Source organism: Eubalaena glacialis, chromosome 7 (genome assembly GCF_028564815.1).
Source record: "Eubalaena glacialis isolate mEubGla1 chromosome 7, mEubGla1.1.hap2.+ XY, whole genome shotgun sequence".
Taxonomy (NCBI): Eukaryota; Metazoa; Chordata; class Mammalia; order Artiodactyla; family Balaenidae; genus Eubalaena; species Eubalaena glacialis.
This window is the reverse complement of record NC_083722.1, coordinates 27,372,100-27,516,278: the sequence shown is the minus strand read 5'-3', so window position 1 is coordinate 27,516,278 and position 144,179 is coordinate 27,372,100. Positions and strand designations below refer to the sequence as shown.

At 37.5% G+C, this 144,179-nt stretch overlaps 1 protein-coding gene and 1 long non-coding RNA gene across 2 annotated transcripts; both read right to left on the bottom strand.

Annotated features, from left to right (window-relative positions):
* Window positions 1–68,145: 68,145 nt before the first annotated feature.
* LOC133094428 (uncharacterized) lies at window positions 68,146–130,503 on the bottom strand. The gene is made up of 3 exons (XR_009701464.1): window positions 130,455–130,503; window positions 91,497–91,686; window positions 68,146–68,270 (listed from the first exon to the last, which is right to left on the bottom strand). It is a non-coding gene; the product is annotated as an uncharacterized LOC133094428 (long non-coding RNA).
* On the bottom strand, window positions 81,580–82,181 carry LOC133094427 (histone H2A.V). The gene has a single exon (XM_061194983.1). The coding sequence runs from the start codon at window positions 82,118–82,120 to the stop codon at window positions 81,734–81,736; it is 387 nt and encodes a 128-aa protein (XP_061050966.1). The 5' UTR covers window positions 82,121–82,181; the 3' UTR covers window positions 81,580–81,733.
* Window positions 130,504–144,179: the final 13,676 nt, after the last annotated feature.

The following is a 144,179-nucleotide window of genomic DNA, read 5'->3' as shown; positions in this document are numbered from 1 at the left end:
TATAATTTAGAAGTGTGGGAAAGATCTGGCTTCTGGAGAAAGTCCTCTGTCCTCACATCAGCTCTGACAAAGACAAAGAAAAGATAACTTACAGAACACAGTTCCAAGAATTAAAAATAGAGTTCTTGCCTCTTTTCAGTTGAGATAAATGACCAAAATATCATCATAAGTTTTCAGAATATCATTGTATTCAAGTTTATCTATTAGCTTTTGTTGCGTTAAAAAAACACCCCAAAACATAGTCGTTTAAACCAAACACCTAATCACTTTTTGAGCTTGCAGTTCTACTGGGCGGTTCTTCTGGTCTGGCCAAACTTTCCTGAAATTGACTGGGTTAGTTTGTGCAACTGTAGGTACCTGGTGAGTCTCAGGCTTCACTCACAGGCGTGGTAGATGGCTGGCCATCACCTGGGGCAACAAGGGTGATCGGGCCACATGTCTTACATTGTGTGGTCGGCTAACATGGACTTATTCACATGGTGGCATTTTTTCTGAGAGCAGCAAGGAAAGGAAGCTGCAAAGCCTCATGGTTTGAGTTTAGAACCAGCACAATCTCACTATTGCCAGTTTCTGTTTTTTAAAACAAATCTTAAGGCTCCCCTAGATTCAAGGGGTGAGGAAGCAGATTCTGCCTCTTTTTGGAAGAGCTATAAAGTACTGTGAAAGCCATTTCTTTGCAATCTACCACCCAGAGAAGAGTAAAATCATAGATGCTTGACATGGTATCCTAGAATCAAAAAGAAAAGGGAAAAAAATGTCTTGTTTATTAAGCTATTTACAAAATTTAAAAAGATTTATAATAGCAGATAATTTTGAAGCTTAAAGGATAGCTTAGTTATTACTATGGCTCTTATGAAGCTGATGTGTATAACAATTCTTAATAAGTGATACAGTATTCACTGACAATAAGCTGGTATTATTATCATCTAAAAAACTCCAGTAAAGTGGCACAATTCCTTCCATGGCAATACTAAATAAGTGAGGTAAATATTTTGTGCATGTCCAGCATATGCGATATTCTGTGCTTGATGTCAAGTCTAAAATGGTTAATATACCATTCCAAGTCTCCATCCTCATGGAGCATAGAGTCTAGTGGGTGAGACAGATGATAAATTCAAGAAAGAAACACATATCTACATCAGTGAAGACTGGTATGATGAAAACAATGTGGTTTTGGTGTAGGAAATGAAAGGAAGGGGATGATACTTGCTTTATATGTAGTATTCCAGATGCCATCTCTGAGGAAATCACATGGTAGCCAAGGCTTAGATAGGATTAAGAATATTATAATTAATTCCACTTTAAAATACTATGTTCATTTGAATATTAGAGTTATAGATGTTTATAGAAATTATCTAATCAACACTTTTATAGATGAAAAACATTTGGTACCTAGACAGGAGAAATAATTTGCTCAATTAAATTTACATTTATGTGCTCAAATAATTTCCTCAGTAGTTGGTAATGACTTGGGACCTGGCCTAGTTCAGTATGTGCCTTTACACCACTGTGCCCTCTTTCCCTTTGTTCTCAAACACAATTCTGCAAAAGCCTTTGTCACCCACTTGTGAGTTCAATAAATCCAGCCACAGCAGTAAAGAACATTAATTTCAGGGACTTTGTAGTGTTTCTCTTGGGGCAAGAGCAGGCTGATAAAGGAGCTGCAGGAAAGCATAGTAGTTAAATGACTTCAGTCTAGGAGACATTTTGACCTGGTTAAATCCAGCTCTGCAGCTTAGTCCTACATGTTCTCAAGCCTCTTTGTGCTTTGGTTTAATAATCTGTGAAACAGGGATAAAAACATGCATACTTAATTCATAGGACTGGCGTGAGGACTAAATGAGATAAAAACTGCAAAGCATTTAGGACAGCGCATAATACTTAGTACACCTGTAAATGTCATTGATTACTAGTCTAAAGTTTATTCATGAAGCCTAAGGTTGGACCCCAGCCACGTTTTCTGGGAGAAAAGAAATGAAAGAACTAATGGAGGGATTAGAATTTAGAAAGTTCTGACATCTCTAATAACAGCATGGAAGCAAACTGCCAAACATTTTCTCCTTGATTTTCAGGGAGAGTGTATAATTAAAAATAAATAATAATAATAATACCACCAAATATATTTTTGTTTCATAAGTTTCTAGTAGAAATTTCAGGAGTTGGAGGCATGACTAATGCTAGTGAAGATGTTTCCCTTATTTTCCCTTCTCCAGTGTCCACCCTGTTTACTCCTCTGAATCCTGCAGGACATTCAGTGTAGGGAGAATAATTACATAGAAAACTACCAAGGAACCATTGTTACCAAGCTCTGTAAGAACTGAGTGATTGATGCCTGTCATTAGTTCACATCCTGATCCCCGTGAGGACGTTTCGGCAGCCATATGGAATGTGGGTGGAGTTCAATGTATCCTTTCCCCACACACACACTCAAAGCTGCAAATGCCCTTTGTGTATGTGAATGTTTGGGAGTTGTCATAAGTACACACTCAGATGCTACAGTATTTTAGATTTATGTTAATATGTCACAGGGTTAACGTAAGAAGTCAGCAAGTGTCATTCATTCCTGACTTTGGTAACAACTTCTATCACCCCAACCACACGTCTTGTCACTTTCCATGCTGTTCTGGAAGTGACTTATGTTGCCACCTGATCTTAACATTCCAACTTATCATCAGATTCCTCTTCAAGAATCCCCAACATTCCTTCATTTCTGAGTTGTGCAGTCCACGTCTGGTTAATCATAACATATATCTTGAAGAGCCTCCAGTCAATTTTGATTACCATCTGCTGCACATTTGAAAGTCATTCCTGTAATGGAGTGGCCAGACTGACATGTGTTATACCCAAACCTTCATGTCAAAGTGGAGAAGCTAGTTTGGATAAACTTAATTGAGAGGCATTCTTTTAAAGGGACATTACCCTTGGCTACATACATACATCATTTTAATTAGTTTCCCTCTTTGTTCTTTTTATTAGTTTTTATTCCTTCTCAAAACTCTTAAGTCAATCATGTTTTTGTTTTTTTTTTTTTCTAAATAAAATTTCTAGAGAGAAAGAAGATCTACAGAGACAGAATACATGGTGCTCTGTTACCCCTGGGAAGCTGCTGAAACGTTATGGCAATATAGCTTGAAAGGGAGGGAATCTGGATGTTTGAAGAAAATATTGAGACTTTCTGGATTTACCTATATCTTCCTAAAAACAAAAAGAAGCCCATAGTCATTTAATTAGTAGTTAGTTCATACTGCACTGGGTCAGGTGGAGGAGATCCATTTTCCATCCAAATTATTCTCATCTTAGACACTTCTCACGGCTTGAAGGGTTAGTATATCTATGGTAAAACAATGAATTGTTATCACAGTTATTTATGCAGTTTGTCCCAGTCTCTATCATCTTGGTCATTACCATCCTCATCAGCATCATCCTGGGGTAAACATAAAGCAGGCAAACCTTAGCTCTTGTGATCACTGTCTTAGTCTGTTTGGTCTACTCTTACAAAATACCACAGATCGGGTAGCTTATAAACAACAGAAGTCTATTTCTCACAGATGTGGAGGCTGAAAGTCCAAGATCAAGGTGCTGCTTTGTCAGGGGAGGACCCTCTTCAGGGCCACAGTCTTCTCTTGTACCTCACTTGGCAGAAGGGGCGAGGGAGCTCTGTGAGGTCTCTTCCATCAGACCCCTAATCCCATTCATGAGGGCTCCATCCTCATGACCTAAGACGTCCCCAAAACCCCACTTCCTAATAACATCACATGGGGCAGTAGGATATCAACGTATGACTTTTGGGGGACATAAACATTCAGCCATAGCAATCATCCTCTAAGTTTTATTTAGATACTGCTATTTATGGAGCATTGTTATAAGTCCAGGGGATCATATAGAAGTGTATACAATAATCTCTGTCCTTAATGAATTCCTAATTCTAGTTTAAAGGAAGGAATCAGATCAAACAAATCAATACCAACAACAACCAAAGCTGCCTAATGAATATTCAAACAGAAAACATCTTTATGGAACAGGGAACCTTCTCTAGCAACTCATTGTAATGGACTTTGAAGATTTTTCTTCTTGGGTCTTTCATTCTCTTCATAATTCATATATACTGATTTAATATCTATTATATGCCAGACTGTGCAGAGTTTCAGCCCTTCCCACCTCTGACCGACACTTTCTTGGGTATGGAGTCACTCAGAGTCTTGGGCAGGCTGAATTCATCTAATGAAGTGAAAATTAACATAATTCACACTCTGTAATGAAGAGGCCACTCCAGGTGTTATTTATACAATGAGTGGGGAGGAGAAATGGCCAATAGGGGCTGTCAAGGACTCTCATTTTCCATGAATTCCAAAGCTCCAAGAACAGTTTACCTCAAATAATAACTTCCTCCTTAATTTCAGCAGATACTCCCAACCTGTAAGCCTAGAATTTAGTGAGGGCAGGGATAGAATGCAATTTTTACAAACCTCTTCTGTTGACAGGATTTCCAATTTCCTTTCCTGATGTCTCTTCAAGTCTTAAAAGCAGGAGTTGTGTGTTCAAGGGATAAACTGACAATTTAGAACTTCCGTTGTTACTGAAAAACAATAATGTTGATTTTCTGGCTCAACTCTTATTTGAAGTGGAGAAACAGATAGTTGGCCTGTGCCCAAACCCTGTGGCCTTGTGCCTGCTGATAATATTGTGTCATAAACTTTCCAGTTGTTCTTCTCTACCAGGATGGAAAGCGGAGGTCCAATTCACCGAAAAAATGTCGGTTAATTCAGTTGAAAGTAAGAGGAAAATTTAGCTTAATTTAGTTGATAGTAAAAGGAAAGATTCAATCAATGGAACAGGATAGAAAGCCCAGAGATAAACCCACGCACATATGGTCACCTTATCTTCAATAAAGGAGGTGAGAATATACAATGGAGAAAAGACAGCCTCTTCATTAAGTGGTGCTGGGAAAACTGGACAGCTACTTGTAAAAGAATGAAATTAGAGCACTCCCTAACACCATACACAAAAATAAACTCAAAATGGATTAAAGACCTAAATGTAAGGCCAGACACTATAAAACTCTTAGAGGAAAACATAGGCAGTACACTCTATGACATAAATCACAGCAAGATCCTTTTTGACACACCTCCTAGAGAAAGGGAAATAAAAACAAAAATAAACAAATGGGACCTAATGAAACGTCAAAGCTTTTGCACAGCAAAGGAAACCATAAACAAGACGAAAAGACAACCCTCAGAATGGGAGAAAATATTTGCAAACAAAGCAACTGACAAAGGATTAATCTCCAAAATATACAAGCAGCTCATGCAGCTCAATATCCAAAAAACAAACAACATAATCCAAAAACAGGCAGAAGACCTAAATAGACATTTCTCCAAAGAAGATATACAAATTGCCAACAAACACATGAAAGGATGCTCAACATGACTAATCATTAGAGAAATGCAAATCAAAACTATAATGAGGTATCACCTCACACCGGTCAGAATGGCCATCATCAAAAAATCTACAAACAATAAGTGCTGGAGAGGGTGTGGAGAAAACGGAACCCTCTTGCACTGCTGGTGGGAATGTAAATTGATACAGCCACTATGGAGAACAGTATGGAGATTCCTTAAAAAACTAAAAATAGAACTACCATATGATCCAGCAATCCCACCACTGGGCATATACCCTGAGAAAACCATAATTCAAAAAGAGTCATGTACCAAAATATTCATTGCAGCTCTATTTACAATAGCCAGGACATGGAAGCAACCAAAGTGTCCATTGACAGAGGAATGGATAAAGAAGATGTGGCACATATATACAATGGAATATTACTCAGCCATAAAGAGAAATAAAATTGAGTTATTTGTAGTGAGGTGGATGGACCTAGAGTCTGTCATACAGAGTGAAGTGAGTCAGAAAGAGAAAAACAAATACCGTATGCTAACACATATATATGGAATCTAAAAAAAAAAAAAAAAAAAAAAAAAAGGTTCTGAAGAACCTAGGGGCAGGACAGGAAAAAAGAAGCAGATGTAGAGAATGGACTTGAGGACACGGGGAGGGGGAAGGGTAAGCTGGGACGAAGTGAGAGTGTAGCATGGACATATATACACTACCAAACGTAAAATAGATCGCTAGTGGGAAGCAGCTGCATAGCACAGGGCGGTGCTTTGTGACCACCTAGAGGGGTGGGATAGGGAGGGTGGGAGGGAGACGCAAGAGGGAGTGTATATGGGGATATATGTATATGTATAGCTGGTTCACTTTATTATACAGCAGAAACTAACACACCATTGTAAATCAATTATACTCCAATAAAGATGTTAAAAAAAAAAAGGAAAGATTCAATAACGGTGTCCTATATTTTAAATTCTCCTGTCTTTTGGGGAAGGGAATAACTCAAGAGCTAGGATTTTCACTATGTATTTAAATGTGTATGTAGCTATGAGCAAAATATTGGAACAAAATTTATGTTATCACTATTCATGGTTAAAGGGATCACCGCCAGTAGCATTCTAATGAAGCTAAATCAAATCTTTTTTTGGAATAAGGAGGGTTGCATGTTAAAAATAAGCAAATGTCTAACTGTTGGTTAAGTATACATTAAAAGAGCAAAAAGGAAGCAGGGCTTTTATGGAAATGTGATGCTTTGCCAAAGTTTGTCTAACTACGAACCACAAATCTCTAGGTCCATTTAAAATAAGCTCTGGAAATGGAGGCTTGGTTTCAAAAAGTGTTTTGTTTTGAATTTATTATAATTAATCTCATTTTGTCATTCGTATGACACATTTTCCCAAAGGATATCAAGGCACCTAATAAAAGCTAGGAGTGATGGTAAAATAGCATGATAATTGGTGTTAAATGGATCATTTGTTAAAGTGTTCTACTATACTAGTTCATCTCTCTTCAGCTTCATTCTCTTTTTTTCTCCTCCCAAATGATGCCAATTATCTAAGATCCTGAATAATAATTTATTAACCTTCACTTGTCACCTTATTAACTCAGTTCTTCCGTTCCCTTTGCAAACCGTGCATCACACAGTTATCTCACATTCAGCAATACTTTTAATTATAAAATAATTATAGACTGTGAAAGTATCTATCAGTGCCCGTTACTGAAGTAAAATCTGAATCCAATTTTGTCTTCTGCAGATCCTTTAAATGTAACTTTGTTTTCTGTCCTCTTTTTGGCCTCTAGGGGGAGTAGATATCATTCTCCTCTCTGCTTTGCACTAATAATAGATTATTTTATGGAAGCAGGTGGTTTTTCTATGAGTTTTGGTACACAGGTCAGGGTCTTACTTTGCGTAGAACCCTCCTGGCCTTATTTCTGCTATTTCCCTACAGTTTGGCTTTGTCTATATAAAACAGTATTCTGTGTTCCTAAAATATCTTCTTTTCAAAGTCTGCTATTAAATAAAGTGTTTAATTCTCCTTACAGGCCTATTGTAGGTCTGTGCCTCAAGTAGACATATTAAAATAATGACTCGTTTTGAAAATAAATGGTTTTCTGTTTAGTACATTGTATAGTAACTGAAAAGTGGGAGAGGAATAAAACTCATTCACAAAAGAAAATGTGAATATAGTAGTTATTCTCCCCTGTCTGCAGCCAACCCATGGGAACATAATCTCATTGATCTCCTGGAATAAAAGCCTGCCTAGCCTACATAAAGTGGACTCTTTGGCATTTCAACATTTAAAGTCTATATAGAGAAGAGATGTCTTTCTTGAGCTTCTGGGTGGTCTGCTGATGTCCAGGTCACATGTCCATTTATGTACGCAGTGCCATGCACTTCAAAATTACCTAGCAGTCCTGATTCCAGGTATTCAGCCCCAATGTCTCCAAAGGTTCACTTATACTTCACAAACAGGTGTTTTGGTTTGGAGTTGAAAGATAATATAGTCACAATGTAAGTGACTCCAAACTCACAATCTTTAAGGAATGAGATTCCTAGGCAGAAATATACCATACCTCACTGTCTTGGAAAATCACAAGCAAATGGAAAATCACAAGCATCTCCACCTTCACTTTGGCTACTGTTTTTTGGATACCTGTGGACACACCTTAAAAGAGGCTGGAACTCTGTTAAAGCCCCGCTGTAGCTTTGGCTGCCAATCTAGGTCTAGTCAAGACACCAGGGCGTGTAGTGAGCATGTTAGCATTGGCTGTGTGTTGGTACCATCCTCTGGTGGATGTCCGAGGAAGATTCCAGTTGGGAGGAATTCTCATTATGCAGATGAGGAAATACACATTATGAGAGGACATGATGGAGTTGAGATTTTAATCCAGATTTACGGGGTTCTAAAATAAAGCCTATTACTCCTACACCTTAATGCACCTGTATTAGTTTCCTAGGGCTGCTTGACAAAGTACTAAAAACAGTGTATCTTAAAACAATGACACCAAAAATATTGTCTTACAATTCTTGAAGCTAAAATCTGGAATCAAGGTATTGGCTGGGTCATGCTTTCTCTGAAAACCTAGAGGGGAGAATCCTTCCTTGCCTCTTCTAGCTTTTGGTTTTTATCAGCAATCCTTACACTTCCTTGGCTTACAGATGCATCACTCAAATCTCTGTGTCTTTCCCTTGTTTCTCTTCTTACAAGGACACCAGTCATATTGGATTAAGGGTTCACTTTACTCCAAGATGACCTCAACTTAATTAATTCTATCTGCAATGACGCTATGTCCAAGTAAGTCACAATTGTGATGTACTAGGGGTTAGGACTTCAACATTATCTTTTTTGAGGACACAATGAAACCTGTAACTCCTCCCACATACTAATGCAACATCTTCAAAACTAATCTGAGTCTGCCAAAAGCTCTTCTTGCCTCCAGGGGAGTTTGAGTTTGAGAGAGAGAAAGAAAGAGATTAAAAGATATATTTCACTTAACTTCGTCTAGCTTATGACTGTATCTGGAGGATTTGTAATATTTTGTAAGTACTAAACACATGCCTGCCTGATGCTAAACAAAACGTTTCTTTGCTTGATTTTTAAGCGCTCTATCATATTATTCCTGGGTTGTTTCTAAAGTATCATGCTGTCCAAGTAGTAAGTGGTCAGGATTTATATTTCTTTGACTCCTCTATGCAACATAACCTAAAACAAAATAGATGCTCTGTTCATACTTATGAACTTGAATTGAACTGCATTATATAGAATTGTCAAAGAGGAACAAGGTAGAGCAGCAGAGCATTATCTAGGGATGCCCCTTCCACTTCTGCAGATGAGTCCCTTGGCTGTAGGTTCGTGATTCAACACTTCTTACAGAGTCTGGCTGAGTCATGTTCAACAGGAAGTGATGTTGCATTTTCCACACTGAGCCAGAAAAGGGGGATGCTGAGTATACAGTCCCATAAAATTAAGACAGTCCACATGGCCCAGCCTGGAGGAATCTTTAGTATGATTTACTTAGAAAGGAGGCTAGATAATGCTGTATTAGTCAGGTTTCTCCAGAGAACCAATAGGAGATTTTATATATACATTTTATTGTTATTTATTCCTATATATAAATTGGTTATAAGGAAGTGGCTTACATGATTATGGAGGCTGAAAAGTACCCCAATCTGCTGGCAGTAAGTTGGAGATCCAGGAAGGCTGATGGCATAGTTTCAGACCAAGGTCAAAGGCCTGAGCACCAGGAAAGCCAATGGTAGAAGCTCTAGTCCAAGTGCAGATGACCTATGTCCCAGCTCAGAAACTCTCAGGCAGAAAGAGAACAAATTCTCCCTTCCTCCTTTTTGTTTTATTCAAGCCCTCAACAGATTAGATGAGACCCACCCATGCTGGGGGGTGGGCAATCTACTTTACCCAATCTACTGATTCAAATATTAATCTCATCCAGAAACACCCTGACAGACACACTGAGGAATAATGTTTAACCAAATATCTGGGCACCTCGTGGCCTAGTCAAATTGACACATAAAATTAACAATCATAGGTACTGTTCTTGAATTTTTGAGAGAATCGTCCCTAAATATTTATCAGTTACTTAGGAGGCATACTTCCTCTTCCTTTTTTGGATCCTATACCTGATCTCCTAGGCCAACTATAGGAAGTGATCAGTGTTAGAGGAGGTGAAGGCAAAACCCTGTGTTATCAACACAGGAAGCAATTCTGGTGGTGAAGCAGCACATTCTCCCCTAAATCATCAATACTGCCCCCACCCATATTCTTTTTTCTCTCTCACTGTCCTCTAAGTCTTCAAACTTGACTGATAATTTTATTTCAGAAGTAAATGAGAACTACAGACAACATATCATAATTTAGAAAAGCAGAAAGCTAAGAATTCAGACAGACTCATATTAGAATCCCAGATTTGTTTCTCATTACCTGGGAGCTCTGGCAGCATGGCTTGACCTCTATGAGCTCTAACTCTCACTCATAATATCAGGAAATTAATACATTCCTACAGGGTTATTTTGAGGAATAACTGAGATAATAAAGTGATATGCTGAAAATATGCTCAGCGTCACACAGCTAGTGTGCAGTAGAGCTGAAATCTGAAATCAGGGTTTATCTAACTACTTAGCCCCTGGTCTAAAACAGGGGTCAACAAACTACAGACTGTAAGTCAAATCCAGCCCGCTGTCTGCTTTTAGAAATAAAGTTTTATTGGAACAGAGCTACGCCCATATTGTAAAATGTATTACTTATGCTTTTGCAGGCAGAGTTGAAGAGTTATGATACAGACAAAAACTTAAAATATTTACTATTTGTTTCATTGCATAACAAGTTTGCCAACTTCTGGTCCGAGACATCGCATTACACTGTTGGAGGTATTTATGATAATGTTTGAATTTAAAAGATAGGAAAAATAATATAATAATGTTGTATCAATGTGGGTTGATCAGTTGTAACAAATGTACCATTCTGGTGTGGGATATTGATAGTGGGGAGGTTGTGCTTGGGTGGGGACACAGGGCATATGAGAATTCCCTGTACTTTCTGCTCAATTTTGTTATGAACCTAAAACTGCTGTAAAAAATAAATTTTATTAATTAGTCAATTTACTAATATTATTTATTCATATTATTGTATTATTTATTTATATTATTTGTATTATTAGTTTATAAACATATATATATACACATAACAAAGAAAAATTGAAACTAAAAAGCATATTAAGAAGTCTCCTTATTTCAGCAAATGAGGTAGTACCTGGTTCATTCTCTGTCTATGGAGTAACTAGAAATCATATTTGGCAACAATTCAGGTAAATAGTATTTCTAGCCACATTCTATTTTTCTAAGAGATTGCTATTCTAATAATTATTTTAATATGTCCCTACTGATGTGAATATACCATATTTGTGTGTTATAACATGCTATCTAATAACAATACAACTAATAATAGTTATGTCATTATTAACAAGTTGTCACTCTTAGTTTGACAAAGATTGTTTTGTCAGGGACAGATGGACACTATATTCTGCTAACCAACTGCTCTTTTCTACACCATGTCTAAGAAATGTAGCATCCTGTGGATGACTGTGTATTTCTAGTACAGCCAGAGATGATTTAACTGCCTTCTAGTAATCAGAGCATTGTGTCTCACCAAAAATATTTTAAAAAATCAACCACTGTGCATTTTAAACAGGATGCTCCTTTTAAAAAAACTAATATCTTTTATACTGCTCACATAAATACTTCCCAATAGATTATCAGAATTAGGAAATGCAGGCTATCCCTATATTGCAGATTTGACAAAACCACATGTTTAAAAAAAAACAAAACTCCAAAACAACTTCTTGTTGAGTTCCTGAAATAGATACTGTTTAACCTGTCAGACTGATTTTTTTAAATCAAAGTTAAAAAAAAAAAAATTCAGAACTTAAAGTTAAGAAGTTAGTTAATGGATAGCTCCAAATTTGCAACTGATTTTCATATAAGTTAAAAATCTGCAAGATTTAATTGATTTTCCACATCGTATACTGAGGAATAGTGTTTTGTACCTTCTGAATAATTCACAAGTCTGAATCCTAAGGAGCATACACACACACAAATCTAGATGCATAAGTATATATTATGTGTGTATCATATATATATGTAAATATATATATACACACATATATATGGCTAATTATTCTGGTAGCAAAGGTCAAAAGGACAAGGTGGTCACATAAATTAATAATAGGTTAGAGGATTCAGATGGAATGTGGACCTGAATTACTGTGTTACATTACCTTGCTGAAATCTTATTGCTAAAATTTTGCACTGCTAGGCAGTAAACTAGAAAAAAAAAAAGAAATTGAGAAAGTGTTAATTTTTAAGCAAGTTTGACAAAGATTGAGTTTCATATGACAAATATTGTCAGCAAGACAGGATTCTGTCAGTGGAAGAAGTTTAAACATTAACAATTTCTGTCAGGCTGTTGACACAATCATGGCAGACATTTCCCAAGATGCCGAGATGACTGCTGGCATTTGTCAACAATCCTGTCATAGTGACAGCAATAAGACCATGTCTGGAAATGTGACAGTTTTGGCTTTGTGCTCCCCTGAGCAATAGCCCAAGTGTTCAGAGAAAGTGTGGGAAAACCCACATTTCTGCATTGTCATTCGAACACAGAAAACACAGGAGGAAAATGAGCTGTCACTCCAATTCCCATGATGCCTTGCTGCTTAGCATAACTCTACAGCGCGGCCCTAGGTCCACTGGTCCATACTCTGACAGATAATTAAGAAAGCAGCAGCTTTTTCTAGACGGCTCTTCCTCATGATTTGCATTTTAGCCAGAGGCGACCAGTTATAAAAAAAACATGATGGAAAGATGGTAAGAAGCCAATTAGATGGATGGATGGCTGACTGACAGCTCTCTGGTATTACGACTCCAGATTTCAGACTACATAGCCTGGCAGTTTTCTACAAAAACCAACTTTTTTGCAGGTTAGTAAAGCTGTTAAATGTGGGGCTATATATAGCGCTATATAATTTTTGCAAAGTTGTACATTTTCCTTAAATAAGCATGTATTCTTTTCAATCAGGTTTGCATTAAACAAGTTTTCACAATTTAATCACAACTTGTGTCACTAAATTTAGCAGTATTAAAATTCCAGACAACTTGTAGGCACATTAGCTGTGCCAGTAGAGAAGTGATTAAAAAGCTGAGAACCACGTTGCGCCAGCAGAGATAAAGTGAACTAATAATTAGAATGTCTGTGCAAATGTGCCTTTGGAACTTTGAAATGTACATTGTTTGCTTCTAAGCAACTAGAAGCATAAACCCTAAACTTCCTTTCCATCTTTACATTCTACACACATATATTTGCTTATTATCCCTGTACAAGGTCTAATATATGCTTGCACGTCTGCTACTTCGACTAATTTTGATGTAAAAAAAAATAAACTGTTAGACTCAAGCTTCCAGTTTGGTCGTGATATTCTATAGCTTCTAGCCAATAGGAGTTAACTCTCCATAATATTGTCCAATTTGGAACCTTACCCAATGTTTCCTGTGTACTGCCTGCTGTGTATGTGTATGTTGTCTATATACATACACAGACACACACACTCACACACAAAGACACTCTTTTTGAGAAGCCAACCATTTGTTATTAGAGCGACATATCTCCATCTGTAGTTTGAAACGAGAGAATTTTCTTTCAAATTATAATGATACCTCTGACTTGTTTTGGATTTTGAAATACTAAGGGAAGGCAATTATTTCAATATAAATTGAGGTTTTAGTAAGGAACATTAACCCAAGTCAAAATTGTAAAGTGTATTTTATTTCTCCGGGTAATGGATCTTCAAGCTGAGAATGAATGTTAAACCAATAGTGGGTCTGAATGCTTTCAGTAGCTTAAAATAAAACAATGTAGATTTCAAAGGTCCATGTTTATCAGTGAATGTACATTTGATGTCAAAATCCACAATACACATAAAGCATGACTGAGAATGTCTCACCATATGTATTAAATACCCTCCCTTTTTATTTTCTTTTTCAACCATATTGGTATTTGTCTTTTTTGCTTTTGCTTTATATCATGTTGTTGGAATAAAATAACCTTATTATACCTATAATCGTTCTAAAAAATATTCTACCTGTACATACTTGGAGAGTTTAAACAGAAGTTCAGGGGACTAATGACAGTTCCATAAACTGCCTCCCAAATTAGAGAGGAATAAATGCGCGTTGGTTTTTCATTAGAAACATTTTTTTCCTACTGACATAGTACAATACCATTAGAAATAAAAATCTTCTAGAGAGTTTTTATAATTTTTTAAGAACTAGGTTTCATTTCAGTAATTGAAGCCCTTATATAAGAAGAATATACTTTCATTATTCAACATTTTAGTTTCCTCTGAATTTGCCATTTTAAAGAGAGAAATTCTGTGCCCCGATAAAGTAATTCTTCAAATAAGAAAAGTGAAAAGCTTTGAAGCATTTACTTATTTGGATGGATATTCCTGCGCAAAGTCTGGTTGGGTCTTTTTTTTCCATGTCCTCAGCTTGCACCAGCCACTCATACTTTTTGTTAAAATTTCTTTCACTTTTGTATTCTCTTACTTATGGCACAATGTCAATGCATTATATTTTCTCAAGCTCTGGGGGAAGTTATACATCTTTTAAAAAATAATTAGAATTGAAATGTGAGTAACAGTATATAATGGACAGATTTTGAAATAACAACTACACATATTATGTAAAACTTCTTTTTTTCCCTAAACTACATATTAAGAGAAAATTTCTGTTTAAGGGAAAATCTGAAGAATGGTGCTTATTAAATTGAAATGAGTTCTGAAAATACTAGTTTCAAAGGAGACCTTTGTGTCACTGTAGGGTAAAGAGATATATTTCTAGATAAAAAATGAAGTGTGGTATCATCAAAACAAAAAGACACCTCACCACAAGACCTGTGTAACTGTGCCTGGAAAATGTACTAAAACTCAGTGGAGCTTATTGCTGTCATCGTGTTCATATTAAACTCATTTGCAATTTAAGTGGATGGAATTTGAACATAACAGCAAAGAGAATATAGACAAGTTTTTAAAAAATTGTCTTTCTTCAGTGTATCTGTATTACTAATTGAATATTTGGCTATAGAAGTGCTCTGTCAGATTTAAAGTAGAATATTTTGATAGCATATAACTATTGTAGCTCTGCCTCTCAGGTAGATATATGCAAATAGTGATTTGGGACACATTTTGAAAATAACCAATTTTCTTTTCAGTGCATTTTACCGTAACAGAAAAGTAAAGGAAAGAAAAACTTAGGCAAAAACCATTTAAGATGTGAATGTGAAAGTTATTTCCTGTTTTCTTCTTCCAGATGATTTATAGAAATAGAGCTTCGTTGATCTCTTTAGAATAAATCTTTATAATCCTATACGAAACTGGATTTTTTGTGGTTCAATATGTATAAACAATTTCTAGAAGTACAATAACAATTGACCTTGAACATCTTTTAAACACTGTCATTAAGGAACAATGTTATTTATGTTGAATGGATCCTCAGCACCTCATATACTTTTCTAACTCCCTAAACATCCAATGGCCCTGTGAACCATCACGGAGTGACAACACGGGGGTGAGGTATGTGCCTCCTTTCCTAATCTGGTTCGGAATACTTTCTAGATATTACTCAAAATCTGTTCATCTTCCCTGATTTGGAATAGAGTCTGGTTATATATATATATATATATATATATATATATATATATATATATAATTGAGAGAGAGAAAAAAAAAGAGAGAGGGCACTGAAGGGGCAGAGATACTGAGAGAAAAGCAAATCAGCAACAATTCTTTGTTATACCTTGCTCATAAATTGTTCAGAATCCCGTTAAAATGAATGGCTTGAATTATGTAAGAAAGTCCACCAACACTGAGACACGTATAGTAAAACCAGAGCCTTCCTAAAGACTAGAGGAGTATGTAGATCCCAACAGTAAAACAAATCTTCCTCTCTCTCCCTGCATTCTGATAGTCTTTCTCTTAAATGTCTTTGCAAGCACATCTCTGTGTTGTGTAACAGCAAACTGCAAGCTCTTTAAAGACAGGAGCTGCATCTCACTTGTCTTTTTATTCCTGCTCCAGCAATACAGGCTCGCGGTACAGGTTCAATTAGCAGTGATTGAATTTAATGCCGATGTGTGCCTGGCTTTGCAGTCATTCGTTCTTTTACCTCTCACAGGTTCAGTGTTCCATTGGCCACTTCCTTGTGCCCAAGTTGTGACTGGACCAGGCAGTTTTATTATATTTTTCAAACACAACTGAGTCAAATTTTTATATGTGCTTTGGCTATGAGAAGACTGGATGAGAAATGATGGCCAGAGCAATGCATGTCCTCCTCCTCCTCATCACATCATGATCATCATAGTAATGGTAATAACTATCATCATAATCCATCATCTGCCTAAGACTGACCATTGACTGTTTATCTGTTCTGTAGTGACTGCCTTCCATAGCAAAACTATTCTGTGTCTGTGGGTAAAGATGCTAGAATATTGGCAATTTCTTATCATTCAACCCAATTTTTCCTATTCAATCATTCAAAACACCTTAAAAGGTAAATATTTTCATCCTCATTTTGCATATGTGACATCCAAGAAGTTAAGTAGCTCTCCCTACATGTAATATCTATGTGGTAAAATAAAATTTGAACTGAGATGTATCTGATTTCAAAGCCTCTCTTCAGTGCCTGACTTTCTAATAAATAAATAAATATTAGCATAACAATAGGTGCTAATTTTAATGAAAGCATTTCTGGAGAAAAAAAACTTATAAAGCATTAGTAGTGTTGTGTCCCTTAGTAAAAGGACACCGACATTATTTATTTTAACTGTGTTAATCCTCATGTCATCAATGCACAACAGAATGTTTCTTATAATCTGTAGAGGCTCAAGTTGATAGATAGGAAAAAAACATGGATACTAATCCTGTTTATAAGATAAATTTAGGGAGATAGAAGGAGAAACAGTAGGGAACATAATATAGTATTTGTCCTCTTGGACCTCAAAATCTATTGGAAAAAGACACAAATAACTCTATTACAACAGTTGCTACACACAGTGTACTGTCCTGAAGAAATGATTCAGTGATCGCCCTGAGATATTAAGAGAAGTCTTCATTTGTGTTAGGTCTTGTCAAGTGATTATACAAATACACTGAGATAGCAGAGAGCATTTAAGGTAAGAGGAACAGCAGGAACCGGGATCTGTAAGAATGAGGGTACCAAATTATCACATGTATCTAGAGCATAGCGTGAATCCTGGAAGGGCGAGATTGTGTGGGAAGCTTGTGCAGGGTTGAGTATGTTGGGAAATAATCTTGGAAAATCAGGCTGGGACAAAATAAAGGAGACACTTCCTTGCCAGGCTCAGAAGCTTACACTTTCTTCTATAGGTAATGGCAAGTCATCTATGAGTATCACTATGATGTGATTGAATTGGTGACTTAGGACGATACCTCTAACAGCAAAATGGATCAGTGTTGAAAAGTAAAGAGTTTGGTAACAGAGAGACCAGTATGGGGACTGCTTCAGTGACAGGGATGATGAATAACTGAGCTAAGACTGTGACAGTGGATTATAGTGATGAAGGTTTAGTTACAGCCAGCTCTGGTTTGTAGTGTATCAAAAAACACCTCATTTTTGTGCAATTTCCTCTAGTTTTCTAACAATGCTAATGGCTTTACTTTTCTTAGATTTTGGCTCTAAATCTGTTGGTAATTGCCCAGTTTGATTGTTAAGCGTAGTTCTCTGTCACCAGGGAAGAGTCAGAGCATTAAGAGGAAATGTTTCAGTAATTTTTTTCTCTTCGGGAAAAATTTTATTATATTCATGTTAATTTTTCTATTTTGATTTTTTCAACAGAAGGTCATACATATGCTATTTCAGAGTTCACAGCTAGCCACTCACTACTCAAATTGTGGGTGTTATTGCCAGACTGCGGAGATGCAGAAGTGACTTGAGAAGCCAGAAGATTATTCATGCACCCACACACACTGTTATCTCTGGGAACTCTTAATCAATGCAGGGTGAAAGCCAGTTAGCACGACTGAGGTTAGGGCACCTGGGCTGTTCCGTGGAAGATGAGGAATTAAAACGTGACTATTATTCAAATTGGAGTATAAAATAAAGAGCACATTCCAGGAGAGAAGAGAAGGAGGATGTTAGAAATAAAGATTTGCTTACTCAAGCACCTGCTATATTGTGTTTTTTTCCTTGAAATGCCAAAACATTATAATAAACTTTGACAGGAGGGAAGGGTTTGGGGGAGTCATACCCCATCTCTATTTTTCTTGCAGATATGCTGAAATAGAAATTCTTAAAAGCGGGGAATGTCTACTAAGTCTGCCTGAATATATAAACTAATCCTCTTATAGAAAATTGCACTAAAGAAAAATCTATGTATGAACCAAAAAATAAATTATAAATGTCAGTTAATGGTCCAGTGATTACAAAGAAAATAGATGATGGACCAAAATTCTAGTTATAAACACTGGAACTTAGATTGCAATTTTGGAGCTCATTAGGGACATAATGATAGTGTAACTTACCTAAAAAATTTAAAGTTTTTCTTAATATTTGAAAATATAAGTATTTAATAATCATTTATTTGATGGCTAATTTAAAGAAGTTTTGGTCATAAATACATGCTTGTCTTGACTTCTTGACAGTAAAAAAAACAGTGATTTAAACTCATATATATCCTAGATATCTGAACCATTTTACTTTATTTCTCTTGGATTGTGCCTATGAATTCATATTTCTTGGTTTTCCTCCATATTTTTGAGTGTGTTTCTGACCTTGTGTTTTTATTCTATATTTTTATCATATAATTTGATTTTGTTTTCACCTCACATTCTAGCTGGTTTCTGGACCTTTTTTTTTTTTTTTTCAACTGTCACTAGCAGATGGCCTCAACATTCAATAACTTACTATCAGCAATTACTAGAAAAGATAACATTCCATGGAAATACGTATTAACCTTGGAGGATTCTTTTCAAAATACCTTGACATTCCCTCCCTAGATCCGCGCATCCCCAGATATATGCTTTAGTTCCTTTTCGCTCCCAGAGTCCTGGGTCAGAGCAGACAAAATCTACTGCATAAGAGGCATAATACGATATTGTACCTTTAAATCAAAGTGAAATTATTAGATAATCTTAATATTTCAAATGAATAAGCCACATATAAAAAGCATGGACTACAAAAGGAGAATGGAATAGTTCATTCTTTTTCTGCAATTCTTTAATTTGAAAGTATGAGCAATTGCCTCCACTATATGATGTCTCAGAGTCATTAGTCCACTCAACATTTTTAGTGTTGTTTGAAATCACTTTCAGGTGACTCTGCAATGTTGACTGCCTATGTTAACATAAGAGACATTGAACTTTTTTTCATGATTCCTGCACAGAGTCATTTCTGTTCAGGATGGCTAAAATATCTTTTTGTAAAAAATGAATCTCTTTATTTTCCATATAATGAGTACATTATAATATTGCAGCATTTATCCAACCAGAATAAAATCTTTACCCATTTTTTCAAAAATAACTAATTCTCACAAATGTCCAATTGTAACCCAAACCATTTTATTAATTAAATATGTATAAAATAAGACTAAAATGAATTCTTTGTGGTCAAGACCTTATAGTACAACTCTAAAAGCCAAACAAATTCATATGTTAAATACAAATGAATTTAGAAATAAAAAAATGAAATAAGATAATTTATTTTACGTGATTGAAGAAGTCATTTTCCTGTAAATAAACTGCTGCCAGCTACCTGAATACACTATCACACAAGATTATACACTGAACTCCATGTGATAACTCAGTTCTCCCACCACTCTTTCTAGCTCAATTACTTAAAAAAATAGTTCTTATTTTGTACCTTGACTTGTCATAATGTATTTCACTTTCAACTTGTCATAAATGTATTGTTTGCTTATTAAGCATGTTTAATCCTGTCCTTTACTTATTAGCCCAAGGTCATTGAAAAAGTACTCTTCTCCCCTTTGTGATCATAAACACAAATGCCTATATAGACAATGAAATGGAGAAAATTATGAAGGGGCCATTAAAATGATCCAAAATATACGTATACAAACAGTTTTGAGATTATCATTCAAAAAACTCACAAAATATAAAAATTTATATAAATTACTTGTAACTGCTAAAAGACACATCAATCAAACTTTAGAGAGGTATTCACTCTTATTTGAAAAATGCTGAAGTAGGTTTGGTGGGCCAGCTGCAGGAAGAGAGTTATATAATGTAATCTTTTTAATGTTCATATTCTTCTTCAAAACGCTTATGAGATGAGACAATAATTTGATAAATAACCAAACCAGAAACTTAACCAAAATTTTAATTTAGGGTTCAAAATGCTAAATGCAAAAACTGTGATTTTCCCCAGATCTTTGTAATTCTGCTATTAGTCAGTATTAGGACGCCCAGAGGAAATATGAGTTCAGTTGTATTTACTAAATCTATTCTGTCAATGTCTTAAGACAGGACAATAAGAATTCATCTTCTAAATGAGCACTAGGGCATTGCTGCCTCCAGCACAAGGTGAGCTTCCTTTGAATTAATGTTGTGATGCAGCTTATAAATGTGTTAACAGGAGCCCCTAATGCTTTGCTAGATATGGCAAATCCCCATTCTGACCATACAGGCCTCCTTGCTGTTCTTGCTTTGAGGTCTTTGCACTAGCTCTTCCCTTGGCCCGGAATGCTTTTCCTCCAAATATCCACATAGCTCACCTCCTACAATGTTGTGTTCTCACTTATCAGCTTCTCAGAGCTGTCTTCCCTGAATTCACTGTGTAAAACAACACTGCCTCTATTACTTGCCCTCTTTAGTCACTCAGAGGTTGAAGCTATTGAGATAACAAAACAACAACAAAAACATTCTCAAAGTGTCTACTGGGGAAAAACAATTTCTTAACTGTGTAAAGTCAGTAGAGTGGCAATACTCTATATTGGTAAGATAGAGGCATCTTCACAATATTTTAAGAACTCATGGCAAGAACACTTTGCGAAGGTTTAAAACAGATTTTCTAAGAGAGATAAGGAAGAAATGGCTCTGGATCAGAAAGAATGGCTCATTTAGTCAAAGGACTAAAGTAAGATGAGGTTTAAAGTCAGAGTGAATATCACGAGCAAAGGAACAGATTCAGGATACAGCCTGAGGAAACTATACAGAGTGGCAAATCACAAAATTGGAAGGTAGGGAAAGTTGGGAGACACTTGTAGATATGCTTTAGGATATATGTATGGATTTGTTCCCCTCTTTAGCGATTGTCCAAATCTATAGCCCCTGCAAAAGGGGCATTTTTCAGGAAATATTTTTAAATTACCATATAGCCTTCCTGTCCCCAGAATTAGCTAGAAAGAGCTGACTGAATCAGGGGACAAATGACACTAGGAAACTATTTTATTGGATTTGCATTGACCAATCAGATTTTCATACTCAGTAATTCAAGCTACAAGACCTACAGAGAAGTAAAAAGTCATTTAGTGGAAGGGTTTGAGTGGAGGTGATGTTAAGCCAATGCCACATACAAGCTGAAATCACAGAGGGCATAACTTACAAGACAATTATGGGAATAGGAAGCAGTCATAAGGAGACAAGAAAAAAGCAGAGAGAGAAAAAGTAAGAGAGAAACATCAATTCTCAATTTCTAATTTCTCCTATCTAGTCTCTTTAGTTCCAGCTGACTTTTTCTTCTTGACCATGGATAATAGTTCAACTATCAGTTATCCTTTGCAAATGTCAATCAGTGGAACTTCTTTTGTCACAGTTTTTATTGGACCCAAAGACAATAGGTGCAAACCAGCTCCACAATCCAAAGCTGGGCAAAGACACTGGATTTTCAGAGAGGGATTCAACGACTGTTTTTTCAGTACTTAGCATCTCACACACATTGAGTGTGTAGAAGTTGAAGAGAGAATTTTTTTGAGACAATTACAATGTACTGGAAGGGCTCTCTCCATGGAGTGCAGATAGGATGTGCCTCCTCCTCACCTCAAAGGAATAAAGAAAAAAATGATTTTTAAGGCCTTTACCAGAAAAGCTTGATCTGTGTCCTCCTGGAGTCTGATAAACACAGCTGACTGGAATCATATCTGAAAATTCTACAGATGGACGGTGGTAAGTGGAGCGGCCTTCCAGTTGGTGAATAAAGAGGCCTCAAGTGGCGAGTAGCTGTTCTTCTACCCAAGGCTGGTCCAAGGCACATGTCTTCAAGGGCCCAATGTGGAAACTGGGATGAGATGTAACCCTCAGGTGTAAGTGTAGGGTCACTTGAAGAGAGATCCTGCCCGAGAAGCCTGCCTGAGGTGGTGTTGAAGCCCCCAAAGAAAGAGGCTGAATGGAGTGAATTCCCAGGGACTAAAAGGAGGGATCGTAAGCAGGTAGTGAGAGAGCTCTTACCAGTTCTCCGAAAGTTCTTATGGATGAACCTCTGAGGAGTTAACAAAAAGCATCCAAGACACCAATAATCAACTCTAAACACCTACGATAGTCAGAGATGCCATAAGAAATGCCACCTGAGTCAGCTGAGTACGATTTTTCCTACCAGGTAATCTCGACTCTCTTCCCACTTTCAACCCTGGAGGAATCAGAAGACCTAACTGGGACCAACAGTTTCCAGGGAGGAGCCAGAGGCACAGACACACAAATTAAAGAACAAAGGCAGACGACTCATCTACCCCTAAGTTGGATGAAAGGAGTTTAACATTTTGGCTTTTGGTTAGGACTGGACTTTTTAGTTACTGAAGTGAAACTATTCTTGGAAAGAAAAGTTAACACAGATTTTTTTTTTCTACAAGTGAGTAAATAAGCTATGGATTCTGCAAGAATTTTATGTAGTATGTCTTTGGTCAGGTTTCCTAGAAGCAGAACCTAAGATGGGATTCTTGTCTAAGTGAATTTTTGGGATGAGTGCTCTCAGGAGAAATTGATTGGGGGAAGCAGGACAGGGGAGAAGAAAGTTAAACAAGAGAGTGATCTCAGCTGGAGAGTAATTTCAGTACTACAGGGATGCTCTGGAGCCCAAACTGCCTCACAGTGTCAGTTTTGCCTTCATTCATTGGCTCTGCTGCCACAGCAAGGCACAGTTTAGGAGATCTGGGTAGGGCACTGATAGAACCCACTAAAGAGGGATAGGGATGGGGGCAGAATTTATCTCGCAGAATGGATTTGAATAAGGAAAAAGGTAAAACTGTATCCTAACTACATCAACTAGCACCATTTTTGTAATAACCATGTCAGTTATAGTAACTCATCCTTCTTAATTAAGCTAATGGAGCTGATGTTTCAGGTTTCTATCCTTTAAAACAAAGAACATTGCCTGGAACAAAATTGGGGAGTTACATAACAATCTATCTCCAGCAGGTAGGACTAGGGAAGGACAGAGATGATATTTTATGGATATCTGTGGAATAAGTAAATAGATGAACACAGCATTTCACTGATTAAAATCACTTCCTCTTGTCAATCTCAATGCTTCTGTAGTCATGCTAATGAACTTGACATCTCTGCAAACGGGGCTCATTCAGAAATGAATATCTGTATGCAGGTAGGTAGAGAAGGAGCATGGTAGATTTAAATAAGATCTGAAAAAAGATTTAATTAAAGGCAGGATCAACCTAAGATTCATTTATTTCCCTTTATGGATTTCAGAGCACAATAAAAAAAAATCTGTAGGAAATGAAAGGAGCTAGATATTTCAGAGTGTATGATGCCACATATTTTGGCATGGAAGGCAAGAGCATATTTATTTTTCTCCCCCAATTTCGAGTTCCTATAAACCTTGAATTATAGCATTTGGTGATTCACCTCTGTCTTGTAAAATTCCCTCAGAAGGTCACACCCTGGTTTAAATTACAAAACAGGTAGTATTGGCTATTCTCCCTTGTTTCAAAGTGTTTTACTCACTAAGGGACTCAAATTAGATAGAAACTGATAGAAGCTGTCATGGTGTCTAATGCCCCAGTGGTAGCCTGGTGTTTTCATTCCACCATGAGGAGTCAGGCTACTCACAACTTCCAAACCACAGTAACGTGCTATGAGAAGAGGACTCAGAGTTACAAGAGGCCCTGTGTTCCTTCCTGGCTGCTAGCACCACAGCAGGTGCTTTGTTGAAACTAATCCCCAAAGACAAAGCTATGGCACCAACAGCGAGCAGAGGAGTAACACTGATGGCAGGGAATGGTCTGAATGCGGGAGGCCAGAGAATGATACTTTTGGGCAGGAAGGCTCTTGCTACAATTTCTTTTCACACTTTTAGACAAACAATGGTGAGGGTACCAGAGCTTAGTTAGATGGTGTGGGTTTGAGATAAAAGCCACGCTGATAAGAATATTTGGGCTCCAACCTGGATCACAGAGAGTCCTCAGAGTGACAAAGGAGGATCACACACAAATCCTAATTGGATGACCTGAGTGAACAAGGAGAAATCCAGGGTTCTAAGAGCTCAGAAAAACAAGAAAGAAAAAGACCAAGGAGGCATTGAAATATGAAGATAAAATCGATACAGAATTGCCTAGGAAATCAATAAGAGGAATAAAGGATGTGCAGGGGATGTGAAATACGTGTTCTGTCTCCTGTACAAGAGAGAAATCTGGCAGCGTGTTTTGAACAAGCTGCAATGCTGTAATTAAAGCTCCAGGGAGAACGGAGAGGAAGAATCTTAATAATCAAGTGAAAAGATGCTACGGCAATAAGTGACTCCTTGTCAGGAAAACAGTTTCATAGGCAAATCTTAAGTTAAATATGAACTCAGGTATATAGCCAGAAGATGGGTGGGTATTGTGTCTGTGTATTTGTGAAAGTAGAGACTGGTGCTTGATTTTAGACTCATAACCCAATAAAACGTCATCTTTCAATCGGCCAAAGTAACTTGCTCATACAATTACCACAAGCTTGATGATCACAGCATTGTCTCGGGCTATACTTCAAAGTAAGAGATTATTGCCTCTCAAATGCCCAGGGTATCTGCAAAGGGACAGAGCCCCTAAGAGTTAGTCTGTCATGGTTAGATGTATTTATAGAAAACCAAGGATAGGTGTCTTACCCTCTGACACATCAGACATGAATAAAGCAATTAGAGAAAAAGCTTAGAAAATTACTCATGCACACATACACACACACAATTTCTTGGTCATACAGAAGGTAATACAGAATATATATATATATATATATATATATATAAAACTCAAAGCAGTATTACTGAGAATCAGGTTTGATCACATGAACAGAATATTAGGAAACCACCTGCTTAAAAAATGCTATGGTCTTTTTATTGTTCCTTCCTTATTTAAGCAGAGGTGATGTATTTAGAAGTCCAGGGGAAAACATACATATCAATAGGGACAGATTACTGACATAGACAATTTATAATTGCTGGTTATTTTTGTATATCCCCAAATTGCCAATATTTTCCAAAGAGGACATTTTAAGTTTGATAACACGCAAAAGTTATTTAAAATAAAATTTTAAGTGTTGGAAATTCTAGAAAATGGTAGCAGGAGTGTAAATTTTTTTAACTCAACAGATCACCACATCAAAACAGAAAAACTAGGTAGCAAAGTCAAAAACACAAGATGACCTTTGCAACAAAACAAAGGTGATGAAGTATCTTCAGGAAGCCCCAAATACAAGGACATGGAGAGAAACCACCAACAGCCATGAGACCTGTATGATATCAACATCTGTGCTGGAAGAAGCAGAGGGAAGCAACAGGTATCTGACAATGCTAAGCAAGGGGAACCTCAAAATGGACAATAGGTATTTTCTGGAGAGTATGGTGAGTCACTGTAAGAATAGTGTGTGAACCTGGAAGAGGTTTTGCCTTCTCCAATAGGGGGTGAATGCATGGAGCCTGTGATAGGAAGATCTGAAGGTAAATGGAGCAGAGTGCCCCCTTGTGAGCTCTAGAAATAAAGCCTCCAGAACAAAGCGCCACCCCCCCGCCCCCCGCACCGCGTGGAAGAGGAACTCCTGAGTGTCATCAAAATTGACTTGATACATAAAGATTAAGAATGTCCAGATAAGAGTGAGGGAGGGAAATAGAGCCAGAAAATCTCAAAAAAAAAAAAAAAACCCACAAAAAAACATTTAGCCATATTTTTTAACATTGTATTAAAACAACAGAAATGAGAGCTCTGAGGTTAGAAAAGCTTTCCTGAAAACCATCTTCTAATTTCAAAAAAAGTGAGCAACAAAAAAGTCTTGAGATCAAGTTTCTTAGTTGTTTCAAGACATTAAAAATACTAATAGGGCTTCCCTGGTGGCGCAGCGGTTGAGAGTCTGCCTGCCGATGCAGGGGACAAGGGTTCGAGCCCTGGTCTGGGAGGATCCCACATGCCGCGGAGCAACTGGGCCCGTGAGCCACAACTACTGAGCCTGCGCGTCTGGAGCCGTGCTCCTCAATGAGAGGCCGCGATAGTGAGAGGCCCGTGCACCGCGATGAAGAGTGGCCCCCACTCGCCGCAACTGGAGAAAGCCCTCACACAGAAATGAAGACCCAACACAGCCAAAAATAAATAAATAAATAAATATATATATTAAAAAAAACAACTAATAAAGAGCAGGATAGCATTTCTATAAACAAGAAGAGTACATAAGAAATACATTCTCATAATTACATAGAAGGACAAAATAAATCAGAGTTAGAAACATTCAATAATGGGTTGACTGAACTTAGAAAACTAGGAATAAAAGAAAAATCATTTAATAAAGACTCAACTAGAAGGATCATAAGAATGACTAAACATAACAGATAATAAAAAGGAAGAAAAATTCTAAATCATAAAGAAATGAATAAAGAGACAATTAAAAAAAAAAGAGATGCATATTGAACATAGGCAAATAACATCAAACATAATAGGTAATGAGAAGTGCTCAAGAAGAAAACTGAAGCACAGAACAGAACCAATACTAGAACATACAATCTAAGAACCGTTTACTGAAGAAAAAAAAGAAAAGAAACTTCAAAGAAACTACACATTGAAAGACAACACCACATTCCCCAAAATGTCATGCGAGGATGATCAACACCAAGTCACCAAGGGATTAATGAAGAAGTACAACTTAGATGATCAGATTTTTGAACAGCAGTGCTTTATGCCAGAAGAAAATGGAGCAATATATGTGAATTACTAAAGGAAAGAAAATGCACCAAGAATTTTATATCCAATAAATCTGACTTTGAAACTTAAAGGGCATATTAACAGATAGATTAACAAACTATTACTATGTATGGACTCAGAGAATTGTACCCACGTTCCTAGGCTGTACTAGAGAACAGAGGTTAGACAACCAACATATGCAGAGACACTGATATAAGAACTGGGAGTGAAAATTCAATATGTATCATATAAAACTAAGACCAAATGAGAGTTTAAAAATGATAGAGACTATTACATAATGGCCATATTCTCTGATAATAAAAAATGGTACAACCATAAACGTAAGAGAGAGTGAGAGGTCATATGCAAAAATCACACACTTTTCAGTAACTGTATTGGGATGATAATATTACTGTTGCTATTCTTATGTTGTAGCATACATAACATCAAATAAAGAAAATTAATAATTATGCAATATTGAATCATCTCCCTTGCCCTTGAAAACCATTATTCTTGGTATGAAATAGAAGACATATAACATAGATTCTGACTTTGAATTGAAAATGTTAGTATGAACATATGACATATTTTATCTTTAAACAGGTCCTAGTTCTTTCTACTGAAAAGGTCTAGAAATAACGGTCAATCCAAGAGCAGAGGGCATTGAGCATTACTAGCAGCTAGATAGTGGTCTTGAAATACCATTTCCACTAAAAGAAACAAGGGCTCCATAGTTAAATGGCTGATTCCAGATTCGATGTGGGAAATGTATAAGATATGCCTGGCAAAACTGCCATACAGATAATAAGGAACCTTCAAAGACTGTAAGTTCACATCAAAAGAACTCAAGAGCCAATTTGAAGAGGCTTCCACTGGTCAAATATGGAGTAATTTGAAACTTAATAAGAATAATCATTGCAATAGATTGCAACCTATAAGATAGGTATAGGTTTATGAATTAATAATTATATTTTTAAAATGGTCACCCTCAGAAATTGTTATGAAAACATTCATTTTCTTGAGAACTGGTAAATCAAGTTAAGGAATCAAGCATTTTATTCTGTCTTTCCAATAGCAATTGTACTATTGGATAACCAAATAATAAATGAAGGGAAGCATTTATTTAAAAGGCTAACCTAATAAATGAAAAAGAAAGGAAATGACAGAATCAAAATAACACCATTTTGGAACTCCAGTGATTAATAGATGTAGGTAATGAACATCAATAGCTTCAAGCACTGCAAAAAGATAAAATCAGGCAATATATCCTTCCTGATAAAAGAATAAACTACATGTATGGTCTTGCCAAAGGGATGGAAGCTGAATCTGATCAAAACTCTGGATTCCAATTGACAGAAAATATGAAGGACAGAGGATATGCTGATATGCACCATATGTATTGGCAATCGATAAAATGCCAATTATGGGAAATTCTATGGATCAAATGTCCTGGATTCTACAACAAATAAATTGTAAGCAAAATAAAGGATGGAGGGACAACATGCAGCTTCAAGAAGACTAAAAGACACATCACATTTTAAAAATGGGCATGAATAAAGCATAGTGCCTAGGGATAGTATCAATAGTATTATTTATTGAATAATAAATATATAAGGAGACACAGGAAATAATCACAAAAGTCAGAAAAGTAATTATTGGAAGGGGGGTAGACTGCAATTATGATTGGGGCAGAGAGGGTCTTATGAGGTGGCTGGAAAATTTTTAGTTCTCAATCCAAGTGTTGGTTGCAAGAGTATTCATCTTTAAATCGATTACATATATTTATTTTTATAATATAATATATATTATATTTATAATACATAATAATTATTAGCCATAGATTTGCTCATTGTGGTTTTCTATATCTATATTTACTTCATAATACAAAGACTTTTAAAAGGTGTTATGTGTTGTAGAGGGCTTAAATAAAGGTGTGTTAAATATTTTGAGATTAAAAAGTAGTGACCCATTAAAAAACTAATGACCCTGATATTTTGGTATATTTCACTATAAAATTAGTAACAATTTCAAAGGAACTTTGCAAATATTTGCAAAGTATGAATAATAGCACCACTGTTCAACTAAAATTATAATATGCCTTAGTAACTAATTTTAAGGGAAAATATTTAAATAATTTCCAGTGTATTTTAAAAATCATTGTGCTTAAAATTGCATTCATTAATTATTGTGGAAATATGGAGCTAGAGGGGATTATGAAATATCACTTACCCATCTCCTTTTCTCAGGGCAGAACTACATGAATATTATCTCAAAATGGTATTTGATTTTTTTCTTTCCTCCTTCCTCTCTTACCTTTCTCTCACTCACCTCTTCTCTCTACTCTTGCAAAGTACCAGGAAGCTAATGAAGTTTAAGCTTTAAGGGATTCCCTTGCACAAGCACTTCCCAAGGCTCTAGTAGGGTCCCTAGACATCTGTCTACAAAAGAATCAAAGTAAGAGATTTTGACCACAAGTAGACAAGATTTGTCTTTTTCCTGTTGGTCAAATATCTTCTCATATATCTGGTGTTGCTGTGTGACTGCAGCCATTTTTGGGATTCAGCTACAGTGAAACTAAGTTGAGAATATAGCAGGTTGGTTTAGGGGGATATTTGTTGGTTCGTACTCTCTTCAATTTCTACATAAGTTATTGCTCCCTGTCCTAGTGGAGGAATAGCTTCCAAGAATACTCTACTGTGCTGAGTTATCATGATGATATGAAGGGGTAGGATCCAAAGTCAGATCACTATGTGAAGATGTCTGATAGCAACAGGTACTGGAAGTATATATAGGTTCTGAAGAAGGTACACACGCTATGTAGAGACTTTGGTTCCCAGTGGAACCTAGCCAAAACAAAAGGAATAGTCTCAGCAATGCAAAGCATGCACACTTTTCCTTTTTTGATGAGAATGATACAAACTGAATTTGTCAAAATCCCAGTATTTATGTTTGTGATATTAATCAGTTTTTAAAAAATATATATAATTTGTTGCAATTTCTTTTTCTCATTCTAAATAAATGCTTTTATTCCTAAACTATATTCCAATTTTATATTCTTTCTCTTAAAACAGACTCCAAAGTTGTTAAAGATTCAGGTCTTACAAAACCTGCGTCTGCCTCTCTTCTCACTAGAGAGTAGTAGGTGAATGGAAGGCATATTAATTTCTTTCTCTTACTTCATCCTCCATTGTTAATGGACAGAGGTTAAAAGGATAAAGAAGAGCCTTAATTTTGGAATGAACTATGTGAATGGATTTCTTATCTCTCACCAACATTTTACAGGCAGAGTATGTTCATGCCCAGGCCAATACTGGGCTCACTTTTGCAATGAAAACTCGATTCTTTGATTAGAAAGAATGCCATCTTTGAGTTAAAAGAAGTCATTGCCCAGAAGTCAGGCATTTCTTTCTACAAGAAAAAGAGGCAATGTCACATCATACAGACATGTCAGACTTTGATAGAGGGACTCTATTTAAAAAGTACCTATTGAAGTCACTAATTTTAGAGGTTTTTCATACCCAATGGTATTCAATTCTCACAAAAGCCCTGGAAGGGAAACACTGTCGTGCACATTTTTTTAGATGAGAAAACAAGCTCAAGGATATTATGCTCCTGCTACAAATCAGTAGCAAAGTAAACTGTCTGGCCTCAGTTTCCTTATCTGGGCAAATACGATGTCTGACTAGAGGATCTTGCAACCCCCAAAGTCTTGGATTCTATGAGGCCAAGTAAGCAAACATCACAGTCTCCCTTATTATCTCATTCCCATGTCATATAACTTGGGAAATCCATCTTGATTTCCTTGTGCCTCGTCTAAATTTAGTAATAATTAAAATCCATCTCCTCTCAATCTGTCCTTTGCAGAGGTGTAAAACAGCTAGTTTGTCACAATCTTGCACAATAATTTTATGTTATGAAGACAGAAGCAAAAGCAGGTAGGGAGGAATGAAGGAAGCTCTTGAAGGAACACCTAGTAAGAAATTCTGCGGCTTCATCTCCTCCGAAATGACCTCAGCAAGTAATAGAAGAAAAATAATAATGTTTTATTTTTCTCATCTCTCAGGTATAATAAGTGTGAATATCTAAATGACATCTAGAGAGATTTAAGTAATATATAAGTAATGAGCTTCTTGATGAATACTTTTAAAAGGCATGTGGAAAGAGACTGTGGATTTCCTTCCTTGGCTCTCTGTGTAAAATCAGAAGACATTTTTGCCAATGTGGCAGTAAGAATCCGGACCAGGGAGCCATTGGGGGTTGGGAGTGGAGAGAGCCTTCCACCATAGGGAGCTCTGACTCTGTGATGTCTTGGTGGGTTCTGGTGGGCTTTCAGACTGCAACTTCACCTCTGCTGTTGTCATTATTGCATCTATTTCTGATTCTGTGCCTTCTGCCTGGTGGTGGGCTCTGCAACTGCTCTGGCTGCAGTTTCTTTGTCAGAGATTTGCCCTCTTGACACATCCAAATGAAAAAGTTACAGCACTAAAAGAAGATTGGTGACAGACCCCACAATTTCATTCCCTGTAGTAGGTTCTGAAATCTTATCTACATGTCATCTGGCTAATCAGAGGTCCATGGTGAGATCTGTCAGAGATTTGTTTTAAAAAAGAAATTCAGACACAGTAGACAAGAGAATTGGAATGCTTTCCCCTGTCTTGTGGCGGCTACCAGCACTGTCTATTATCATGTGAGTGCAATCTTGAGGCTGTGGGGAAAGAGGAAGCTCCGGGTGGCCTCCTAAGGACATGGTTCAGGTGAGAGGACTCCCCCTCCCCTCCTTCAACAACAGAAAACAAAGAGGAACCCACCACCAATAGCAAAAAGCAGATACCAGGTAAAAACATGACAGCTGAACATCAGTCTAAACTGGTTCTTCAGAGAATATAATGAAACTCAGGAATGACACACAATTAGTGATGCAGATGGTACCAAATGGGGCAACTACATCTTTAAAAAAGGTTGGAGAGTCATACATGTAACCAAGCCAATAAAATCTCCAAGCAGAACATCCTTTTTTTTTTTACTTATGGAATTTATAAAACTATGGAAATTAAAAGATTTACATCTATAATTCTTGGGTCTGAAAAAACAACTCAGTTCCTTGGAAGCTCTTGACTCTTTTCCTCTTACTAAAGTACAAAGTCCATTGGCCTTGTAGTCAAACCTTACCAGAGATGGGAATATAGACATTTATCAAACTCTTTGCCAAATCAGTCCATGATACTAACGAAATCATCTTTGGAAGTTGCACAAGAGGAAGTAAAACTCAGTGGTTAAGGGCACAGTTGCAGACCTGAAGAGTCTGAATTCAAATCCTGGCTCTGCCACTCATAAGTTTTTTTCACCCTGGACAAGCTACTTAGCTTCTCTCTGTATCTATTGACTCATCTGTAAAAATGGAATGATGGTAATAATCTGCGGACATCATGGTATTATAGAGAGGATTAGAAGCATCAATACAAAGTGTCTGACATAAGAAACATTCCATAAATATTATTACTGTTATTGTTATTGTTATTTTAATCTTATCACTTGGGATAGGCTCTATTAATCTATGTAATAATCATCCCCAATATCTGAAGCATTAAAACAAGGAAAGTTTATTTCTCACTCATACTATACTTCCATTGGCAGAGAAGAGTTCCTCATCAGTTATTCATGGATCCTAACTAATGGAACAGCTAACATCCTGGATATCGATGGTTGATGTAGCAGAGGGAAGAGAACTTCGAAGGGTCTGGAGTCAACATTCAAATATCCCAACCCAGAAGAAACACACGTCACCTTTCTCAAAACTCACTGGCCACAAACAAGACACTTGGTCCCATTAAATAACAAGGGTAGTAGGAAATGCAAACTTTTTATGTACCTAGAAGGAGAAACTCTGTAACTGAAGAAAAATATTAATACCTACCATTATTTTATTATAGTAGTAGTAGTAGTGGTGGTGGTGGGGGTAGCATCATGCTAAATTAATTCTTCAAGGTACTTATTATGTTCTACTTATTAGAATGAGATATTCCTATGTGAAAGAAAGAGTTGGACCAAAAAAGGCTATATTTATGTCCTTCATTCTCATCAATGCAACATTTAGTTGCAGACTAAATAACATCACGTGAACATTTGTTAGGTATCAGAAAATACCCTAGTTGGTTTCACATGACTTTACACATAAATCTAACAACCCTAAAAGGCAAGTACTTTTAACCCATTTTCACAGATGAAGAAGCAACACTGGAGAAATTACATAATTTACCCAGTGACACAACAAATAAGTACGGAGCCAGATTTTGGATTCAAATCTACCTGACTCTATGTGATAATATTTATTTATTTATTTATTTATTTATTTATTTATTTATTTATTTATTTATGTCTTTATTGGAGTATAATTGCTTTACAATGGTGTGTTAGTTTCTGCTTTATAACAAAGTGAATCAGCTATATGTATACATATATCCCCATATCCCCTCCCTCTTGCGTCTCCCTCCCACTCTCCCTATCTCACCCCTCTAGGTAGTCGCAAAGCACAGGGAGAGCTGATCTCCCTGTGCTATGGGGCTGCTTCCCACTAGCTATCTACTTTACATGTGGTAGTGTATAAATGTCCATGCCAACCTCTCACTTCGTCCCAGCTTACCCTTCCTCCTCCCCGTGTCCTCAAGTCCATTCTCTATGTCTGCGTCTTCATTCCTGTCCTGCCCCTAGATTCATCAGAACCATTTTTTTTTAGATTCCATATATATGTGTTAGCATACAGTATTTGTTTTTCTCTTTCTGACTTACTTCACTCTGTATGACAGACTCTAGGTCCATCCACCTCATTACAAATAACTCAATTTCGTTTCTTTTTATGGTTGAGTAATATTCCATTGCATATATGTGCCACATCTTCTTTATCCATTCATCTGTCGATGGACACTTAGGTTGCTTCCATGTCCTGGCTATTGTAAATAGAGCTGCAATGAACATTTTGGTACATGACTCTTTTTGAATTACGGTTTTCTCAGGGCACATGCCCAGTAGTGGGATTGCTGGGTCATAAGGTAGTTCTATTTTTAGTTTTTTAAGGAACCTCCATACTCTTCTCCATAGTGGTTGTATCAATTTACATTCCCACCAACAGTGCAAGAGGGTTCCCTTTTCTCCGTACCCTCTCCAGCATTTATTGTTTGTAGATTTTTTGATGATGGCCACTCTGACTGGTGTGAAGTGATACCTCATTGTAGTTTTGATTTGCATTACTCTAATGATTAGTGATGTTGAGCATACTTTCATGTGTTTGTTGGCAATCTGTATATCTTCTTTGGAGAAATGTCTATTTAGGTCTTCTGCCTGTTTTTGGATTGGGTTGTTTGGGTTGTTTGTTTTTTTGATATTAAGCTGCATGAGCTGCTTGTATATTTTGGAGATTAATCCTTTGTCAGTTGCTTTGTTTGCAAATATTTTCTCCCATTCTGAGGGTTGTCTTTTCATCTTGTTTATGTTTTCCTTTGCTGTGCAAAAGCTTTTAAGTTTCATTAGGTCCCATTTGTTTATTTTTGTTTTTATTTCCATTTCTCTAGGAGGTGAGTCATAAAGGATCTTGCTGTGATTGATGTCATAGAGTGTTCTGCCTATGTTATCCTCTAAGAGTTTTATAGTGTCTGGTCTTCCATTTAGGTCTTTAATCCATTTTGAGTTTATTTTTGTGTATGGTGTTAGGGAGTGTTCTAATTTCTTTCTTTTACATGTAGCTGTCCAGTTTTCCCAGCACCACTTATTGAAGAGGCTGCCTTTTCTCCATTGTATATTCTTTTCTCCTTTATCAAAGATAAGGTGACCATATGTTCATGGGTTTATCTCTGGGCTTTCTATCTTGTTCCATTGATCTATATTTCTGTTTTTGTGCCAGTACCATACTGTCTTGATTACTGTAGCTTTGTAGTATTGTCTGAAGTCAGGGAGCCTGATTCTTCCAGCTCCATTTTCCTTTCTCAAGATTGCTTTGGCTATTCAGGGTCTTTTGTGTTTCCATACAAATTGTGAAATTTTTTGTTCTAGTTCTTTGAAAAATGGCATTGGTAGGTTGATAGGGATTGCATTGAATCTGTAGATTGCTTTGGCTAGTATAGTCATTTTTCACAATGTTGATTCTTCCAATCCAAGAACATGGTATATCTCTCCAATTGTTTGTATCGTCTTTAATTTCTTTCATCAGTGTCATAGTTTTCTGCATAAAGGACTTTTTTCTCCTTAGGCTGGTTTATTCCTAGGTATTTTATTCTTTTTGTTGCAATGGTAAATGGGAGTGTTTCCTTAATTTCTCTTTCAGATTTTTCATCATTAGTGTATAGGAATGCAAGAGATTTCTGTGCTTTAATTTTGTATCCTGCTACTTTACCATATTCATTGATTAGCTCTAGTAGTTTTCTGGTGGCACCTTTAGGATTCTCTATGTATAGTATCATGTCATCTGCAAACAGTGACAGTTTTACTTCTTCTTTTCCGATTTGGATTCTTTTATTTCTTTTACTTCTCTGATTGCTGTGGCTAAAACTTCCAAAACTATGTTGAATAATAGTGGTGAGAGTGGGCAACCTTGTCTTGCTCCTGATTTTAGTGGAAATGGTTTCAGTTTTCACCATTGAGAACGATGTTGGCTGTGGGTTTGTCATATATGGCCTTTATTATGTTGAAGTAGCTTCCCTCTATGCCTACATTCTAGAGGGTTTTTATCATAAATGGGTGTTGAATTTTGTCGAAAGCTTTTTCTGCATCTATTGAGATGATCATATGGTTTTTCTCCTTCTATTTGTTAATATGGTTTATCATATTGATTGATTTGTGTATATTGAAGAATTCTTGCATTCCTGGGGTAAACCCCACTTGATCATGGTGTATGATCCTTTTAATGTGCTGTTGAATTCTGTTTGCTAGCATTCTGTTGAGGATTTTTGCGTCTATGTTCCTCAGTGATATTGGCCTGTAATTTTCATTCTTTGTGACATCTTTGTCTGGTTTTGGTATCAGGGTGATGATGGCCTCGTAGAATGAGTTTGGGAGTGTTCCGCCCTCTGCCATATTTTGGAAGAGTTTGAGAAGGATAGGTGTTAGCTCCTCTCTAAATGTTTGATAGAATTTGCCTGTGAAGCCATCTGGTCCTGGGCTTTTGTTTGTTGGAAGATTTTTAATCACAGTTTCAATTTCAATGCTTGTGATTGGTCTGTTTATATTTTCTATTTCTTCCTGGTTCAGTCTCGGAAGGTTGGGTTTTTCTAAGAATTTGTCCATATCTACCAGGTTGTCCATGTTATTGGCATATAGTTGCTTGTAGTAATCTCTCATGATCCTTTGTATTTCTGCAGTGTCATTTGTTACTTCTTTTTCATTTCTAATTCTGTTGATTTGAGTCTTCTCCCTTTTTTTCTTGATGAATCTGGCTAATGGTTTATCAATTTTGTTTATCTTCTCAAAGAATCAGCTTTTAGTTTTATTGATCTTTGTTATTGTTTTCTTCATTTCTTTTTCATTTATTTCTGATCAGGTCTTTATGATTTCTTTCCTTCTGCTAACTTTCGGGTTTTTTTCTTCTTCTTTCTCGAATTGCTTTAGGTATAAGGTTAGGTTGTTTATTTGAGATTTTTTTTGTTTCTTGAGGTAGGATTGTATTGCTGTAAACTTCCCTCTTAGAACTGCTTTTGCTGCATCCCATAGGTTTTGGGTCATCGTGTTTTCTTTGTCATTTGTTTCTAGGTATTTTTTGATTTCCTCTTTGATTTCTTCAGTGATCTCTTGGTTATTTAGTAGTGTATTGTTTAGCCTCCATGTGTTTGTATTTTTTAAAGATTTTTTCCTGTAATTCATATCTTGTCTTATAGCATTGTGGTTGGAAAAGATACTTGATATAAGTTCAATTTTCTTAAATTTACCAAGGCTTGATTTGTGACCCAAGATATGATCTATCCTAGAGAATGTTCCATGAGCACTTGAGAAGAAGGTGTATTCTGTTGTTTTTGGATCGAATGTCCTATACATATCAATTAAGTCCATCTTGTTTAATGTGTCATTTAAAGCTTGTGTTTCCTTATTTATTTTCATTTTGGATGATCTGTCTATTGGTGAAAGTGGGGTGTTCAAGTCCCCTACTATGATTGTGTTACTGTTGATTTCCCCTTTTACAGCTGTTAGCATTTGCCTTATGTATTGAGGTGCTCCTCTGTTGGGTGCATAAATATTTACAATTGTTATATCTTCTTCTTGGATTGATTCCTTGATCATTATGTAGTGTCCTTCTTTGTCCCTTGTAATAGTCTTTATTTTAAAGTCTTTTTTTTCTGATATGAGAATTGCTACTCCAGCTTTCTTTTGATTTCCATTTGCAGGGGATATCTTTTTCGATCCCATCACTTTCAGTCTGTATGTCTCCCTAGGTCTGAAGTGGGTCTCTTGTAGAGAGCATATGTACAGGTCTTGTTTTTGTATCCATTCAGCCAGTGTATGTCTTTTGGTTGGAACATTTAATCCATTTACATTTTAGGTAGTTATCGATGTGTACGTTCCTATTACCATTTCCTTAATTGTTTTGCATTTGTTTTTGTCGGTCTTTTCCTTCTTTTGTGTTTCCTGCCTAGAGAAGTTCCTTTAGCATTTGTTGTAAAGCTGGTTTGGCGGTGCTGAATTCTCTTAGCTTTTGCTTGTCTGTAAGGGTTTCAATTTCTCCATCAAATCTGAATGAGATCCTTGCTGGGAAGTGTAATCTTGGTTGTAGGTTTTTCCCTTTCATCACTTTGAATATGTCCTGCCACTCCCTTCTGCCTTGCAGAGTTTCTGCTGCATAATCAGCTGTTAACCTTATGGGGAATCCCTTGTATATTATTTGTTGCTTTTCCCTTGCTGCTTTTAATATTTTTTCTTTGTATTTAGTTTTTGATAGTTCGATTGTTATGTGTCTTGGTGTGTTTCTTCTTGGATTTATCCTGTATGGGACTCTCTGTGCTTCCTGGACTTAATTGAGTATTTCCTTTCGCAGATTAGGGAAGTTTTCAACTATAATCTCTTCAAATATTTTCTCAATCCTTTTCCTCTTCTTCTGGGACCCTAATAATTCGAATGTTGGTGCGTTTAATGTTGTCCCAGAGGTCTCTGAGACTGTCCTCGATCCTTTTCATTCTTTTTTCTTTATTCTGCTCTGCGGTAGTTATTTCAACTATTCTATCTTCCAGGTCACTTATCTGTTCTTCTGCCTCAGTTATTCTGCTGTTGATTCCTTCCAGAGGATTTTTAATTTCATTTACTGTGTTGTTCATCATTGTTTCTTTGCTCTTTAGTTCTTCTAAGTCCTTGTTAAATATTTCTTGTATTTTCTCCATTCTATTTTGAAGATTTTGGATCATCTTTACTATCATCATTCTGAATTCTTTTTCAGGTAGACTGCCTATTTCCACTTCATTTGTTTGGTCTGGTATATTTTTACCTTGCTCTTTCATTTGCTGTGTATTTCTCTGTCTTCCCATTTTGCTTAACTTACTGTGTTTGGGGTCTCCTTTTTGCAGGCTGCAGGGTCGTAGTTCCCATTGTTTTTGGTGTCTGTCCCCAGTGGCTAATGTTGGTACAGTGGGTTGTGCAGGCCTCCTAGTGGAGGGGACTGGTGACTGTGTTCTAGTGGATGAGGCTGGATCTTGTCTTTCTGGTGGGCAGGACCACGTCCAGTGGTGTGTTTTGGGGTGTTTGTGACCTTATTATGATTTTAGGCAGCCTCTCTGCTAATGGGTGGGGTTGTGTTCCTGTCTTGCTAGTTGTTTGGCATGGGGTGTCCAGCACTGTAGCTTGCTGGTCGTTGATTGGAGCTGGGTCTTAGTGGTGAGATGGAGATCTCTGGGAGAGCTTTTGCTGTTTAATATTATGTGGGGCTGGCAGGTCTCTGATGGACCAATATCCTGAACTCGGCTCTCCCACCTCAGAGGCTCAGGCCTGACACACAGCCAGAGCACCAAGACCATGTCAGCCACACAGCTCAGAAGAAAAGTGAGTAAAAAATTTTTTTAAATAAATAAAATAAAATAAATTTATTAAAATAAAAAATAAATATTATGAAAAATAAAAAAAATTATAAAGTAATAAAAAAAAGAAAGAAGAGAGCAACCAAAGCAAAAAACAAATCCACCAATGATAACAAGCGCTAAAAGCTATACTAAAAAACAAACAGGGCTTCCCTGGTGGTGCAGCGGTTGAGAATCTGCCTGCTAATGCAGGAGACATGGGTTCGAGCCCTGGTCTGGGAAGATCCCACATGCCGTGGAGCAACTAGGCCCGTGAGCCACAACTACTGAGCCTGCGCGTCTGGAGCCTGTGCTCCGCAACAAGAGAGGCCACGACAGTGAAAGGCCTGCGCACCGCGATGAAGAGTGGCCCCCACTTGCCACAACTAGAGAAAGCCCTCGCAGAGAAATGAAGACCCAACACAGCCATAAATAAATAAATTTAATTAAAAAACAAACAAAAAAAAAAACAAAAAGAAAAACAAAAATAACAGACAGACAGAACGCTAAGACAAATGGTAAAAGTAAAGCTATACAGACAAAATCACACAAAGAAGCATACACATACACACTCACAAAAAGAGAAAAAATAAAATAATATATATATAGATTAAAAAAAAAGGAAGACAGCACCAAATCAATAAACAAATCTACCAATGATAATAAGCTCTAAATACTAAACTAATATAAACATAAAACCGGAAACAAATTAGATGGAGAAAGCAAACCCCAAGTCTACAGTTGCTCCCAAAATCCACCGCCTCAATTTTGGGATGTTTTCTTGTCTATTCAGGTATTCCACAGATGCATGGTACATCAAGTTGATTGTGGAGATTTAATCCGCTGCTTCTGAGGCTGCTGGGAGAAATTTCCCTTTCTCTTCTTTGTTCGCACAGCTCCTGGGGTTCAGCTTTGGATTTGGCCCTGCCTTTGTGTGTAGGTCACCTGAGGGCCTCTATTCTTTGCTCAGACAGGACAGGGTTAAAGTAGCAGCTGATTAGGGGGTTCTGGCTCACTCAGGCGTTGGGGAGGGCGGGGTATGGAATGTGGGGCAAGCCTGCAGAGGCAGAGGCCAGCATGACATTGCAACAGCCTGAGGCGCGCTGTGTGTTCTCCCGGGGAAGTTGTCCCTGGATCACGGGACCCTGGCAGTGGCGGGCTGCACAGGCTCCCGGGAGGGCAGGTGTGGATAGTGACCTGTGCTTGCACACAGGGTTCTTGGTGGCTGCAGCAGCAGCCTTAGCGTTTCATGCCCGTCTCTGGTGTCCATGCTGATAGCCGGGGCTCACGCCCATCTCTGGAGCTCGTTTAGGCGGTGCTCTGAATCCCCTCCCCTCGTGCACCCTGAAACAATGGTTTCTTGACTTTTAGGCAGTTCCAGACTTTCCCCCAGAATCCCTCCCATTTAGCTGTGGTGCACTAGCCCCCTTCAGGCTGTGTTCATGCAGCAACCCCAGTTCTCTCCTTGGGATCTGACCTCTGAAGCCCGAGCCTCAGCTCTCAGCCCCAACCCACCCCAGTGGGTAAGCAGACGAGCCTCTTAGGCAGGTGAGTGCTGGTTGGCACTGATCCTCTGTGAGGGAATCTCTCCACTTTGCCCTCTGCACCCCTGTTGCTGCACTCTCCTCTGTGGCTCTGAAGCTTCCCCCTGCCCACCCGCCATCTCCACCAGTGAAGGGGCTTCCTAGTGTGTGGAAAATTTTCTTCCTTTACAGTTCCCTCCCAGAGGTGCAGGTCTCATCCCTATTCTTTTGTCTCTGTTTTTTCTTTTATCTTTTGCCCTACCCAGGTATGTGCAGGAGTTTCTTGCCTTTTGGGAAGTCTGAGGTCTTCTGCCAGCGTTCAGTAGATGTTCTGTAGGAGTTGTTTCACATGTAGATGTATTTCTGATGTATTTTTGGGGAGGAAGGTGATCTCCACGTCTTACTCCTCCACCATCTTAAAGGTCCCTTGCACTGTAATCATCTTTATATTATGCCACAACATGGCTTCAAAAAGATAATCTATATAAACCATATATTAGACTCTTATGTCTCTGTAGGAAGTACACATAGACATGAAGTAGCCTGAGAGAAAAGTAAGCCTTTACCTAGAGATTTAATAAAATCTTAAATTTCCTTCTTGATTTTATATGGTAAGAAGGTAAATGTTTTTTCTACTTTCATTATAGGAGTTTATGTTGTCTATTTTGGGTTGTGTTCAATTTTAAGTTCAATAAATTGCTTCATACATTATCCTGGTTTTCATTCCCAACGTGAAATTTGAACTTGGGTCCTCAACCATAAAAGGGGAGTGAGGCATACTGAAAATGTTCGCTTATTGTTGCTCGTTCTATTGGGTACCAGAATCCTCATCTGCCCCTCCAGGGGAACCCTCTGCTCTAGAAAAGCACATGGATTGGAAGGAATCACGGATGGACTGTCAGGGCAGTGAACGCAGCAGTGCCATTTGAGAACAGTTTGACAAAGTTGTTCTAATGTTAGAGGGTTGGAGAGAATGCCTGTCATTCTGGATTGGGTTAAAAAGGAATAGGAAGAAACAGTGATAATTCCTCAAATGCAATGCTTCCCATGAATTACCCAGGATCTCAGCTCACTTTGGGAAGCCACACTTGAGGCAAGAATTATTATGCCTTATGGAAACAGCAAAAGCATGACCTGGACTCTGCATTCCTGGGTAGAAACCGTTTTTAACTAGAAAGGCATGGCTTTGCACCCTAAATGATGTGTGTAGCCCTAGGAATGTAGCATAACAACAAAGGTGTCAGTGAACCACAGTTGGCTCTAAATAGCAGTGTCTCTGTAGGAAATAAAGTCATGGAGCTCGCTAGGGGGGATAATTGCATTCTCTAGTCTGCAATATTTTTTCATATGATCAATTTTATGAAGACTTATTAAAAGAAAAAAAAGACAACACTAAATGAATAAACCAATGCAAACCTCTGGTTTTTCATTTATCTTTCTAGATTAGATTGACTCTTGCCTACCCTTTTCAGCCTCATAGTACTCACTTCTCCACACCATACACAACTTTTTGCAGTAACCTGAATGCACCTAATTGATCACACACATCTACATAATACAAGCATATGATTATATGGTGCTTAGGACCTTCTGGCATTGCTCTATGTGCTTGACATAGAGTATTTTATGCTCACAATCATACTTTGCACTAGGTATTATTATTACCCCTATTTTATGGATGAGAAAAATGGGGTCACAGAATGGTATGTAACTTGGGCAAAGTCACACAATTGGTAAGTAACAGACCAAAATTCAAATAGAGGTAATATAGTTTCAGAGTCCATCCTTTTAACCTTAAGTTATGCTTTTAAATTTGATATTATCTTTATTTGGAAGGTCCTTTCAACCTTTAATGCCTGTCTAACTCCTTCATCATTTAAAACTTAGATTGACCTCATCTACTTAGCAAAGTTGTCCTTTGATCCCTCTCTTACCCTCATCACCCTGCCATTCTTCACCAGATTAGGTGTCAATCCTCAGGCAGCCTGAGATTGCCCTGTTATTTGTTGGCCTCCTCTACTAGATGTGAAATCCTGTACATTGGGGTAGTATTTATTCCTTTTTACATCTATGTACATATGTATGTATGCCGTCTATGTGTGGCACATAGTAGGTGTTAAGTAAATATTTATTGAATGAAATACTATAATAAATAGGAGGATATGTCTGTGTAGAGATTAGAGTTGTCATTCACTCAACAGTTGGTAATGATCTTCGGAATTTAGTTAAAACTATTTTAGGAAGTTTTGAATGGGTGTAGCTCAGAACTTCAGCTACCACACACAAAAGCTGAATGAAGAATTCTGTTGACATATAGGTGCTTCTCAGAGAAAAATGAACTCTATTTTTAAACTATTTTACAGAGTTTCCAACCTTAATCCACAAAGTGTCAAATTTTCTATGTCTCTTTCTCTAAAAGGACAGCTATCCCTGAGATCTAAAGAATGCTTTCTTCAGTTTTTACAGAAGGAAAGAATAGCAACCAAACAAAAACAGATGTTTGTGACTATATTATAATTTGAGGAAAGGCTTTGGAAGACCAGTTTTTTTTCCCAGATCCTAAGTGATTCAAATCTCAAGAACCTTAAAGGAATCATAATTCAAAGCTTGAACTAAGAAATATCCTTTGCGTGGACTCTGTTGACAGAAGTCAAGCTAATGGTTTTAGACAACATGACATTAAGTCAATAGCTTGTTTTGAAAACTGTGCTGATGTTAATGACTTTTTTTTTTTTTTAAACATCTTTATTGAAGTATAATTGCTTTACAATGGTGTGCTAGCTTCTGCTTTACAACAAAGTGAATCAGTTACACATATACATATGTTGCCATATCTCTTCCCTCTTGCATCTCCCTCCCTCCCACCCTCCCTATCCCACCCCTCTAGGTGGTCACAAAGCACCGAGCTGATCTCCCTGTGCTATGCGGCTGCTTCCCACTAGTTATCTATTTTACATTTGGTAGTGTATATATGTCCATGACACTCTCTCACCCTGTCACATCTCACCCCTCCCCCTCCCCATATCCTCAAGTCCATTCTCTAGTAGGTCTGTGTCTTTATTCCCATCTTGCCACTAGGTTCTTCATGACCTCTTTTTTTTTTTTCCCTTAGATTCCATATATATGTGTTAGCATACTGTATTTGTTTTTCTCTTTCTGACTTACTTCACTCTGTATGACAGACTCTAACTCCATCCACCTCATTACAAACACCTCCATTTCATTTCTTTTTATGGCTGAGTAATATTCCATTGTATATATGTGCCACATCTTCTTTATCCATTCATCCGATGATGGACACCTAGCTTGCTTCCATGTCCTGGCTATTGTAAACAGAGCTGCAATGAATATTTTGGTACATGACTCTTTCTGAATTATGGTTTTCTCAGGGTATATGCCCAGTAGTGGGATTGCTGGGTCATATGGTAGTTCTATTTTTAGTTTTTTAAGGAACCTCCATACTGTTCTCCATAGTGGCTGTATCAATTTACATTCCCACCAACAGTGCAAGAGTGTTCCCTTTTCTCCACACCCTCTCCAGCATTTATTGTTTCTAGATTTTTTGATGATGGCCATTCTGACCGGTGTGAGATGATACCTCATTGTAGTTTTGATTTGCATTTCTCTAATGATTAATGATGTTGAGCATTCTTTCATGTGTCTGTTGGCAATCTGTATCTCTTCTTTGGAGAAATGTCTATTTAGGTCTTCTGCCCATTTTTGGATTGGGTTGTTTGTTTTTTTGTTATTGAGCTGCATGAGCTGCTTGTAAATCTTGGAGATTAATCCTTTGTCCGTTGCTTCATTTGCAAATATTTTCTCCCATTCTGAGGGTTGTCTTTTGGTCTTGTTTATGGTTTCCTTTGCTGTGCAAAAGCTTTTAAGTTTCATTAGGTCCCATTTGTTTATTTGTGTTTTTATTTCCATTTCTCTAGGACCTGGGTCAAAAAGGATCTTGCTGTGACTTATGTCATACAGTGTTCTGCCTATGTTTTCCTCTAAGAGTTTGATAGTGTCTGGCCTTACACTTAGGTCTTTAATCCATTTTGGTTTATTTTTGTGTATGGTGTTAGGGAGTGTTCTAATTTCATACTTTTACATGTACCTGTCCAATTTTCCCAGCACCACTTATTGAAGAGGCTGTCTTTTCTCCACTGTATATGCTTGCCTCCTTTATCAAAGATAAGGTGACCATATGTGCGTGGGCTTATCTCTGGGCTTTCTATCCTGTTCCATTGATCTATATTTCTGTTTTTGTGCCAGTACCAAACTGTCTTGATTACTGTAGCTTTGTAATATAGTCTGAAGTCAGGGAGCCTGATTCCTCCAGCTCCATTTTTCGTTCTCAAGATTGCTTTGGCTATTCGGGGTCTTTTGTGTTTCCATACAAATTGTGAAATTTTTTGTTCTAGTTCTGTGAAAAATGCCAGTGGTAGTTTGATAGGGATTGCATTGAATCTGTAGATTGCTTTGGGTAGCAGAGTCATTTTCACAATGTTGATTCTTCCAATCCAAGAACATGGTATATCTCTCCATCTATTTGTATCATCTTTAATTTCTTTCATCAGTGTCCTATAATTTTCTGCATACAGGTCTTTTGTCTCCTTAGGTAGGTTTATTCCTAGGTATTTTATTCTTTTTGTTGCAATGGTAAACGGGAGTGTTTTCTTAATTTCACTTTCAGATTTTTCATCATTAGTATACAGGAATGCAAGAGATTTCTGTGCATTAATTTTGTATCCTGCTACTTTACCAAATTCATTGATTAGCTCTAGTAGTTTTCTGGTAGCATCTTTTGGATTCTCTATGTATAGTATCATGTCATCTGCAAACAGTGACAGCTTTACTTCTTCTTTTCCGATTTGGATTCCTTTTATTTCTTTTTCGTCTCTGATTGCTGTGGCTAACACTTCCAAAACTATGTTGAATAATAGTGGTGAGAGTGGGCAACCTTGTCTTGTTCCTGATCTTAGTGGAAATGGTTTCAGTTTCTCACCATTGAGGACAATGTTGGCTGTGGGTTTGTCATATACGGCCTTTATTATGTTGAGGAAAGTTCCCTCTATGCCTACTTTCTGCAGGACTTTTATCATAAATGGGTGTTGAATTTTGTCGAAAGCTTTCTCTGCATCTATTGAGATGATCATATGGTTTTTCTCCTTCAATTTGTTAATATGATGTATCACGTTGATTGATTTGCGTATATTGAAGAATCCTTGCATTCCTGGAATAAACCCCACTTGATCATGGTGTATGATCCTTTTAATGTGCTGTTGGATTCTGTTTGCTAGTATTTTGTTGAGGATTTTTGCATCTATGTTCGTCAGTGATATTGGCCTGTAGTTTTCTTTCTTTGTGACATCTTTGTCTGGTTTTGGTATCAGGGTGATGGTGGCCTCGTAGAATGAGTTGGGGAGTGTTCCTCCCTCTGCAATATTTTGGAACAGTTTGAGAAGGATAGGTGTTAGCTCTTCTCTAAATGTTTGATAGAATTCGCCTGTGAAGCCATCTGGTCCTGGGCTTTTGTGTGTTGGAAGATTTTTAATCACAGTTTCAATTTCAGTGCTTGTGATTGGTCTGTTCATATTTTCTATTTCTTCCTGGTTCAGTCTCGGCAGGTTGTGCATTTCTAAGAATCTGTCCATTTCTTCCAGGTTGTCCATTTTATTGGCATAGAGTTGCTTGTAGTAATCTCTCATGATCGTTTGTATTTCTGCAATGTCAGTGGTTACTTCTCCTTTTTCATTTCTAATTCTATTAATTTGAGTCTTCTCCCTTTTTCTCTTGATGAGTCTGGCTAATGGTTTATCAATTTTGTTTATCTTCTCAAAGAACCAGCTTTTAGTTTCATTGATTTTTGCTATTGTTTCCTTCATTTCTTTTTCATTTATTTCTGATCTGATCTTTATGATTTCTTTCCTTCTGCTAGCTTTGGGGTTTTTTTGTTCTTCTTTCTCTAATTGCTTTAGGTGCAAGGTTAGGTTGTTTATTCGAGATGTTTCCTGTTTCTTGATGTAGGCTTGTATTGCTATAAACTTCCCTCTTAGAACTGCTTTTGCTGCATCCCATAGGTTTTGGATCGTCGTGTCTCCATTGTCATTTGTTTCTAGGTATTTTTTGATTTCCCCTTTGATTTCTTCAGTGATCACTTCGTTATTAAGTAGTGTATTGTGTAGCCTCCATGTGTTTGTATTTTTTACAGATCTTTTCCTGTAATTGATATCTAGTCTCATAGCGTTGTGGTCGGAAAAGATACTTGATACGATTTCAATTTTTTTAAATTTACCAAGGCTTGATTTGTGACCCAAGATATGATCTATCCTGGAGAATGTTCCATGAGCACTTGAGAAAAATGTGTATTCTGTTGTTTTTGGGTGGAATGTCCTATAAATATCAATTAAGTCCATCTTGTTTAATGTATCATTTAAAGCTTGTGTTTCCTTATTTATTTTCATTTTGGATGATCTGTCCATTGGTGAAAGTGGGGTGTTAAAGTCCCCTACTATGATTGTGTTACTGTCGATTTCCCCTTTTATGGCTGTTAGTATTTGCCTTATGTATTGAGGTGCTCCTATGTTGGGTGCATAAATATTTACAATTGTTATACCTTCCTCTTGGATCGATCCCGTGATCATTATATAGTGTCCGTCTTTGTCTCTTGTAATTGTCTTTATTTTAAAGTCTATTTTGTCTGATATGAGAATTGCTACTCCAGCTTTCTTTTGATTTCCATTTGCATGGAATATCTTTTTCCATCCCCTCACTTTCAGTCTGTATGTGTCTCTAGGTCTGAAGTGGGTCTCTTGTAGACAGCATATATATGGGTCTTGTTTTTGTATCCATTCAGCCAGTCTGTGTCTTTTGGTGGGAGCATTTAATCCATTTACATTTAAGGTAATTATCGATATGTATGTTCCTATTCCCATGTTCTTAAATGTTTTGGGTTTGTTATTGTAGGTGTTTTCCTTCTCTTGTGTTTCTTGCCTAGAGAAGTTCCTTTAGCATTTGTTGTAAAGCTGGTTTGGTGGTGCTGAACTCTCTCAGCTTTTGCTTGTCTGTAAAGGTTTTAATTTCTCCATCAAATCTGAATGAGATCCTTGCTGGGTAGAGTAATCTTGGTTGTAGGTTTTTCTCCTTCATCACTTTAAGTATATCCTGCCACTCCCTTCTGGCTTGCAGCGTTTCTGCTGAAAGATCAGCTGTTAACCTTATGGGGATGCCCTTGTGTGTTATCTGTTGTTTTTCCCTTGCTGCTTTTAATATGTTTTCTTTATATTTAATTTTTGATAGTTTGATTAATATGTGTCTTGGTGTGTTTCTCCTTGGATTTATCCTGTATGGGACTCTCTGTGCTTCCAGGACTTGATTAACTATTTCCTTTCCCATATTAGGGAAGTTTTCAACTATAATCTCTTCAAACATTTTCTCAGTCCCTTTCTTTTTCTCTTCTTCTTCTGGGACCCCTATGATTCGAATGTTGGTGCATTTAATGTTGTCCCAGAGGTCTCTGAGACTGTCCTCAGTTCTTTTCATTCTTTTTTCTTTATTCTGGTCTGCAGTAGTTATTTCCACCATTTTATCTTCCAGGTCATTTATCCGTTCTTCTGCCTCAGTTATTCTGCTATTGATCCCATCTAGAGTATTTTTAATTTCATTTATTGTGCTTGTCATCGTTTCTTGGTTCCTCTTTAGTTCTTCTACGTCCTTGTTAAATGTTTCTTGCATTTTGTCTATTCTATTTCCAAGACTTTGGATCATCCTTACTATCATTATTCTGAATTCTTTTTCAGGTAGACTACCTATTTCCTCTTCATTTGTTAGGTCTGGTGTGTTTTGACCCTGCTCCTTCATCTGCTGTGTGTTTTTCTGTCTTCTCATTTTGCTTATCTTACTGTGTTTGGGGTCTCCTTTTCACAGGCTGCAGGTTCGTAGTTCCCGTTGTTTTTGGTATCTGTCCCCAGTGGCTAAGGTTGGTTCAGTGGGTTGTGTAGGTTTCCTGGTGGAGGGGACTAGTGCCTGTGTTCTGGTGGATGAGGCTGGATGTTGTCTTTCTGGTGGGTTCGTCCACGTCTGGTGGTGTGTTTTGGGGTGTCTGTGGCCTTATTATGATATTAGGCAGCCTCTCTGTTAATGGATGGGGCTGTGTTCCTCTCTTGCTAGTTGTTTGGCATAGGGTGTCCAGCACTGTAGCTTGCTGGTCGTTGAGTGAAGCTGGGTCTTGATGTTGAGATGGAGATCTGTGAGAGATTTTCGCCGTTTGGTATTACGTGGAGCTGGGAGGTCTCTTGTGGACCAGTGTCCTGAAGTTGGCTCTCCCACCTCAGAGGCACAGCCCTGATGCCTGGCTGGAGCACCAAGAGCCTTTCATCCACACGGCTCAGAATAAAAGGGAGAAAAAATGGAAAGAAAGAAAAAAAGAGGATAAAATAAAATAAAATAAAGCAATTATAATAAAAAATAAGAAAAAAAATTATTAAGAGTAAATTTATTAAGAAAAAAAAATTTTTTTTAATTTTTAAAAATAGATTTATTAATTTTTTATACTAAAAATAAGAAAAAAATTATTTAGAAAAAATTTATTAAGAAAAAAAATTTTTTAATTTTTTAAAATAAAAAATATGAAAAAACTTATTAAAAATTTTTTTTAAAAATAGAAAATAAGGAAAAAATTATTAAGAAAACATTTATTAGGGAAAAAAAAATTTTTAAGCCAAAAAAAAAAAAAAAAAAAAAAAAAACGGACGGCCCTAACCCTAGGACTAACGGTGAGAGCAAAGCTATACAGACAAAATCTCACCCAGAAGCATACACATCTACACTCACAAAAAAAAGGAAAAGGGGAAAAGTTAATATATCCTGCTCCCAAAGTCCATCTCCTAAATTTGGGATGATTCGTTGTCTATTCAGGTATTCAACAGATGCAGGCACATCAAGTTGTTTGTGGAGCTTTAATCCGCTGCTTCTGAGGCTGCTGGGAGAGATTTCCCTTTCTCTTCTTTGTTCATACAGCTCCCGGGGTTCAGCTTTGGATTTGGACCCGCCTCTGCATGTAGGTCCCCTGAGGACGTCTGTTCCCCGCCCAGACAGAACGGGGTTAAAGGAGCAGCTGATTCGGGGGCTCTGGCTCAGTCAGGCCGGGGGGAGGGAGTGGTACGGAGGAGGCGGGGCGAGCCTGCGGCGGCAGAAGCCGGCGTGACGTTGCAGCAGCCTGAGGCGTGCCGTGCGCTCTCCCGGGGAAGTTGTCCCCGGATTACGGGAGCCTGGCCGTGGCGGGCTGCACAGGCTCCCGGGAGGGGCGGTGTGGAGAATGACCTGTGCTCGCCCACAGGCTGTTTGGTGGCGGCAGCAGCAGCCTTAGCGTCTCATGCCCGTCTCTGGGGTCCGCGCTGATAGCCGCGGCTCGCGCCCGTCTCTGGAGTTCGTTTAAGTGGCGCTCTGAATCCCCTCTCCTTGCACGCCGCGAAACAAAGAGGCAAGAAAAAGTCTCCTGCCTCTTCGGCAGCTGCAGACTTTTTCTCGTGCACCCTCCCGGCTAGTTGTGGTGCGCTAGACCCTTCAGGCTGTGTTCACGCAGCCAACCCCAGTCCTCTCCCTGGGATCCGACCGAAGCCCGCGCCTCAGCTCCCAGCCCCCGCCCGCCCCGGCGGGTGAGCAGACAAGCCCCTCGGGCTGGTGAGTGCTGCTCGGCGCCGAGCCTCTGTGCGGGAATCTCTCCGTTTTTCCCTCTGCGTCCCTGTTGCTGTGGGATCCGCGCTGATAGCCGCGGCTCGCGCCCGTCTCTGGAGCTCGTTTAGGCGGCGCTCTGAATCCCCTCTCCTTGCGCGCCGCGAAACAAAGAGGCAAGAAAAATTCTCTTGCCTCTTTGGCAGCTGCAGTCTTTTTCCCGGACTCCCTCCCGGCTAGCACCGAAGCCGGAGCCCCAGCTCCCAGGCCCCGCCCGCCCCGGCGGCTGAGCAGACAAGCCTCTCGGGCTGGTGAGTGCTGGTCGGCACCGCTCCTCTGTGCGGGAATCTCCGCTTTGCCCTCCGCACCAATGTGGCTGCGCTCTCCTCCGTGGCTCCGAAGCTTCCCCCCTCTGCTACCCGCAGTCTCTGCCCACGAAGGGGCTTCCTAGTGTGTGGAAACCTTTCCTCCTTCACCGCTCCCTCCCACTGGTGCAGGTCCCGTCCCTATTCTTTTGTCTCTGTTATTTCTTTTTTCTTTTGCCCTACCCAAGTACGTGGGGATTTTCTTGCCTTTTGGGAGGTCTGACGTCTTCTGCCAGCGTTCAGTGGGTGTTCTGTAGGAGCAGTTCCACGTGTAGATGTATTTCTCATGTATCTGTGGGGAGGAAGGTGATCTCCGCGTCTTACTCTTCCGCCATCTTGCCCCTCCCTCCAATGACTTTTTTAATAGTAAGCAGGGCATCCAGTGTGAGTTGCTATAAAAGAGCCTTCTCTCTACGTGGCTGATACTTCAATGTCCCTTTCAGAAATGTCTTCCCTTTAGACCCCTACTGAAAGCAGGAAAGTCATAGCATCCAGTAATCCTAGGCTGTTGTAATTAGCATTCCCTGTGCATTATCTCAGGTGAGAAAGGCAGGGTAGCCAGTAGATTAAGGTATGCTGGTTCTGTTCCATATTGGATGAATGTGGACTGCAGTTTTATTCCCATAGAAAACAGCAAAATGGATCTGAGAGAAAACCAACATGTAAATGCACCAAGCAGGCTGTGAGGCATTACCCCAAAGCTTCACACATCCGTAAGAGAAGATGAGGGAAAACCAAACTTACCCACAGTGACGTTAAAAGAACATCTTTTCCTACCCTAGGTTAGTCTCAAGTGTTTTATGTTCATTGCAAGGGAGCACTTTTTCTTCTTTACTGGATTTAAAATATTTATACCCTGCCTAGCCATGAGAGGTACCTCGTGAAATGATAAGCAGTGTGTAGAAGACTGATAGATAGAAGAGCTGAATGAGAAGGAAAGAAGGAAGTCATGTAATTTTCATTTTAACAGTTGAAATTCTGTGGTCCAATTTCTGGACAGAACCAATAGCTCTAGCTACATTTCCTCTTATTTTTTTCTCCATCCCTTTTTCATATTCCTCTTTACCATGGTAGAGCTCGAAAAATTGCAGCAGCAATTCTGAATGTGATGACAGTTTTTGTATGGATTAGATAACTTGGGAAATCCTACCATCTCATCGCGTGGATAGAAGCCATTAGCCTCCTACGCCTACTTCTGCCCTCCCCTCCCTTCTCTTTGTGTGGTGGATAATGGTCCTCACTAGACCTCAGCCCACTACCTGTGCTTCGGGTCCTATGCCCTCGAACCTCTTCAGGATTCATTCACAATCCGCAGCAACATGGATGGACCTAGAGATTATCATACTAAGTGATGTAAGTCAGAGAAAGACACATATTATATGATATCACTTATATGTGGAATCTAAAAAATGAACAAAATCTACAAATGAACTTATTTACAAAATAAGACTTTCTATCAACCAGTAAAGTTAAAGATCAACCTGTACTCCACTCCACAAAAAGTTCAAGTGAAATTATGTCTTTACAAAACCTTATTTTTCAAGGAATGTTTTGCAAAGAAGCAGCTTTTATAATTAGGAAGTAAACCAAAATAATACATTAATGTCTTGTGTTTGCCTGGTAATAAATTGAGAAAACTCACAAAATGGGTTATTGATAGATTTTTTTTTTCTTTAACCAAAATAAAAATAGGCTTTAGATTCACCTGGTAAGGACTTACTTAAAGATGCAGTGAACCAATAGGATATCACTTAAATGTGGAATCCAAAAAATATTACAAATGAACTTATTTACAAAACAGAAACAGAATAGAAAACAAATTTATGGTTACCGAAGGGGAAGGGGGGAGGGATAAATTAGGAGTATGGGATTAACGGATGCACACTACCATATATAAAATAGATAAGCAACAAGGATTTACTGTATAGCACAGGGAACTATATTCAATATCTTGTAATAACCTATAGTGGAAAAGAATAAAAAAATATAGATATTTTCATATATATATGTATCTGAATCACTTTGTTATACACCTGAAACTAACACAGTATTGTAAATCTACTATATTTCCATTTAAAAAAAAGAAAAAATAATTCATTCACAATTCAATTTCCCCAAAAAGCTGTACTCTTCTGTTGACATTAACATAATTCAAGCACTCCTATATTAGAAGGAAGGAAGGAACGAACGAACGAACGAACGAAGGAAGGAAAGAAGGAGGGAGGGAGGGAGGGAGGGAGGGAAGGAAGGAAGGAAGGAAGGAAGGAAGGAAGGAAGGAAGGAAGGAGGGAGGGAAGGAAGGAAGGAGGGAGGGAAAAGGCCTGTTGTCCTTAATGTCTCTTTACTTGGTACTTTTTCACTACTTACTCACCTCTTCACATTTTGAAAGGCTTCTATATTTTCTATAGTTCCTCTTCTTCCACTCATTCACCAACAAAATCCCATCTCAATTCCCCTTATTCCACAAAACGTATTTCACTAAAGTTACCAATAATCTCTATGGCTTCAAGTTCAATGGACATTTTTAGTCCTTATCTTATTCGACTTCTCACCTTTCAGCTTGTCCATAAAACGCTGGAATCCCTCAGGGGTGAGGCCTAGCCCTTCTCCCTTCCCAATCTGAGCTCTCTCCTTAGGCAACTTCATCCATATACTCAGCCTTAAGTACAAGCCACATGATAATGAACATCAAATCAGACCTGTAAAATATGATTGCCTTCCTGCTTGATAGCTCCACTGGGATGTTGCTAAAGTACCTCCAACTCAATGTCAAATACAAAGATAATGCTCTCCTCCGACTACAACCTCTTCCACTGACCCTATCTCAGTGATGACACCACCAAATGCCAAAGAGTTACTCTGAGAAGCCCTTTCACCCTCCCCTTCCAGGCCCTGAAAAGTGCATGTCCTCAAAGACTTCCAATACATCCCCTCCTGTCCCTGCACTATCTCACTCCAGCCTAAGCCATAACCATCTAATGCTACAATGCTGTAGTAGAGTTGGAACTAGTCTCCTTTTTTGCTTTTTCCAGTCTGTTTGCCACAGAAAAACACAGTTGTCAAATGTGTGGTTTCTGAACTCTGTGAGTTCTTCAAGTGCATCTTACTTCATTTCTGTCTGCTTTTTACCTGAGTGGACAAAACATCGCTAGAAAGGTGAAGTTAAATGCACATTCTAATTAATGACTGCTTTAGTAATAGTAGCTCATTTTCTGTTTCTTTAAAATGGATTATATAATGCATGTGAGGCAAAAGATTTTCCCCATCATTTATAACACATAAAAATGTAGAATTGTATATTTTTCTAAAAATGGAAGTGGTTATCTCTCTTTATGAAAATCTTATGTATTTGTTCTGCCCCTGAGGCTTATTTTCCAAGTATTATGCCAAAAGAGTTTGAAGTGCTTCCATAGTTACAACTTTACCTTTAAAATGAAAACTTTACTTTCTCCCTCTTAATCAGAACATCTCAAGTGCTAAACATGAAATCTTTATTTTTCTACATAAAGGATTCAAAAAGTATGTATGTCAACCTCCTCATAATCAATTTACTTATATTTTTTCCTGAGTGATTGGGGCAGAAATTTGAGTTATTCATTTATTTATTCTTCATTATGAGCTTACTGAGTTCTACTGAATCCTGGTAGAATTGTGTAGGGGATAGTGGGAGACAGAATAGCAAGAAATCAGATAAGAAAGGAATATGACATAGATTCCATACATAATCTGGTTGGAAGAGAAAACCACGCCACATAAAATATATGCATGTAATTATTAATAGACAAAAATAGATAAAGAAGAGAGACAGTTTAATACGTAAGCAGATTATGTTAAAAAATGTCATTATATTTCAATGGACAGAGAAAACAGAGAGGCCATCAAGGGCTTCATGAAAGAGGTGCAACTCGAACTGGGTATTCAAAATTTTAGATAAGCAGAAAGGTATTCCATGTAGGAGGAAAAGTTCAAGTAATAGAGTATTCATCATTTATTCATTCATTTGATTCACTGAAGAAATACGTATTGAGCAATTACTAGGTGTCAGGCACTGTTCTACGTACTGGGGATTTATGAGCAAGCAAAACAAAAATGATAAACATATCCTCATTCTTATGGGACTTACATTTTAGTGCATGGAGACCAAAAACTAAAATCAATCAATAAAATAATAATAGCAAGCGAAAAAACAAACAAATAAATAAATATGAAATTTAATGTCAGAGAGTGGTAAGCACCCTGGAATAAAACAGAGAGAGGTTAAGGGTGTTCTGCAAATAATTTTAGGAAGAATATTCTGGTAAAACCCAGGTGAACATACAGCATTTCTAAAAGACAGAAAAAAGTATACAATGCAGATAACTGAAGGAAGAATGTTCCAGGCAGTGGGAACAGCAGTGTCAGCAAAGGCTCTGAGATGGACGTATGGCTGGCATTTCAAGAAGGCCACTGGGGATAGGACAGAATGACAGAGGGAGAGAAAAAGGTAAGAGGTCAGATCTGTCAGGGCTTTGAAGGCTAATGTGAGGACTTTGCTTTTACTCTGAGTGAAACAGGAAGCCATTAGAGAATTTTGATAGAAGACTGGCTTAATTTCACTCACCTTTTAAAGGGATCATTCTAGCTGCTGTGTTGTGAACAGGCCAAAGGGAATAAAGGTAAAAGCAGAAAGACTAAATAGACAGGTAGTATAATAACTTAGGCAAGAAACGATGGTCACTTGAACCAGGTAAACATGATGGTAAGTGATCCAATTCTGGTAAGTGATTCGATGTGGATATGTTGAAGGTAAAACTGACGTGATTGGCTGATGGATTAGAATATGACATTTAACAGAAGGAGAAGAGTGAAAATTGACTCCAAAGTCTTTGGCTTGAACAAAAAGAAAAAGAGAATTGCCGTTTGTTGAGGAGAAAACTGCCAGAGAAATGGTTGGGGATGGAGAGAAGAACAGTAATTCATTTCAAACCTGTTAAGCTGGAGATGCTAATTAGACCCCGAGGAAGAGCTGTCAAGGAGACAGTTAAACCTATGAGGCTCTTCTTCAGGGATGAGGTCTGGGTTGAAGTTATACATTTGTGAGTCACCAATATATAGGCAGTATTGAAAGCCATAAAGCTGGATGAAATAACCAACGGATTAGAACAGACAGAATAAAGAAGAGGGCCAATGAGTAAGCCAAATGTAATTTGATACTTGAAAGGTGGGATGATGAAGAGGAACCAAGATGAGAGGAGTGTTCCATGAAGATGGAGAAAAATCAGGAGGCTGAGGTGCTCTGGAAGCCCCCTGAAAAGAGTATTTCAGGGATGAGGGGTGATCACTTTTGTCAAATAACGTTGAGGGGTCCAGTAAGATAAGCCTTAAGACTGGCCATTAGATCTAACTACACAGAGGTCACTGGTGACCTTGATAAGAGCAATGCTAGTGGAATTTTGGGGAACAAAGTCTAGTTGGAGGGAGTTGAAGAGAAAAATTAGAGATAAATTTTGGCAGATGTTTTGCTGTAAAAGGGAGAAGAAAAATGGGGTGGTAGCCAGGTGAAGATAAGAGATCAAAAGAGTCATGTGTTTGTTTAAGAAAGGGGAAATTACTGATGGGACTTATGAAGTAAAGAGAAAATTCACAATGCAGGAAAAAGAGAGGAAATGAATTGATCTGTATCATTGAGTAGGCAACAACAAGCTAGGTTGAGCCGGACCCCTAAATACTTGGGGATCAGTCCAGAGCAGCCATATTTTTTTGGAGACCTGAGCAAACTTCAAAGATAGCAGAAGAACCTAGATCTCTCTTCCCTCCATTAGGAGTGCATAAATGCACTCTCTACCCTGGAGCTTTGAAAGAAATAGAGAAAGAGAGACCACGGAGAGCTGGAGAAAGAACTCTGAAATGAAATACTTACCTTAATGGTGCTGAGGTAAACTAAAATAATCATTCTATGTTTAAGTGTAATAGCTCTTAACTATTCAAAACCAGTTCATGCCCACCTGACTTAAGTTAGTTGCAGCTCCACTGGGGAGACTTCCTGTGAACCTGTGTCAAGTCCTGATGTCACACCTGTCAGTTCTGTCTTAGGTGGAATTAATGCCATGGAAAGGGAACCGAATAGCCCTCCAAGAACTTCAGGGCTTAACTCTTTGTGTGGAGTAGAGGAGGGGATCCATTTCTTCAAGTGAAGAAATTGTGAGTTTATGAAGCAGCATCATAGCTTAAAGGTGAGGCACTCTGGCTGCAGAAGTAGCCCATGGGCCTGAATCCCGGCTCTAACACTTCCTAGCTCTCTGGGTCTCAGTTCCCTCATCTCTAAGATAAGGATAATATTAATGTGTAGTACATAAAATTGTGTGAGGGTTAAATATATGCAATGTGTTTAAAATGGTACCTGGTACATACATAGGGCATTATTATTATTATTATTGTTATTATTATTATATTCACTCTCTTGGTTGCCAGATTTTGCTGGGCACTACCATCCACTTCCCAGGAATTTTGACAGATCTCAGAACTGTTAATGGTCTTCTTCTTTACTCCTGTTGGGGCCAGAGTGTGTTTTCTGGTCAGGAGGGTCCTCAATTGATTCCAACTCTACATGTTGTGCCATGTCTCTGGAAAGGCAATAGCATAACAGCATTTTCATTTAGAAGAAAAAGAAATTGATTTTCTAATTGTCTCACTTGTCCCACTTTCAATAACAATTGTTCTTCAGCTTTTACAGCAATTACATGCATACAGTGCTGGTGCTTTGTCAGATTTTCACATGCAGGCTTAATTGCTGGACTACTCCGGGATCCTTGTTCATCAGTCTCTTAATCATGGCATCACATTTCTTCTGACTGCTGCCCAATTTGTCTACATTGTTTTCTAAATGAGATGTCTCTATGCAAACGGGATTCTGAAAGTGTAATTTCTCCATCATTAGAGGGGGAGCCAGCATCTTCCTGCTCCCCAGCCCGATGGCTCTATTTCTGCATCTCCAAATAACATTGGCCTTTTCAGACTCAATATCACATGTCTAGCTGATTGCAGTGTCATCTCATAAACTGTCCACCTTCCTGTTACAAAGTTCTTTGACAATATCACCTTCTGCATTTTCTTCTTCTTGACTGTCTACACGCCGAATGTGCAAGTTAGCTCTTTCTCCAGATGGAATCTCATTGTGTCATGTTCAGCTCCTACTTAAAATGACATCTGATGGAGAAAGTAATAAGTTGCTCTCAACACTTTAGTAGGTTACCTGCTTGCATCAGGGTGAGCTTTCCAGAGCTTAGAAGAAATAGTTTTCAAGTATATATATTTTTTCTTTTTTTCCTATGTGTGGGAAAAAATGGTGCCATGTTTTATAAAATGACCTGACTTTTTAAAATGCATGTAGCAAATCTGGTCAATTATAGAAGTAAGAGTCTCATGCCATTTACTCACCAGTTTGTTTTACCAGGTACACAGTTTGATAAGTATCCACAGGATGACTGATTTATATTTTGTACGAGAGGAAGAACTTGCCTAGGATAACTCTGGACATCTTGTTATATCCCACTCCCAAATCTGTCAACCATTTAATGACAGCCAGAGCACAAAACAATATTTTGCTTGTTCATAAGCAACAAGGCTCATGAGTAGAAATAGCTATTTTTCTAAATGTTTATATGGTGAAGGACAAACTGTAGTATATAGCTCATGTTCTTGGGAAATCATAAAATGGTATGCTGTGTTAATTTCTAATATACCTAATCAGTAAGATTCTATAGGCATGGTTGTTATACTGCTGGAATAAGAAAAAAAAGAAAACTCACTGAAAGCCAAATCCTAATAGATTTGCCTCTCTTAAAATAATTAAATGTTTCAAGAGAATCTTTTCAATATGCGTCAAATTTAATTCCCATGTTCTGAAAGCCAATATCCTGTCAATTGAAGATTTTAAGGATTTCAGGACACCACAATTTAAAATTAGTGTTTTTTGGGGAAAAATAAATATATATCTATAACTGAATCACTTTGCTGTACACCTGAAACTAACACAATATTGTCAATCAACTAGTATATTTCAATAAATAAATGAATGAATGAATGACTAAATAAATAAAATTAGTGTTTTGGCCAAGTTGCAACAAATGTTCTATTATTTCTTTCACTTGACTGGACAAAAAAACCCAACATTATCAGACTGGAAACTTACCATGGGATAGAATTTTACTTATTGTCCTAAAATGTGATTCATCAAATGAGCACCATGGTTGTCCCACTCCAGGCAGACTGGTGGTATGGAATGGGCTCAGCCCATTCTAGCAGACATGTATGACTTTTCTTCCTCATCTCCCTGACCTCTTAACTATGGGCTCAGTTCTTGGCCCTTTTCTCTATCCTCACTTACTGCCTTGGTGATTTCTTGCAGCCCAAGGAACTTTAAATACTTCCTTTATATTCCACAATTTATATAAATACCTCTGAACTTTCCCTGCACTGTGACTCCTATTTACATCTGGTACTCAGCGTCTCCACTTAGACTGATAACTTAATATGCCCAGACTCAGACTTAAGATGCTCTAAATGAGCTCCAGATCCCTTTCCTTAGCATTCTTTGCAAAGTCTCCCCCATCACTGTTAATGGCGTCGCCAACTCCATTCTCCCAGTTGCTCAGACCAAATACTTAGAATCATTTCTTTCACACCTATGTCATCCAACCCATCATTACATCCTCCTGGCTCTGTACTCTCAGCGTATCTAGAATCCTGCCACACATCACCACCTCCACTCCTGTGACCCTGCTCCATGACCCCATCATCTCTCACCAGCGATAGTGCGGGAACCTCCTTACTGGTTCCCTGCTTCTTCCCTTGCCTCACTTCAGTCTATTCTCAAATCAGCAGCCAGCATATCAGTTTTATCAAGTTTCTCCTCTGCCCCATACCCTCCAATGCCCTACAAGATTCTGACATCAAATTTTGTATCTTCTTGGGTGTCTGTTTCCTCTAAAATCCAGAGGGCTCAAACCCTCATCTTCTCCAGGTATTTACTCAAATTCTCCTTAAAATTGCAATGCCCTACACACTCCCTACTCGCCTCATGATTTCTTTTTCTTCTTAGTGTTTATCACTATACAAAATACCACCTATTTAGTTATTTATTTCATTTATCATCTCTCTTACTCCAAAAAGATTAGGTCCTTTAGGGCAACGTTTTTGTTTGTTGTGTTTGTTTTTACGTGCAGTAGTTCCAACAATGTCTGGTACACAGAAGGCACTCAAAAATATCTATTGAAAGAATCATATGATACTGCAATCCCACTCCTGGGCATATATCCTAAGAAAACCATAATGCGAAAAGGTACATGCACCCACATGTTCACTGCAGCACTATTACAATAGCCAAGACATGGAAGCAACCTAAATGTTCATCAACAGATGAATGGATAAATATATGGTATATTTATACAATGGAATATTACTCAGCCATAAAAAGAATGAAATAATGCCATTTGCAGCAGCATGGGTGGACCTAGAGATTATCATACTAAGTGAAGTAAGTCAGACAGAGAAAGACAAGTATGATATCGCTTATATGTGGAATCTGAAATAAATGATACAAATGAACTTATATACAAAACAGAAATATACCTTCGGACAAAGAAGATGAACTTATGATTACCAAATGGGAAAGGGGGAGAGGGATAAATTAGGAGTTAGGAATTAACATACACACACTACTATATATAAAATAGATAACCAACAAGGACCTACTCTAGTACAGGGAACTATACTCAATATTTTGTAATACCTATAAGGGAAAAGAATCTGAAAAAATAGATATATGTGTACGTATAACTGAATCACTTTGCTTTACATATGAAACTAACACAACATTGTAAATAAACTATACTTCAAAAAAAAAAAAGAATTAAAAACACATGCTGCAACCTCCTCTTGTTTTATAATCATTTAAAAGGCACGCTATAAAATGATGGTTATGGGAATCATCGTTGTATCACAGTCATACTGTAAACGTACTTATTTAAAAGAGACGGCAGGAAAAGTAAACCCAATTAAAAAATGCTCTGTAATCTAATTATTTTCCATACTTCTAACTTTTGACATCACCTCTTCTCTTCAATATAGGCTCTTAAAGATTTACACTGTCAAAGATTTATGTAAATGAGGGCATATTTATGGAAAAGGAAGGGAAAAGGACTATAAATGCTCCAACAACTTCAGCCCACTCTTCAGTCCCACTGCATATGATGCGCTAACATTTACTTTTATATTCTCACTGTGGATGATTGGATAGAGCTAGGGGTGTGGAGGCCTCCTATGGGACTGAGAACTGACCTTGAAACGTCTTCACTATTTATTTCAACCAGAAAAGTATTTCATTAAGAAACTAAATGAGGCTGCTCATTATGGTCCAGTGTTTCTGTGCAGAAACGAAGCACAAAATGAATGAAATGGGAAGATAATTTGGCCTATGTACAACAAGAGGAGTTTCTTTCCTCCACATCTCCACACAAGGACCGTTATTCTGCTGTCCAAGAAGAGGAAGTCAAGCTGACACAAATATGGAAAAATTCAGTCTCATTGATACCTGGTTTATGTTTAAGCTACTGTTAAAGAAATCAACTGCACTTCTAGACCTCTAGAGCCAACTCTAGATTCTCTTGTTTCCTCATATGTCTTCCTTGATCTCCTAAATCTAATTTTCTCTTTTCCAAAATCCTTTTCTCTCTCTTTTGTAACTATTGTTTATATCTTATGTATCCGGTATCCTACTCTGTTCCGTCAGTCCTCCTGGATAGAAAATAACCAGGCCTATCCCAGCACACACATGAACATACACATAAGTTTTTAGGATGCAAGAAATTATAACATTTTTTAAAACAGACCTAGAGGAAAGTATAATTTAAAATACGAATCAGACCAAGACTGGATAAAAGAAAGATGTTGAAGTACACATGCAATGAAACTGGGTAAAGAAAATGAAAAGATAAGCAAAGGCTATTTGAGGGTTACATAAATGAAATACTTTAAGATAAAATTGCATGTGGATAAGATACCTAAATTTTTATTTATAATCAAGTCCTTCTGTGTAAGTGGGTGATCAGATGGTAAAGATAAAGAGGAGTATAAACTCCTGGTACCTGCATGGTCTCTACAGTTCCTGGTACAGAATAATCACTTGATAAATATTTGTTGAAAGAATAAGAGAATGAATAAATACAGAAATTCAAGTATGTAGCAGTTCAGACAAAAATCTCCAAATATCAAGGTGTATTCCAGATGCTGCCAAGCCTGAATTGTATGTTCATCATTTAAGTGAAAGGCAAATAAAGCACTCACAGATGGACCTGGACACCACTGAGCCCCTCTATAATCCATCATTTTCCACCACTTGATGCTTTGAGTCATCCATGTCCTAATGACCGGTGTTTGGTCATAGGCAGGATGTGAGTTACAGCTTATGGAATCAGTCACATGATTTTCTATATGCTTTCAAACTAGTACTGATTATATTTTCTGAAGGCTTTTTTATGAGGTATAATTGACATACGACATTATGTTACTTCCAGTTGTACAACACAATGATCAAATATTTGTGTATATTGCAAAATGATCACCACAGTAAGTCTAGTTAACATCCATCACCATACAGATTTACAGTCGTTTTTGTTTGTGATGAGGACTTTTAACAGCGGTCCCCAACCTTTTTGGTGCCAGGGATCGGTTTGATGGGAGACAATTTTTCCACGGATGGGGGCAGGGATGGTTTCAGGATGATTCAAGCGCATTACATTTATTGTGCACTTTATTTCTATTATTGTTACATTGTAATACAATAATGAAATAATTATACAACTCACCATAATGCAGAATCAGTGGGAGTCCTGAGCTTGTTTTCCTGCAACTAGATGGTCCCATCTGGGGTGATGGGAGACAGTGACACCCGAAGTGTGTTGCTTATGTCCAGTCTACTTCGTAAGATGCAGCTTCATTGTCACTTGCCACTCACTGATTGGGTTTTGCTATGAGTCTGCAAGCAGTTGATTTATTATGGTCTCTGTGCAGTCAAACCTCTCTGCTAATGATGATCTGTATTTGCAGCCACACCCCAGAGCTAGCATCTCCGCCTCAGCTCCACGCCAGATCATCAGGCATTAGATTCTCATAAGGAGCCCGCAACCTAGATCCCTCACATGTGCAGTTCACAGTAGGGTTTGCACTCCTATGAGAATCTAGTGTCACCGCTTATCTGACAGGAGGTGGAGCTCAGGCGGTAACGTGAGCGATGGGGAGCGGCTGAACATACAGATGAAGCTTCGCTCGCTCGCCTGCCGCTTACCTCCCGCTGTACAGCCTGGTTCCTAACAGGCCATGGACCGGTACCTGTCTGTGGCCCGGAGGTTGGGGACCCTTGAATTTTAATACAGCATCAACTCTCTTAGCAACTTTCAGATATGCACTACAGTATTATTAACTATAGTCGCCATGCTGTACATTGCATCCCCATGATTTATTTTATAACTGGAAGTTTTTATCTTTTGACCTTCTTCACCCATTTTCCTCATCCCCCACCCCTCCACCTTTGGCAACTGCCAATCTCTTCTCTTTATCTATGAGTTTGGTTTTATTTTCTGAAGTCTCTAGTCCTGAAGAATTTCTTGTGTTTTGCCCCATGAGTTTAACTGTCTCTGCTCAATTTACCACTGTCAACTTTTTCTCTAACTACTCACTTCTTTCTATTGCTCATCACATCCCTAGATAAAAAGAGTCCAACCACCTGCCCACAGAACCAAGTAAGCAAAAAATTGAGACAGAGTCTTAAAATTGAGACAGAGTCTACGGCTTTTATGTGAACCTAGATCCTTAATGACCCCTTGACAACTGGTACAAACCACACCTTGTACGGTCAGCTTCTTCACTCTCTCTCATACTGTTCCTCTACCTGGAATGCCTTTTCTCTTTCTCTCTCTCCAGTTTCTACACAGTGACCAAAGTCTATAAGCATGGCTTTAATTTAAGTAACTCTTGTCTGTCCATCTAGTTGACACATCACCGATGTTTTGTCACATTAGCCAATTATTTTTTCAAATGATTTTTAGGTCTTTTGTGCAACGGCTATATCTTATATCAGTTGTGTCCTACAGTATGGATCATGATCCACCGTGAAATCGTCACTCAAGTGTTTGTTGTTTAAAACTGACTAATTTTGGGTGATCTTGTGTCTTCCATGACACCAGTTCATTAAAACATGGACGGTCATTGATTTCATTCCTGGCACTTATGCAGGGCACTGTGCCTAGAGGCTCAATTACTATAATCTGCATTTCTACTTCTAGACCATTTGGGATGGTTTTCAGCTCCAAATATTGGAAAACCCAGTGAATAATGATCTAAATAGTTTTTTTTTTTTCTTTCACCTAATAAGAAGTGTGGAATAAGTGGCTGCTGGATTTGATTCACTAACTCAGTGATACCAGGGCCAGTATTTTGAAAAGTGCCTTGGTCTTTCTGCAACAGATATAAGATGGCTGCTGAAACTATGGCATCACATTCCTGTTCAAGGGAAGAAGATAAAGAAAAAGGAAGGGTGAAGCCAGTAATTCAGTCCCTTTTAAAAGGAAGCCAGAGCTTTCCAGGAAGCACTCCTACACCTGGCATGTTTCTGCACACTTCTCATCAGCCCCTGGAGGAGTTGGGAAGAGAGGTCGCTGATACATTGGAGGGGTTAATTAATTAACAGAATCTGCCAGCATGAATATGCTCTGTGTACCTCAGTTTCTCTGGTCATAAACTAGGCATAAAACTAACAATAAATTATGTCAGAGGAGGCTGAGGTTGTGAAGTGTTTGAGCTCAAGATAAAATAACATCCTATGCATTATCTAGAAAACCTTGGGAATGAAATCTCTGATAAATGAAATAGAAGGTTACACGCAGTGAAGCGTGTATTATATTATTATATTTTAATATATTTTAATATATTTATATATTTAAATATTATTTAAATATTTTATTTATTTATTTTTATTTTTATTTATTTATTTATTTTAAATTTATTTATATTTAAATATTATTATATTTTAAAAATAAAATACAAAATTACAACTCATGTTTTACTAATTCACAGAGGTAGCATCCCCTTAAATTTCAATTAATAATGATATAATTTTACTATAATAAATTAATTTGACCAGAATCTTATCTTTAATAGATAATAATCACAGGGATGCAGTTTTGTACTTCTATTTGGAACAAATAATCCAAATAGTTCTTTATTAGGCTAAGTGGAAAATTAATATTTTTCTCTACTGAAATGATTAGAAGAAGTAGAATTACATACTTCTGACTTTTAAAAACAATGTAAATTATTCAGTTTAACTCACATTTAAACTGTCAAATTTTATCCTAAGTACAAATAGAGATTTAGGATTCATAGCCAAAGTTTACATTTGGTTTTTAGTTTATTTCAGAGTCCACGATCAAACATTAGGTGGCACTGTTGTCACAATGAAAAACTGTGGCATTCACCCACTTTTCTTCACCATCTAGAAGAATCTTCTTTTAAAATTCTTAAAATTAAATTTAAGACCTCACTATGGATTATTTTCACTTTTCTAGTGTGATTAAAATATATCTGTAATAAACATAAAAAAGATTAAAATTCATTGTCAACATCTGCTATTCACTAAGAGGTGTGAACCATGATAACTTTTTAAGGGAGTGTTCTTTGAATTCTAGCATTTAAAGGATATTTGCATAAAGATGAAATAGCTATTATAATTAAATGTTATATTTTCTTTGTTCAAAAGTCCCTATTGCATTAATGTAGAAATACTGTATCAAAATGGTTTTAAAAAATTCCTTTCTGGAAAATATTGCCCGAAGTTTTATGGAATGCCTGAAAAATCACAGATCAAGTTTTTTAGGAATAGAAGAAAATATTCTAGGAAATATTGTTTAATATGTGATGAAAATAAAAAAGAGTAACGAATTGGATCTCAAAAACATCAGTTCATACTTTTGTGTTGTTTTGAGTGTACACAGGGAAATGGAGATAGATGGAAAAGGGGAAAAACAAACTATCAGTGTAAGGAAAAATACTTGATTCTAAAAGGAATTCAAAAATTTCAGGTAAAGTTATAAGAAAGAGAATTGGAAATAGAACACAGTTCTTCTAGGACCAGAAGGACACTGCAGCAGGTTTACCAAATATCACAGTGAAGATGAGCTTCTCTTGGCTTACTCTGAGTTTAGATTACTTGGATGAGTTTACTGACCTCTGGGGCCACTCATGGCTGTAGGAGACCATAGTTTTTTAACACTTTGTGGAAGGAAGGTGGCAGTTTAGTTCCAGAGGTAAGAACACAGCAAATGTGCCTGTATTTGAATCCTGGCACACAGGCAGGATTTATTAAACCTCTAAACCTACTTTTTCTCGTCTATAAATTGAGGGCAATGATATTCTTTGGAGTTGAATTGAGAATCAGATTGGAAAATCCATGCAATGCATAAAGCCAGCCACACTGTGAGGCCGTTAGCTGGAGGAGTGGTGCTGGGGTGGGAGTGTTATCTTGCTGTTATTAACACAGTCACGGAGCTGCAGAGGTGGTCCCCCTTCCCTGCAGACAGCAGCAGGCTGATGCACACTGGGGATGGAGGGGGCTGCATTGTGCCCCACTCCCCTCCACCCAGAGGCCCTGGGGCTCCTTACTGTGAGGCAGACCCAGGGGTTCAAGAACTTCAGATCTACAGTTTGACAGCCACGGCCACCAACGGCAGGGCTGTGGGAAAATGACATAATCTCTCTAAACCTCAGTTACTCCACGTGCAAAGCAGAAATAAAATTAGGAAGCCTCACCTCACAGGGGTAATGCGAGGACACCCGTATATACTGATTGCTGTAATTAACGTAATAAGAGCTCAGTAAGTGTTAGTTACAACAATGGTCACTACCACCACCACAGACGATCCGCTTGTGATTTCTCAGTCTGTGAAAGCTTTTCTACTTTTTCATTTCCTTCTACTTGGGAAAGCATTTAAAGATTCCAAACAGTTTACTTCTTTACTGACCTCTCCACTCATCGGGGAGAAAACAATTTACCAATATCAAAGGAATTCAGAAAAAATTATAGCCATCTCAGCACAACCATAAAAACCAGAGATTTTCAATGTAGGCACATTGTGAATTGCAAATCCAAGACATAATATGTCACTGTAATTTGCTGACCTCACTTTACAAGCAGCAAAGGCTATATTTTGACCAAACTGAAATCTCCTCTTTTACAAAACATGAATGCCAAAGAGAACCTAACCTGCATTTATTAAACAAATGCATCCATACTATCTTAAACATTCCTGATTATAAATCTCCCCTCCCCTCATTATATTATAAACTGCATAATGGTAAAATTAGTTTCTTGTTCCAGCATTGATTTCAACATCTTCATGTATTAGGCACTGAGTAATCTTTGTTAAGGACGAACAAATGAGTGAGTGAAAAACACACAAAAGCAACTATCTGTCAACCAAATCAAAGGGACCAATTTTTAAAAATTTCTTTCTGGCTTTTGTGGTTGAAACTACTTCTCTTCGAGTCTTACCTGGCATCACTATGACTTGTGGACCTTCAACTGCTGACATCCAGAGAGTGTAAATGGGCCAAGGAGAAGCTGGCCAGATTCATATCTACTTGTGTTGCTTCCCCATTCCCCAGAAGTCCCCAAATTACTTACTCTATGGAACTTCAGGACTTACTAAATAATACCAAATTGTCCCAAAAGAATTAAGAGAGGCAGCAGGGAGATGGAAACATTCTATTTTATATTTCAACTTACTGTTAACTTCCGCTGTTCTGATTTGTATATTTAAACTGAATGTTGTAGACTGTATTTCAGTCTAGCAGGAATTTATTTTCGTACATTTTCAGTTTAAATAAATAGTAGTTATTATAAAATTTTACACTTTCCCCTCGAGAGGCAGGTTTGTAGTATTGTGTGCAATGTGAAATTTAGAAACAATAATAGTTGCCTATGAGTAAGGCCTCCCATGCTTCAGGCACTATGCTGGACCTCCTGATATTTATGCAATGCTTCATAAATTCTGAAAGCCAGTTATTACTACAAATGAGGAATCAGGTTCAGAGAAGTTAAGTAACGCTTTCATGGTCAGATGGCTAAGTAATCTGGGAACTGGAATTTAAATCAAGGTATTTCTGATGTCGAAATCTGCACTTTGCTCAACATTTCATTACAAGTATCTGCTGAAAGTCACGATTTCTCCTTAGGCGATCCATTACTTAAGGTAACTAAGGTTATATATATATTTGGCATACCAACTTTGGATGGTCTGGCTAATTTAGTAAATAAAGGACAACTTCTGGGAGAAATAAGATATTTAGCTGACCTGCTTAAGTGAGACAGTAACTCATGTTCACAAAGCTTGTAAATGAGGGGTTACTCTAATGAGCAGCATTGGTTCGCTTAACGTATATTTATTAAACACCTACCATGTGCCAGGCATCATGTGAGGGACTTGCAGGAAATAAAGCAAGTGAGACAGCCTCCGGAGAGGTGGAGATTGCAGATGGACGAGAAACCACAGACTTGTGACCTTGTGAAAACGATGCTTACAGGTGGTCTTTTCTCTGTAAGAATGAATATTTGGGTCTCAGTACTTCACATCAACAAGAATGGAAAACAACTAGACCTAGTGAAATAAAGTCTTGAACAATGCGATGAGAATAAAATAATGCCATCAGAGGAAAAAATTAATCAAAGTGAATGAGGTAGGTTAGATTATTTTGACTCCAACTCCCACAGCATGGGTCTAAGCCACCTGGATGTTTTCCCCTCATACATTCTCTGTTCTACTTCTTCTTTTATCAGCTTCATCGGTCAGGAAAGTAAGTGGTTGTTGTATCAATATATTTTGTATATTAAGGTCATCTGCCAGCTCAGTTAACTCGAATACATTCTCATAGTATGGGGTTTCTCGGAGGAGTAATTCTATTATAACGCTGCAGAAATTATATAAATGTCCTATGTGACTAAGAGGAAAGAAATGTTCGGAATGACAATCGCTTATAACGTAAAGAGATCCAAAGTGCACAGTTGTTTCATTGTTGTGTTTTCTTCCCAGACTTTTGAAACTGATTTTGATTTTGACATCTTATAACTAAATATGAAGTTTTTGTTTAATTTAATTTTGATGAGATAATAAAGTCACATTGTTAAAATTTTAAAAGTACAACAATGCATGGAGCATTTAAAGGCAGTACTACTTAATGAGATTAACAGTGGTAGAACTCAGGAATAAATCTTCTGTTTCTGTCTCCATGGTCAATGTCATGTGTGACTTTTCCCTCCATAAACCTGTGTTTCCTCATCTTCAACAGGACAAGGATGAATCAGGGTATTAGTAGTTGGGGTGCAGGTATCAGGGGAAGCTTTATTCTGAATTATGGACCTATCTGATACTCTTCTGCTACACACACAAAAATTTTTTAAATTTTAAGTAGATTGTTAAAAACTACAAATGTAATCGACAATAATTCTGTGACTTGACAGATAGAAAATAAAGTGTAAGAAATTATAATTTTATAGCATAAAAGGGGATACTTCGTGGAAATTCTCATGGAAAAGAATGATATAGAAAAGGATCACTCCTTTTGAAAGAAAGAAAATGTGTTCAAAATGCATCAGGGCTATTTAATTTAAATACACAGAATTATTGTGTGCATGAAGCCCTAGTAAATATTACTGTTGGAGGCTATGAAATTCTTTTATCTCAAAGACTATAATTCTTCTTGAAACAAATAAATACTGGATCAACTCAGGCATCTTTCAGAAAGCATATTCCTATTTTGTTCATATTCAAGAAAAGAAAATCTCCACATTTAAATGTATTCAAGTGGTCTTATCTTTTTTTTAAGTTTGGGTTTTAACAAAAGAACAAAAATGAGTTTAATATGAATCTGGGTTCAGCAATTCTGTACTGTTCATTCTACATTTTGGCTTAGAATTCAGCATCTACCCTGGTTTTTAGGAAGAGGTTTCAGTGCGGTCCTGCAGGGAAGCAGGGATAAAGACAGGTGACCTCATGCTCTCTCCCATAGCTAAGAATCTATTAGTTCACATTCATTAAGCTGTTGGTATGTTCAAAGCACTTGGTCTGATTAATCCCTTTTTCTCCTAGGATGTTGTTCTCTCTGGGCAGAGGTGAAAATAATTCAATCGGAGTTGAGACCCTATTATTCTTCTCCTGAATTCTCTTCCTGTTCCAGTTTACACCAGGCAGCAGAGAACATCTTGTACAAAGTCCAACTGAGCAAATTTTCTTTATTCCATGGATGAGAAACTTGTTGAAGAGAAAGGTCACAGTTCTGCTCTTTCTTACCCAAAGTGAATTTATTCAGTTAATATTTATTTGTCAAGGGCCCCCTCTGTGACTGCGTAGGTTGATAGGCTGTTGGCTTTGCACTGGGAAAAGCTCAAAACGTCACCGGTATAATCTGACTCCACAGCTGTGGAAACAGGGTATCCTTCTAAGCCATTCTTGGAAGCTGCCTTCCCTGCCTTTGCTTTAAATGTAGGTCTGTGTTGTATTAGAGAATATAGTGCACGACCAGGTTTTGGAGATGATTCCTGGAAGTACTTAAATGAGTTAAGGGACATGGATATTTCTTTATAAACTGGATAAAAATCTATAAATATAAGGAAATGCTATTGTTTTATTAATAGGAAGAAGTCTAAACCCACATGCCACTTGTGGGTACGGTTTTAAGTGCAGGAGATCCACTCTGTGCACGAGTACCTCGAAGTGGAAAGAATATTCCATGACACCTTAGAGGAGATTCCTTCTGCCCAGAGCTAGTCTTGAAATGCTTTTGACTCCAAGAGTCTCAGATTTCTTCACCAAGCCCCTAATGGGTTAGTCCAAGAAAAGCTTGCCAACTTTCCTTAAGGAATAGCACGTAGAGAAAATAATACTGTTTGTAAAGCACCGTGGGCTTCATGAACAGGAGAGCTCAGAGCACAACTGCTCTGGAAACTCTGGCCACTCCAGGTCCCCACCACTCCTCCAAAGATTCAGGCATGTATTTGCCCAACTTGAAACTCACTAGGAGGACAGGAGTGTTAGCTAACAAAGTAAATAATTGGAGAATATGGAAAACTAATTCTTTCTTTCCGTCATCAGAATTCTGTTGCCCCCCTTAGGCCCTGACATTAAGAAGAATGATAGATGGATTTCATCTTAGTTGGCACTGGTACAGGATATATATGATGGTACTTGGATATATATGATGGCTAAAAAAGTCTGTGTATGTGAGTTATCCTTTGGTGTGTATGGGTGTATGCATCTGCTACGATTTCCTGGGGTGTGTGTGTGTGTGTGTGTGTGTGTTCATGTGCACTGGAGTTATGAAATGGGGGAGAAGCATCTCAGTAAGTATAACCTTTGTCCCCTTGTGTCTTTAGCCAGTCCTGTTTTTTGAACCTGCCTCTAGCATGACTACATCGAAGGTTCTCCAGCACCACAAGAAGACACGATAGTCATTCCTGAAGATGAATGTGAGCAAGTTTTGAAGACGAGGAGTGAAGCATAGACCATTTTATAAAAAGTTAAATAAAATGGAAGAAGCATGAAGTGGCAGAACTGGCTAGAGGTAGAAACTTATAAAGAAAGGCATTGAGAAAGTTGGGAGAAGGAAGGTGACAGCAGAGGGTAGGGAGCTTCTCCCTTTGGCGCTGCTCACCATTAATTGGACTTCCATTAAGCAGCCTTGACACTGACCCATGGCAGATTCAGTCCAAGTATTAATTAGTGAGGGCACCGGGGTTACTGAAGACACCTTCATAAACCTATGCTACTATTGGGGTTCCCCCAGGAGATTAAATACTTATTTGAAAATCCTAAAGTAACCATAGGCTAAATGCAGGACTCTGAAGAAAATATACAGCATCTTCACATTTCAGGAGGCCTTTTACAACAGTCGTTTTCAAGATCTTGGTGGAAGACAGATTTTTTTTTTCCCTAGGCCGGCTGTGCTGCAAATTTTCTCAGTCTATTGGAATTTACTGCTCTTTTCACCTAAAATCACTGTAAATGTTGTGACATGTCTAAAAATGTGTCTGCCTCTCCCCTGTTTCATCTCACCCCAAACTCTTTTTCTTTGTAATTTGACCATGTACTTTCAAAGAATGCATTATTATCTTCCTTGCTAGGGCCTGTTCTTTATTTCTCATATGGGAAATAGCTTTTTATTTGATTCAAGTGAGATGCCATAGAGGGAGGTTAATTGATCTGTAGATCAAATTCTTTTGTATATGGGCTGAGCACAGGAAAATCGTAACGAGCTAAATAAGTAAATTGGCTTGCATCAAACAAATTGGGGTTAAAAAAATTATGGGCAAAGAATTTGAAAAAGAATAGATACATGTCTATGTATAACTGAATCACTTTGTTGTACACCTGAAACTAACACAACATTGTTAATCAACTATACCCCAATATAAAATAAAAAGTTTAAAAATAAATAAATAAATAAATTTGTTGAGGGAAAAAAATTATGGGCACAGGAGAATTTGCTATTTAAATTGTAATGCTAAATTGACGATATAATTTTGTTGAAACTGGCTCAATTTTGAGTGTGAAGGGACAGTATTGATAATTATTCAGGGACAATAACTTAAATTGAGATTTTTTTTTCCCCAAACTGGATGATATGGTCACCCTATTGATAGTCTTTATTTTTCCCTGCACTTGGCTGTATAACCTGGGTGGAGTACTTAACCTTGATGGGAGTTAATCAGCGAGGAAGAATGTGAGCTCTCATGCTGGACTGAAATCTTGGCTGTGCCCCTTACGAGCTATAAGAGAAAAGGCCCCAGGTAGAGTCAGGTACACAGTCAGCAACAGACTAGAGCAAAGGGATCTGGTACTAATAAGGAACAGTCATTGTTCCTGGGCCTCACCACCATCACACACTGAATAGAGTTATGGAAAATGTCCCTGGACTTACATTCCAGGAGACAATAGACCACTACTTCTTCTGCTAAAATTGAAATTAAAAAAAATAATAAAATTTAAAAATTTACAAAATTTGAAATTAAAAAAGGGCTAATGATATTGATGAACTGGTGAATTTCATGCTATTCTCCTCAACATTCTACCTACCCTCCCACCTGTGTCAGCTCCATCCTAACTTCACCCAGCTCCAAGAGAAAACCAACTAGGATATGCACATGCAACACAAAGACATGTTAATATAATTCACTTTTAATATAATGATAAGAATATAATATTTATAAATTTGTAAAACTTCACATAGTTTTCAAAACTAGGAAAATTTCCTTCTATCACCTTGTCTTAAGATTCCTCTCATTTCTAAAGAGCAATAGTGACTTTTTTGTTTTTGATGGAATCACCTCATTATTTTAAGTTGTGTGTCGAGAGAAAAGAAAAAGTTTGAAAGTTCTTACCTCCCCAAAATGGAGTTACACAACAGGGACATTAGAAGAAAGAAAATATAAATGACTTTTATTCTTAGGGCCAAGTTTTCCAATTAAGAGAGGAGCATGCATTTCCTGAGTTCTCTCCACTTTCATTAATGTGACAGGAAGTCTTAGCCTTGTTTGTATCTATCAGAAAAATAAGTTATTCTTGGATTACATGCAGACCCAGCTTAGAGCAGTCATCCAGTCAAAAGGAAATGTTGCCTTTAAGTTTTAGTGCTTTATAATGCTCTTTAAGAGGCCATAATGTACTTCACTAGATGAAAGGGAGCAAAGGGAGATAGTGCGTGTGTGTGTGTGTGTGTGTGTGTGTGAACTAATGTGGGTGTGTCCCAAAGCAGCTTCCTTCTGCTTCCAGATCATCAGCAGGAACGAAGGAGTTGATACAGGCTGCTTATGCAAAAATTTCCCAATCATGCAAAACCATTGAGTTTGATGAGGCCAGTTTACAGTCTAAAAAAGGGATGTCGTTTTCAAACAACCCATGTGAGAAAGTTATACAGAAAAATGAGGAAATAAAAGTACCGAAGATGATTAGATAAGGAAAAATCATCTCCTAATACTCTTTTTGTCTCCCAAACAGCTACCTGTAGATAGACCTAGTTTAAAGGGCTGATTCTTTTATTTAAAGTCCAGATTTCTGACACAAAATTCAGTGGCCAATGTATAATATTATTAAATCTTGGAGAGAAAACCCAGTTGGGCTTTGCAGAGGGTTGGCTAAATGAATCATTCTCCAACATTAGTAAGTTCTTGCCCTAATAAATTATCTAAAGAGTTACCCAACAAGCCATTTTAAAATATAGCAATAGAAATATTTAATTATTGGACAGTGAAACAATCAATTCTTGATTATATATCAATGCAAAGGCAATATAAAATATAAACGATAATAACTCAAAATAGTTTCTGTGAAATTGAAATGAATCATGTATACTTATTTAAGTATTCTCAATAAACAAATATTAAAATAAATTGATAGAATGTGGAATTCTCTCATATTCTCAAGTTAGGTCCACAATGTATGACTGTCTTGTGAGGTATAAGTTTTATATGATTTTTGTATAGTCAATGACGCTTTCTTTCAAATGTAAGAGGAAAAACACAAGTCTAGGTCACAAATGGGTTAAATAGGCTGCCAATGTGATCAAACACCTGGTTTAAATCCCAGTTCTGCTACTTTCTAACGGCATAACCTTGGAAAAAAACCTTCTTGGAGCCTTAGCTTTTCTCTATATAAGTTGTTTTCAACTTCTTCTAAAGATTAAATGGTAGTCATTAACAGAATTATTGACCTAGAAAAACATTTTGAGATCATCTAGTCCAACTCTTCCTAGTCCAACTCTTCCTTTCACACGTGATAGGTCTAAGGTCCAGAGATTTAACTGATTTTACCAAGGTCATACATAGCATTATCAGCAGAGCTCGTGGTACAGCCTATGTTTCCCTAGTCACCATACATCCTGCTTTCTACTCCAGCATTCTGCCTTCTAATAATTTAGCAATTAGAACTCTCAGTACAATTTCTGAAACATTTATGTTAAAACCTACCGGATACTTAATTTTTCTATATGTTTTCCTCCAAAACATTTCCACAACATGGGCTGTTAGTCATCCTAAACTGAGGACCTCAAATATCAGTAAGACTTTAGCTAAACTTAGTTGTACCCCTTGATTATTTCTATCTGAAAAAAAATCTCTCAGAAATAATACCAGTGGTTTCAGTTTTCCTAAACTATAACTAGTACTTCTCTGAACTGGAGATTTTAGTAAGTACAATTACATAGTGTCTTCACACAAAAATTTATATAAATACAAATAAATTTAAAGTTATTATAATATTCCATGAGTTATATTTCTAATTTTTAAGATATTGGGCTTTTGTCAAAGATAGGATAAATTCCATTGAAATAAAAGACATGTGGCTGTTTTGGATTATCTACTCTTATTTTTTTTTTCATTGAAGTATAGTTGATTTACAATGTTGTGTTAATTTCTGCTGTACAGCTATCCACTCTTTTAAATGATGTTTTTCAAATTAGCTACTACCAAAGCTGTTATGAGGAAAAGATAATATAAACAAATTCATATAAAATTATAAATTACTGTCAGCTTAATCTATTATCCTTTCCAAAGATAGCTAAATTTTACTAGGCAAAATCAAGCCTTTAACAAACAGAAGAGAACTATAATGATTGAGTTCTAGAAAGGAAGGTAATCAAGGCCAACAGATAAATCTTTCAACCCATGCTATGGGCCTCCTCAATCCATAATCCAAACCAACAGTTCTCCAATGTTAGTGGGTATCAAGAATCACCTGGAGGGCTTATTAAAATACAGAAGGCTATGTCCCACTCCAGGTTTCATACTCAACATTCTCATGTGATGCTAAAGCTGCTGGTCAGTCAGTGGGTCACACAGAGAAACTCGGGCTTAGACTGGCCACTATTCAAATGATTATATGACCGTTTAGATGATATTAGCATTACTCTCTTGGGCAACTGTGCACCACCGATAAAATATAAGAAAGTATGACCTTTTTGAGATTAGACCTTTAAGACTACAATAGTGGGAAGGTGGCTGGTGGGCGTGGTACCTATAAAATTTCCGAATTCAAATGGATTGTAGGAGCAAAGCATCAAGTCAGAGAACAACAGGGATCAGAAGTAAAGATGTACGTAAGGCGTGGAAAATAGAACAGTTGTTCCAACACTGGGTAAAGCAAAAAAAATTGAGTAAACAGAAATACAAATGGTACACGACGCTATGACCTGAGCTATTAAACAACAGAACATGAAGAGGCAACATGCCTACACCCCAGTACCACAGAGTAAGTACAAGAGAAGCAACCTTACTCTACAGCCCCATATCTGGAGTTGCTATCTCCTTTCTTGTTTCTTTTTGACCTCCACCTTAGTGTCAGGCTCCAAGTTTGCACATCCCAGAACTCTACTACTTTATCTTATCATCACCCCAATCCCTTGATTATTAACCCTTTCAAACCTCACCACATTAAACTCTAAATCAGGCGCCCAAGGGAGTACACATTCTTGACTAGGCCATGTCCCCTGCTCTCTGCTTGAAAGGGAAGCTAAACAGTGATTCTTGTCACAATCTCCAAGGTTGCAAGCAGGGAGTGATATTGAGGATACTCACTCAGGAGACTGAATTATATGTGAGGACTGACCATCTCCTACACACATACACATACACACACACACACACCCCCCTTCTCTCTATATCCAGGGCTCTAGAGAGAGCCATTATGAACCTGTTGGGAAAGCAAAAAAAGAATGCAAAATAAAGTGTTGGTAATGGATTTGGGAGATGGAATTAAGAAAATTCCAGAGATACCCAAGACTAGCTAGCCTATGTGCTGTGAGGGACATGTTAAGTGCTCTGAGCTTATTAGAATATTAGATGTTTTCTATCTTTACTTTCACGGTATTCTTTAAAGGTAATTTCTTTTATCACCATTTTACAGATGAAGAAACTAAGAATCAGAGGGGACTTGCTCTTGGTCAGCAAGTAATGGCAAAGCTGGAATTAAACCATACCAAATCTGGTTTCCTTAGAGAATTATTATGAATATTTAAAATTGAAATCAAGAATGTAATTGAAATGTATAATTATTATTATTGTTCTTATTTTTCCAAGGTAGAAGAATCAGAATGTCCCAGAAACCTTATCTTCTCTTACTTTTCTCGATAGTATTAGGTTCTTCACAAGCATTACTTTAAATATTTTTACATGCCCTCACAAAAATCTTATGAAAGGCTGTGTTTTATGATTTTAAGAATGAGGAAACAGGCATCAAGCACTTAGGAAAGACATCCATCTAAGTAGTAGGTAAAGTATTCAAATCCAGATCTATATCATGACTTCAGAGACCAAGATTTTCTCCACTCCACTCTTCAACTTCTCATATAGGATTTTTATCTATTGATATCCCTAGAGGTCAGGATCCAGCAAAAATAACTTACTCTATGAGGACCAAGGAACGTATTTTATGCCAAGACTTACTCACTGTAGTGAGTATTCCCGAAACATAATTGTGATATGTTGACATACTAAAGGGTTCAATGTCTTTTTTCTACCAAGGAATTAAAATGAAGATACTTTTCATAGCTTTTAAGGCCCTTCATAGTTTTTCACATGCCGGTCAGCCCAGGCCCCATTCTGAATCTGCCCACCCACAGGCCTCACCCCTTGCTAAGCCAACTGAATTAAGGGTGTTTATCTGACCCAAGGGCAACCAATCCATAGGCTTTCTAGGGTCTTCTAGACATGCTGGGCCAATCACATTCATTTTTTTTTTTTTTTTTAATTTAAACTGAGGGACAGAGGGAAGATGCAAAATAGCAATGGGACAGTGACAGAATAACTTATGAAGTGGTAGCAAGGGCAGCACCTTAGAGACAAACTCTAGGGTAAAACCCTTGACAGGAAAGACATAAAAACTGGAGGTATGAAATATTGCATATTTTATGTTCTTCACTGCATTCTTTCACTCAATGATATTCTCCCCAGATTTATTTTTAAAATGAGTTTTAAAGACCATATCAGAGCTGTTAAACAGCTTTGGCATGTTTTCTCAGCCAGAATCCTTTAAATGGAATCTGTATTAAATTTTTAAAAATGTAATGGTAACAAATACAAAGAGTTAATAATATTTACACTTAAGTGATGGAAAATTCCTAAAAGTAAGAAAAGTAAGAAAAAGAAAAAGGATTCAAGGGCAAAACCCATTACACTGATTTCCTCTCTAATGTGGTACAGAGGAAAACCCAAGGATTCTGGAGTCAGTCCTGGGTTCAAATCATCTGTTGATACTCATTAGGTATATGACTGCAGATGAGAAACATTTACTCTGGGTAATATTTTGCTTCTCTGTAAAAGATAAGCTATATTAATTCATACTCAACCTCATTATCCTTGCGTGAGTTAAAGGAGTACTATGACTAGTATAGTGTTCTTCTTTCAGTAGGCTTATATTTTATCATACAAAATATTGCTCCAATATACATCACCTAAAGCTTAAAAGTCATTTTTACTGTACAGAGTGTGGCTTTGATAGTTTATGGAAAAGTAAGTCTGATATACACTTAGGTCATCAGTTATACCTCTTCCTCCCATATTCAGTGATCTATAAATCCAGTGCATACTTAGAGTGAACATTATTTAATAAACTCTTAGTATTTTCCTAGGGTGACACAGCAAGGGCTTTCAGAAATCAGGTTTATAAATTCAGTATATCTCCAAAATCTGGCCAAAAACTAGCAAATTTAAATTTTCCACTTGGCACGCTGGTTCAGGTCTCATAAAATCTGCTGTTTTCTGGCTTCCCCAAAACCCCTGATCTGACTTCCAGACCTGTATACTTTCATAGCTTTCTCATGACTTCCTCCTTCTTATAAAAAGAACATGAGGTAAATGATACTTACACTCCACTTGAAAACTTCAAGCATGAGCGTCCAGTCTCATGTTCCCCAAATGCAGCCGGGGAAAGCTGCTTTCACAACACTGTTAATGCTTCATTACCAAACGAGATGTGGGTGACAGCAGCATTCTCTCTGACAGTTCAAATGGCACATTTCTGAGAGAGTGTTTAATTCAGGACTACAAGTGGACAGAGCTATTCAGACCTCTTCACCACCCTTATTATGGGTTTCAATTTTGTTGCTGGTATTTTTCCCCCTTTTTAATAGGTGAGGCAGCTGACAACTGAATTAGTACACTCTCCTTAGTATGCCAGTGGCTCATGACAATAGCCTAAGGGGGAAGATATAGATAACTGAGAAGTTTTCTCACTGTTGTGATATATTTTTTCATATGGTTAATAAGGCAATTGAAATGACATTCTGTCACAGTGGTATAATACACTGAGCTTGTGATTTCCCTTGTGCTACCACTAGGAGGAGATGCATTTTGTTTAATACTTTTTTTTGAAAAGAAGAGGAAGAAGAAGAAAAGAATATGCTTAAAAATGTGACGGTCTGCAAACTTGAACATCCTTAGTGTAACGAGGTATAAGCAGCACCTAATGCTGATGGGAGGGGGGCTGGGCTTTTTCTGGTGATGAAAAGGTTAAGTAGAATTAATAAAGAAGACTTAAAAACCTAAAGAAAATAGTTCTTTATCAAACAGCATTGGAAGGCAGAAAAGCTTTCCAAGGCATCAAGTTTTACACCACCAGAAGACGGGCCAAGGGCTAGGACCACTTTCTCATATTGGGATGTCTGGAGTTCCATTAGGGAGAGGACTGGAGATATCAGATATTGGTAACTTTTTTTTTTAAAATTAATTAATTAATTAATTAATTAATTTATGGCTGTGTTGGGTCTTCATTTCTGTGTGAGGGCTTTCTCTAGTTGTGGCAAGTGGGGGTCACTCTTCATCGCGGTGCGCGGGCCTCTCACTGTCACGGCCTCTCTTGTTGTGGAGCACAGGCTCCAGACGCACAGGCTCAGTAATTGTGGCTCACGGGCCTAGCTGCTCTGCGGCATGTGGGATCTTCCCAGACCAGGGCTCGAACCCGTGTCCCCTGCATTGGCAGGCAGATTCTCAACCACTGCGCCACCACGGAAGCCCAGATATTGGTAACTTTAAGACAGGCTAAAGGAAGTAGAATGTGGGAACTGAACAAAGAGAAAAATGGAAGTGAAGGAGTATCCACTTCTATGAGAACTGCTACAACCTCCAACAGAGTTCCCTGTGCATTATTGAGAGGTTGGGAAATACCTCAGAGAGTCCCCACACCTGATTACCAGGCTGAGGAGATATTGACAATCCCACTGTGAACCACTCAGTTAAGAGGAACATAAACAGACAGACAACTCCTCAAGCACAAGGTTCTTAAAGACAGTTTTCCATAAGTTTTCTCCGTCTCAGGACAGTGATGGACAGCAGCTTGAGAACAATATATAGGGTCCTTTACTATACTTGAGTGTATTTATTTGTAGATTCTTCTGCCTGGGCAAAGCAGATATCAGGGCAGTCTTTTTGCCTGTCTCTCGCAAGTAATGTAGCTTTTGCCAAAGTAATGTGGACCTGAAATAGTAACTTGACCCATGTCTGGATGAACACACGTGTGGAGCTGAGAAACGAAGAGGCAGAACATGGTTTCCAAACATCTATTACTCAAGTGAAACAACCTTTTCAAGAGAAAGCTTAGATTCGACATGCAAGTGTGATTGGAGCATTTTGGTTCACTACTGCATTGCTCCAACTTATTCCTGTGACACAGTAATGCTCAGGAAGAGCTGCTGCTCTAGTAGTTAACACATGGTCTCTATTTTATATAAAGTGATTTAATAATGATCATTTCAATTACAACCAAGGGTGAAATAAATGCCAACTGGGGAAACTGATGTTTGAACAATAACAATAAAAAATGGTGTTTCTGTGCCTATCAAATACCATTAAAAGATCTACTAGGACATCTTTTTAACAAAATATTTTAATATATACTTAAAAATATACAAACATTTAACTAAAACATAGACCCTGAGCAGAAGAAGAATACCTAGGGAAATGCATAGGAGGATGTTATAAAAATATTAATGAACTGCTTAAACAAGCTCCAGAGACGGGTGTGAGGCACGGCTATCAGCGTGGACACCAGAGATGGGCATGAAACTCTAATACTGCTGCTGCAGCGACCAAGAATCCTGTGTGCAAGCACAGGTCACTATCCACACCTCCCCTCCCGAGAGCCTGTGCAGCACACCACTGCCAGGATCCCGTGATCCAGGGACAACTTCCCCGGGAGAACACATGGCGTGCCTCAGGCTGTTGCAACATTACGCTGGCCTCTGCCGCCGCAGGCTTGCCCCGCATTCCATTATAATTACCGTACCCCTCCCTCCTCCCGGCCTGAGTGAGCCAGAGCCCCTGAATCAGCTGCTCCTTTAACCCCCTTCTGTCTGTCTGGGTGAGGAACAGATGCCAGAGGGCGACCTACATGAAGAGGCAGGGCCAAATCCAAAGCTGAACCCCAGGAGCTATGCAAACAAAGAAGAGAAAGGGAAATCTCTCCATGCAGACTCAGGAACAGAGCATTAAATCTCCACATTCAACCTGATGTACCCTGCATCTGTGGAATACCTGAATAGACAACAAATCATCCCAAAACTGAGGTGGTGGACTTTGGGAGCAACTGTAGACTTGGGGTTTGCTTTCTGCATCTAATTTGTTTCTACTTTCATGTTTATTTTAGTTTAGTATTTAGAGCTTATTATCATTGGTAGATTTGTTTATTGATTTGGTTGCTCTCTTCCTTTACATATATATATATATTTTTTTTTCTTTTTCTCTTTTTTTTTTTTTTTTTTAAAAATGGTTTATCAATTCCATTTTTGTATAAAACACATGGGAGAAACCTAGCCAATCAACACACAACTGTTGCCACATGAAAAGGTATTTTTATCAAACTTCGAGTCTAAGAACATACAAATGTTTCTTTTTCATGTCTACAGTAATTGTCTATGCTTTTCCACTTAACTGTTTTAAAAATTCCACATATCCCCATTATTTCTTCTGTCCCAGTTACAGTACAATGACGGGGAGGAAGAGGGTTGGTTAAAACAACTCTCTAAGCAGTTTTCTGCTGTCCCTTCTTTCCAATCAGAGACTTGTGGATGTGAGGGATCACACCACCCCCAGCTATGGTAGCCTTGATAAGAGAATCCAACTCTTCATCACCACGGATTGCAAGTTGCAAGTGGCGCGGAGTGATCCGCTTAACTTTGAGATCCTTGGAAGCATTACCTGCCAGCTCTAGCACCTCAGCAGTGAGGTACTCCAGAATTGCAGCACTGTACACTGCAGCAGTGGCACCGACCCTTCCGTGACTTGTGGTGCGAGTCTTCAAATGTCTGTGGATGCGGCCCACGGGAAACTGTAACCCAGCTCTCTGTGAGCGAGACACTGCCTTAGCCTTGGCCTTCCCACTGTCCTTTCCAGCTTTGCCTCCAGCCATGGTCTCGGCCGCTCCCGCCCTCGGTCCCGCCGAGCCACCGCCGCCGCCGCCGCTGCACCCGCAGCACCGACCGCCGCCGCCATCGCCGCCGCCGGAGCCCGGACAATCTTCTTTTTCTCTTTTTGTGAGTGTGTATGTGTATGCTTCTTTGTGTGATATTGTCTGTATAGGTTTGCTTTTACCATTTGTCCTAGGATTCTGTCTGTCTGGTTTTTTTTAGTATAGGTTTTAGCACTTGCTATCATTGGTGGATTTGTTTATTGGTTTGGCTGCTCTCTTCTTCCTTTTTTTTAAATTACTTTTTAATTTTATTTTAATAATATTTAAAAATTTTTTTATTTAATAACTTTTTTTCTTTTTCTTTTCTCCCTTTTCTTCTGAGTCATGTGGCTGACAGGATCTTAGTGCTCCAGCTAGGTGTCAGACCTGAGCCTCTGAGGTGGGAGAGCTGAGTTCAGGACATTGGCCCACCAGAGACCTCCCGGCCCCCTGAAATATCAATAGGCGAGAGCTCTTCCAGAGATCTCCAACTCAACACTATACCCACCTCCACTCAAAGACCAGCAAGCTAAAGTGTGGGACACCCCATGCCAAACAACTAGGAAGACAGGAACACAACACCACCCATTAGCAGAGAGGCTACCTAAAATCATAATAAGTTCACAGACACCCCAAAACACACCACCAGGCACTGTCTTACCCACCAGAAAGACAAGATCCAGCCTCATCCACCAGAACACAGGCACCAGTCCCTTCCACAAGGAAGCCTACACAACCCACTGAACCAACCTTACCCACCGGGGGAAGACACCAGAAACAACGGGAACTACGAACATGCAGCCTGTGAAAAGGAGACCCCAAACACAGTAAGTTAAAAAAAATGAGAAGACAGCAAAATATGCAGCAGATGAAGGAGCACAGTAAAAACCCACCAGACCAAACAAATGAAGAGGAAATAGGCAGTCTACCTGAAAAAGAATTCAGAGTAATGATAGTAACGATGATCCAAAACCTTGGAAATAGAATGGAGAAAATACAAGAAACATTTAACAAGGACCTAGAAGAACTAATGAGCAAACAAACAATGATGAACAACACAATAAATGAAATTAAAAATTCTCTAGAAGGAATCAACAGCAGAATAACTGAGGCAGAAGAACGGATAAGTGACCTGGAAGATAAAATAGTGGAAATAACTACTGCAGAGCAGAATAAAGACAAAAGAATGAAAAGAATTGAGGACAGTCTCAGAGACCTCTGGGACAATATTAAACTCACCAACATTTGAATTATAGGGGTCCCAGAAGAAGAAGAGAAAAAAAAAAGGGACTGAGAAAATATTTGAAGAGATTATAGTTGAAAACTTCCCTTATATGGGAAAGGAAATAGTCAATCAAGTCCAGGAAGAACAGAGAGTCCCATACACGATAAATCCAAGGAGAGACTTGCCAAGACACACATTAATCAAACTATCAAATACTAAATACAAAGAAAAAATATTAAAAGCAGCAATGGGAAAGCAACAAATAACATACAAGGGAATCCCCATAAGGTTAACAGCTGATCTTTCAGCAGAAACTCTGCAAGCCAGAAGGGTGTGGCAGGACATATTTAAAGTGATGAAAGGGAAAAACCTACAACCAAGATTACTCTTCCCAGCAAGGATCTCATTCAGATTCAATGGAGAAATTTAAACCTTTACAGACAAGCAAAAGCTAAGAGAATTCAGCACCACCAAACCAGCTTTACAACAAATGCTAAAGGAACTTCTCTAGGCAGGAAACACAAGGGAAGAAAAAGACCTACAAAAACAAACCCAAAACAATTAAGAAAATGGTAATAGGAACATACACATCGAAAACTACCTTAAATGTAAATGAATTAAATGCTCCAACCAAAAGACATAGACTGGCAGAATGGAAACAAAAACAAGACCCATATATATGCTGTCTACAAGAGACCCACTTCAGACCTAAGGACACATACAGACTGAAAGTGAGGGGATGGAAAAAGATATTCCATGTAAATAGAAATCAAAAGAAAGCTGGAGTAGCAATGCTCATATCAGACAAAATAGATTTTAAAATAAAGACTATTACAAGAGACAAAGAAGGACACTACATAATGATCAAAGGATCAACCCAAGAAGAATTGTAAATATTTATGCATCCAACATAGGACCACCTCAATACATAAAGGAAACACTAACAGACATAAAAGGGGAAATCAACAGTAACACAATCATAGTAGGGGACTTTAACACCCCACTTTCACCAATGGACAGATCATCCAAAATGAAAATAAATAAGGAAACACAAGCTTTAAATGACACATTAAACAAGATGGACTTAATTGATAGTTATGGGCCATTCCATCCAAAAACAACAGAATACAGTTTCTTCTCAGGTGCTCATGGAGCATTCTCCAGGATAGAATATATCATGGGCCACAAATCAAGCCTTGGTAAATTTAAGAAAATTGAAATCATATTAAGTAACTTTTCTGACCACAATGCTATGAGACTAGATATCAATTACAGGAAAAAATCTGTAAAAAATACAAACACATGGAGGCTAAACATTACGCTACTAAATAACCAAGAAATCACCGATGAAATCAAAGAGGAAAACAACAAATACCTAGAAACAAATGACAATGAAAACACGATGACCCAAAACCTATGGGATGCAGCAAAAGCAGTTCTAAGAGGGAAGTTTATAGCAACACAATCCTACCTCAAGAAACAAGAAACATCTCAAATAAACAACCTAATCTTACACCTAAAGCAATTAGAGAAAGAAGAACAAAAAAACCCAAAGTTAGCAAAAGAAAGAAATCATAAACGTCAGATCAGAAATAAATGGAAAAGAAATGAAGGAAACAATAGCAAAGATCAACAAAACTAAAAGCTGGTTCTTTGAGAAGATAAACAAAACTGATAAATGATTAGGCAGATTGATCAAGAGAAAAAGGGAGAAGACTCAAATCAACAGATTTAGAAATGGAAAAAGAGAAGTGACAACTGACAATGAAGAAATACAAAGGATCATGAGAGATTACTACAAGCAACTATATGCCAATAAAATGGACAACCTGGAAGAAATGGACAAATTCTTAGAAAAACCCAACCTTCTGATACTGAACCAGGAAGAAATAGAAAATATAAACAAACCAATCACAAGCACTGAAATTGAAACTGTGATTAAAAATCTTCCAAAAAACAAAAGCCCAGGACCAGATGGCTTCATAAACGAATTCTAACAAACATTTAGGGAAGAGCTAACACCTATCCTTCTCAAACTCTTCCAAAATATAGCAGAGGGGGGAACACTCTCAAACTCATTCTACGAGGCCACCATCACCCTGATACCAAAACCAGACAAAGATGTCACAAAAAAAGAAAACTACAGGCCAGTATCACTGATGAACATACATGCAAAAATCCTCAACAAAATACTAGCAAACAGAATCCAATGGCACATTAAAAGTATGATACACCATGACCAAGTGGGGTTTATCCAAGGAATGCAAGGATTCTTCAATATATGCAAATCAATCAACGTGATACACCATATTAACAAATTGGAGAAAAACCATATGATCATCTCAATAGATGCAGAGAAAGCTTTTGATAAAATTCAACACCCATTTATGATAAAAACCCTCCATAAAGTAGGCATAGAGGGAACTTTCCTCAACATAATAAAGGCCATATATGACAAACCCACATCCAACATCATCCTCAGTGGTGAAAAACTGAAACCATTTCCACTAAGATTAGGAACAAGACACGGTTGCCCACTCTCACCACTATTATTCAATATAGTTTTGGAAGTTTTAGCCACAGTAATCAGAGAAGAAAAAGAAATAAAAGGAATCCAAATCAGAAAAGAAGAAGTAAAGCTGTCACTGTTTGCAGATGACATGATACATAGAGAATCCTAAAGATGCTACGAGAAAACTACTAGAGCTAATCAATGAATTTGGTAAAGTAGCAGGATACAAAATTAATGCACAGAAATCTCTTGCATTCCTGTACACTAATGATGAAAAATCTGAAAGTGAAATTAAGAAAACACTCCTATTTATCACTGCAACAAAAAGAATAAAATAACTAGGAATAAACCTACCTAAGGAGACAAAAGACTTGTATGCAGAAAATTATAAGACACTGATGAAAGAAATTAAAGATGATACAAACAGATGGAGACATATACCATGCTCTTGGATTGGAAGAATCAACATTGTGAAAATGACTCTACTACCCAAAGCAATCTACAGATTCAGTGCAATCCCTATCAAACTACCACTGGCATTTTTCACAGAACTAGAACAAAAAATTTCACAATTTGTATGGAAACACAAAAGACCCCGAATAGCCAAAGCAATCTTGAGAAAGAAAAACGGAGCTGGAGGAATCAGTCTCCCTGACTTCAGACTATACTACAAGGCTACAGTAATCAAGACAGTATGGTACTGGCACAAAAACAGAAATCAGATCAATGGAACAGGATAGAAAGCCCAGAGATAAACCCACACACATATGGTCAACTTATCTTTGATAAAGGAGGAAAGAATATACAGTGGAGAAAAGGCAGCCTCTTCAATAAGTGGTGCTGGGAAAACTGGACAGCTACATGTAAAAGAATGAAATTAGAACACTCCCTAACACCATACACAAAAATAAACTCAAAATGGATTAAAGACCTAAATGTAAGGCCAGACACCATCAAACTCTTAGAGGAAAACATAGGCAGAACACTCAATGACATAAATCACAGCAAGATCCTTTTTAACCCACCTCCTAGAGAAATGGAAATAAAAACAAAAATAAACAAATGGGACCTAATGAAACGTCAAAGCTTTTGCACAGCAAAGAAAACCATAAACAAGACGAAAAGACAACCCTCAGAATGGGAGAAAATATTTGCAAATGAAGCAACTGACAAAGGATTAATCTCCAAAACATACAAGCAACTCATGCAGCTCAACATCCAAAAAACAAACAACCCAATCCAAAAATGGGCAGAAGACCTAAATAGACATTTCTCCAAAGAAGATATACACATTGCCAACAAACACATGAAAGAATCTCAACATCATTAATCATTAGAGAAATGCAAATCAAAACTACAATGAGATATCATCTCACACCGGTCAGAATGGCCATCATCAAAAACTCTACAAACAATAAATGCTGGAGGGGGTGTGGAGAAAAGGGAACTCTCTTGCACTGTTGGTGGGAATGTAAATTGATACAGCCACTATGGAGGACAGTATGGAGGTTCCTTACAAAACTAAAAATAGAACTACCATATGACCCAGCAATTCCACTACTGGGCATATACCCTGAGAAAACCATAATTCAAAAAGAGTCACGTACCACAATGTTCATTGCAGCACTATTTACAATAGCCAGGACATGGAAGCAACCTAAGTGTCCATCGACAGATAAATGGATAAAGAAGATGTGGCACATATACACAATGGAATATTACTCAGCCATAAAAGAAACAAAATTGAGTTATTTGTAGTGAGGTAGATGGACCTAGAGAGTGTCATACAGAGTGAAGTAAGTCAGAAAAAAAAAACAAATACCGTATGCTAACACATATATATGGAATCTGAAAAAAAAAAAATGGTTCTGAAGAATCTAGGGGCAGGACAGGAATAAAGTCGCAGGCGTAGAGAATGGACTTGAAGATACGGGGAGGGGGAATGGTAAGCTGGGACGAAGTAAGAGAGTGGAATGGACATTTATACACTACCAAATGTAAAATAGATAGCTGGGGGGAAGCAGCCGCATAGCACAGGGAGATAAGCTTGGTGCTTTGTGACCACCTAGAGGGGTGGGATAGGGAGGGTGGGAGGGAGACGCAAGAGGGAGTGGATATGAGGATATATGTATACATATAGCTGATTCACTTTGTTATACAGCAGAAACTAACACACCATGTAAAGCAATTATACTCTAGTAAAGATGTTAAAAAAATATTAATGAAGTTTGTATGAATATTTAACTTTTCTATAATAAATATTACGAAATTGGTTTTGGTTTCTTCTTAGAGTCAGAGTGAATCTTCTTTCTCTCATCTTGTTATAAGTTGCGTAGAGATAACGGAACCCTTAGTTATTGCTTTTTAGGACATTGATAATGCTCACCCATTCTTCTCAAACTTTATTCCTAACCTCCAACCTCCCACCTTACTTTGGCCCTTACCTGCAAGACACCAATACTTAGTACTTGAGTAGAATAGCTGCTGTCAACAGAGATTTGATTATACCCACCACTCCCCATTTCAAACACTCTACTGTTATTCTTCTGACCAGTTTGTGAGATTCAGAGTAGTGTCTTTAATCTATCTGTGCTACAGCTAAGCATGGTACAAGTCTGATACTGAAGTCGTGGATCGTTACCTAAAGGAAGGCAATATGGAAGGAGAAGGGAAGCTCTCTGGAAATCAGAAGCTAGAGGAAAGTTTGCTCTGGACCAGAGTACTTAGCAAGGGGCTTATCTCCCCTCCTCTCCAGAGCACATGTACAACGAAGAATTCTCTGAGTGTTGGCCATTTTCTGTTTTCTTGAGAAACTCTAAACTGAATGTCACAGAACTCTGTAACGGTCTTAAGATCCTGCAGACCTGATTTCTGAAAATTGCCAATCCATTTTCTCCTTCTGAGAAGGATGTCTCAGGAAGTTATTTAAACTCTTAAATTTTTCTTGGGACAAAAACAATTAGCTTGCGTTAAGAACAAAATCATTCAGTGTTCCACTCTCCTCTTTGCAGTTCATAACCTAAGGATAGAACAAATTCTTGCCCTCAAGGATCTTACTGTCTCTCTCAAAACACAGTGCATTAGCATTTTAATAGTGCAATAATTCTGTGATGCTGTTGGAAATGTTTTATTTAAATGGGCACAACAGCTACATTTATTCTCATGAAGACTCATTGACAATATGGATTAGCATTTGCCAGTGGGAAGTAGCAATTAACCTTGATATATGTGAATACATCCACATATGGTGGCCAAGTCTCTGCACAGAGTACATTTTCTAAGGTATAACAAGGGGGTGGAGGGAAGGAGGGAGTGAGGAGAGACATGCTCTATTTACCATAGGCAGAATGTTTGAAAGCAGAGGAGAGTAGAGAGGTGGGTCCAGACCCCAGGCACAGTGAAAGAACAAACATGTCTGATCAGCAACAACTCTTCTAAAACCTCTTTCAATACCAGAGAAAAAGAAAATAGTCCTGTTCTTTAATTTTCGACTTACTGAGACTTAGTTACTATCTGGTATTTTTACAAAATCATCCAGATGTATAGCATAAAAGCATTAACCCCCATGTTTTTTTTTTTTGTTTGTTTGTTTGTTTTTAAACTGTTCTTTTTTTTTAATTAATTAATTTATTTTTATTTTTGGCTGTGTTGGGTCTTCATTTCTGTGTGAGGGCTTTCTCTAGTTGCAGCGAGCGGGGGCCACTCTTCATTGCTGTGCGCGGGCCTCTCACTGTCATGGCTTCTCTTGTTGCGGAGCACAGGCTCCAGACACGCAGGCTCAGTAGTTGTGGCTCACGGGCCCAGTTGCTCCGCGGCATGTGGGATCCTCCCAGACCGGGGCTCGAACCCGCATCCCCTGCATTAGCAGGCAGATTCTCAACCACTGTGCCACCAGGGAAGCCCACCCCATGTTGTTTTTTGGTAATGATAATAATGCTAGTACTACTAATCATGGTCAGGACCTATAAGGCTGTTAAAAATGCATTTGGCATCTTCTATAGGAGAGTCCATTTAATTCTCACAACAGCTCTTCAGTTTAGAGTAGTCATATTGCCCAGGATTTCACAATGTGTACCAGTGTGTCCAAAATTCTTGCTTAGCTTGTCAAACTCAACATTTCTGCTCCCTTCACTTTCCTCTGAGATTAACACCAGTCCTAACATCACTAGAATAGACAGTCTCTCATATACAGGAACAGAGCCACAAGTATATACATACCTATAAGAACCTCACAAATAAAAATGACAATAAAGTATATAAAGCTCTCACTGCTACAACCTACCTAAAAAGTGTTTTATTACACAAAAACATTTACAAATCAAGATTACCAATACTGTACAGATATATCAAGTCAGAAGGAATAGAAGATGCCCTTTTCAGAGACGCTGACTTTGAGGCTTCATACCTCTGTGGTTTATCCCAGATTTAGAAACCCTGGCAGAGCTGTAGCAAAGCTCATCCATTTTGGAATTCTATATTGCTAGCCGAAACTTCCAACCCCCTTGACACTACGGTTGGTTTCAATGATGGAGTTCTTTCTGTTTGTTGTTTCTTTGCTTGTCTTTCTTATTTTTACTTGCTTTGATGTCTCTAATCCTACTCATCCACGCAGGTGACCAAACTCTCATCCATAATCTGTAGCATTAAAATTAAAGGAATGGTTTATAGATTCTAGGATTTTCTGAATACCTCAAATAAATCCTTCCTAGGCCCCTCATGAACACATAAAGCCAGGAGACGAGGATGAAGTTAAATTGATCCCAATCAATGTACCACAAAGCATCAAATTGCATTCACTGCCAGTCAACAAACAAATAAAGATCTGTTCCTCCCCATTTTTAAAATAAATCTTGCTTTCATTATGTTTTACTTTTTTTCCTAGTGCTGCTTGATCACAAGTTGTTTTTCTTTCTAGTAAGTTTAGATTCATGGGGTAATTCATCCTTCATTATATGATAAACAGCTTTTAGATTTCCACAGAATTCAATTTCTTGTGGCTTCCTTGAACTAAACACTTCTGAAATGCTTACACTATGTGCTACATTAAGAAAAAATATTATCTCTTTTTCATAGCAAAATTCTATATCTCTTTAAAGAAAACAGATAGGATGGAAATAAGTGCACTTTCTCCCAGTCACATTAAACAGAAAGGTTAAGCTCCTACTGACAGGAAAGATGTATTTGCAAGTGATTAGTTATATTTCTATCATAGTGCTTGTCTGTGTTCTTCCTTTGATGTTTAAACAAAGCTCTTGAACACGCTGGGTTGTATGCTCTGATGTTGATTTATAGGTAGAACTGAATTCCAAACACTAAGCCAGTAGGTAGGCTTTAATAAAAGGCACAGACTTTCCCCCTGCTGGTTAGTATGTGACTAAGTGATATTGTTCTAGGGCACCAATCTGTCAAGACAGGTGTACAATGAGGGAGTCCTTCAGGCACAAAGACCCGGGCTACCCACAGAGGGCCACATTCTGCTCTACTGGATTGCGGGGTTATAAACCCTTAGAAGAAAAAATAAACTGTGTTTAAAAACAAAACAAAACTGGGTTTTGTTCAACAGTGATGTTGACACACCTTCATAAGGAAGTGAACTGTACCTGGGATGGAGAAGCTGAAGGCAATGAGGCAGTCAGATGGCAGATGAGATGCAGCCCAGGCAGTGCCAGTCCTAAAGCAAGCACATCAGAAGGAATGACAGAGCATCTTCCACAGGCTTATCCACGCCTAACTGGCTGACATCTCTCAGTGTGCTGGAGGGTGAGGATCCAGGCAGCTCAATGAAGCTATCTGGTGGAGCCACAAAAAGAGGAAAAGTTAATGTAATAGAGAGATTTGGTTAAATTAATAGCGGCATCCCCATCTGGCCAAGCCCAGGGAGGTGTGAATTACTGTAGTCATAAAATGAGGGCACGTGAAACACCTCAGTCTGCTGACTTCATGATCTCAACACATATGAAATGCATAGGACCACACCATCATCTGAAGAAAGAGCAGCTTACTGTTCAGTGTTGCCAGAGATGCTTCACTTTCACCTGAATATTTTGCAATGCATTTTCCAAATAATGGATTGCAATTTCCACTTTATATCCAGTCTATTTTGGGACTCTCTAGGTGCAAGCAATGCAATGAAAGTCATCTCTTTAAGGACAGGAAACAGATCCTAAAAACAAGCAGACAATCTAATAACACTAACAGGTATTGCTTTTGTTAAAGGAATAAATACATATATCGTATAAAATATGTGAATAACAAAAAAATTTACAAACAACAAAGATACCACCAGCTAAAGTTAACCACTTTGCATTTCCTTCCAAATATTTTATGTCGTTTACACAGGAATATTTCAACATATAGATACATAAATATATATATGCATACATACACTATGTATAAACATATATATTTACAAACACAGGGTATATGCTCTGTTTTGTAATTTTCTTTTCTCACTTACCTTTTATTGTGAATATATTTCATGTAAAAAAATTAATTTACACCTTTATTTTAAGGCAAACGAGTCTCAATAATTGAAAGTTTAGATTTTTCTCCCAACTTTATTATTGTAAAAATGTGCAAGAGATTTTAGATATAGTACATATAAATACTTGCTTTCTGAACTAGTGAATGCATGTGTCTGGGTTGGGCCACCCCAAAATACACCTCAATTGCACACTGATTATTTTGAATTAAAGTTACTTAAGAAAATGCCGATGCAAGGGAGACACTTTGATGCTCCGCTCTGTCTCCCTGAAAGTAGGAAATAAGTCTCCCATGTGAACGTTGCCCTCCTTGCTTCTGGAGGTAGCAGGGCACCCTTATTACCAGAGACAGAAAATTTGGGGATGAGAAGCCAGTAGAAACAAAACTTGTTACTCCTTTAATTGACTACCTCAAGCCCAAACTCCATTTAGATTCTTCACTAACTAAGCATACAAAACCTAGGTTTCTTTGTTCTGTCAATTCCTCACAAATTTGTTGTTTCTTGTCTACCCAGTAGAAAATCTTCCTGCTTTGGTCACTTCTTAGGTTCCATGCCTATGAGACTTCTCCACACATGAATTAAATTTGTTTTTTGGGACTTCCCTGATGGCACAGTGGTTAAGAATCTGCCTGCCAATGCAAGGGAAACGGGTTCGAGCCCTGGTCCGGGAAGATCCCACATGCTGTGGAGCAACTAAGCCCATGCACTACAACTACTGAGCCTGCGCTCTAGAGCCCGCGAGCCACGACTACTGAAGCCCGCGCACCTAGAGCCTGTGCTCCGCAACAAGAGAAGCCACTGCAATAAGAAGCCCGCGCACCGCAACGAAGAGTAGCCCCTGCTAGCTGCAACTAGAGAAAGCCCAAGGGCAGCAACGAAGACCCAGCACAGCCAAAAATAAATAAATAATTTTTTTAAAAATCGTTTTTTGTTTTGCTCTTGCTAATCTTTCTTGTGTCAATTTTATTATTAGTCCAGGAACAAGTACTCAAGAGGAGTGGAGAGGAAAATTTTCCCCTCCTCACACATGAAAATGAGCATCCTTTACTACATATTTCTTTGCTCAGGCCAATTTTCCCTTTAAACATAGTTAAAATATTTGTTTTCCTAGGTGATGTTCGACTAACAACTGGGAATTTTTAATTTCGACTTAAAAAGAAAATTATTCCTTGTTCCAAATTTGCTCTAAGGAGTTTATGCCAAATTGTACACTAACTCATATTTTTCTTGTAGATGAACCTTAATAGTGGGAAGAACTTGTGAATAGCCTTCTCTTCACTCAAAGAGGTTAAGGAAATACTACAAAATCTAAGGACCGTAGGACACCCTAATAAACTCTTCCTAAAAGTTGATGTTTGATATTCAGATATTTCTAACCAACATATCTTTTCATAATTTTTAGTTCACTGTATATCTAAACCTAGTCCCTAATTACATAATTATAGAATAAAAACATTTGTTGCTTATGCCTACTGTTTCATGTGTCAATATTTATGACCATTTGGCCAAATTTCCACACCCACCCACGTGTGCTTTGATTCTTTATTAATTAATCTACTTTTCTCTTCTTAGTTATCTTTTTTTTTCTTAAATTGTATCCTCTAATTCAAAACTCAATAAACTATGGCTCACAGGCCAAATTCAACCTATGTCCTGTTTTCTGTATTACCCTCAAGCTAAAAAAATTGTTTTTTACATGTTCAAAGAATTATAAAAGAAATAAAGAATATGCAACACAGACCATTTGTGGGCTACAAATCCAAAAACATTTACTATTTGGCCCTTTACAGAAAAAGAGTGCTGACCCCTGCTCTTCTCCCACAACAGTTTAGGCTAATGCTAGATTTTCCAAAGAGATTCTTAGAGATATCATTTTACTGTTATTAATTGTGATGATGATGATAGTGTTGGAAAGAGAAGGAAATGGGTGTGTCATTCTGTAGTCCAATGAGTTTAGAAAACCCTAAATTAAACAAAGTTATCCTATTTTCTTATTGTTGAGTGTTTTAGCTTATTAATGTGCTAATATGCATTTTGAATCTCCAAAAGTGGCAAGACTATGAAGCAAAGTGCATTATTTCTCAATCTTACTAACATGGATGTTTTGTAATATAGAGATGGTGTTCTATGAAAATTTGTGTAGACAGAGTCTTTGAAATGAGGAGAAAATAATATCAAAAGTAAAAGGAGGGTATGATAAATTTGTTTTTAGCACACTGATGCATTCTAAGTATATCCACCCTATTGTTTTTCAGGATTAACATATTCTCAAGATAACAGCTATATCTACACATAAAAAATTAAATGTCTAATTCAGAATTTACTTAGATTTTCCAGGGTCATTTTTCTTTGAAACTCAACTCTCTACTATAGAGGACAGTAGGGATGGAAGAGCAGAAATGTATTTATGTTGAATTATGAAAGTAAGTACTTGCTCTTTTTATTGTGAGTCAGTGTTTATAGACTGTTAGATGCAACATTTACTCTGCCTAGTTCTATCTGCCACTAGTAGCTCCATGAGAGGAAGGACTACATTCAACAACATAGAAAATTTAACTACATACAGAAGATGGTGGCTGATGAAGTGTTACCTTTTCTAGTTCTCAGCTATGTCTGCTCTGCAGCTGCATTTTGAATGAATGTTGTCTATTTCCCAGCTTTGTTTACAAATTATTGACCTTCAAAGACTAAACCTACAATTGCACTCTTGAGTACAGGGCTGCTCTGATCACCACATGTTACATTTGTCTAGCTAGACATAAATATTGATGTGTGCATGTTCACATTTTTTCCCACCCTTGACATACACAACATCAGAACATTTTAGGTAAACTGTAAAAACTTGTGGATAAAGTGCATACAAAAACAACATGGTAGAGTTTTCAATAATTTCCCTTACAGATTTTTAAAAATAGACTCTGTGCCCATTAACTATTGAATTGTTAATATTTAATATTCTTCAAGTCAGAGAGTTGGACCAGATGATTTCTAGAATTTATCTTGGAATTATGATTATAGGATGCTCTTGGTACCTGATGTATAAGTTACTGAACTGAGGTTCAGCTGCCTGTCGCTCAAGAGTCCAATACTGAGAGACAGGTGTTGGGTAAAAGGAAAGATAGCATTATTGAGGAAGCTGGCAATCCTGGGGTGAAGGTGGACTCATGTCCCAAAGAGCCAACTCTCAACTCCCCAGGTTTTGCTCAGAGATTTTATAGGGAAAAGAGGAACAGGCTACGTGCTGAGGAGGGGGTAATCTTCTATTTTCAGAGATGACTGTCACCATAATGTGGTTCCACGTAGCCATTAGCTTGTGGTTGGAACATTATATGAGCCGTAAATCTCTGGTTAGCTATTCCTGGAGAATAAGGATCAAGGGTGAAGCCTATAGAAAAACTAATCTTCAGTCTTGATATGCATCAACAGCTTTCTCCATCTGCAGCAAGCTAAGCTAACTTAATGGTGAACTAGGGCAGAAGTCAGGCATAGAAAGCACAACATCACAGCCATATCATAACTAAGAAATAGAGTTGGAATAATGCTGAGGAGCTGAGAGTCCCTAGTTACAGTCTCACTGCCTCGGTTACATATAGAATCAAATACTTTTACATTTAACTTAGCCTTCCATATATTTCTCTACTTTCACAAACCTTCACACACTCTTAAAAGCTCTCCAAATCCAAGTTTTTCTTTTTTAAAAAAAAAACCAATTCCTATTTTATAGGGTAAGGAGATGGTACTTAACATCTTTTTTATTGCCCAACTATTTTAACTAGCACTTTCAACCTCACTATTTTGATGTGGACTCAGATATTTTCAATCACAGGGCACAAAAATTATTTTGTACAACAAAATAAGGGGACAAAATTTGCCACCTCAAAAGAGCTCTTTGGTATGTGGAGTAATTCGAACTGAAAACAATCAAGGACCAAAAGATTCAGGAAGAAACTTTGACCTTCCTGCTATCTGCCTAAAACAATGTAGATAATTTGTTCCAGGAAGGGAGCTAGCACCACAGATAACTACAGTATGAACTAGGTGTGTAGATAGGGTTGAATCTAGCAAAGTCTGCTAATCGGTTTCCCATTGTCTCTACCTGGCCCAGCAAACATTTATTTATTGAACATTGCTTTTCCATCCCCATGTGAAAGTCTTCCTCCCTCTTGAGGTCCCAAATCACTGCCCCAAGCACCTTCTTTTGTCTTTAGCTTAAAGATGACATTAAAGGTGAGGGCTTCAGCCATTTTGACAAGTTAATCAACTTTCCTGAGTGTCTCCCATTTACATTTATATTTATGTTTGTATTTATATTTATATGTTATTAAACTTTTATTCGATTTCCTCCTGTTAATCTGTCTCATGCCAATTTAATTCTTAGACCAACCAGAAGAACCTAGAAGGGTAGAGGAAAATTTCTCCTTCTCAACATTTGAAAGAGAAAAATGAAAAGTGGAAAAGAAAATTGAATAATCAAAATTATCCTTGAGTACATCCACCAATTTATCAATTGTGTCATTGAAAAATAAAGCTAAATTGTTTTAACATCCTCTGTAACACTCCACCTGATGCTACAAAACACCACTGGGTCAAAACTCTTATGATTTATAATAGATGTATATTTAGTCTTTTCCCCATTTCTGGTGCAGAGCTCCTAAAACCCTTGGAATTTCCTGGGCGATGAAAGCAATAAAGGTGTCTTTTTTTATGTCAACGAGGTGACCTTTGGACCCTAAGTATGGGGGTTGGTTGCCAGTGGAGCCAAGCATGTGATTAGAAGATTGAGGCTTTCAGTCCCACCCCCTGAACTCTGGGGAGGGAAGAGGGGTTAGAGATTGAGTTCAATCGCCACTGGCCAATGATTTAATCTATCGTGCTTATGTAATCTATCGTGCTTATGTAATGAAGCCTCCATAAAACTCCCCCTAAAAATGGGGTTTGGAGAGCTTTTCTGTTGATGAACACATGGAGGTGCTGGGAAATCGGAGAGCCTGGTGACGGTATGCAAGCTTTGTAGCCCTTCCCACAAGAGATTGTCCTAGGCATCTCTTCCATCTGGCTGTTCCTGAGTTATATCCTTTTATAACAAACCAGTAATCTAGTGATTAAATGGGTTTTCTGAGTTCTGTGAGCCACTCTAGCAAATTAATTGAACCCAAGGAGGGTGTCCCTGGAACCTCTGACTTTTATTGGTCAGAAGCACAGATAACAATGTGGGATTGCAATTGGCCTCTGAAGTGGAAGGTGGTCTTGTGGGACTGAGCCCTTTACCTGTGGAATTTGATGCCATCTCTGGTGTCAAAATTGAATTGAATTGTAGGATATCCAGTTGGTGTCCTGAGCATTGCTTGGTGGTGTGGAGAGAACCCTCCCTCCACCCCACCGTGACACTGGGTGCTCAGAACCCAAATAGCTCTGGAGATGATTAATATATAGCATTATGTAAACTTCAGATTTAATGTTTTCCTTAAATAATAACAACATTGTGTTTTGGGGCTTTCATCAAAGACCTAGATAAATGATTTCTGGATTTCACATTTTCAATTTTTAAAAGTATTCACAAATTAAAAGTGACTTTGTCACTGGCAATAATTCAAATTCTTAATTCTTAACTAGAATAGCTTCAACGGTAAGAGGCTATAATTATGTCCCCATTGGAGAACTTTTCTTCTAAACTCGTATGTCGAACTCAGTCACCTCAAATTTACCATCCTAACTCCCTGCTTACCAGCTGTTTGAACTCTATAAAGTATGACACTCTCTATATAATATATATGTAAAAGATACTCTACAAAGTATCCCTTGAAATCTCAGTTTCCACATCTGTAAAGTAGAAGAAACAATTTTCCTTCTCTCATAGATTACTTGGAAGTATTAAATGTGAAAGTTCATGTAAAGCATCTAGAAGGCTGTGCCTGACATATTCTTACATTTAATACAGCTTTTTGTTGCTGTTGTTATTTTCACGAATTTTTCCTTAAAACCTGTTCCTTCTTTTAAGGTCCTTATACTGGTTAATAACTACATGATATATTCAACCACTTGATCCAGAAACTTAGGAAACTATTGTTTTCTCTTTATCTTCTAAATCCAATCTGTCAGGAAGCCTGGTTCATCCTACAGCCTACATATAACTAGACTGCTTTCTCTCCTTTCCATTTCTATTGCTACTGCAGCCCCTCATGATTTTTCCCCTGGATTTCACAATGGTACCCAGATTATTTCCCCAATCTTCTGTTTTAGCTCCTTCCAGGACAACCTGTTGCTTCAGGAATATGTTTAAAACTCTTAGCTGATTCCCAGCTCCAAACTTTTGTGGCTCCTTATTAACTACAAAGTAAAAACACAAACTGCAGCCCATCAAATGAGGCTTTTTATGATCCAACTCTAGCTACAAGATTTCTTTGCTACCATGTTGCAACAATGCCACTTATAATCTCTGCAACATGCTATACTGTTCATTCATTTAAACATTGTAATTATTATTATTATTTTTTGTCAAAGAATACCTCAACTTCCCCTGATCATTCTTTATATTTCATGTCCCAGCTTAATTTTCCCCTTCTTTATCAAGCCATCAATCACATCTTCAATTTCATTCTCTCTCTTGTAATCCAGAGAAAGTTAAATAATCTGCCCCTTGTGCGAATACTGAACTTCATAAATACATTTATTATAGTGATTATCACATCATTTAAAAATGATATGCTTTATGTTTGCTTTTTCTTGAATCCTCTGTTAAAAGATATGTCCACAGAGTCTAGTTCAATACCTGACACATAGAAAGGAAACACAGTGCCATGTAGATGAAGTATGAAAAGAAAACTTGCTTGGTTTAAAAAGTTTGGGTCTTAATAGTTCCCTCTATATGTACAGGGGATTTTTTCCCTCTAATTTCTTCTAACAAAAATGCATCCTGGTATTGGACTCCCTTAAAAGTCATTTTTATATGATAGTCATTTGGAATTTTACCCAGTTTTACTGAGATTTGAGGTAACTTTATACCTTTTCTTTCTAACCTCAAATCACATTCATTCTTTCCCCAAGCTCCTTAATCAATCAAAATGAAAGAATAAATTGGATTAGATAAGACCCATCAGTTCTATTTTTATAGGTGTATCAGCCAGGGTTCCAGCAGACAGAACCAGTAACATATATCTCTATATAGGGATTTTTTTGCAAGGAATTGGCCTATCCAATTGTGGAACAAATTAGGCAAATTCAAAATTCATAGGGCAGGCTGTCAGAAAGTGTGGGCTGGAAACTCTTGGGCCTAAGCTGACTCTATAGTCCACACACAGAATTTCTTCTTCCTCATTTCTACTCCCAAAGCTTTTCAACTGATTGGATCAGGACCACTTCAGATTATCAAGAATAATCTTCTTTACATAAAGTCAACTGATTATAAATGTTAATCACATCTACAAAACACTTTTATTGCAACACCTAGATTAGTGTTTGACTGAATAACTGGATACTATAGCCTACTCAAGTTCATACCTAAAAATGCCAGAATTTCATTCCAAGACTTTTAAACAAAAAGACAAATATAAATATAATAACTCATTATACATTAGTAATACTTACTTTAAAATCACATGACAATACTATTTATATACACTTTATAATTCCAGAGTTGATCACTGAATTTGCATTTTCAACGGAAGTACTTTTTTTAGCTTTCTTAGAACAATCTTTATTAACTTTATTTATCATCAGATGATCTGTATAAGCTAGTGTGTGACTCCCTCCTTCTTCTGGTCCGAGGCATTGTAAGGCAAGTTTCTTGCACCATTAATACCCCAAAGTGAACATTGGTAGAGAGGAAGAAGGAAAGTAAGTGGCAAATTTTGCATTTCTTAATTAAAGATACTATCTAATTAAATGATGAATGCTTGTATGCTCTCAACAATTCAGAGCAGTGAAAATATAGAAAGAGAACAAGACTGCCTGCCCAAAACAATAAAATATATTTGGGGACAAAGAAGATGCTACATTCTCTCTTTTTCTTTCTTTTTTAAAAATTATATACTTATGCCATTTTTATCAAGTAATTCAGCCTAATATTATTGGTATTTGTACAACAAACCTTTTTTTAATATAGAGAGAAAACTTTGTTTTAGGATTCTATGACAATTTTGTTTCTACTTTTCCTAAGTACCACCCTGGAGATGGCTCCACCCTAGCAATATTATTATCCAAAATTTTTCAGCTTAATAAAATGACATTGACTTTTAAATTTTTATCCATTTACAGTGTAATTTTCACAACCTTCACTTGAACTCATAATAAAGCATACCATCGGTCTATTATTATACCAAAAGCTTTCCATTTATTCCTAAATCCAAAATCAATCTTATTTCATGTTAATTTTAAAATCCAAAATTCTGAACTAGTATTTTCTGACTTCACTCTGACTACCAGGGCAGTATTTTCCCTTGTCAATTCCGAAATATGAAATGAGAAATCTGCTTTTATTAATCTAGCTAGAGGAATGAAATTCAGACTTCTAAAATGCAGCAAAGGAATTGAGTCAGGCAGGAAAAAAAATAATGAGAAAGTTAGGATGCCTTAGTGAGCAGGCAGAGTCATTTTATGTAGAAGTTTCCCTCAAGCAACTAAATTGAGCCCAAACAAGCCTATTTTTCTGAAACTTGCTTTACCCGCCATTCCGTCACAAAATACATTGTAATAATATCATAAAACAGCTTGAGACGAAGAAGGATTCTGATTGACTGTTCAACATTCCAAAAGGGTAGATTAATATCTGTGAATCTCACAGCTGAAGCATTTTAATGCAAATTTGCAGTTTGTGGGAATTGAATCTGTCCACAAAAATCATTTATTTATATATAGAAAATGGTGGGGGGGAAATAGACATTTCATAATAGCAATGAGTCCAGGGGATGCTGTTATCATAAGCTAATCACATCCCATGGGCATGATAGCACTCAGCTGTGTCCCCTGTCTTGTATTGCTCCAGAGGAATGATTATCTCATGATAATAACACTTATCGTGGCTTAGTGGGTAATAAAAAAAAAATAACTTTCTTCCCAAGTTCTTGGGTATTTATTTATCAGCTAACTTTTTCCCTCTTGAGCTCTGGTCATATGTTACTTCCTGCTTAGGAAACAAAAAGAAATTCTGTGTTCTGATATTTTCTGTTGGCAAAGTGCAAAAAAACACAAAATTGTGTGACTGTAGTGATCTGACCGTGAAAGAGCAGCATTGCAGACAAGCTCTGATCTCCTGAGACCAGTGTACAGAAGATTCATACTTGCACTGACATTTTATAGGGTGTCTAGACTGGCTAATCCACTTTGGAGAAATGAATGTATTTTGTGGCATGGAAACAATAAGAGAAACAGATGCTTATACAATACTAGTTTTTGTGCTGTAACACACAACTGTCCAATATGTACATTTAATTGGAGCACACATATCATGCAACTTAAAACATGGTTGTCTCACTTAGACACAAACATCCTACCAGTGACCCTCACACTGCCAAACTGCCAGGTATGTCGACAGAGATTCAAGGTTATGTCAGTCACAACAGCAGGGATGCCAGTGCATTCTGTCAGTCTTTGCAGCTTAGAATACAAAGGTAATGGGAATGCTAAGGCAAAGTCATGGAGAAACAGAAAATCAAAAAGGAATTAGAGCAAAAAACAATAGAAAAGAAGTAAAGTGGAAGAAAGAGATTTTACAGCATGTTCTAGTTCATTTGTTGCTTACCTGATAATCCCCAAATTCCCTAATCTGCCATATTTGCTAATAAGATACTCATCTATGCATTTTTTAATTTCAAAAAATGTATCCTTAACACAATGCTTTCTGTGAAAAGTACACTATCTATAAGATGCACTTCTTTTTATATACTAAGATGGATACATAGCAATATGTCATATGTAATGTTTATAAAACTTAAAGGTAGATCCAATGAAATATTTGCCCTGTTAAACACAGTATAAAAATCCAAATAATTCAACTGAAAAAAAACTTGTAGTATATGTGTGTAGTAATATAAAACTAAATATGTGAGAACAGTGTTAATAAGTGTTGGTGCATGGAATTTTCATCTGTAGAGACAAAACTTCACAGCCCACATTACGCACCTCACATAGGGAAACAGAGATTGCGGTCTATAATGGGGCTAAAATAAAGAATGAGACTGCTCTTACTCTCTACCTGACTATCAATAGGGCAGGTGGACCTGAACTAGTCATTTTATTTTCCCATTCATCAGCTTCAGTTTTGTGTTTTTTTTTTTAAATAACGGTTTAGATAATTTCTTGTGCTCTGTCCAACTCTGACTTTCTAAGAATTTATAATTATATATGGATTACACTTCAGTTTACCTCACACTGCACTATAAACAACAGTGGAAACCAAAAACACCAACATAAATCTAAGGCCAAGAGCAGAAAGAAGAAAGGACATGAACACGGAGACTATCTTTGGTTATATTGCAATATAAGCAGGTTGCAGATCTGCCAATTTGGTTAGTTCAGTTAAATAACGAGTCTTCTGCGAAAAACTGTAAAATGCTATGTTAAAACTGTTCACTACACTTTAAAAAAAACTTCTAAGTTGTTAGTGAAGTAAAATACCAGTATATTATTATTCATATTTTACTAAATGGCTGCAAATATTTTTACACAATACAAAAAACAAATTAGCTGCTTTCAACATAAGATGGCAAGATGGTGATTTGGGCTGTCACGTTTATTCTCTCTACCTTCTAAACACCCCATAAAATAGATTAGAAGGAAAAGAATATTAAATGAAAGAAACAAATAATTATGTTTATTTGGTTGGTCTAAAATGTGTTAGGTCAGTGAAGTCAGAAAAGGCATTGGGTGAAACCTACAAGATTAGAGAGTGTTTACATTGTGACTAAAAGAAAGAGGTGACTAGTTTAGTTGGAGTTCTAGCAAACATAGGAAATCTACCTGAATCTCAACTGCACCAATACCTTCCTGATCATTCCTTTATTCAAATATTCCTTATGTTGATGATTTATAAAAAGGTAAGTAATGCGCAAAAGCATATGGAATAATGAGGGATGAATGACACACAGTCCAACTAGCTCCAACCCAGAATATATCAGAGGAAGATTTTTAGGGGGTTGAAGTGGAAAGTGAGGGCTCTCTTCTAGAACAGAGCCCCACAATGAGGAGGAACTTCTGGAATTGGAATCAAAATTGTGCAAGAGAGAAGGAAAGGGAAAGTCAAAATCAAAATGGTGGAGGGGACCAAAGTCAGGAAGATGGAGTTCTGTGAAGTTGGAAGTTTTCCTAAACTATGCCTCATTTAAAAACAAACAAACAATTCCATAGAAAAATGAGAGACAGAAAATGATTAAGATCAAATTCCATGTGAATTTTTTTAAAAATAAAATAAGAGGAAGAAGCAAAACAACACTCCCATAGAAAATAAAAGTATACAAGGAAGATTTGCTTGCAAAAGAGAACTAAGACCATTTTAAAACAAAAGAGCTTAAGAAAATGATAATGAACATTAAAGAGTAACATAAATTGAAATTAGAAAAATTGAAAAATGAGTAGAACTAAAGTAAGAAAAAAGAAACAAAAAGTCATTTCAGAAATGAAAAACAAACTATAAAGAGCATGTGAACTAACAAATACAACAGATAACACATTAAAGGAAATAGAAGGTGGAAAAAATTAAGTTCAAAAACAAATGAAAAAAGATAGATGACAAACAGAATTTAAGAGAAAGTGACAATATAGAGTATAGACCAAAAAAAAAAAAAAATGAACATATATATGAAGAAGAAAAACAAAACAATAAAACAAATAAACAAAAAGTACAAAAACTATTATTCAAGGTATCTTCTCCGAAATAATAAAATATTTAAAACTACATATTGAAAGATTACATTGCATACCTGATAATATTGACACCCCCCCCCAAAAAACAATACCTAGATATATTCTAGCAAACTAAAAAATTTTTTGCTCATTTTGATAAAAAGGCACATGAAAACTAAATTATCATCAGACTTCTCAAAAACAATGTTTTACCTCAGAAGAAAGTAGATTAACATATTAAAATATACGTGTGGAAAAGGATTTTATATTCAGCAAAATAGATTTTTTTTTTTAAGTAAAATGGGGGCCTGATGAATATACTACAGGATGAACTTCATACATCCAACATGATTAGAGAGACATCAACATAGGACTGGTCATGAGGATTAAGTATATAGTTACCTGCAGAAGGAGGAATACATAAGGGCTAAGAGAGTAAGAGTATAGTGTGCAGTGACTACATACTTTGAGAATTCACATATAGAACAACTGAAAAATATGGGGCAGAATGAGGAGAACATATACTAAAAAAATAATGTTTTCAGTAACCATATTATGACAGTATTATATTTGTTATTCTGAGATATTTGCTTGTATAACATGAGGTAGAACAAATGAGTAATTATGGAATATTCAAATCCTATCATCTCCTTATCTTTGAAAACCAAGATTTTTAGTGTAGAAGAGAGAAGATAAAAATTAGAAAAGGAGACAGAGAGAGAGATGTAGTAGGAAAGAGGTTGAGAATAAAGATCCATGGTCCTGAATTTGAATTGAAAGTATCAACATAAAATGAAAGGACTTAGAGAAAAATTTGATCTCTGGTATGGGAAACAAATGTACAAGTTGAGCCTGAACCATTTTATTCTACCAGATAGTAAGGATATTTGCTAACTCTTAGAGAACTCAGGGGTTAACTTGAAAAGTCTCCCACTAACCAAATATGGGAAATTTTGAGCTTCAATAATAAAATTTTCAATGGATTGGACTCCATTAAAATGTTTAAATACATGCTCTAATTTTAAAAATTGGTCACTGTTGGAGAATCATAGGGAACCAGTTTATTCACTTGAAATCTAGAAAATAAAGAGAAATAATCATGTTTCAATTTTGCCTTTCCTTTCTAAACTATAATACGGGATGACCAAATAATAACTGAGAAGTCTTTGTAAAAGTATTCCCACTGATAAGGGAAAAATAAATGATATAACTAGAACATCACCATTTTAAATCCCTAATGAATAGATATAGGCATTAGGCATCAGTAGTTCCTGACATCATAAAATGATAGAAAAACAGACCCTAGGTCACCCCTATGTATTTGCCAAATGCCATTGATAGTTGTGCAAAAACAATAAACCTGAGGGTGATCCAGTTCCAGGATCCAACAGCCAATTTCGTAATAATGCAGAGACAAAGAAACCCATTAAACCGCACTATGAGTATATAATCAGCAAAATCCAGATTATGGGAAATGCTACAGGACAAACAGCATGCGTGTTTCAACAAGTAAAAGAAAGGGTTGGAGAGGAAACCTAAGATTAAACTAGAATTAAAAGACACTGAATTTGAAAAGAAATGCACAAGATTACAATGCCCAAGGAGGCACATTTGGATGACAGGCTTCCTTTAAAAATGCAAAGTAAATACTATAAAACTAGGATAATGGTTACTTACAAGGGAAGGTGGGGGCTGTGATTGGAATGGTGCAGAGGAATTGGTCTTCTGGGGTGGATTACAAAGTTCTATTACTTGATCTGGTGATGTTTACAGAATGTTTATCTTAGAACAATTTATTAGATTATATTTTTATTTGATGTGTTTTTCTAAATGTTTTATTTTGCAATTGAAAATATAGTAAACAAATAAGTAACTATAAACCTGTATTCACCAACTTAAATAAAATGAGACTATTTCTTAAAAGACACTAATAATAAAGATCAACACAAGAAGGAGAAGCCACATGGCATGCAGTGGGCTGCGTGAGAGCCCCACCCACCCCTGCACCACAGCAGGCAGGTGCACGCAGCCCACACGGGGGGCACCTCTTGAGTGCCTGGCTCTGGTGGTTGGGGGACTGCACCTCTTGACCCGACATTACATCTCCTACACAAGGCCACTCCTTCAAGGCTGTGAGAGGTAGCTGATTTGCCTAATACAAACACCCAGAGTCAGGCAAAATGAGGAAACAGAGGAATATGTTCCAAACAAAAGAATAAGACAAAACTTCAGAAAACGATCTTAAAGATATGGAGATAAGCAATCTACCTCATAAACAGTTCAAAGTTATGGTCATTAAAAATGCTTACCAAACTCAGGAGAAGAATGGATGTACACAGTGAGAACATCAACAAAGAGATAGAAAATATTAAAAAGTACCAAACAGAGGTTATAGAGCTGAAGAATACAATAACTAAACTGAAAAATATACTAAAGGGGCTCATCAGCATATTAGATGAAGCAGAAGAACAAATCAGCAAGCTGGAAGACAAAGCAATGGAACTCACCCAAACAGGGCAGCAGGAAGGAAAAAAAAAGAATTTACAAAAGTGAAGATTCCTTAAGGGACCTTTGAGGCAACATCATGTAGAAAAGCATTCACATTATAGGGGTCCCAGAAGGAGAGCAGAGAGAAAGATCCAGACAACATACTTGAAGAAATACTGGCTGAAAACTTCCCTAATCTGGAGAAGGAAATAGACATCCAGGTCTAGGAAGTCCAGAGAGTTCCAAATAAGATAAACCAAAAGAGATCCATTAAGACACATTATAATTAAAATGGTAAAAGTTAAAGATGAAGAGAAAATCTTAAAATCAGCAAGAGAAAAACAACTTATTACATATAAGGGAAGCCCCCCCAAGGCTATCAGCAGATTTTTCAGTAGAAACTTTGCAGGCCACAAGGGAGTGGCATGACATATTTAAAGTGCTGAAAGGAAGAAACTTCCGACCAAGAATTCTCGGCCCAGGAAGGTTGTCCTTCAGTACTGAAGGGGAGGTTAAGAGTTTTCCAGACCAAAAAAGCTAAAGGAGTTCATCACGACTAAATCAGCCTTACAAGAACTATTAAAGGGACTTCTTTAAACTGAAAAGAAATGATACTAGTTAATGGCAAAAAATCAAAGTAAAAATCTCACTGGAAAAGGTAAATATATAGTAAAGGTAATGGATCAATCACTCATAAAACATGTATGAAGGTTAAAAGACAAAAGCAGTAAGATTAACTAAAACTAAAGTAATTAGTTAAGAAATACATAAAATAAAAAGATATAAAAGGTGATATCAAAAATATAAAACGTGAGGGGGGAGAAAAAATGTAAGGTTCTGAAATTTAAGTTGCTATCAACTTAAAACAGACCATTATATACATAGGATGACATATGTGAACCTCACAGTACCCACAAAGCAAAAACTTATAGTAAATACACAAAAGAAAATGAGAAAGGAACCTAAACACAACATGAAAGAAAACCACCAAACCATAAGGGAAGAGAGAAAGAGACGAAAAGAGCAGTGAGGAGCTATAAAAACAGCCAGAAAACACTTAACAAAATGGCAATACATACATTCATATCAATAATAACTTTAAATGTAAATGGACTAAATTCTCCAATCAAAAAACACACTAGCTGAATGGGTTTAAAAAACAGCAAAAATGAATTAGTGGTGACAGAAAGCAGAACTCTGGTTATCTGGGGCCAGAAACTGGGGGACCAATGGTAATAAAGTATGAGGAAATTTTGATGGTGATGGAAATATCCTATCATTGGTCTAAACTGATAAACATATACGTTTTAAATGGTACATTTCATTTTTGTATATGCCTACCTCAATAAATTTTAATTAAAAAGTCAGGAGGTCAATCAAGTAGCAAGAACAACAGCAACCATCACAATGCACTTGCACACTTGATTAACTCCTTTGATATACAGCTCTCAATGTGACCAACGTCAGCACAAGTACATTAAGTGAAACTCTGCTGCCTCACCTCTTCTACCTGAAACTCATCTTCTCCCTGTCCTGTAGTTTCCTGAAGCTACAGGACAGGGAGAAGATCAAACCTATTCTTGTGGTGGCTTTTAGAATTATTTTGAGTTCCTAAATGTGTGGAAATATTCTGGCTTTATTTCTTGCCTTGGTCTGTACTGCCATTCCAAGAAAGTTCTACCCAACTTAATAGGGATCCTGAATAGAGAAAAAAACAGGTAAGCAATGGAACAAACGATCAAGAATCATCAGACATTCAGAAAAATTGTCACATGTCAAATAAAAACCAGGAATAAAAAACAGAAAAATTGAGTCTAAGCAAACAAAAATAATCCGAATTGCAATGTTAAAACAAACTCCAATTATCATCCCAGAAGACGATCAGGAACACATTTCATTAATAAATGTACAACAGTGTACCATGTAAAATGCTCTTTCAGAACACAAGGAAAAGCCAATGGAAATTTTAAAAAAGGAAGTCAGATTAAATATTCTAATTAAAGGTTGGGATGTAGTTAAAGAAGTCTCCCAAATCTCATTCATTTATACATTTAACTATTTATTCAATATTTACTGGGCACCTACTCTGTGCTGGTGTCGACTTAGTACTATAGATAATATAGTGAATCACACATACACATACACATTGGAGAGAACCAAGAGTTTGACAGATCTGCCTACAATCCTGGGCACTCTCATGATACTACACAGTCACGTGACAAATGATATTCACTTGGATGAAGTTCATTTGTAGGAAATAGAAGGCTGCCATATATGAAAAAAGGCTCCAGGGCATATACCATTTCTAGTTTAATGATTATAATTTTGCCATTTTCCATTAACAAAGACATATTCAGATGCACTGTAATGAAAGCAATGCATTATAAGAACTACCTTAAATCCTCTTTAAGTGGGGGAATCATTCCCAAACTTTCTTATTTTTGACAATTTTTAGTAACAAACTTGTTATACACTTATGTAGGAAAAAGAACTGTTGTGGCTTTATCGCGTCTGTGGCTCTTCACCTACGTGGAAAGCCCAAAAGTTTATATTTCATCCCTTAGGATCAGTTATCTGTGTTTAGATCTTTGGTTACACCTCTAGCAGCCATGTGTGGATTCATATGGTAAACCAGAGCCTACCTGTGTAAGCATCTTCTTGCCGTAGAGCATGGTGATTATGAGTATACAGGGTCAAGAGTCACACTACCAGCCGTGCCACAAAACTTACAGATTTGTGATCTGGAGCAAAGAGCTTACGTTCTCTGTACCTCTACTATTTCCTCATCTCCAAATTAGAAATAATAATAGCACCTATATATTATGAATTGTTTCCCAAGGAAACAGAGAAGGAGTGTACCATGAAGGAGATTTATTAAGCAGTGCCCTTGGAATCAACACCTGTAAAAGTGGGGAGGGAACAGAAATAGACAGAGAAAGAAGTCAGGTGATGCAGACCCAAGGGCAGATTTGGACAACCTCATGGGGAGCTCTGGAGCCAGTATGGTCTTTCAGAAGTGTCCAGAGTTGGGCTAAGATGACCAGTACTTTTTATGCAGGCATGAATCAGTCATCAGATGTGAGCGACCTTGGAAGGGGCATGACCATGGATGAGGCAGCTGTCTGCAACTGAGGCAATTCCTGTTAGAAGCTGATAGCTGAAGACTCTGCCTACTGCACTCCTTAAGCCTGGGCAACAAGTCCTTACTTGTAAGGGGATCTGGGTGGCACATTAGAGCATCTACCATGCTATCTCATAAGATTGTTGTGGCTTAGTTGAAAGAGAGAGAGAGAGATTATAAAAATTCTTGGCATTTAGGATGATGGAAAGTGTTGGCTATTATTATAATTGAACAAATAGGCAACCTCATATTAAATGTAATGTTCATATGAAAGGAAAAGATGAGGCTAGAAAAAATTTGGTAGGAAGAAAGTGGTTACGGGGAAAACTTATTATTGTGACAACTTGGGTAGCATTCCACTTCGTTTTAGGAACTGATACTCTCTCATTCCAACAGTGTAGTTTCCAGAGGGGCTGTGAACCATTATAAGTGACTTCCTTGAGGCCAGTAATGGAACTGCCTTTAACCACCAAGCCTGGTCTGGAGTGGGCATGTGCTACCATCTGAACCATTCAAGTTTGCCATGGAATTTCCACTGTGGAAATATAGGGAAGATTCCTTTCTCTCTAGCAGTTAAAAAGCTGATATTATGAACTCTGTAATCTCACAGTACTTAAACTCATACTTTGGGTCCTTGAAAGACATAACTATAATCGTTCAATCAGGATGAGAAATTGTTTAAAAGGAGACTGTAACTCAGGATGGTGAAGACCTACCGATTCCAGCCACTACCATTCAAGAGCCCGGGAAGCTCTGGGGGTTTTGAGCTGAATCTGACTTGATTTATTCTTTATGAAGACCAGGGTCAATATCTTCCACAAAAGATATTTCTCACAGGACCAGAAACCACACTGGCAAATCACCTGAGACATAAGCCTTCCCAGAGCCAAGATATGAATCCATAAAGCCCCCAGTACTATCTTCCTGCACCTGCCCCCCTCCGCCCAAACCAGGGATCCTGCTCGGCTGGTTTGCAGGTACACTTGCAGTTCAAGGTATTAACACTAGAGGTCTCTCCCTACTCATGAGCCTTTGTCCCTGCAGACAGGGCTTGGCCTCACACCCAGGCTGCTGTGCTTTTTACCCTAGTCTGCAGTATCTATACCAAATGTTAATTGTGCTAAGATTAGAAAATGTCCAAGATATAGAATCTTGAAACCTCAAATCCTTGATCTGCTTCCTAGAGCCACACCACATTCCATGATAGAGATGCAAAAAGTACAACTGACCAAAAAACCCAAAAAACAAAAAACTGTATTGATATAGTGCTTCTCTCTCCTAATACCACTCCCAACTGAAAAAGAGCTAGTGAGCCTGGCTGGATCCAGTGGGTAACAAAAGCCACTTTTACCTCGGGTCCATATATCTAGAGTAACAACAGCACACTGAGTGAACACCTTAATGCCTTATGTCTTAGGTATTATAGCACCCCCTTGAGGTATGCCGTGAGCAACCCACAGAGATGTGCATTCACTGGGCCCACCCAGATCATTGCCTTATAGGCTTTATATTCTGATAGAGTGGAAGACAAACCCAAGGAAATAAAGGGGGAAAGAGATTTTACTTAAGGCCAGACTAGAGCATTAGGCCTAATCTACCTACTACAAGCCTATTTGACAGGGGTCTTCGTTGGGCACTAGAAAGAGAGATATGCATCAAACCTAAAGAAATGCCAAGGTATGTTAAAAAAGAGAGAGAGAGAGAAAGAATTCCTGAGTTAGAGAAGCCAAGTAGCTCCCATGCAGAGTTAACATTAACTCCTTGCCCTTTAAATCCTCTTGGACTTGATCCATCCTTTCAGAGTTGAAGGCATGTTGGAAGGGGGGGATGGAAGAGAGGCCTCAAGCAGGGCTGGGCTGGAAAGCAGACTGGAATTTCACCTAGAAACCAACAGTCTCACCTAGAAACCAACAATCGCAACTAAACATCTGAACCTTTATTTTCTGTCTGTTTATGGTTTGCCCAAAGATGGAATATAGAGCTTGATTAATAAGAAAATACTTAAATTTAACTTAAATTTTGCCTTCTCTCTTAAAACTTCTACCACTATGACCACTTTTCCTAGCAAGTGATTTGAGACTTGTTGTGTGTGGCTCCCCAATGTGAAAGGCCAGATTTGTGAAACTGAAGTACGAAAATGTTTAACTTAGCAAAGCACCAGAAAACCTGGTAAGCAAAATCTGCATGAAAATAACCAAAAAAGCACCACAGATTATTGACCGTGCTAAGGATTCATCTCACTGTATGTGCTAGTTAAATGTCAAGACTCGACATGCTTCAAATGCGATTCAATTTATAGCAACTTTAAATTCACACAACTTTTCATCCTCACATCACTTGCACTTAGTGGAAAAAACCTGCCCTTAATTAAAAAGCAGAAGAACTAGAAATGTTGTGAAGTTAATGCTTTCATGTCTGTGCATATTGCACAAATGGTCATTATTTAGGAGGAAGATGGCTTTTATCAACTAAAGGGTGTCCAATTGCATGACATTAAAGTCTACTGTTCACTGTTGGTTTTTAGTCCTCATCAACAAAATGCACTCACTCTTATTGGAAATGATCTGTAGTAAGAGGGATATTTGCTAGATGTGACAATGAACTTCCTGACAAAAGGGGTCTTTAAACCCAGGAGTGGTTTCTGGGACACTGCACTCTCTTTCCCGGAAGCTTTAAAAAGTTGAATAGACTCCCATCCACAAATACGCTCTAAGTGTGGCTCATTCTGACACCTCTTTTGCACGCACTATATGTGTGAGTAGAAGGGAGATGTACGTGCACATGTACGGTTTTCCCTTTCACTGTAGGGTCAGTGGCATGCCTCGCCATGCTTTTCAACACACAATCATGATGCTATTCATCAATGTTCTGTTGTGAGTAGGGCATCCTAGTCACAAAACAGTACTACTTGCAAGGGATGTGCCATCACCACTTTGGCCTAGGAGCCAGCCAGACAATGCACCTCTTAGATGCCCCATCCTCATTGTAATTCTGCCGGAGCTCTGCCTGTTCCCTCGCCTCTCTCCAAAGGTCAGCAGGAGGTCTGCACTCCAGCGCTAATGGGTGCAGGCAGCCTGCTCACTGCTCCTGCTGTGGGGAGGAACTCGGTCCCTTTACATCTCTCTCTTTCTCCCAACTCTCTCCTTCCTCCCTCCTTTCCTCTCTCCCGTGCTAGCTCTTTCTTTCTCTGCCTTGCAAATGACTCTGAGGAGCTAGGCTGGTGGATGATTTATATTAAGAAAAAAAAACACTCAATTTTTGTTTTTTTGAACTGGGCTCCCTGAGAGCACTCAGGGCTGCCTCGTCCTGCTCAACGCCTACCTGCTCAACTGCAGGGAAACAAGCTTCTGAAGGCTTTAATGGGATTTTGCCTGAGGCTGTTTTATTAAGATGTGGGCTTTTTCTGCTGCCTCTGCAGCTGACACCATTCACTGTCAGCTGTCCCCTCCCCTTCCCAGCCCCACTGCCACCCCCCCCAACAATGCACCAAATTATTCGTTTCATTTAGTGCTCATGGCTCAGTGTGGGCAAATTGGGAGAAGGAGTCATACTGGGCCAGATGAAGCAGGCAGAGAGGTGAAAAGCCACTGTGCTACTTAACTGGGGGTTTAAAGGGAGCGGGGGAGGCAAAAAAGGAGGACTAAGTCAATGCCACTGGGGCACGCTTCCATTCTATTAGGAAGAGTCACATTCGGTATCAACATACCCATTTTGGAAGTGCATTTACATTACTCATTTACGTGAAACCTTCATTTGGGAAAGTCTGTATACAAAGCTTTGTATAATTACCTACAATACATAATGTTCATTGTATACGCATTGCAAGACAGTTTGGAAATTATGCTATTCGATGAACTACATATTTGTTACAAGAGAAAATCAGCACTTACTTATATATTTTAATGAATGCTCTGAATTATATATATATATATATATATTTTTTTCTACCTTCTGAAGAGGGAGAGTTGACCACAGAACAGAAATTAACAAGGTGATAAAGATGGCGGGTTTATGCATCTCTGTGTATGTGCACGTGTGCATGTAGGGAAGTGTGCATGTTTGAGGTATACTTGCAGGATGGGGAGAATGTTTATAACAAAGCAGCCCATTCTTAATTACCTGCTATTTTCACAGCAAGGATAAATTAAATGCAGCTCAGCAGTAGTAGTAGTAGGCTGTGGTGTCAATGGTGACATCTAATTAGTAGTGAAAAATTAATGTTTCTGTAGAACAGACCTACTAAGTGCTCAGGATATCTAAGGAGTAATTTATGAGGGATAAGACAGGGAAAACTTGCCATGCCCCCATTTTGTGGGTGGGAAACCTAACAGCATAATAAGAAGAGGCAATTAACTCAAGATAACATAACAGTTTAGTATCAGATACTGAGGAAACCACTGCATTCCATTTCCTTTGATTGACTTGCCCAATAACCTGGTGTAGCAGGAATGCTTCACTTAGAGGTCATTCACTCACTCAACAAATATTTTTTGAGTCCCCTATTTTGCACCTTCTATGTACTATCCCATGTGTTGGGCTCAAGGCAAAAAATGGAAAGCAAAAATTGCCATTATATCCGTTCTCATGGAACTCCCAGTTCAGTGGAGGAGACAGGCACTGGTGAAGCAAACAAAACTCTATCTGCTGAAAGGAAGTGGTACAATTTAATGAGACCCTATATCAGGAGGATATGAGGCATCTTGCAGAACTAAATTAGGCTTCCCTGAGGAAGTGGTGGCAGATCTGAGATCTAAAGGATTAGTAGAAGTTAACTAGGTGAAGCCATGTGTGTATGGATGGGGTGGGGATGTTAGACTATACATGCATGGAGGCCCTCTGGCAGGAGCTCAATCATGCATGCTTTTAAGGAAACAATGTGCGACAAAAGCACAAATATCAAGTAGGCAGGTATTTCAAAGTGCTCCTGCAGAGGTCAGGTTCAGAGCTCAAAGAGGCTAGGAGGTCTTTATCCCAAAAGCACTGATAAGTGTTATGCCATTGAAAGCTTTAAAACTGTGGGCTTTGGGGAGGGAGGGTGGTGCGGTATCACCCAATTTTCATCAGTAACGGGCCACTTTCTCAGTAGGGAGACTAAATTGAAAGGGTGCAAGAGGAAAGACACAAAGCTATCTAAGGGACTTTTACAGAAGTCCAGGGAGAGACAATGGTAGGTTGAACTTGGGTGATGACAGGAATTTGGATGGAGAGACGTGGATAATGCTGAGGACGTGTGATAGATAAGCTGGCAGATGTTACCAATAGTGAGAGAGGGAGGGTGCAATGTCAAAGGTAATTTCTAGGTTTCAGACTTGCAAAATGAACGAACGGTGGCCCCATTGACTAAGACAGAGAAGTGGAAGAAAGCCAATTCTGGAGGAAGCAGTTCTTGAATTGGGTTCTGGACTTGCTGTATGAGATGCCGTTGAAATTTTAACTTGCCAGGTATCACGTATGGAGGTGTTGAGTAACTGTCGATACAGTCCAGGGCCCAGAGAGGGGATCTAGCCTGGAGATATGTGTGGATTTCTGTGCATTGGTGTAGTGGATGCCAAGCAAAATTGGTAACATTGATGTAAAGGAACAGGGGCAGAGCTAGGAATACCAGCATTTGTTAGGTGGCTAAACGAAATGGAACCACAAAGGAAACTGAGGAGTAGCCAGAGAGGAAGAGAAACCCTCAGGAATGAGTAATGTCAAGAAAGAAAGTTTTTCAAAACAGACAAAGTGCTCAGCAGTTTCGTAGAGATGTCAAGTGCAAAGACATCTTTGACAAAGTGTTAGGTTAACAAACATCCGTGGACTCAGGCAGCATGGAGCCCATTGTTTTGTGATCATGGCTGGATCAGTGGGAGCCTTAGACGACAAACTGGAGTGGATCCAAAAAAGTCTAGCTTGGGAACAGTGACGACTCTCTCAGTTTGCTCAGAATTGGCCCAATTTACGCCTGTTATCCTAACACAGATATTAATATTACCTCTGTCACTCTCAAAAGTGTCCCTGTTTAGACAACAAAATTTTTGAGCACAGAGATTTTGAGCCTGAGGAATTTCACACATTTTTTACACTTTTCCCTCCTTGAACTGCCCTTTTCTGACCCATAACCAATCTCTATCAATTCAGCCTTATGGATGTAAAATGTGGTGACTCTCCTTCTTCTCTGTTGCCAATACCCAAGTCCAAATCATAATCATCTTCTGCCTCTACTTTAACTGCCTTTCCTGGTTCCATTCCAATCTATTCCTCATGGGGCAGCCACAGTTAACATATTTAATCATAAGTCAGATCATGTCACTCCCCTCCAGAAAAAAAAAAAATGAGTGAAAGAATGAATGATACCTTCAGAAACTTTCCACTGACCTTACAATAAAAACCAAACTCCTTAATCTTGCCTGCAAAGTTTGCCACGATACTGACTCTGTGTATCAATCAAACTTCATATTGTCTCATTTACCTAGTCTTTCTCTCCCTAGACTATAGCAACATTAAACTCATATAAGACATTCAAAGTGATGGGAGGCTTCCTGATGCAGGTGTGGCACATGTAGTTTCCTTGCATAGAAATATTTAGTGCTCTCTATACTTAATGAACTCTTATTCATTGTTTAGGTCTAAGTCTGAAGGCCAAGTCCTAAGCTTTGTCCTATCCTTCCGCAATTTAAATTAATTCTTCTTCTTATTCTCTCATACAGAAAGACATCCTGTTCTTTTCTTTCATAGCAATCTTCACAATTGTGATTGGAATTTCGTGTGTTTACTTATTTTACATCGATCTTGTCAGTAGATTCTAATCTCGATGAAGACACAAATAATGCCTGCGTGTTCAATACTGTATTTTCTGATCATAGCACAGTACTTATCACATTTATGATATGATAAGAAGAAATATGCTTCAACAAACACTGTGTGCCAAGTATTTGCTAAGCACTATGTTATGATCCAGGTAAGGGTTTCCTGGGTTAATGACTATTCTAGAGTTAAAGCCTATTAAGTAAACACTGTTTTGCTATAAGTCATTCTTTGGTTAACAAAGAGTTAAAGCCTATGGATCTCAGATACAAAGGCAACTTGTGCAATTCTATTTATGATGTGTAATTTGAATTTAGACATCAAGGTTTTGTTTGTAAGGGAATTGCAGCAAGAGGTTTGTAGTTTCTAGGTGAAAATTTGACATAATGTTATGTCTCAGACAAAAGAAAACAATTTAAAAAATATAATTATTCTTGGAGATTCAGAGACACAATAATTCTAACCAGAATCTATAAACTTTTATTCTCAAGCTTGATGACCATCGCTGTGCTCTACTGAGGGCTTACTATTGTTTTCTTCTTTCTCATCAAGTTCTCTCTACACTACTTAAAATAACAACGTAGAAAACTCGATAACTATATCCATGCTAAATTTGGCTGTATTCAGAATACAAATTTAGAGATTAGATATCTTTATGATTCATGGCCACCATATTTCTTCATGACTTCCTGATAATAATAATGATAAATATTATTAAAACAACGACGTCGCTAATTTTATTGGGCACGCCAGAATTAAAATACACTCTCAGTTATCTGATATTTAGGCAACAATTTTTATTCTCATTTGACATTTTCTTCATGTACAGTATGATGATAAGTACTGTCATTAGAAAGACCATAAACGATGCTACAGTGTATTTTCTATTAAAGTAAAATTAAATAATATTCAGTTATAGGACAATTTTCTCCTTCATAGTGGATAGAAACCAACTGTTTGTAAAGAAAAAATACATGTTCTGGAGTCAGATACTCTTGGTTTGAAACTTAGTTTTATGAATTAAAGACTTTATGACCCTGATCACTTATTTAAACTCTCTTACCCTTAGTTTTCAACAGCCGTAACTTGGGTTGTCCAGAAAACAGAGATCAGCGCAAAGCTGACTTGCTAAAGCTTTACTGGGTGGTGCAATCCAAGGGAAGTGAGAGTGAAAAGAAAAGAAAAGAAAAGTGATTCAGTGAAAGAACAAAAGCAAGGGCAAGATGGTACAGTATCGATTTGCCCACATCTTCAGAAAAAGAAAAAATGTATGTATATATAACAGGCAGTTGTTTGGTCTTATGGGAGATCTTTCAGACAAGATTTGTGGAAACATCACGTCTCAGAGTAATCCATCAGAGAAAGGAAAATAGAGGGATTTATCTTGTTGACCTTTCCCATCTCCTCCAGACCCATTGGTTGAAATTAACCCAGTGGGGCATTCATTCCTCCACTTATAGGTTGGCTTTCCTCCAGGTAGCCCCACAGCACCCTGCTTCGTATGAGCTCAGAAGAGGTAGGAAGGAACCATACCCTCTGTGGGTCCACTCTGGATAGACTGGAGTCTGCACAGCAAGAGGTGCCTGAGTCCTGGCACAGGGATAAAAGAGGAGAGGAAATAATGCTGACTCTCACAAATGATTGGCATGATAGCGGTGGCTATGGGCATTTTATCCATTCATTCTTTCTTTCACTGTAACAAGAATTTATTATGCTAAAGTCAGGATTATACTAGTTGGGGGCTAAAATGATAAAGATTCAAAACCAGCTCTCCAAGAGCCTATAGACACGTGTGGGTGCTTTTGTATGTATCAGTTGGCGTGCATGCATTCAGGTCGTTAATACACATAGGAAAATTATTTGAATGTGAATGTGAACTTGAATTGTTTTATTTGTAGAAGTCAGAACTGCCTATGAGTGTTATTGCATCATAGTTTCCAGTATTTCCCATTTCTTTGTGAAATGGAAAGTTTTCCTGGATTTACTTCTTTCAGAAAAGAATCATTAGAAGTAACTGCAGAGAACATTGTGTTTTCCATGTCTTTAGTGGGAGTATTTCCTTGGTGATTTCAGTTTCCTCTGCAGTGATGAGTTGGCACCAAGTTCAGGGTCAAGGTGACTCAGAGCCTAAATAATTTTTTTAAGGATTCTGGGAGTCATATCATTTGTGAGACGGAGTTTCTTGATTCTGTTATAACCCCTAGTCTTGTAATCCTGAAAGTCTACTGTTAGTCAGAGAACTACTCACAGAGTCAAAGAAAGACTATCTCACCCTACGCACTAATTCTGGTCCACCTTTATCTTTCTCCATCATCCTTTGGGATATGGACATCCTTGGACTTGAAGGAGAATTCAATAAGGATAGCTTCTATCTTTAGAGTTAAGGCCACCCTCCAGAATAGCTACCTCATATTCATATATTTCCAGGAATAGTTTGGGAACCTTAGTTAAACTATGTACCACCAAGAAAAATAATGCCTATGAGTCAACTTTTCTCTGAGAAAGTTTGAGTGAGTAGATGGAGGGCAGTCAGCCTATCCCAGTGCAAGTCAAAATCTGCACCAATTTACTACCATATTTATAGAAAAACTCTACAGTCATAAGACAGCAATGATGGTGTCTCACTATTTGTTTTACTTATTTAATTTCTTGCCACTTTCTCTCATCTCCCTAACTGCTTGTCAAAGAAAAGGTAGCAAGTGTTTAAATATGGACAAACCTACAATAGAATAACTTCTTGATTTTTAAATGATCTGTTATATTAAAAAAAAATTACTGAGCTGAGACTTGAGGACAGACAGAATTGTATCATTCACAAACACTTCTAGTAACTTACAAATAAGAAGTAATGTAGATTCTGATAGAATTGTCTATTTTGTGCTCCAATTTTGAGAATTTTTAAATTGCAGTCTGTTATATCACGGAGTAACTATGTGTTCCCCTCCAAACACCGTCAAGGTAATTTTAGATGTGAAATTGGGGTACAGTAACAGAAGCTGGCACAATGGGCAGAGTTTTTCTGAGGCAGGGAGAAAGTTCGATAAACCCATGCGATGAAGAAAAGAAAGATTAAAAAGGAAAGCACATGATTCAATTTTAGGCACATAAGCTCCAGTATATTTCTTTTTTTGTGGAATAAGACCGTAAGTAAACAAGTTAGAATCCTCTGAGCGCCTGTCATTCCTTGGTTAGGAGATAATTGTTCATCTAGACATAGTCATCTGTTGGCCACGAAGGTACCACAGAATGCCCTGTAACAGTTCTGCCTTAGGCTTTGAGATAAAAACTTCTTATAGTAGTAACTCATTAAAATGTTCTTCAGTTAACTGAAAGAGTTAAGATCCTTCCTCAGCCCCTGACACTCAGAGAGTGTGGGTCTAGAAATAATTGGGCCCTCTGAAAATTATCAGTTCAATTCTACAGTGAATGTATTTTAAGCTATTTCAAGAAAAGGAGAACAAATTCGCCTACATAGAGGTTCATATGAAATTTAAAATATCCATAGCTGCATCTTGCTCCTAATACATAACTTTATGACTGCAGATAAGTTAATAAAGTTAAGCAATATTATCATTAGCTTTAACAGCTTAAATCTGTATCAAAGTGGGCACTGCTGGAATAGTCCTACGGTAGGACTATTATTTTACCATTTTTTTTCTTTCCCCATGTCCCTGTCACTGATCATGGTTGCTATGCAAGGACGAATCCAACGGCAAATGTACTACCTCTATATATCTTTCATACCAGCTGTAGTAAAAAGAGAGAGAGAGAGAATACAACCTCATATCTCAGGTAATGGTGCAAGTTATAATATGAACTTATTTATAAAAAGTCATATTAAAAATTATAATATGGCAGTTGTATAACATATTACTGAATGCTAGCGATATATGGAGTTTAGACCCAACTTTTTGTCTGTATATGTTAATCCACTAAATCCATCAAACCATCACCATCACATATACTGTCAACTCACATGTGCAAAGCCCTGTTCTATAACGGTGGTTCTCAACCCTGGAGATGCGGGCAATGACTAGAGACATTTTGCCCATCACGGGGCAGGGGGTGCTACTGACTTCTATTGGGCAGAGGCCAGAGATGCTGCTAAATAAACATCCTACAATGCACAGGCAGCTCCCCACCAGAGCAAAGAATGATCCAGTTCAAAATGTCAATAGTTCCTCTGTTGGGAAACCCTATCCTATACTTAGGTGATAAAAAGTAATATAGATTTTTCTTTTCCTCTCAAAGAGCTAAAACATTCTAGGTGGAAACACAGTAACAAAGTAAACACAGGATTATGAAAGGTAACATCTAGAGAGAGTATCAGTTTAGTGATCTAAATGACTATGTTACAGAGGACAGAGCTGTGAAGGAGGAATGGGGACCCGGAGAAGCTTGCCCTGGTGGGGTCTTAATGAAAACGTTAAGACTTTGACAAGGGAAAAGCAAGGTTTGGGGCCAACAAGACTGACATGTAGACATATCCTCAGGTATGATGGGGAGCAATCCACCAGGTGACTAGAATGGAAGGCTAAATGGGTGAAAGGTGAAATTAGAAACAAATATTGGGGCCAAACACAGAGGAAATTCTGTGTCATCCTAAGAAGTTTAGATTTCAGAGTACAAAATAATGGAAAATCATTTAAGATTTTTAAACAGCAAAATGATATGATACCAACCACCTTTATATTTCACAATTTCCTTATTTCTGTATTTATATCGTACTATTATCCTGAATTTGCATCTAGTTTACCTTCCTTTAAAACCATTTTTGATATTTTTGTATTTTCTTGAAATGATCTACAGTTGTGTAACTGCCAAGCCTTCTCAAGGCTTGGCCACTTCATTTCTTTCCTTCCACATCCAAGCAATGTATGTATGCTAATTGCACTCCCATGAAATCTTATTCATACCTACTTGCTAATTTTTTTTGTCATATTCTACTTTATATCATATATTATTTTTTGATTTATTTTTTGCATTTACACTAAGTCCTAAAGGCAGGGAGTGGGACTTATACATCCTGGTCATTTCATTCCTTCTCTTCTCTTTTTTTTTTTTTTTTTTTTGCCACATGGCTTGTGGGATCTTAGTTCCCCGACCAGGGATGGAACCCAGGCCCCTGCCGTGGAAGTGTAGAGTCCTAACCACTGGACCACCAGGGAATTCCCCATCCTGGTCATTTCAGTGTTTTAAAAGCTCAGGGAAGACTTATTGACTGAATACCTGTGGAAATCCAGGAGAAAGTACACTCTGGCATTTGGGGAGATATGCAGCAGGAATTATTCGATTATCATGTGAATATATATATACATATATATAATTTTTGTTTTTTGAACTCCAGTACTTGTGATACTTAATCATCAATAGTCAAGTAGTATTAACTTGACTTTGAAGTTGATAGTAAGGAAAAAAAGAAAAGGAAGAGGGTAAAACTAGACCATAGTTATACCAACAAAGACGCCAACAAAGGGCTGGAGCAGCTGCGTGTGAAAATGCAAAAATGATTTTCCATTAAAGAATATTAAGTCTTACATGGAAGCCTAAATAATAGAATGGATAGAAACAGAGTTGGTCTAAGAAGAGTCTTTCTTCCCTGCTTCCCCCCACTCTCCACCAAAACTCTCAGACTCTCCCCTTACCTGTCTATGGTTCAACTATGTAGAGTTAAAGACCAGCTGCAGAGCCTCCAACAGGAGAAGAACATTTCATTTTGGTCCCATGCATGTCCCTAAAAAGATGTATGTTATGATATTTTGTTCCATATTGTTTCCCTACTTTGGTCATAGATGGAATCTGAGGTAAATTTTACATAAGAGTTTATTTTTTCCTCTTAGGTAAAGTGACAGTGATGTTCATTCTTTCTTGGAAAAGTGAAAAGACCAAGTAGCTCTATTTCTCACTGAGAAGGTCAAATTAGTTATATCTAAATGACCAATTTATGTTGCCTAAGGAAATACCCAGCTTTCATGTATATTACATGAGTATAAACGAGAGGGTTTTTTTTGTTTGTTTGTTTTTGGTGGGATTACAGAATTGCTGACTTCACTATTTCTAGTAAAGGAAATGTTCCTGCACCTTTGGGAAGTCTGAATCAGATCCTAGTGGTCGTGTGTTTCCTCAGATGCGTGCTGACTGCACTCCTTGTGACAACACGACCTCTTCCTACCCACAAGACAACAGGGGTGTAGGGTCTTCTATTTCTAACTCCATAAGCGCAGCATAGATAAAAATGACCTGGGATAAAACACACTACTTGGGTATGCAGATGAACTCCTCAGAAGCCAGCACTCATTGGTTTTATGCACTTTACATTTATAGTACCATGAAAAAATAGCAAATTTTATTTGGGACTGAGTAATGGGGATCTTAACTAATGTGTTTCAATGGGCATGGCTTGCTGTGTGCTTTTGGCATCTCTGGCAGTTACTATTGTTTGTGCTCTTGGGAAATTAAGGCTGGTGGTGGGCTCAGAAGCAGCATGCCCCCCCATTCTTCTTGAACCCACTGGGAGCTACTTTCATGCAGCACTTAGCAAAAGTGTGCAGGATGGATATGGACTTTAGTTGTCTCTAGTATTCCCTCCCTCTATCACTATTTAAAGGAGCTCCTGATTCTCTGATTATACGTGAGACTGTGTGATTTCCTACCCCCAAACCCAAGAGACAGTGCAATGAAAATTGGGAAATAGAGGGATTAGGGCAAGTATCAGTGAGTTTAACTTGATGACTTTTAGGTACTCATTTTACATTTTCTAAAAAAGTTGATTACCCTATCTGTGATTCATGCCATACAGCTTTTAGTTATTAAAGGTAAGATGGTGAGTGATCTTGTCCTTTTCAGAAACACACACACACCACAAAATGTCTCTGCTTTGATTTCTTTAAAAATTGCATATGATTTTTCATCTGGTTCTACCTTTCTTTCTTTTCCTTTAGATTTCTTAGTAGTTTTATTTGTAATTTTGTGCGGAGACCTAGAAGAAAAGGACCTGATATCAACCAAGGTTTAGCATTATGTAAAGCCCTAGTTTACTATCATCTTGTAGCAGTGTATATACATATTAAAATGCATTTCGTCTCTAATCTCTTTCAATGAAAAAGACAAGGTTGCCTTCAGCTTTATGAAATTTATCATATGAAACACCTTAGATATGCAATAACTGTTAAACTGAATTTTATTTAGTATTTTGATTATAAATTAGAAAAATGGTACATTAACTCCTTTCTGAGGCTAAGATTAAAAAGACTCCATTTACTTGCTGTTGGTGTAGTGTTTTACAACATATGTTATACTTATAATTGCCTTATTAAATCTTATACATTGTAAGCGATAATCATATTGCCCAGAGCTATAAAATCATCAAAATATATAATGGCATTTTAAGTTGTTATATCTACAAATGGGAATTTTTATTTTTAGCTTTTTAATAATGTTTTCCACTGAGTGTTGGAAACACTCATCAGCTATTCAGAAGAGAAATATTATTTCCATTAAGTATTTGGTAACTGATATTAAGAGGAAATCATAGTCAAGTCTCACACAGATAAGCATGGACTTTATAAAACTATTTCACTGTAGAAAAGAACCAGGTGTAGACCATGGTTTGATGAAGATTGCACAGACAGATGAAATCAGGTTCATAGGACTAGTTCAAGCAATATTCCCTCTGCCGGCAGCGTCTCTCCCTTTTTTACTCCTAGTTATGGCCATGAACCAGAACTGTGATACCCTAATTGACGTCTCTTCTCCTTTCCCTCTTCCTCTTTCTCTGCTCCCTCCCCTTCTATTTTCTGAAGAAGATGTTCTCAAGCCTTGAAAGTCATCTCTCTTGGCAGTTTTCCCATCAATATAATTTTGTCCATAGTGTTATCTAAACGCAGAGGTGAGTCCTAAATTAGTAATTGACTTCTAGCCCAGATAGCATTCCCAAGTTCCAGAGAAGTATCACCTTAGGAACTGAAAATTAGAACTGTAAAATTTATGCTTCCTATGGCCTATTTTCAGTAGAAGGTTTCCTCCTTTAAAAACATGAGATTGGGAATCCTCACTAGAAAGAGCCCCATTATTTCTTCTGAATGCTCTGTTTTGCTAGAACGTTCAGCCAAGGAACGCAGAGGAAAGGTGTGGACACATCTGGTTAAACTGGACCCTGGGCAAGTAGGGCTTGGGAAGCAGTATATGAGGATAGGAAAAGAAGGCCTGACCTGGAAAGGTATTGCTCTTGCTTTTTATAAGCAGAAGATAAACAAAGTCTTCTGAATATTTAGGGAACTGAGCTGGGGGCAATGAGGTAGGTGGTAGGAGGAAAACGACACAACAAAACAACAAAACATAAAACCTGGGCATAGTAAAGAAGCCTTGGGCTAGAAGTTGGCCATCCTGAGTTTTATTACTGGTTCTATTAGTAACAAAATATGTCCCTGGGAGTAACATTTTTCTTGCTTGGGACTTCTGTGTCCTCATCTATGAAAAAATAAAAATAAAAAATTCTGTGGAATTTGACCTCCAAGGACCTTCCAAAACCAGCCTCCTAAAATTCAATGATCTGATGGTTTTCTAAGCCAGGAATGCTCGGCATTCTGTCTTATCCACATCTGGCTCTTTTCTTCTAGCATGATTGTGCTGATTTTTTAGCAGATGTTAGGCCCTGGGAATGGGGACATTGACTGAAAGAAGAAACATACATTCACAGAGTAGGCATCATATTCACTGTGAGGTTCAAGGATTATAAAGAAAAGTCCTAGACTGGTTAAATAAACTACGGTGTATCCACATAATGAAGTAAAAGAAATACCGAAGAAGATCACTATATATGGCTACAGCACACTGTCCAAGATATATTATGAAATCAAAAAAGCAAGGTGCAAGAGAATGTGTAGTACGCTATCATTTTGTAAGGAGGAGGGTATCCATATACATATTTGCTTATATTTTCAAAAGGAAATGATAGAAGTAAACCAAAGGCTAACAAAAATGGAAGATAAAGTTTTTTTGAATGAATCTGGATTTATAGTTTTCATTTTCAAATTATGCAAATATTTTACATATTTTTAAATACATTGAGTCAAGCAGAAAAAAAATGTATCTCCAAGAATTAAAAACACGCTGAAACAATTGAACCTAATTATATTTCAAGTTGGAGGTAAATCTACACATAAAAATTATTTCAATCGATTTTAAAAGACAGTAGTTTGTCTCTCCCAAAGACAATACACATGCATACCCACACATATATAGTAATCCTGACATGCAGTCACTGAGTTGTTGTATTGATCTTAGTTTTATGTTAATAAGATTGAGAGCTAAAGTTTTCAGAGTAAGTAGAAAGAGATGCAAATACAAAATCAAAGCAATTAATAGACAAAATGCTGTTAACTTAAAATATATCTTATGGGTCCTAAATTCCAGCAACAGAATCATTTCTTTAGTTTTATTCTTAATTTTATTTTAAATCCTAAGCAGAAATATGCTTATTAGATTAGTCAGGGTCAATGAGGAATGTGGGAAAGGAAAATAGCAAAATAGAAATAAGTATGGTAGTTATAATTTTTCACACATACTTTGTATCATGTACCATGCTAAGAGCTTTCCAGGCATTCCTCATTAAATCTCCCCCAAAATCTTAGGAGGTAGGTACAATTATGCTCCCCAGCTGTGAGCCCTAAACTTTACAGATTTTAGGTAAATTTTGATGAGGAAAAGCAGAAAAGGAGCTTAGTGTGAAGTAACTCATTGTAACTGAAAACTTTGTTTTCAGACATACCTGAGTTTGAAACTGAATTTTATTTCCAAACGTTAACTTATTCATCTTAGTTAAATACTCCAAAACCTGCTTTTTTCAAAGTCAAGAATAAAGAGTGGATATATGTATATGTATAACTGGTTCACTTTGCTGTGCAGCAGAAACTAACACAACAGTGTAAATCAACTATACTCCAATAAAATTAAAAAAAAAAAAGAATGGGTATTTTAATATCTACACAGAGTTAACCTGGGATTCTGGATGGACTGACTTATTTGCCTTCTTTTGGACTAGGTAATATAGTGTTATTTAGGAAAAGGCATTACAAGAATAACCTCAAGCATAACTTGTATCTATTTAATAGTTTCCTTCCATGAAGACCCAAAAGAAAAGTTTCTGTAGTGGATTTAGACATCATTGTACTAGGACATGACCAAAGTATTAGAGAGATCTGGATCCCAGTAAAATATATGAGTCTTAGTATGTCCAAATGGGGGGAAAAATAGCTAAAATATATAAAGAAAATTCACCTCCTTTGTTCAAAGAAATTTGGCCTTTACCAAAAGTGCGCTCATTTCACACATCCATATCACCCACTTCTTGCAAACCCTGGGTCCTCTTGGAGGCAGAGTCCATTTTGGAGGAAGTTGCCTATATTTGATCAACACTGAGATGCCTTATAGGCTAGTGACTTTCCTCTTCTCCCCACTCTCCCTCTCCTCTACCAACTCACTTCAGTGTATGTTTGGATACAGACATATCTAGGTCCTATTCTTCCTTCAAGGCTTGTTTTGATCCCCGCCTCCTTTATGAGGTTACAACTCCTCCAGAGTTGTGAATATTATTTATGCTTACCTTTCATTTACTATATGCTATCATGCACTAACTTTTCTTGAAATGCATGCTCTCTAAACCTATCTATCTATCTATCTGTCTATCATCTATCATCTCTCTATCCATCAATTATAGATATGTTTCTTTGTACAAAAGTTTTCATCTTAACTTCTCATTTTTTGTTCCATGTGAATATGTATTTGATGTAGAACCTTTTTACAGGAAAAAAGTAACCTTCCCTGATTGCACTGCAGTGTCATGTATGTCATAAACTAAGTGACTGAATTTGAATGGTTCTCTTACGGGACTGCTGAATTTCTTCCATTGTGAATTTGTCTCTTCTTGTGTCAGATGATTTTGATTCATCGAGTAAGCAGGCATAAACGTGCATCAAAGGTGAGACTGGGAAGAAAATACTACTTGTCTTGGATTTGGTTCAGAGGAAATTTCTACTACCGATAGTGAGATAACACAGTCCAGTCCTCTCATTTACGAGCATAGAGTAAAGGAGAAACACTTTAATTTCTTTCCCAATGTAAATGTCTCCTTCATCCCTTATAAGTGACTATTTTGTGATTGAGCAATTTGGAGAGGAAAGGTTTCCCTAGTTGTTTCTCAGACTGAGACTCCACAGTTCTCTGCCATGAATTGAAACTTCAGAATAAACTTAGTGGAAAGTAACTGCAGACTGTAAGGTTTTTTTAGCAGGAAGAAAGGGGTATGGTTTTGGCCTTAACTCATTATTCCAAAAACTCTGAAAATATTAGAGGAATTTTCCTACACATCTTTATAGCATGATTAAAGGAAAAGAAGGAAAGGGAAAAGAAAACTAACATTTGTTGGGTCTCTCAACCTGCTAGTCATTACACTAAATATTTCACACATGTCAAGTTTTACAACAACCTTGACTAGTCGGTAATATTGTATCTATTTTATATGTGAGAAAATAGAAGCACAAAGAAATTAAGAAGGCTTCCAGTTCCAGGAAAAGATGGTCTAGAACCACTTTTCTCTGCTACTTTCCTCTAAATACAACTAAATACCCTGGAAATAATTCAACAAAAATCATAAAAAGACTCAAAGACATGAAAAGGAGAAGAAGACTGCATGGAGAACGCCAAATTTAAGGACTGACACCGCAGTGAGGTTCCTGGGTTTTCTTCTTATCTTCCGTGTATCCACCAAAAAGCCAGGAGCCCAGAACTACACTGTTTAACCCAACAGGCATAGACATAACCAAAAAAAAAAAGAAAAAAGAAAGAAGTATAAGAAAAGCCTGCTTTCTTTAGCCAAAGCACTGGGAAAGGGACAAACAAGCAGGGACCTTGTGAGAAGCCTCCAACTCCAGCCCATCACCCAGTAGCATCTGCAAGCTTGTTATGCTAGCACCTGTAGGGCACCTGGTATCTGACAGCCTTTTGTCAGTGGCAGAAAGTTACTCAGACCCAGCCTTTCCTGAACTTCCCATCCACGGGCACCAGGCAGCTCAGGTGGTACCTGAAAAAGCTTAGTGGCAATCTCAGAGGCAACACAGAAGAACAAAACAGATCAGTATGGCATTTCAAGGGATCTGAAAACTCAACTGTCATTGGAATTACAGCTTTAAAAAGTAGTCCAGTACCTACACACTACTCCTAAATAACATGACTGCCTTCTAAAACAGAATATTTAAATAGAATCAAGAGTCCATAATAGAATGAAAAATGACTAATCACACTCAGAACCAGGATATATACAACTTGAAGAAGAATAAACAGTCAACTGACAATTATCGAAATGAAGATGTTGGAATTATCTGACAAGAATTTTAAAGCAAAAAACTTATTACTCAAACTAAAATACAGACTGGCAGATTTGATTTAAAAAACTTAACGATCCAACTATATGCTATCTAAAAGAAGTTCACAAATATAATGACATTTGTAGGTTGAATTTAAAAGGATGGGGAAAAGATATATCATGCAAACATTAATTTAATAAAAGCAAGCGTGACTATATTTTTAAAAAAGTGAATGAAGCTGGTTTAAAAAAAAGTGACTATATTAATATCATATGAAATAGACTACAGAGCAAAGAAAACTACTTTGTGATATTATATAATAATGAAAATATCAAGTCATGAAGAAGATATAGCCATCCTGAATGTGTATGCACCAAACAACAGAGTTTCAAAATGCATGGAGCAAAATCTGACAAGCTGAAACAAGTAGGCAAATCTGTTGTAGTAATGGGTTTTAATACCCCACTCTTAGCAAATGATAGAACTAACAGAGAGTAAATAAACAATGATATAGAACTGAACAACAGTATCAACCAATAGAATCTGAGTATAAGAAAGACTTGAAGTGATGATATATCTCTGTAACTTGACTGTGGTGATAGTTATGCAAATTACACATGCAGTAAAATTAATGCCATTTGCAGCAACATGGAGGGACCTAGAGATTATGATACTGAGTGAAGTAAGTCAGAGAAAGACAAATATCATATGATATCACTTATATGTGGATTCTAAAAAAATGATACAAGTGAACTTATTTACAAAACAGAAATATATATAACTGAATCACTTTGTTGTACACCTGAAACTAACAACATTGTAAATCAACTATACTTCAATTAAAAAAAAACTTTGAAAAATGCATAAAGCTACACCCTCCCCCACACACAAACACAACAGTGAATGAATAACTGGCTATAAAAATCTAAAGAAGCCTTATAAATTGTACCAATGTCAATTTCTAGGCATTGATACTGATAATTGTGCAAGATATTAGCAGTGGTGGAATCTAGGTGAAGCGTTCATGGAACTTACCTATACATTTCTTTGAAATTTCCTATAAACCTATAATTATTTTGAGATTAAAACAAAAATTTTAAAGACAGAAAGAAACGTTAGTTAAGGAATATGTGCAGAGTGGTACCAGGGTCCAAATTCAATTCGTTGTCTCTCCAGGTTACATTCACAATAACTTATTCACTGAAAGAAAATTGAGGGATGTGGAATTCTCCTTAGTCTTTCCCTCCAAAATCTCCCATCGATGGAAAACTGAAGAATTATTCAAATATTCACATAACACCGAGATCAAGAAGTTCTAACAGTAAATTTTTATCATTTATCCAAATATCTTTTAGAAAGATATTTTCCACTTCTTTCTTCCAGTGAAGACATTCATGCAATACTGATCTGTTGACAATTAAACATTTCTAATGTAAATAATAATAATTAAAAATTATTATTAAGTCAAATAAGGTCACCTTACAGATACTATGTCATGGAAATCATCAAATCCAGCTGAGCTTCTGTCTTTAGATAGAGTTGGCATCAGAGTGCAACTTTCGGATTCCATGAAAGAAACAGAGCTTGTTTTAATTCTTGCAGGGTCACGTTTAGCTTCAGCCACAAGCTGAAAACATGTTCACAACGCTTATTTTTTAAAAAGTAAACAAATAAGATAATATCATGACTTTCCATAGTCCTCATATCTCTCTAGTCATCTTTCATATATAAAATATGATATTTTTAAAGATTTTGCTGATAAATTTTATTCAGAATCTTTTTTTAAAAGAGATTGGGTGACAACATATTCACCCTTTCTTATTTAATATTTTTAATTTTATAAAATAAGTCACTTAGAAGGCAAGTCAGCTCAAAAAAAAAAATTAGACAAAAGTAACTTGAGCCTCAAACACTCTGCAAGAGTAAAAGCTGAACTAAAATCTTTGTAAATCCATCTCTCCAATAATTCAGAAATCTACACAGCAAGGTGAATGTTGTTGTATGATTTATATAACGTTTTTGATTTGCAGTTACAAAGTTTTCCTTTCTCTACAATCTGTATTCATTATTAAAAGTTGGGCTTAACAGAATTCCATAATTTCATAAATTATCAAGCCATTTAGGATGCATAATTAATTGGATTGTACTGTGCCATATTTATGAGGGTTATTCATGCACAGTATGAGATAATCATAAATTATTTTGTTAACAAAATCTCTTGAGAGACTTTTTAAAGAGCTTTCCCTTGAGTAACTTCCTTTGGTGTGACTGCTGTCTGATTTTTTTTTCCATTGGTTAAATCAAGAATGAGCTATTTATTACTTTATAATTATAAGTCTAATCTGAAAAATACTGAAGCAATCTGCAGAGGAGGTGCAAAGCAATATTGGAATTCAGAATTTTCAAAAGCTTGAAACAATTTGATGAAGAAAATGAAATGGTAATTGTAGATTTGATGTCTATATTTACATTTAAGTTTATCCATGAGTTGCAGCTCTATCTTGGTCTGTATTTCTTGGCACAAAATTTGTAAAAGCCCTGAGGTTTTATAACTTTCTGGAGCAACTTTTAAAAAGCATTAAGTCCAAGCAGAGTTCATGACCATAAATATGAGAAGGGAAAGGAAAGTTTTGCCTTAAAAAGATAGAAGGCCAAAACACATCAAATGATATTTAATTGGGACTGGAAATATTCCAAGTTTGACATTCAAAATAAAAGCTTTGATTTACAATAGTTCATGTTGGTCTCCTGTTGAGCCTGCCAAAAATCCAAGCTAGATCAGAGCCTTTTTTGAAATAAACGCAAGCTTAATCTGATGTAGGTATTTCCAAACTCCCACTGCTTTAGTTATAACATCATCTGTTAACTGAATGATTTATAAATCACCCTCTATAGACAAATTTCTACAAGATGGAGGGTGAGATATTTTAACCTGAGGACATAAGGACACATCTAATTCATACATTAAAACCACATTTAGAACAACCCTTCTTGGAAACAAAGATATTTCCCATCCATGCTTTTTTAGGACTGTGATTGTATCTGAAAATTTAACAGTACCTAAAATGTTCCTCCTTTGTTCCTCGGTTACCAGTCAATAAATGGTCATTGCTATAATTACCCACTGCCAATAGAGGACTTACTATTTACAGCCTGACACATGCCAGACACTCAACCATGTATTTTCTTAGAGCAGTTAAGATTCTGGGCTCTTGAGTCAGACGCGGGGGCTTGAATCCCAGCTTCCCCATTTATCTGCTGTGGACTTTGGGCAAGTTACTTAACCTGTATGTGCCTTACCTTCTTCTCTGTTAAAATGCCGGCCTCTTAGGACTGTTGTGAAGAAGAAATTAGTTAATACATATAAATCCCTTAGAGCAGTACCTGGCATAAAAGCATTTATTAAGTGTTAATCATTATTGTTATTTTTACTATTATTTTATCTATTTTGCAGAGGATGAACCTAAAGTTAATTAACTTTCTCAAGGTTATGTGATATTTGAATACTGGCTTATCAAACACCACGTATTTTGTGTTTAATCACAATTTTGCATAGCCTCTTAGCAATATCACTCATTATTTCACATGAGGACAAACAATAACTTTAAAAATTACAACTTTTCACTGTAATAGTCTCTGGTATGCATCCTTTAGTTTTAAACTTCAACAGATCTAAAAAACAGTTGTACTTATGAACACTAGTGGAAGATATAACCTACCCAATAATCTGCAAATATTTTCAGGGAATTATTGAAAATAGACAACGGTTTACAAACTTCAATTTACAGGAGAAGATGCCTTTTGATCTTGCGAAAATTCCTGTGTAATATTAGTACATCCAGATAAATGTGGTTGAATGGGTATTTAAAAAGATAATGGCAACTCAAAGTAAAAAGTCCTTATAAGTATCTAATCTTTAATCTATGGCTTTTATCTTCACAAAGAAAAATGTACTGATTTCATTTGTAGAAAGACCACTTTCACAACACAATAATACAGGTCTGAAACAGACTCTCAGGGTTCAAAGTTCATTCCACCTGTATGATCTTGGATAAGTAACTAAGACTTTTATTGTACCTACCGGGTAGATTTTTGTAAATATTAAATAGGTAATGATTTATAAAGCACTTATCACAGAACCTGGAATATTTGTAAGTGCTCAATAAATATCAGCTGCTACTATCAGTGGTCGGGATGGTATTGTTATTATTTATAGCATGCTAACTAGTTTTAACTCAAATTGCTCCTCTTCCTAAGCCCATTGTGAACAGATCCATAAAAAATAGGGACCTCTATGCTTATTCAGAAGGAAAATTGAAAAATTATTTATACCAGTACATGGGTAAATTTACAAGAGAGATTCTTCACTGAAAACCAACCATCTAACTGGAACAATAGGAAATGACTATGCCATAAAGTAAAGCTATTTTTTCCACTTTACAGTTCAGCCTAGAGAACTTAGGCAGCCGGGTCTATCGTGGTTTCAGATTCAGCCTGTAGAAACTGCTGAGAAACTGCTATAGGGAGAAAGAGGATCATCAGCAGTTTTGTAACCCTCCAGGGAGTTCGTGATACCAGTGCAATTAGAGCCCCATAGAAACAGGCAAGGTAAATGTCCCAAGACAAAGTATAAAAAGTCCTTAAGAAAGGAATGCAGAACAATTAAGTTATTTGCTATCTTGGTGGCAATTGCTCTGTGCAATAATGGACTCAAATCTAATAATTATTTTAAGCAATTATATAGCACTTTATTTTTGCAAAGTGCTTTACAATAATATTTTATTAGATATTCATCACAGTAAGCCTGTGAAGGAGGTCAGAATATCTCCAAGGAAGAAAAGAAGATGCTGTTTTTTTAAACATCTTACGATAAAATGCTCTCATTTTCCTAATGCTAAATACAAAAGTTTTATGTGGTGATTTGTTTTGTGCTCTAACACACGACCTGGTTTATTAATGTGCAATTTGGAATCACCCTGCCTCTGAACTGCCTGACGCAACAGCTGAGAAAGTCCTGATCCTCGAGGACAATACAAATAATCATAAAAATTAAACATGCAAGGAACAGATTATAAGGACAGAAATTCAAAAAGAAATGGTTAATGGAATCTTGCAAATTGTTTAATCAGAAGCAATAAAAGCAAGGAATATTTGTATTGTTTTACAATTCTCCAAACAATTTTAGTCAATGTATTTATTAAACAATTTCTTACTTAATTATCACAATTACTCTTAAGAAGTGAGACTTTAAAAAAAATCATTTTATAGATACAAAAAATGGAGTTTAAAGAGGTGAATAACCAGCTCTAGGTAACACAACTAGTAGTTAGTAAAGTTGGTAATTAACAGTCTTCTTAATCTAGAGCAAGTTAGCCCTATTTAACCTACTGGTTTATTTATTGTAAGTGATACAACCAATTTACCTACTAAGGCCAACAGGCTTTAGAGAAGAGCTGAATATCCTCTTTTGCAAAATTGCCAGTGTAAGCTAGATTACACTGTATAAATCATCTTCCCCAAAAGTGTGTGTCACTCCAGTCTGTAGTAATTTGACTCATGCTGTCCTTGGTTACAGCTCCAAGGAGAATGAGAAATGATGGCCTTCTGGAGTCCTGACATTGCCACTGGTGGTCCAGGCGGCTGTCTTTGTGCCACCATTGCCTCTGCTTATTTACCTGGACAGTGGTCGAAATGATACAGAAATCCCTGGCGAAGAAGAGAATTGTCTTTTGGTGCCACCTAGCACGATCCTAAGGATGCTGAAATTATAATAAATTTAAGCGCAAGCATCTGTTACCCTCTAACTAATCAGAGCCCACTGCCCTCTAGAACACCAGAGAAAATGGGGGTGCAAGCAAGTAGGGCAGCCTCGTGAAAAGAAGCTTTTTGTTCCAGTATCTTAGAGCAAACATGGAGGCTTCTCTCTGAGAATATGGACTCCTGGCTGCATCAAGTAAGAATTCTTGGCCTTCTTTAATTGCCTTGTTTCACTTATGAAGCTCTGCACATCCATAAGATACACACATGGGAGACTTTTCTAGATAGTGCTGTGGACAGATGGACTCCAGACAGGGGGGAGCAGGTGTGAAGCCAACAGAGGCAAGAAGTGGGGAATCCTGTCAGTACCCACAGGGACTTCCCCTAGCAGGAGGGAGAAATTCTGTACCCAGCAGCCCAGCGCCGAATCGGCCCAAAGGGAGCGATGCAATGGAAGAAGTTAAAGATCTGGGGCTCAGAGGCAGCTCAGGGTGAAATGCTGGACCCCTGCTCTTCCTGTTTGCATGGTGTGCAGGGCTACTTGTTCACGTGCCTTTCACTCTCCTGCTGCCTTTCAATCCAATTGCACTTAACTGTTGTCCCAGCAAGTGCAGGGGATGATGAAAACATCCAGTGGAAGGAGTGTCTTAGATTCTAAGGAAATTTTCTGAAAGTGTAAAAATTAAAATGATGTAACTCTAGTAGATGCAGAAATCTCTAACACAAAGTTTCCAACATGAGCTTCTTTGATGTCAAAAAACATGATTCAAACTTTCCCACAAAAGGTAGGTGGCAGGTGCTTGACCTTGACTTCCCTGTGGCCTGACCATGGATTTCAGAAAGCAGCAGTGCTAGTAAATGTTTTGCCAGAGGTACTGCCCTTGCAACATTTTCCAGACTAATTTTTGAACAGGAATGTATTAAAAGGAGCAATCCAATAGTAGATATTGTTGAATAAAGAAAGCTTGAATTCCTTCATGTCATAACAGAAGTATTTATCTTTTTATGAGTTTAATTCTATGAGCAACCCAGAAAACTGACACATTAGAATGTGAAGCCAGGTAATAAATGGAGAAATAAAGGTTTGTTTGCTTGTTTTCCTTTAAGAGAGATAAAGCAAACTACACATAATAAAAATTAAATTAGGGAACTTTAGTTATAAACTTTACACTTCCTATTGTTTTTTGAATGGTTATTAAAAGTACTTTATAGTTGTTTTAGAAAAAAAAAAGTTTTTCTATATGACAATGTGCTAATACTAATGATAATTAAAGAGAAATAATCATATAAAATAATCACCATGACTATGTAAAGTAGCTTTGCCCAAGGGCAGATTCACGTTCCAAGAGGCCCTCTTTTCCCCAAAGACTGTCAGATTTTCTGATTTCTTTATGAAAGAGCTTTATCCATCTTTGTGGGAGAGACTTGGCCCAGCCTGGGAAGCAAAGGGTGTGCGGGATGGTTCCCTTGTTTTTTTATTTTCTTGGTGGGGGGGTGGAGCACCTTTGCTTGTGCATTCTCTTTGTGGGGATTGGCGATTAGACCCCTTTACTCCTTGGGGTCTTGGGGCAGCTGTCAGGAGCACAGCCCACCACAGGCCTCAGAGCTGCATTTTGATTTTGCAGATGAAGGAAATGGCCTCAGAGCCTCACAGGAGTAGGGGATAGTGGGGCAGGGCTGCATAATATGCAGATTTTGTCCTATAGACTTTATAATTTGGCAAATCTAATCTCAACTTTGTGTACTTCAGGTCTGATATCCAAAATGAGGAAACTTCAACTGAATAGGAAAAATTCATATGCCAGAACGTAGAATATGCAATCAATTATGTGAGGAGTTTAGTCCAATGAGTTACTTGATATTTTATAGATAATGCATTCAGATATATCAACTCTGTATCTACATATGCATATGTAAATAAAAATAGATATATACAATTTTTCTGTATATACGTTCATACATACACACACATACATAGTTTTTAGACCATGTTGTCTCTTTTATGATTTATCCTGTAAGTACTTAAAATATATCTGAAATGCCAGGAGAATTTATTTAGGCACATAGATGCATGCCTATGTTTGCTAAAAATAAATTCTTTTATCTATTATAATAATCAGAATGATTTTTGGCATTCTCAAACCATGTAAAAATTTGCCGCACAATTTAGGACTCAGTATTGATATTGAGTATTGTCAGCTAGCCTTTTAACCCCTTGAAAACCTGGATTCTATATTAATTTCTTTGTAATTCCAGTCAAATTATATTCACAAATATGCACGTAAAATGCTTATTAAATTGGTTTTCTATAGAAATGAGCCTATGTGTGTACAGGCAAAGATTGAATGAACGATGGTTCAATGAAACGCGATGCCTTGTTGCCAATCTTATGGATGAACCATTTTCTTAAAAACAGCGTGTCTCTAGACCCACAGAACAACCTGCCAAGGTCACAGAAGAATGGAACCAGCCTATTTCTTCTGTTTCTTATTTTTCTTACTTCTCTTAGCCATGTCTTTCACTGGGAGAAGCTGAAAAAATAACTAGGTAGTGTTTTGACAAATTGAGGTTTATAAAACACATAGTTAGCTAAGGACTCTTAGAATATCACAGGAGCTGAAGTTTGTCTTTAGGGAGTATAAATTTCAAACAGGGCTAGCCAAAGCACTTTATTTTAGAATTTTAGCTTCTCTCTATTGAGAAAAATTTTTTAAAAAGCTCTGCCAAAGGACTTAATTCCATCAAATTACTCTTCTGGGGTACTTTTATAATGAGTATATTTGGTTGAAGAAATAAACATTTAATTGAATCAGAATGCAAAAAGTGCTTAAACACACTTATTAAACTATTTCAGTGATTTTAGTTTGGGGAATTAAACATCAAGAAAAAATATATAGCACGTTCTAATTTGCATTCTTGCTCAGATATCTAAACCAGTGCCTGAGGATTCCTTTAACTGCCCCCAAGCTTTTAAAACATGGAGAACAAGAAGGAAAGAACCAGAGGACGAACTCAGAGAAGGTGGTTGCTGCAGTTGCCTCTCTTCTCACACCTTTCATTTTTAACTATTGTCAGAGTGAGGGGATCTCCTGACTTTCCTTACAGCCTTTGTCTTTACATTAATCTATTACCCAAAGCCTCAGAAATTGTGTTGTCTAACCCAACTTTGTGTGCCCATTGCACAGTGAGGCCACACAAACCAAAGCGTGGGAGTTTGGACCAGAAATATGTTTATTGATGGAGAGGTGCCAGCCTGGAAGATGGGAGACTTAGGTTTGTCTCAGATCCATCTTACTGGCTGGCCAGGGGTGCAAGGTTTTTTAAAGGCAGAAAGAGTAAATGGGAGGATGTCTTTGTGATTTCAGCTGCCCAGAAAGATCTCAGTCGTAGACTTCCCGGCACTCTCTTATGACTCAAAGTGTTATTGGTGACTGTGATTGATTGAAATGTTCCTGCAAAGCAAACTAGTAAATCATGGTCTTGCAATCCCTTAACTTTTTTCTAGGAGACAGCCAAAGCAATGGTTGAGCCATTTTATTATTTATTTAGAGCCTAGGTGACCAGTTAAGAATAAGAATTTCAATTCCCGGTTGGCCCTGGCTGTGTGTTTTGTGTGTGTGTGTGTGTGTGTGTGTGTGTTTTGTTGTTTTTTTAAATTCCTCAAACTAATTTACTTGGAAGTAATATAAGCCCATAATAAAATCACTTTGCTGTACACCTGAAGCTAACACAATATTGTAAATCAACTATAGTTCAATTAAAAAAAAAAAAAGAGAGGAAAAAGGTCATGGTTTAAAGAAAAAAATAAAGTAAAATAGACAAAAATGTTCATAGTCACTGTGTTTTGTTTTGTTTTTTTAAAGACCATTTGGGCCTGCTGTTTCCTGTTTCTGCATTCCCTTACTTCCCTAATTAGTAACTGCTTAGGTCTGCTCTTTGGAACTCAGGGAAAGCCTAGGAGACCAAAGCCTTTCTCTTCAAACAAGAAACAGGGGACACAGAGGGGTTTTTGTACCCAGGAGGGCCCTGCAGGGTCCTGCTTAGTTTCAATTGGTCAACAAGTTAAATTTAATTCTTCTTTAAACACTCCTTTTCATGAAAGAGACATATTGTTGACTCATTTACCACTGTCCATTGTTTCAATAAGCTGCATGTACTCTGTAGGAGAAATATACTAATTATAGTAATATTTGTTTATAACACACTTTGTTTCCAAAAAATTAAGGTGGCTGTAGAAATTTAAACTAACAATTAAGCAGTTACATTTTCACATTAATTTTGTGCCCAAATATTTGCAGCTGCATCAAAGCTCTTGTTGACTGAAAAAAAAATGCACAACCTAAAAGTTGAAAATTATGTTTTATTCAGCAGACATACTGAAGACTTAAGCCCAGGACACAGCCTCTCAGATGGCTCTGAGGGACTGCTCCAAAGAGGTAAGGGAGGAGCCAGGATATATAGGAGTTTTCTTTTTGTTTTTTGTTTTGCAAAAAAACCCCCAGGTAGTTGGAACATCAAAGACTACTGTCAATTAAAGAAAAAACAGACACCTCAAGTTAATTTTAGTACTTTTCTATGATGTTTGTATGGGAAGATGCAAGAGTCTGGGCTCAGTGAAATCATTCCTTTGATATGCACCTTAACTATCGAGGGCCAGGATCCTGTTTTCTCCATCCTGAATCCTCTGAGGGCACCCCGTGGGGTGGGGATGGGGGGACTGCAGTGGCTGATGGCTTGATGGCCCCAAGATCCTTTGTTTATTGATATGGCAGGTGACATTTTCTGTCCACACTCTCATTTGAGGTCTTTTGTCAAAAATACGCAGCACCCTCCCCTCCTGCTTACAACACTGACGGTAGCTGGGACAGACCTGACTCTGGCACTGAGTTTTTTCCCCTCCACAAGATCTGTCCAGTGCCACCTCAATCCTTTTAAGTTGGGATCTCCAGTGCCTTGAAATCTTTTATCCCAATTTAGACCATGTAGTTGAAACTCGAGGTTCTACCCAGAGATAAGTCTGAAGAAAATTGTAAAGAAGGCTGTGTGCCCCCAGAACAATGTTCCTCTTATTCCATTTCCCTCTCTTCACCTTTGGTGACCAAATGATCCCATGGAGCCTGTCACTCCATACACTGCTATATGCATCCTGGGACCTGGTCTGCCTTCCTGCCCCCGAGGCACTCTCACAATAATAACCAGTTAATAATGGTAGCTGTGTGTCAATCCCTGTGCTAGGTGCATCTCATGGTATAGATTATTTCGTCTCCACAACAAACTAAGGAGGCCAGCGTTACCCACCAGGCATCTCAAATGAGGTGATAGAAATTTATAGAAGTTCAGTGGCTTCCCCACACCACAGATTTCAGAAGAGAATTGAAACTACTTTAAGTCAATGACTCCAGTGGTGATGGAGTGCTGAGGCACCATCCTAGAGACCTTGCAAAGGAGAACTAAAACCACTAAAGGTGGGCGGTGTCGTGGCAAAGCAAGGGGCTATTTTGCCATAGTTTATAAGGTCACCCATTAAAATTCTTCCTTGAACTACCTTAAATGTATAAAAGGTCCATAACATAATCTGTACTTTTATTTTTCTTCATTATTTTATGCCTGGAGAAGTGAGAGCACAAGTTTGTCTTGAATGCCAAGAAATTCTGCACAGCTGATGGGACAGTTGGACGATGGTTTGGGCAGTAGAAAGTGGCTGAACTTTGGAATTAGACTAACTTGGATCTGAACAACTTATTCACTCACTAGCTATGTGCCTCTCAGAAATTGATATAACCTCCTCTTCCCTCATCTGCAAAATTAGGATAACTATTGAGTTCACTTGGTACCGATGGTCTATTTTGTAATCCCTGGTCGGGAACCCCAAAACTCCAATTAGTATTTTTTTTTTATTCTGGATTAAGCTATTTTGTAGTCCTCTCTCATATCTGGCGTTTCCTTACCTAAAGAAGGGAATCACTTGTCGATGTTCTGAGTCCACTTGTTTTAGACTATTTTGCTGTCAAGTTTCCCTGGTTGAGCTATGCAATTCCAGTATTCATCTAATCTTTCTAAAGATGTTGATGTGGGGCATGGACCAAAGAGAGAGACGTTGAGCTGAATGTTAAAGATGCCCATAGTTCACAAAATGAATAAATAAGAACATGCCCCTGTTCAAATGTATTCAAGTTAAACGTGAGGCTTCTGATGACAAGTTGGGAAAAGAGGTTTTCCTCTTTCATATCTAAGGCTTATTTAAAATGTCTATTCAGAAACAAGGTTGGAGACAAGTATATCCTGTTTACGATTTGCCCACCTTAGAACCACAGACTCAGTAATATCTCCTAAAGTTCTGTAATTTAGTGGTACCATCGTCCTTATATAATTTAGTCCAGGTTCCTACATCACTTCTTCCATGAGCAAAAAGACTCATTCTCCAAGGTTTGTGTAACGCTTTAAATGGAATAATAAATATGAGGACAATTAGTATAGTTACTCACTATATGTTACTGTTTTGCTTTCTTTCCTTCTCTTTCCCTTTTATCCTTCCCACTTGCTTCATTAAGGTGGATGAACGTGGGAGCATCCAGGTCAGAGATCTTTGAGGACACCCCATGTCTCGCATGGCACACCCCCATCATTTGTACTCTAACTACCACGCAGTCCTGAATTCCTAGGCAGTTGGAAACACTTATTCCCAGCTTGCTCCAGTTCTGAGTAAAGTCATGAACAGGTGAACTTAGAGGGCAGAGCCTGCTCGGTGGAAAATGATTGAAGTGGTTTTCAAGCCATGACTAATTTATTTAGGATTCAAAAATCAGCAAAGATTCTTCTGTCACATCATTCTCCCAAATAAAAGGGAATCCAAATAAAGTAGAAACCTGTTTGATGCCTCAGGCATATTCAGTGTGCTGTTCAGGTCAGTTCATTTCAATACTTAATTTGTGGCACTTCATTTAATGGAATCATTTAACACCCGAAAAGTAATTATAAAAAGGAACAAATTTGGTTTCCTGGGGTTGGTATTTGACATCGCAGAACACTGAAATCCCTACTGCTCTCTTAAGCTGTGTTTGTCATTCAGTAAGCAATTAAATGACATTAATTTGAATATGGGTTATGGATGAGCTCTTGCATATCTCAATCTTAAACATATTTATATTGTAATTGAACTTACTAATGGATAAAGAAATGATTCCTACAACATCACAACTCACAATTAAATAAGGTGCCAGAATATTACCTTGCAGACTGCCAGAGCTCAAAGTAAAGTTACCAGATATTAAAGCTAGAAGAAAACTAGAGGTCATCTCATCTAGTCCATTTCCACATGTAAAGAAATTGAGGCTCAGAGAAGCTAAAAGACTTGCATGTAGTCACACAGCTACTTAGCAGCAAAGCTCATGGTTCAAATCTCTTCTCTTCCAAATAAGTACTTTTTCTATTAAATTATATAATTACTGGTTGATATATCATATGAGGATGTATACTCATTTTTGAAATGAGTTAATAGGGAATTTGTTGACCAGTTATTCTGGGTCTTGTCATATATTAAGTACAAAATATTTGCCCAAATCATATACTCTCAGCTCCTATATACAGGGCCATGAAGGTCGAAGTCAGGAAGAAAATGAATGGCTATGTTAACCTACATTTCTCTGTATCCTGTAGCTGTGGTTACAATCTTGGTTTAAATGTATAACCTTTCTGGATGATAAACTCAGAGAGAAAGACTTGCAGAGGATGAATAGAGAATTAAAGAAAGATGAAAAATACTTGGAAAGGTAGCAAAACCTGTTAAGAGCAGTTATTCAACCTGGAAAACTTTGCATACCATTGCAGTTTTGTCCTCATTTATTCCTCAAAGTCATCGATCAATAAATATAGATGGAAAGCCCATTCTACACAAGCGGTTATGGTATGAGCTTGCGAAATAAAAAGAACAAGTCATGATTTCTGCCCAATGCATAATAAATCATGTTGGAGAGAACAGCATATGCAAATAATGAGACAAATAATAATTAGGACTGAGTAGAAAAATTTCTAAATGTTTGAGCAGTTTGAAAAAATGTTTGAACCGTCTTGAAAAAATATATTACAAGAAGAGAAAACAATTAGATGTAGTAACAGGAAAACCACCTAGAAGTAGCAGGAAATTCACATTGATTGTACACATAGCAGGTGCTTTATATAGACCTATTTTAGTCTAAAAATGCTAAAGAAAGATGTAAAACATGACAGAGCACTTAAATACAGAGAGTTATATAGAACTTAGCATTGTGCTTGGGACTCAGGAGAAACTTAATCAGTGTTGGTTTGGTGACTAAATAAATTAGATGAATATATAACAGGTAGAGAGAATGAGAACTCACTTAACCACTCATTTTCTCTCTACCACAGACTCTCTTTTCTTCTTTCTTTTTTCTGCATGTGCGCTTTACTTTTTTCTACCTAAAGATCAGCTTCCTCGTTTCTGGAGTACACCTGATGTAAGATGAAAGTTCCTCAGCCCAAGTATGAATTAGCTCAAGCAAAGAGCTCATAATAATCCATCATCTCAGTCTCAAATCCACATTCCCACGAGGAAGAATACAATCAACCCAGTTTGAGTCATGTGCATAGGTCTGGTTTAATCGATTGTGACCAGGGCCGAAGTAGACCCATTTAGTACAAATATGGTTGCCCAGAACCACCTCTTGACAGAGAACATCAATTGTCCAATAATAAGAATCCCCTAGGAGTCAGCTTTTCTCTGACAATTGCTCTTTGAACAGAGCATATAACTCACAAATTATCTACTACACCACAGTGATAGAGAGATTAAATGGCAGTGCAAGGACTCAAATCTGTCTCAATTCCAAAGACCCTACTGTTAACCACTATACATACTACCTCCCCCAGTAACAATCTGATTAAATGTTTTCCTGTCATATTTTGTTTCTCAGAATTAATTTTTCTCCAATATCTATCTAAATAGATATCTATCTATTTAGATATCTATCTATCTATCTAAATACCAATATAGTCCCTCTAAAAGAGGCTACAAGTTATCAAAGATGGGTAATTCATTCTTTGGGTTTACCTTGGGAACAGTTTAAGATTTGCTGTTGCAGAATCTTGGCTAATACATGAATGCTTAAATGAATATCTCTGAAGTCTTCATACTATGGGAATAGCTTAGCCATAATAAGCAGCACCTCATAAACTTGAATCACACACAGAACACTTGTAATTTGAAAAGTAAGTTTTCAGAACTTCCAGTGTTATTTAAACTACTTCTATTTTACTGTTTACTAAATCATAACAAAAGTATGTAAAAGTAGGCATAAACTTTTCCCTACCACACATAACACAACCTTTCTTTTGAGTGTACCATTTCAATAACTCTGAAAGTCAGACAGCTTTCTTAGTATCCCAGCCCCACAACCCAGGTCCACCTGGATTCCTAGTAATAAATTCCCAATGG

Coding starts and splice junctions, on each gene's coding strand:
- LOC133094427 (XM_061194983.1), bottom strand. CDS start 82,120: ATGGCTGGAGGCAAAGCTGGAAAGGACAGTGGGAAGGCCAAGGCTAAG.